This window comes from Chenopodium album, chromosome 20 (genome assembly GCF_948465745.1).
Source record: "Chenopodium album chromosome 20, dcCheAlbu1.1, whole genome shotgun sequence".
Classification (NCBI taxonomy): domain Eukaryota; kingdom Viridiplantae; phylum Streptophyta; class Magnoliopsida; order Caryophyllales; family Amaranthaceae; genus Chenopodium; species Chenopodium album.
In genome coordinates this window covers 32,651,755-32,795,933 of record NC_137853.1, presented here as the reverse complement: position 1 = coordinate 32,795,933, position 144,179 = coordinate 32,651,755, and the positions used below count along the sequence as shown (strand labels likewise).

The 144,179-nt window shown below is 33.6% G+C and overlaps 3 protein-coding genes across 4 annotated transcripts; 2 read left to right on the top strand and 1 right to left on the bottom strand.

Moving 5' to 3' along the window:
* Window positions 1-60,642: 60,642 nt before the first annotated feature.
* Window positions 60,643-63,684, top strand: LOC145597047 (uncharacterized). Its single transcript, XM_081653228.1, has 7 exons — window positions 60,643-60,799; window positions 61,062-61,266; window positions 61,397-61,620; window positions 61,860-62,016; window positions 62,058-62,907; window positions 62,987-63,100; window positions 63,190-63,684. The coding sequence occupies exons 1-7, from the start codon at window positions 60,643-60,645 to the stop codon at window positions 63,682-63,684; spliced, it is 2,202 nt and encodes a 733-aa protein (XP_081509354.1).
* A 1,782-nt stretch (window positions 63,685-65,466) lies between these two features.
* Window positions 65,467-92,988, top strand: LOC145596506 (transcription initiation factor TFIID subunit 2-like). 2 transcript variants are annotated; one of them, XM_081652684.1, is made up of 25 exons: window positions 65,467-65,771; window positions 69,575-69,917; window positions 71,223-71,368; window positions 71,460-71,526; window positions 73,808-74,007; window positions 74,246-74,399; window positions 76,903-76,987; window positions 77,071-77,162; window positions 77,521-77,646; window positions 77,764-77,817; window positions 80,388-80,456; window positions 80,656-80,753; window positions 80,860-81,204; window positions 81,282-81,369; window positions 83,647-83,772; window positions 83,858-83,914; window positions 86,020-86,099; window positions 86,193-86,235; window positions 87,099-87,185; window positions 88,516-88,605; window positions 88,752-88,810; window positions 88,903-88,993; window positions 89,078-89,243; window positions 89,777-89,960; window positions 91,007-92,988. In XM_081652684.1, exons 1-25 carry the CDS (start codon window positions 65,647-65,649, stop codon window positions 92,742-92,744), a joined length of 4,713 nt encoding a protein of 1,570 aa, XP_081508810.1. In that variant the 5' UTR covers window positions 65,467-65,646; the 3' UTR covers window positions 92,745-92,988. The 2 variants fall into 2 exon arrangements, with proteins under 2 accessions (XP_081508810.1, XP_081508811.1); XM_081652685.1 differs by lacking the exon at window positions 65,467-65,771 and having other exon boundaries at window positions 69,784-69,917; window positions 71,206-71,368.
* Window positions 92,989-134,531: 41,543 nt separating this feature from the next.
* On the bottom strand, window positions 134,532-136,216 carry LOC145599311 (uncharacterized). Its single transcript, XM_081655710.1, has 2 exons — window positions 135,099-136,216; window positions 134,532-134,919 (listed from the first exon to the last, which is right to left on the bottom strand). The coding sequence occupies exons 1-2, from the start codon at window positions 136,141-136,143 to the stop codon at window positions 134,864-134,866; spliced, it is 1,101 nt and encodes a 366-aa protein (XP_081511836.1). The 5' UTR covers window positions 136,144-136,216; the 3' UTR covers window positions 134,532-134,863.
* Between the last annotated feature and the right edge of the window lie 7,963 nt (window positions 136,217-144,179).

Sequence of the window (144,179 nt, the reverse complement as noted above, 5' to 3'; positions counted from 1 at the left end):
TTGATTTTACTTATTGATTGAGTCCTTTTCTCACTTTTCTGAACCCATATGTGTTCTACATATGGATACAACCCTCTGGGGGTTCCTGCTTCACCTGCCCAATGGAATATCCCACTATCATGTGCAAAAGTCAAATTTGGGTACGTGCAAAGTTTGTGAATCCACCAAACCATGGAGTCGAGTTCGATTTCATCACGAACTCGCGGAATCCTGTCCATTCGCTCCAACCCTCACGGTAGGCTTGTGTGCAATGCATATGGATTCATAACCATGGACCTTTTTGACTTAACCCATATCCTCGAACTTTAGAGAACTAGAGCCATGGTTAGGTTGCAAACTCATTGCATCATATTGTGACTATGTGAACTACTTGTGCATTTCTCACTTGTGCATAGCTTATATGTGACTAAACTAACCGTTTGGTTTGACTTGTGTTTGTAAATAAGTCTAAATAAACTAACCAATGACTCAAAGACTTTGTTTAATTAATTAATTTGAACTAATAAATAAGCCTAAAATCGAGTCATAGTTCCTTTAAGTCAACCCGGATTTTTTATTCCCGTATACTGCACATGCGTCAACTTGTTTTGGTCATAGCCAGAGTTCTAGGAAGAACCACGAGTCTTACAACCTATGGATCTGTAGCCCCGAGTTTTATCTTTAATTTGGCGTTGGTTTCGTCCCAATCAGAATCACAGAGTAAAAGTTATGACTAAAATACCACAGCCTGTCCAGTTTAATGCACGTACGTGAAGTCTTAATTTAGTCTTTGCTTAAGTCTAGTCACATAGTCTAGCCACATGGTCATGACACAAGTCTTAACATTTCACCTACACTCACTAGTCTTAGCACACACTTTGTACATGTTACCATGACCATGTCTTAGGTTCATGCATGAGTCGATTTTTCCGTCATTTGAGTGGGGGTCCATTCTATACCTATTTCTTCAATATTTCTTCATCTACATCTTCTTCTTATTCTCCACATACTTTCTTCCATATTCCTCCATCTACATCATCTTTCCACTCTCCACATACTTTCTCCACACATACCATTCCCTTCATTCTTTCATGATCTCTTCCCATCTATGCATGTTGAATCGAGTTCGAGTCATGTGATTGACAATAATAATAATATAAAAAGGAGTAATGATGAGACAAAACACAAGGCAAGCTTCTCACTAAGATTTCATGCTTTCTTCTTCTTTTTTCAAACCTTTCCCCAATAAGTCTAGCATAGGCACCCTTTGTCTACCTTAGATTTATTACATAGGTTTTTTTTTTTATTTTGTTCCCCTTTAATAAAATGAGCGTTTCTTCCTTCACATATGATCATTGCATTATTAAAAAAAAAAAAAAAAAACGCCGAATTAAGCACAAGGTATACCAATGATTTGAGGCACCCCTTGTAACCATATCATATTACCTTTCACCCTTCAAATATATAATTCCTTTCTTGACAAACCACTTTGAGCCTTGTCTAACGATAGACCTTTCATTTTTCAACCCACATCTACTAACCTTGGGATGGGATGGTGTGTAACTTATGCAATTTGCAAAATACAAAAGCTTGAGTGATCTCAAAAGAATAAAATAAAAATAAAAAAAATATAATAAAAGTGTACAAAAGAGCAAGTGTTCCAATGTCTTGGATATAAAAATATCTTTGATAAGAACATGTCTCAGATTGCGTTTCTTATCGAGTGCTCGGTACCGTGCCTGAGAAACATGAATGCCAAGTGAGTGATAGACCGCATGATCGAGATTGCCCACACATATAAAAAAATGCGAATATGAAAAATGCAAAAGCAAAATAAATAGAAGAGCAAAAAAAAAAAAAAGAAAGCTCAAAAATGAGAAAACTCAAGCATAAAAAATACAAAGATTCAAAAGCAAGGTTGCACACCTTGGGGGCTTATCTAGGGTCTTGAGCTTTTATCCCCTTATTCTCTAACCTTTAGCCTAACCACGTTACAACCCTTAAAAAGGCCTTTTTTGAGGTATACACACACTTGTGCGAGGTTCGGCTAGAGCTACGTTTGGCCTGATTCCTAGCGGATACGTAGGCAACCTCATATTGAGGTGCGGCCATAATAAAAATGCATTCATTTTCACATTCACACACTTACACCATGATCATGTCAAGGGATCTCCAATGCTCATCCCTATTCACTTAGAGCTAGACTTGGGGGCTTGATCCTTACATCATTAGCCTACCTAGCCTAAGAGTCATCATTATTTGACTCTTATCAAATAATACTTCTCCATACACTTAGCCTTTGCAGCCTAACCTTAGTGTCACTTTCACACACTGCACGGATACATGACTAAATAGACTTCCAATTAGGAACCCTTTGTCATGAATTCTTAACATAACGTTGAAGCATACTTTGTCATATCAACATCACTCATAATCATCATTGCATCAAGAAGTATGAAGTACTTAGCCTCCGCGCCTAAGTTACCCAAATACTTTCATAATCGAGTCAACTAAGATAGTTTAGGATGAGTTACTCCTTATACCTTGAGGAATAATATCAAATGCATATACTTGACTAAGCTCATTCAACATGCACCATCAAACACTTCGATTCTTTTTCGCGTCTTTTTTTTTCGGGAGAAAGTCGGTACCCTCCACAAAAATGACGGAAAATTTTTTCTTTTTTGCATTTTTGAGTCGCACGCCACACACGAGTCATGTCGTGTCAATTCACCTTGGGTCAACCTCAAGTCAGTCAGTCACATTGAGTCAACCTCAAGTCAATCATTCACCTTAGGTCAACCCTAAGAAACACATCAAGCCTTAGGTCAACCCTAAGAAAAACACCAGCAAAGTCTTTTGGCAATTCTTTTGACTTTTACAGGATACAACCATTCAGCAAAGTTCCCGTTCGCAGCCAACCGAACGATCGCAACAAACATTCAAGTATCAAGCTCTTTTGTTCAGAGACGCGTGGACATATCATCAAGCTCTTTTGTTCAGAGACGCGTGGACATATCATCAAAGCTCTTTTGTTCAGAGACGCGTGGACATATCATCAAGCTCTTTTGTTTAGAGACGCGTGAACATATCATCAAAGCTCTTTTTTTCAGAGACGCGTGGGCATTCTATCAAGCTCCATTATTCAGAGACGCGTGGACATCTCATTCTATCAAGCTCCATTGTTCAGAGACGAGTGAACATTCCTCAAGACGAGTGAACAATCCTCAAAAAAGACTCCATTGTTCAGAGACGAGTGAACATCAATAACAGCAAGATGGCGTTCTCTAGCTTGTAGAAGGTCGTCAAAATGAAATGCAACAAAACGGTTACTCCAGAGACGTGTGCGCGATGGTGCAAGATACGCGTTTCTTAACTTTTTTTATCTGTTTAACTAATGATTGTTTTGCAGGTATCGGCGTTATAAGAATGATTTGGAATCGCAGAACGTTATGAATCATTCTCCGTCCCTATCGATACTTTGACTTTCGTTTTCGAAACATAAGTTTCTTCAAACTCAGTCAAAGTGGGGGCTTCTGTAGACACCCATTTGTGTCTCCCCAAAACCAAACCCAGTGATGAATGCCTTTCACGTCAAACCAAAATCGAATGAGGTGAAAGTGGTTGAAAGTCGAGTGTTGCGGTTTAGTTTTAATTAAGATTCTTTTCTCTCTGTTTTTGAAAATAACTCTATTTGTTTGAAAATAGCCAAACCAGTTTAGTTTGGTCCATAATTAAGGTCCAATAATAGTGTAGTTGGATGGGGCTCGAAAAGATCTTTCCAACGATATATTATAAGCCCAATTCCGATGAATATTGAGGAAGTTATGGCCAAAATACTAAACTGGGCCCGGTTAATTATTTAAATACGGCCAAATGATCTAGAGGAGGGCCCAATATTAATTATTATTCCTAAAATTATTAGGATTAATTATAATTTTCTAGAAGTTTCTAGAAGATTCTTTTTAATTCTAATATTATTAGATTTAATAATTATTTATTTTAAAATAGACTTTTATTTGGGGTAAAATATTATTTTATTATCTTAAAAATACGTATTTTATCTTCTGCACAGATTCTGTAGATCAAGTTGATTAAAGATCGGATTCCGCATGAAGAAAACGCGCTAATACAGGTTGTCGCCAAACGACAAGTCTGTCGCCACGCGACAGACTCTGTCGCCTCGCGACAGAGTCGATTCCTGGCGACAGCGTGTAGTTTTATTCCTTATCAAATTCTATGTTTTTCCGGACTATTTTCTTATAAATAGGGTCTGAATCCCTGTTTTCAGAATGATCATCATCAACAATCAACTCTCGTCCTTAATTCTCTCTATTCTCTCTTGAGCAACATATGCTTTCTTTCTCCCTCTTTTTCTAAACTAGCCTTTTAACAAACAATATTCCGCATTCACAAGATTTTGAAACACCTAGCCAAGTTCGAATTTGCCTTCGCCCTAGACGTGCAAGGTTGATAATTTCTGAGGGTTTGGTCCAAAACTAGTCAAAACTTTATTTAATTTGATTTTAATTTAATTCTTTAATTATTCTTTATTATTTTCATTGAAGTTTACTAACTTGTGTATTTTGTTATTAGAAAGAGGTACGAGGCTTCAAAGTAAGTAGATTAGCTTACTCCCTATTTCTTTCACAATGTAGAAATCATGTTTATTATTGTTTAATATTCCTAGTATCATGTTAGGATGTTTTTTATGCTTTCTAGTATCATGTTTAGGATGCCTTTACTCTTTCTAATATCATGTTAGTACCATGTTAGGTTTAAAGCTTTGATCTTTATTGTTTAGTGACATGCTAGGGTTTGTTATTAATCTTGTTAGTATCATGCCTAGGATCTTGCTATTATATTTAAGCTTTATTATATCATGTTATTATCATCGTTGTTATTGTTTATTGGTTATTATGCTTATGTTGCTTGATATATTTTATTGTTATTGCTTGATCACACCTTTTATGATTGTTAAAGGGAATTTGTACTTGAAATCACGCTTAATAAGATAATTATTAATTTGGTTTAGGCTAATGTGATTTTAATTCAAGTGATCGCCAATAATAGTTTTATTTGTGCATTTATATTCAACCAACATAGATAAACAGGTTAGGTTTAATATAATGTTTGTATGTTATTCGAAAAGCGCACATGAATACGAGCAGAACAAAGTAAAGTCCTATTTTATAGGGCGGGTCCTTTCTTTTGTAGATTGGATTCGTACCCTCATCCCCGGACCCTGTTTGGTTCAAGACCTTATGGAGCTGATGGTCCTTTTGGATTGTCTTTTGGGTTTACAAGTTCCTAAAACTTGTTGGCGACTCTTTTGCTCTCTTTTTCTTCCCTTTGGAACGCCACCGTACTTTAGTGTATGATCACAGTGGGGTTCAAGCTTGGAATCATAATGCTTGAAATATTCCCTACAGTTTTTTTAGTTCCTAAAACTTGTTGGCGACTCTTTTGCTCTAGCTTTCTTCCCTTTGGAACGCCACCATACTTAAGTGTATGGTCACAGTGGGGTTCAAGTTTGGGATCATAATGCTTGAAATATTCCCTACAGTTTTTGGCGACTCCGCTGGGGAGGATTTCTATTTTAATTCCTGAAATTTATTTTGGCAATGATTTAGAATGAGCGGATGAGACTCGAAAAATTCTAAGTATTTCATTTGCGTATTTTGATTAACATTATTGTCATATGCATAAAAAGGTCCTCATTGGATAGACCAATGAGTCAAAAACATAGGATTTTACACGTAGGAAATTTGAGAAATATCTTTCACAACTAGAATCGAAATAATACTGCGAAATCTGGAAAATTCTAAGAACACAGATACCTGCTGAGGCATGTAGGAACTAGCGTCTAGAAAACAGAGACCGTCGCCTGTAAAGAGCTTCTGTCGCCTGGCGACGGTTCTGTCGCTTGGCGACAGGGGTTCTTTTGCGGCGACAGTCCCTGTAGTCTGGCGCCAAGTTCTTCCAATACCGAGCCAGAACTCTGCCTTCTTGTTTTGACCATTTCTAGTACTGTTGGCTCGATTCTACTTCCTGATTGAGCTTTTCTCACTTTTCTGAAACCCATATGTGTTCTACATATGGACATAACCCTATGGGGGTTCACGCTTCACCTACCCAATTGAACGCTCCTGGCAACAACGGGTATATGCAAGTTGTGAATCCACCAAACCATGGAAGCAAGTTTTAACTTGCGGGGTCCCATCCATACGCGCCAACCCTTCACAGTTAGGCTTCCGCGCGATGCATCCGGACTCGTAACCATGGACCCTCTTTGACTTAACCCATATCCTTGAACTTTAGAGAACTAGAGCCATGGTTAGGTTGCAAACTCATTGCATCATGTTGTGACTACTTGACTACTTGTGCATACTATATATGTGCTAACCGTTTGGTTTGATTTGTGTTTGTAAATAAGTTTTAATAAACTAACCAATGAGTAAAGGACTTTGTTTAATTAATTAATTAATTAATTTAAACTAATAAATATGCCTTAAATCGAGTCATAATTCCTTTTAGTCAACCCGGAAATTTATTCCCATATACTGCACAAGCGTCAACTTGTTTTGGTCATAGCCGGAGTTCTAGAAAGAACTACGAGTCATATAAACTATGGATCTGTAGCCCCGAGTTTTATCTTTCATTAGGCGTTGCTTTCGTCCCAATAAGAGTCACAGAGTAAAAGTTATGACTAAAATACCACAGCCTGTCCAGTTTAATGCACATACGTGAGTTCTTAACTTAGTCTTTGCTTGAGTCTAGTCACATAGTCTAGCCACATGGTCATGACACGAGTCGTAACATGTCACCTACACTCGCTAATCTTAGCTCATTTGAGTTGGGGGGTCCATTCTATTCCTAATTCTTCCATATTTCTTCATCTACATCTTCTTCCTACTCTGCACATACTTTCTTCCATATTTCTCCATCTACATCTTCTTCCTACACTCCACATACTTTCTCCACACATATTATTCCCTTCATTCTTTCATGATCTTTCCCATCTATGCATGTTGAATCGAGTTTGAGCCATATGATTGACAAGAAAAAAAGTAATGATGAGACAAAATACAAGGCAAGCTTCTCACCAAGATTTCATGCTTACTTCTTTTTTTTTTTTCAAACCCTTCTCCAATAAGTCTAGCATAGGCACCCTTCGTCTTCCTTAGATTTATTACATAGGTTTTTTATTTTGTTCCCCTTTTATAAAATGAGCATTTCTTCCCTCGCATATGATCATTGCATTGAAAAAAAAAACGTCGAACTAAGCACAAGGTATACTAATGATTTGAGGCACCCCTTGTAGACATATCATATCACTTTCACCTTTTACATATCAAATATACAATCTTTTTTTTGATAAAACACTTTGAGCCTCGTCTAACGATAGACCTTTCATTTTTCTTTAACCCACATCTACCTAACCTTGGGATGGGATGTGTGTAACCTATGCAATGTACAAAGAGCAAAAGCTTGAGTGATTTCAAAAGAATAAAATAAAAATAAGCAAAATAAAAAAAAGTGTGCAAAAGGGCAAGTGTTCCAATGTCTTGGATATAAAATATCTTTGATAAGAACATGTCTCAGATTGTGTAGGGAATATTTCAAGCATTACGATAACCCCAAACTTGAACCCCACTGTGATCATACACTAAAGTACGGTGGCGTTCCAAAGGGAAAGAAAAAGAGCAAAAAGAGTCGCCAACAAGTTTTAGGAACTTGTAAACCCAAAAGACAATCCAAAAGGACCATCAACTACTCCATAAGGTCTTGAACCAAACAGGGTCCGGGGATGAGGGTACGAATCCAATCTACAAAAGAAAGGACCCGCCCTATAAAATAGGCCTCTACTTTGTTCTGCTCGTATTCATGTGCGCTTTTCGAATAACATACAAACATTATATTGAACCTTACCCTGTTTAATCTATGTTGGTTGAAATTAATGCACAAATAAAACTATTATTGGCGATCACTTGAGTTAAAATCACATTAGCCTAAACCAAATTATTCATTATCTTATTAAGCGTGATTTCAAGTACAAATTCCCTTTAACAATCATAAAAGGTGTGATCAAGCAATAACAATAAAAATATCAAGCAACATAAGAATAAATAATAACAAATAAACAATAACAGCGATGATAATAACATGATATAATAAAGATTAAATATAATAGCAAGATCCTAGGCATGATACTAACAAGATTAATAACAAACCCTAGCATGTCACTAAACAATAAAGATCAAAGATTCAAACCTAACATGGTACTAACATGATATTAGAAAAAGTAAAGGCATCCTAAACATGATACTAGAAAGCATTAAATAACATCCTAACATGATACTAGGAATCATAAAACAATAATAAGCATGCTTTCTACATTGAAAGAGAGTAATAAGATTACATACTTTGAAGCCTCGTACCTCTTTCTAATAACAAAATACACAAGTTAGTAAACTTCAATGAAAAATCAATAAAGAATTATTAAAGAATTAAAGAATTAAATTAAAATCAAATTAAATAAAGTTTAGACTAGTTTTGGACCAAACCCTCAGAAATTATCAACCTTTCACGTCTAGGGCGAAGGCAACTTCGAACTTGGCTAAGAGACTCTAAGTCTTGTGAATGCGGAATATTGTGTTTGTAAAAAGGTTGTTTAGAAAGAGAGAGAAAGAAAAGAATTAAGAAAGAGAATTGAGAATATGGTGAATGATTGTGAATGATTTTTGAAAACAGGGATTCAGACGCTATTTATAATGAAAATAATCCGGAAAAAACATAGAATTTGATAAGGAATAAAACTCCACGCTGTCGCCAGGAATTGACTCTGTCGCGACGCGACAAGGTCTGTCGCGCGGCGACAGGGTCTGTCGCGCAGCGACAGAGTCTGTCGCATGGCGACAGACTTGTCGTTTGGCGACAGCCTGTATTAGCGCGTTTTTCTTCACGCGAAATCCGATCTTTAATCAACTTGATCTACGGAATCCGTATAGAAGATAAAATATACTTTTAAGATAATAAAACCATATTTTATTCCAAATAAAAATCTTTTAAAAATAATTAATTATTAAATCTAACAATATTAGAATTAAAAGGAACTTTCTAGAAACTTCTAGAAAACTATAATTAATCCTAATAATTTTAGGAATAACAATTAATATTGGGCCTAGTTTAGTATTTTGGCCATAACTTCCTCAATAATCATCGGAATCGGGCTTATAATATATCGTTGGAAAGGTCTTTTCGAGCCCCATCCATCTACACCATTATTGGACCCTTATCATGGACCAAAATAAACTAAAATGGACGTTTTCAAATAAATAAGGTCATTTTCAAAAACAGAAAGAAGGATTTTAATTAAAACTAAACCGCAACACTTGACTTTCGAACCACTTTCACCTAATTCGATAATAACACAACGTGCAAGGCATTCATCACTGGGTTTGGTTTTGGGGAGACACAAATGGGTGTCTACAGATTGCGTTTCTTATCGAGTGCTCGGTACCGTGCCTGAGAAACATGAATGTCAAGTGAGTGATAGACCGCATGATCGGGATTGCCCACACTTATAAAAATAAGGGAAATTCTACATGGTGGCCTCTAGGTTTCAATTTTTCTACGTGGAAGACACACTTTTTTCCAATTCTCTCAAGTGGCACTATGGTTTTGCAAAATTATGTATAGTGTCCTTTTTTTTAGTTTATGGCTAACTTTTATGGGTTTTATGGATAACCTTTTGATTTTTTGGTTAACCACAATTAATTTTTTTTTTTAAAAAAAATCAAATTCTTCAAAAAATAAAAAAACATAATAAAAAAAATAAAAAAAAAATCACAGCCCCCAACCTACGACCATCCTCCCCACCACCAGCCCCAGCCACCGCCCCACTGCCACCATCAGCCACGCCCAAAACCTTCGTCGCGCCCAGACCTGGCGTCAGTCACCGGTCCTCCCCCAGCCCCCTTCCGTCGTAACTAAATCACCCCCAACCCCCTCCCGTCTCCACTAAACCACCACAACCAATCAATCATTACCGGATTTTCACCCTAACCAACCCCAAAACCCCTTCGAAACCTCACCAACCCTAAGCCTTTTCAAAACCCCACCAACCTAGATCCCAAGAAACGAAGTAGTTTAAGGTAAGAGGGGTCGGAATTGGGACGGAAGAAGGGTAAGGGGGCCGAGGTTGAGACGGATAAAGAGTTTCGAGGGTGAAGGGATGGTTTTTCTGAGTTTTCGTGGGGAATGGAAAAAGGTTGGTGGTCCGTTTCGTGGGGTAGAGAGGGGTAAGGGATGTCGCGCTGGGGGAGGGGAGTCTAGGCGGCTAGAGCCGCGGCGCAACTACGAGAGTCAGGGCGTCAGGCAGAAAGCCAATGGCGATAGGGTGGCGGGGAGGGTGGAATGGGCTGGTGGGGTTGTTTTTCAACTTTTTTATTTTATTTTTTTTTACAAAAATTTAACATTTTTTAAACATTTTTTATTATTTTATTTTTTTTTTTTTGGACCAATCACAGGCTGCCACATGTCAGGTTAACCATTTTTTTTATAAAAGTTAGCCATCAACTAAAAAAAAGGACACTATACATAATTTTGCAAAACCATAGTGTCACTTGAGAGAGTTGGAAAAAAGTGTGTCTTCCACGTAGAAAAATTGAAACCTAGAGGCCACCATGTAGAATTTCCCTAAAAATAAAAAATGCAAAAGCAAAAAAAAGAAGAGCAAACAAAAAAAAAAAAAAAGAGAGCTCAAAAATGAGAAAACTCAAGCATAAAAATACAAAGATTCAAAAGCAAGGTTGCACACCTTGGGGGCTTATTTAGGGTCTTGAGCTTTTATCCCCTTCTTCTTCAACCTTCAGCCTAACCACGTTACAACCCTTAAAAAGACCTTTTTGAGGTATACACACACTTGTGCGAGGTTCGGCTAGAGCTACGTTTGGCCTGATTCCTAACAGATACGTAGGCAACCTCACATTGGGGTGCGGCCATAATAAAAATGCATTCATTTTCACATTCACACACTTACACCATGATCATATCAAGGGATCTCCGATGCTCATCCCTATTCACTTAGAGCTAGACTTGGGGGCTTAATCCTTACATCATTAGCCTACTTAGCCTAAGAGTCATCATTATTTGACTCTTATCAAATAATACTTTTCCACACCGTTAGCCTTTGCAGCCTAACTTTAGTGTCACTTTCACACACATCACAGATACATGACCAAATAGACTTCCCATTAGGAACCCTTTGTCATGAAGTGTTAACATAACGTTGAAGCATGCATCACTCATAATCATCATTGCATCAGGAAGTATGAAGTGCTTAGCCTCCGTGCCTAAGTTACCCAAATACTTTCATCATTGAATTGAGATAGTTTAGGATGAATTACTCCTTGCACCTTGAGAGATAGCATCAAATGCATATACTTGATTAAGCTCATTCAACATGCACCATCAAACACTTCGATTCTTTTTCGCGTCTTTCTTTTTTGGGAGAAAGTTGGTACCCTCCACAAAAATGACGGAAAATTTTTGTTTTTGAGTCATGTACACATCGAGTCGAGTGCACACACGAGTCACACGTAGTGAGTCATCATTAAGTCAAAGTTTACACCTTGAGTCATGTCAAAACACATGTGTCAAAGGCTTTGAGTCGAGTCATGTCAAGTCAGTGAGTCAAGCAACAATAAGCCTTAGGTCAACCCTAAGATAATAAAAGATTAGAAAAGTCCTATAGTCCGAAATATAGATGCAGGTACATTCTAGCGAGCAAGAATAATTCCGGATTTTTTCGAAAAACCGCAAATATAGATGTATGAAACTTTTCCAAGATGAGAGAAGTTTGAGCAAAATTATATGGAGATGAAGAGCCTTAATTTGCAAAAGATTTGAGCAGATTTGGTTGTAAGGAAACGACCAAATTGAAAGTTCGGAGCGAAACCAGGCAATGAACAGCAGCATCAGAATTGAAAAAGAAATCTGTCGCCAAACGACAAGGTTGTCGCCTGGCGACAGAGCGATATTGCGACGACAAGCACTTCTGGCTTGCGCTGGTGCGGCGACAGGTCACGTGGCCTCATGATGTGGTCATATGGACCTAGTGCAGAAATTTTGGGTTCCTTGGTACGCCAGTTAGCCCCTATAAGCAATTTGACATGATTAAGTAGTCGGCTCAATTACAACAACAATAAGTGATCGACCTGACAAAAGATCGTCTCACTTAGCTTAAAGCGCCTAAGTATTGGCTCATCGCAAGCACCAAAGTAACGGTTCACAACGATTTCCTAGGATGGAAGAAGATTTGAAGATTCGAGATGACGAAGCCTTCAACAGGGGGCTTTAAAATTTAAAGGGTTTCACTTGGATTTGAGAAGGGCGGTTTGAGATGAAGCGACCTTCAATAGATTTCACTATGATTGGGGAGGTTATTATTAGATTTGAGAAGAACGATTCAAGATGAATCGGTCTTTGATAGCTTTCGCTAAGATTGTGGAAGTTATCACTTGATTTGGAGAAGATAGCACGAGATGGGCTATCTTCGACGACGTTTGCTAAGATTGTGGAAGTTGTCATCAAGATTTGAGAAGATAGCACGAGATGGGCGATCTTCGACGACCTTCGCTAAGATTGTGGAAGTTGTCATCAAGATTTGAGAAGATAGCACGAGATGGGCGGTCTTCGATGACATTCACTAAGATTGTGGAAGTTGTCACCTATATTTGAGAAGAGCAGTTCGTGATGAGGCGGTCTTCGACGACATTCACTAAGATTGTGGAGGTTGTCACCTAGATTTGAGAAGAGCGGTTCGTGATGTGGCGGTCTTCAAAGACGTTTGCTATGATGGGAAGGTTGTCACCATGATTCAAGGAAAAGCTCGAGATGTGGCTGCAATGATAGACAGCATTTCCTAGGATGTGGAGAGTTGTCAAGAATTCTGAAGATGGCGAGATATGGTCACCTTCGACGGTCCCTCAAGATAAAGAAGAGATTGTCTATAGCGGCGACGTACTGCCACAACCTTGAAGATAACGACGTACAGTAATTTTCGACTATGTTCCCGAGATACTGTGGAGGATTGTCACCAAGAGATGTTGAAGATGACGACGCAATGTTACCTTCAAAGATGGCGTTCTCTAGCTTGTAGAAGGCCGTCAAAACAAAATGCAACAACGAAACAGTTACTCCAGAGACGTGTGCTCGACGGTGCAAGATACGCGTTTCTTAACTCTTTTATCTGTTTAACTAACGATTAGTTTGCAGGTATCGGCGTTACAAGAATGATTTGGAATCGCAAAACGTTCTGAATCATTCTCCATCCCTATCGCTACTTTGACTTTTGTTTTCGAAACATTCGTTTCTCCAAACTCAGTCAAAGTGGGGGCTTCTGTAGACACCCATTTGTGTCTCCCCAAAACCAAACCCAGTGATGAATGCCTTTCACGTCGAACCATAAATCGAATGAGGTGAAAGTGTGGAAAAGTCAAGTGTTGCGGCTTAGTCTTATTTAAAATTCTCTTCTCTCTGTTTTCGAAAATAACTCTATTTATTTAAGCCAAACCGGTTTAGTTTGGTCCATAATTAAGGTCCAATAATAGTGTAGTTGGATGGGGCTCGAAGAGACCTTTCCAACGATATATTATAAGCTCAATTCCGATGAATATTGAGGAAGTTATGGCCAAAATACTAAACTGGGCCCGGTTAATTATTTACATACGGCCCAATGATCTAGAGGAGGGCCCAATGTTAATTATTATTCCTAAAATTATTAGGATTAATTATAACTTTCTAGAAGTTTCTAGAAGGTTCCTTTTAATTCTAATATTATTAGATTTAATAATTATTTATTTTAAGATGGACTTTTATTTGGAATAAAATATTATTATTTTATTATCATTACATTATTATTATTATCTTTGAAAACACGTTTTTATCTTCTGTACGGATTCCGTAGATCAGGTTGATTAAAGATCGGATTTTGCGTGGAAAAGCGCGTCTAAGTCAGACTGTCGCCAAACGACAAGTCTGTCGCCTCGCGACAGAGTGAATTCCTGGCAACAGCGTGTAGTTTTATTCCTTATCAAATTCCATACTTTTCCGGATTATTTCCTTATAAATAAGGTCCCAAAACTCCGTTTTCATTCATCAACTCTCATCAACAATCAAGTCTCATCAACAATCAACTATCAATCTAAAATCAACTCTCATCAAGAATTATTTAATTCTTTCTTTCTCTCTCTCTTTCTAAACTAGCCTTTTATCAAACACAATTCCGCATACACAAGATCTTAAAACACCTAGCCAAGTTCGAAGTTGCCTTCGCCCTAGACGTGCAAGGTTTAATATTTTCTGAGGGTTTGGTCCAAATCTAGTCAAAACTTTATTTAATTTGATTTTAATTTAATTTCTTTAATTATTCTTTATTATTTTCATTGAAGTTTACTAACTTGTGTATTTTGTTATTAGAAAGAGGTACGAGGCATCAAAGTATGTAATCTTATTACTCTCTTTCACTGTAGAAAGCATGTTTATTATTGTTTAATATTCCTAGTATCATGTTAGGATATTATTTATTGCTTTCTAGTATCATGCTTAGGTTGCCTTTTACTCTTTTCTAATATCATGTTAGTACCATGTTAGGTTTAAAGCTTTGATCTTTATTGTTTAGTATCATGCTAGGATTTGTTATTAATCTTGTTAGTATCATGCCTAGGATCTTGCTATTATATTTAAGCTTTATTATACCTTATCATGATTATCATTATATTATAATTATTATTATTGATGAATATGCTTATGTTGCTTGATATTTTATTTTATTGTTATTGCTTGATCACGCCTTTTATGCTTGTTAAAGGGAATTTGTACTTGAAATCACGTTTAATAAGATAATTAATAATTCAGTTTAGGTTAATGTGATTTTAACTCAAGTGATCACCAATAATAGTTTTGTTTGTGCATTAATATTCAACCAACATAGATAAACAGGTTTAGGGTCAATATAATGTTTGCATGTTAGTCAAAAAGCGCGCATGAATACGAGTAGAACAAAGTAGAGGCCTATTTTATAGGGCGGGTCCTTTCTTTTGTAGATTGGATTCGTACCCTCATCGATCCCCGAAACCTATTTGGTTCCAGACCTTATGGAGTTGACGATCTCCTGGATCGTTTTGGGTTTACAAGTTCCTAAAACTTGTTGGCGACTCTTTTGCTCTAACTTTCTTCCCTTTGGAACGCCACCATACTTAAGTGTATGGTCACAGTGGGGTTCAAGTTTGGGATCATAATGCTTGAAATATTCCCTACAAAAGGAAAAGTTGTTTTTGAATAGAATCATTAAAAGGTAATTAATAGAGTTTCCTGAGGGGACACGAGCAAGAAAAAGAATTACAAGCCTTATTACAATCAATAAATTTGTTACTACTTAAAGATCTAAGTACAACATCTCCGGGATGTCCTAGGCACCTATGCCAAAGATATGATGAAAGAGCAGTGAAATTTGAGTGATTGACGAAAGAGTTTGCTTTATTTTGTGGAAAAATAGGATAGAGGTCACCGGTATTGTCACATCTCATTAGTTTGGCCCCCGTCTGTAAGTCATGCATAGAAAACCCATAAGGATCAAATGCAATTAAAACCATATATTATCAGTGGTAAATTTACGGACAGAGATCAAGTTCTTTATCAATTTGGGAGCATGTAAAATATTTTTTAGTGTAAAGGGAGGGTAAGGGTAAGGTAAATTAGCACTACCATGACCGATAATTAGAATTAAATCACCACTACCAATAACAATGTTATTATTTTTAATGCTCGAATTGGCATAAGAGGAAAGAATACCTTGATCCGCGGTCATATGAACCGTGGCACTGGTGTCCATATAATAATTTCCATCCGGTTTTCCCAAGTTAGCAAGCATGTGCGTGGCCGCTTTAATATCCGTTGGAGATGGATTTACTGCACTGTACGCCTGAGGATGTTGGCGCAAGATGCAAGGCCCACCTGACCTGGGGTTGGGAGAAGGAGCAGTGGGCCTTAAAATCCAAGAAGCGGCTGGATAAGGGCAAGGTGGATTGGGCCACTAACCTGACTCAGGAGTCAAAGAAGGTTGCCACGGAAATGGGCCTTGCTGATAGGGCCACTGATGACCATTTGACGAACCGTTCTGCTGGGCTAGGCCACCAGAATTGCGGGGTTTACCAGAAATCTTTGAATTCTGCTTTTTTTGCTTGTTGTTTTTGGAGTTCGTCCTCGAAGCAGAGAAGGGTGCCGAGGATGAGTCCTGCTGATTACTGCCGGTGGTGGAGAAGAGGGTCGTTGGTGGGCGGCTGGAGGCACCGTTTTCCTTAGTGAGAAAGTTCTTAATAGTGCGTTCGGCTAGCTTGAGACGGGAACGGCAACTTTCGAAGGAGGGAAGAGGTTCTTGATTTTGATTTTGAATAAAATCAACCATTCTGGCATAGGCTTCTGGAAGACCGACTGTCATCTTTAGGATTAGACGAGTATCGGGAATCGGAGCATCAACATCCGCAAGACGATCGGCAAGGGATTTGATGTGATTGCAATAGTCGTCAATGGAGGTAAAATTCTTAAAATCAAGGTCAGCAAGTTCTTGTTCGAGATGGAAGGCTCAGGCTGTTTTGTTATCCTGGAACATCGACTTGAGACGAGCCCAAGCGCCTTAAGCGGTGTCATCCTTGAGAAGGATGGCAGTAAGAAGGTTGGGAGAGATAGACCTGTAGATCCAATTGAGAACAGCGGCATCTAAACGCTTCTAGAAAGGGAGGTCTGCAGCCTTGGCGGCCTCGTATGCAACGAGTTCTTTCTCCTTCGTAGGAGGAATAATATGAAAAGTAAGATCATGAACCCTACAAAGCACTTTGAATAGTGCAGCCCAAGAGTGATACATACCATGGTTATCCAAGGTGATCGAGATGAGAGATTTCACATAGTTAATTGTTAAAGCGGGATGATATTTGTTGGATTCAGCCATGGTGTGTGAGCAGCGGAAGAAGAAAGGTAAGAGGAATGGGCCGTTTGAGAGGAAAGAGATAAGCCAAGGATCAAAACCCTAAATTGATACCATGAAAGAGATTGATCGTTGCCTTTCTCATTGATAAGTCAAGTATAAATATACAATGTACAAGAGATAAACTAGCAAACTATCTAGCTACAAACTAAGAAGGATATATAAAATTACCAAACTAATTATATACAACATTATCAGAATATATTTGCATATATTCTAACACATATTGAAAGAAATGAGCACCAAAAAAACATAATTGAAAGAACCGGAGAGGGGGAGATTGTGAGAAGTTGGTGTATTAATTGTGAAATGCCAAAAATGCCCCTCAATCACTTTATTTTTTTTAAAAGAAATACTTAAAATGATTTAGACAATAAATAATATCAATAATTTTTTTTTTGTTTGAAAATAAAAATCAATGATTGTTGATACACCTTGACAAAATGAAATAAAGGCCCTGTTTGGAAATTGACGGTTGGCTGTTGGCTGTCGACTGTTTTAGTTGGCTGGTTTGACTAGCTTTTTAGATTGGCTTTTAAGTTGGTTGTTTGACTAAAGTTATAGTGTTTGATAAATTGGCTTGTTGGGTGTGCTAGCTGTTGTCAAACTACACAAAACTAATTAGTAATTATTTTAACATTAATTATTGATTATATAAATTATTGAAGATTATCACACATCATTCAAAACTTTTGTTACACATTCTGATTATTTATAATTCTTCTCATTTGAATCTTTTAATGAGATATAATAAAAATCAAAGTGGAAAAAACAAAAAAAATCGAAAGAGTGTAATAATGTTAGCAATCATTTGTGTAATTGACTATTGTGTTGCATGATGAATTGATGATCACGTACAGCGGTACGGTCGATGAGAGATTCAGATGTAAGGCAACAAGTATCGCGGCGATGAACATGTTACATGTGAGAACTTTGTACCTACTTGCTTTAATAACGTTCGATGAATGCCAATTGCCAAATCTGACTTCACCAATTATATTTTCACAACATAGATTCTTATGATTAACAAATATTTAATTTGTTGTTGAAAATTATTTTGTACAAGTATTACTTTATGATTTTTGTGAAAAAGTCTTAAGAGAGTATGACGGTTTTGTTTAGGGAACTGTACACAAGGAACAAGTGGCTTAGTTCTAATTAGACGCAACTAATAGGCCAATTAAAATAGTCTATATATTATGAAAAGAATAATATTGATAAATTTGTGGTTCATGCTAACTCAACACATAAAATAATGATTTGATATGTTAAATACTCAATTTTTCAAACTGCATCCGACACAGTATAATGTTTTTGTATGGAGCTATTTATTAGGCGATATATCCTAGAACTATTTATATGTCCCATTATTACTCAAAATTACACATTTACACTATATAAAAAGCTTCATACTTTCATCGAACTTACAAAGGTGACGTGAAGTGGCAAAATAACATGAGAAAGCTCAAATAATTGACTACCTTAGTGAAATAAAATTTGAACAAAATTTTCTTGTATTACCCAATTTAATCCTAACAGTACTCTCACTAAAGTCATCTAAGACGGATAATAAACATTTATTATAAATAAATAAATAGTGTACTCTTAAGCTAAACTCTAACTGTAGACTATAATGTTTGTAAAAACATGTTTAATTGTACTATAATAATCAAGTAATTGGACTTGATTATTATAGTAAAATTGGAAAAAAAAAATAAAAAAAGAAGAAGAAAAGAAAAAGAAAAACAAGCACTAGAGTAATTGAAAGATAGTTTAATATATTGTGTCTTACTAAAATTACAAAATTAAACCAACTAGCTAACAAGATCCTCATCACGCTCAAGAAACGGAACAAACACTAGGAATGACAAAGAGAACAAAAGAAGGGGCACAAGTCGCACAACCACCCCAACTTAAATTCAAAGTTCTATACACTAGATACGTTCTTACTTCTTACTATCTACTTCCTCCGTTCCTCTAAAATTATCCTATTTTTAATTTTGTTGTGATAGCTTTTTAAATTAAATAAATGGGATAATTTTAGTTGGACGGAGAGAGTATGTACTAGTCTCTATAACAATACAACTGATTAAATAAAATTTAAGTAAAATATCTTAAAACCTACTATAATTTTCCAACACACTCTTAACACATAGGCTTTAATTTCTCATTTATCGTCTAGATTAGATATGCGTATCATTCTTGTAAATATAGTTATATCATAAACTCCAATCAACGTATACTTATATCTTATAAACTCTAAGTACAAAGTTTACGAGAATGATACGTATGTATTAACATCAATTCCCTCATCCCCACACAAACGTACAACCAAAACAAAATTCAAATTTTCTCTAATCCTTTTTGTTCTTCTCATTCAAAATCTTAAAATAGGACGATAAAATAATCTAAAAGAATAAAAAGGATTAGAGGGAATACAATAATCACCATCAATAATTGAAACATAATGATGGTGATTAACACCTAATAATTCTCCGCCGTCGGATAACGGTAACCAATAAACGGACTAGCACGTGGCGACTTCATAGGAGGCTCAGACAACCTATTACCATTACAATCATAATATATAACACCTGAAAAAGCCAAAGGGTCACATTTATCACCCATCAAAATGGACCGTCGCCATAAACCACCATCACCAAAGCTTTCCTCACCAAAATCTTTCTTCACGCCACCACGGCCGAGTACACGCTTGTTACTCGGCTTCAAGACTTTTCGGATGAGCTTTTTCGAAGCTCGGCTCGTATACTTGGCACACAAGTAGGCTAGAGCCGCTATTGATTCTAGTAAGTTTAGAGCTATTAGCTTTGATGAACCTAGGATTTGCTTTGGTTTATTTGGATGACCCATATTCTTTTTCTTAGTGTTTTTTTATGTGATGAAACAATAAAAGTTGAAGGGCTTGAAATTGATTTGAAGAGGAGATGAAGAAATAATGGCGTGTTGTTGGAGAATTGTGAGTGTGTATATATATATAGAGAAAGACATGAGAGTGGATGTTGAGGGGATGATGTGCGGGGTGATGGGTGATGGGTGACCGGTATTGCGAGTTAGATTTAGTTTGGTAACTTGGTTGACCACCTTTTAATTAGTTTCTCTATTTTAAAAAGGAGTATATTATTCTGGTATGTACCTGATCTGAAAACAATTTGAGATGAGAGTCTGACTACGTATAAATCCACCTAAATTTTATCCTACAACTCACTTGAGATAGGTGAAGTAATCCGCCAATCTAATGTCATTTTTCTGGCCTTGATATTTTTCTTTAGTGTAGACTACTAGTATCAACTCACATATTGGCTTTTTAATTACCTAATAGCACACTTTTCTCACATGTGAACCACCCTTATTCTTTGAAATCTATATAGGTCACAACTCACAAACTTTCTCACTAGTCCGTCTCAAACTTCCAACACGAGGTTATATAGGGGCGATTTCCTAATTCCCTCACATGAGAGCCCCTTTTCATTATAATTATCTTTGAATTATTACTCATTTTTCTTCAAGCAATATTTATCTTGAACGTGCACATGCATGTAGATTATTTACCTAACGGCCAACACGTCCCCACATGTTACGGTTACTAGATTTATATACTTGGGAGTACTGTGGGGTTTACTATTACGGTCTATTCCTTGGTTGATCATTATAAATATATCTTTACATCATTATATAGTAATAGGACTCATTGCATATTCCTCTAATTCTTCTCCATTATATAGTGAAGAGAAACTGTTGAATTCTGCACCCATAAAATAGGTCTAATTAACCGAACTACGTAAATCATTGTGTTCATTATGTTGAAGAGATACTCTCGAATTCAGTGTACATAAGGATATAAAACTTTGAAAATTAAATTTTCTATTTAATTAGTAAAGAAAATGATGACAAATGAAGGAAGAGAGGAGAGAGAGAGAGAGAGAGAGAGAGAGAGAGAGAGAGTTGTATTTCTATCCCTATAGTAACCTAACTTTAATTTGTTTTTGATAGCACTAATGATTAAATTTTTGGCACATTCATGATTATTATAGAGGGGAAAGTGAGGGACTTTTGCTACATTTATATATATCACATAATACAATGCTATTTGTTGCATCCACGTATGAAAACATCAAGATATAGTATGTTATGAACTTAATCCTAAAAGTATTTTAGGTTTTTTCTGTGTGACCTTTATATGTCAATATGTGTGGTGCCAAATGGAAGCCAAAAATCGCAAGAATAATCCTAATCCGCACTTCAATTATGGACGGTCATAAGTTGGATTCCAATTCACAAGTAATCACAACATTCAAGCTTGGGTGCACCACCAAATTAAAATACCATAATAATAATAATTATAACCTTAATTAAAATAAATAAAAAATTAAGTTTCAGTGTCACCTTGTCAAATTCGCAATTAAATCATTAGCATAGCTTTGTTAAAATGAGAACATATGTCACATCGAAAAATGTTTAGTACGAAAGATCTTGTAGAGTAGTTCGTATATAGTTAAAGCAATGCAAACACAACCTTTACATATTTACATTATTTATTCTTACATTTATATTCATAATTCCGTTCAAAATGGTTTACTTCTAAATGTTTGCCTTGAAGTATAGTAAGGTATGATCTATATATTTATGAAATTGTCAGCGATTGAGGGCCTGTTCTCTTCCGTTGAAATTCAGTTCAGTTCAGTTCAGTTCAGTTCAGTTCAGTTCAGCTCAGCTCAGTTCAGTTCAGTTCAGTTCAGCTCTTATGTCTAATGATATTGCTAATGATATAAAGCCAAATTTCATTCTTTTAAGCTCTTATTACAACGACGCAACAAATAATAATAATAATAATTATTATTATTATTATTATTATTATTATTATCAATAAATAATAATAATAATCATGAATAAATAATAATAATAATATAACAATAATACTAATAATAATAATAATCAATAATTAATTATAATAATAATAATAACAATAATTAATAATAATAATAATAATAATATCGATACAATTCATTGTTCAAATGGTTCTATTTTTTTGATACACATTTCTATTGTTAATCTTATTGAGAAAATTAGAGTACTACACAACTTAAACTAATTTTCATAGTCAGTTAGTTCTTCGTCTTCTTCTTGTCCACCAAGCTCCTCCATTACCTCGGCATTCCTCTGAACTGACTCCCATATCTGATCAGTTATTTCTTGTCGGACAATATCCATAGCTGCTTTTCTGCTACATGTAAGTGTTTTGTGTTCTTTTGTCATAATACTATTTTATTTTAAAATTAAATAGTATATGTGTTTAAAATATTTAGAGGTTTCAAGTTTTTAATATATTTTCCATAAATTTATAATTATATTATAAATTTTATAATTATGTCATATGAAATAGTACATTTGTATATACACATAGGTATAGTAATATATAATCAAAGACCACTAATCCGTAGTTAAAAATCACTAATTAATAAGTTCAGTTCAGTTCAGCTCAGTTCAGTTCAGTTCAGTTCAGTTGATTTCAGTCAATCAGAACAGGCCCTGATTGTATGGTGTATGAGATGGAGAAATCAATATCCAGTGTCTAGAATATCAACCTTATAAATTTATTAATTAAATAAGCTACTTGTCATCCACTCATTAATTGTACTAGCTCAACTCCTGTACAATACACGGTTTTACCATATTTTATAAAGATTTACAACATTTTGTATTATACACGGTTTTACCACATTTTATAAAGATTTACCATATTTTATAAAGATTTACAACATTTTGTAATTCAGCAACTTTTTATAAATTTATATTATACTCTTTATAAGAAGTTAATGATAAAGTTCAAAATACTGTAAAATTTTCTAAATAGTAAATTTTAGGTTGCACTCGTACGATATACAAATTTTAAATATACTTAGGGTCTATTCATATTTACTGAACTGTTTGGAGCTAAATTGAACTGAACTGGATATTTTATGAGAGAACGAAATCAGGATCTGAACTAAATTGAACTGCATTATAATTAAGCTGAAGTGAACAGACCCTTAGTAACATAATAAATGAATAAAAATTAATAATTAGTATAATTGATAATAATAATAATAATAATAATAATAAATATTTTGTCAAAATAATAATAATAATAATAATAATAATTATAATAATAATAATACATAGTATATATTATAAATAGTATATAATATTAATAATAGTACTAGTAGTAGTCCTAATCATAATACTAATATTTAATATTTAAAATAACACTATAGTCGTCCCTTTTTCTCTCTTCCCTCTCCTCTCTCCTCTAGAGTTTTAGTTTTTTTGACCGTTTACGCCGAAAATAGTTTGATTTCTTCGAAAATTAGGCTATTTTCAACCCTTTTCAATAATTTAATTCAGTTTTTTGCTTGGGTTTGCTTTTTTTTTTTTTGTGTTTGTTCACTCCATTTGTGAGAGTCTATCCCAATTTTTGTGGGTTTTTTTCTCGAATTTCTACGATTTTGATTCTCATTTATAGATGAGATTTTTATTTTTAGAGTTTTGAGAATAATTGAAAATGTGATTTGGATTCATATGGATATAGGGTTTGTCCTCAACTCTACGATCAAAACAATCGCGCCACAAATTGTGAAGGTTAAGTCTCTATTTAGAAAGATGCAAAGACATTGAAAATCACTGCTTGCGGCATGCTTGAATCAATGGAGTGTGAGGTATGCCAAATATGCAAAATATTTCAGTCAGGGATTTCAGCAAGAGAGGAGCTGGACATTAATTTATCTGGAGGGAACAACGGGGTCCTCAAACATGCAGATGTGTTACTTTATTCCTGGAATCGTGGTCGCGATGTCTGTGTTGACTTGATAGGGTCTTCTCCTTTGACACAGTCTATCTAATGTTATCTTAGATTTTGTATAAATATTCCGCTGATGACTAATAGAGCATGCCTCATGACTCCTTAATAGATGTACATACTTGTTTTAAGCAGAATTTACTTTCTTTTTTGGGGTAGGCTTATTACGAAGTAGGCTAGCATTATATTTTTCCTTGTTCTTTTTTATGTGTATCAATCATGTGTATGTAGAAGAATCAACTTGATCTTGAGAAACGTCATCTAAACTTTGCACATAAAGTTGCATATTGTTTTTAACTTTGGCTCCACCTAGAAGCCAATACCCGATCCACTTAGATTTAGACAAGCAAATAAAACTATTTTAACGTTGACTAACTCTTTCATGTGCACTAAAGGTTGGATGATCTTACTTTGCTCCTAATTAGTCAACGAAAATGTGATTAAGGTCGATACTCCCTTTGATTTTGTGTAAGGGCTAGACTAATTAAGGATTAAATTATCACATTATCATTAAATAATTAATAAGTTGGAAAATGACTGTTAAATCCACTTGGTTTAAAACATGCTGTGTGTTTTCATTTGGCGGCGGAGTATGATGCCATATGTATTGCCAATTTGCCATCATTTTAAGTGCTTCTTCATTAGTACTTGTCATGGACGTCAACATTATTCCTTTGCTTGGTGTTTTAGAAGACTATGCATGTACACATATATGTGTAAGTTTGGAAATATTTTTAGTTTTAATAATCTTGTGTAATGCTCAATAATTTTAATTTAAATGTGATGGTTTGTGACTTGTTATATTGGCTTTGATATATTTGTTATGATATTGTTGGTGAGAGGAAATGAGAAAATTTAAGTAATGAAACAGTTGTATGAATGTATGATCACAATATATATTAAACAGTTATATCGACATAGGTAAAAGATTAAATGAATTATGGAGCACATACTAATCATCCATCGTACTACTATATTGCGTTGTGCCTTTTGTGCGGCCTTACAAAAATATGTGGCTTAAGCATGACCCAAGACCTTTCAAGCACAACACCGTGGTTGTATCGTGCCTACTTTGTGCTCTTGACCTTTTGTTTTTTTAGTGTTGTGTTGTGTTGTGTTATGCATGAGTTGGCCGAAAGCCTTTTTTAACGCTATTTTTGCAACTTTCTAGCATTATCATGTTGATATAGATTTGTATTTTTAGGTTTCAATATGAAACATGCATTCAGCATATGCAAAAGGGTGCTTGTGGTGAATCAGGAAGTGAGTAGGAGATGGTGAGAGACGTAGCAACCTAACCCTATTGCGCATGTTTTGTAGATTTATTGATTTAATACTTCGTATTACATTAGTACTAACATTTGAAAATCATGATTAAATAGTCATATTGGGAAATAATATTATGGACAATTTTGCAATGGCCACAATCATAACCCTGTGATCATAATCATCGATTTTCTAGTGTTAATTTTACATTGTCCATCCATTGACTAAACTATAAATTTTCTTTTACCATGAAAAATCCTTTATAACCTTTTCTCTTTACCTATAATTTCCCCTTCCCCTAGCTTGCCTCTTCCTCTCTCCCTCTCTAAAAAATAACCCTAAAATCTTTGGCAGCCGCAACGGGCTACCATCATCATCTTTTTTATGATGGTAAGCCCCAAATCTTTTTTATTTCCTTTGTTTTTTGTATTTTAGTTATTAATAATCCTCCTTGCTCTCTCTTTATGAGAGTTTTCTTCCCAATTTTTGGGTTTCTTATCTCCTTTTGTGAGAGTTTGGGGTTTGCCTTTCTTCTCTTCCCTTATGGAAGATTGGAATTTATTTTTAGGGTTTTATCTGAAAGATTGGATTTATGGGTTGTTAGTCGTACAATTTTGCAATTGACGTTATGGTCAAGTAATGATTTTTCTTCCCAAAACTATGTCTAGAAAAAGGACTACCTCACAGAAGGCTGCATAATAATTCAGCGAACAATCGGGGACCGAGCTTCACCGTCAGATCTAGTTTCTAATCATCATAGTTTATTTAAAGAGAGTTTTACTTGATTAATTTAGATTGTATTTCACTTTTCTATAATGCTTATTGTAGATGGCATATGGCTTTCAATTAACTAGTCGAGGTGGGATGTCATAACCGAGTTGGTAGATGAAGAGTTCAACCCATGAATAGGTGGACCGATCCATATGTACTTGGGTCAAAGTTGTAACTGTAGGAGTTTATAGGTACTACGCATCGGAAATAACATGAATCATATTCATAAAGCACCTAAACCAAGGATCATTGCATAACACATAAAGAACACATAATTATACCTTTGAAGCGTGATTCCACGTGCGATCGAGCAAGAACAATGGGAGATAAAGAACCTCAAGCGTGATTCCTCTACTTGGTCCACGGGCACAGATTAAGACCTCCACTAATGCTAGTTAGTTGCAATTGAACCCTTCAATTGACCTTCTACGGAGAGGAGAGACTTACTAACCAAGAACCACCACGATAACCACCACACGCGCCACCAAAGGGTGGCCGGCCGTACGGACGTGAGGGGAGGATGAGGGCCGTGAGTTGGAGAGAGGATTAGGGTTTTGGGATTGGTTGCCTTGATGTCAAAATTCACAGTGTGTAAATTATGACTGCTTACATCCAACCCTAGGCATGGATCTTATTTATAGATCTCATCTCTAAATAAGAGCCCATGTCAAAAGCCCAAAACCTAATTCCAATCTAACTATGCTAGCCCAATCCAATTCATGATTAGTCAATTGCTCATGAGGCCCATTAATGGGCCTCTAACTTGCTTAACCCAATACCCTTGTGTGTGACCTCATAGGATCCATTCTAGAGGGCTTTGGACTATTTGACTAGTCCAAAGATCATCTCTCATATTCTAGCAACAGAGGATGATGCCCCAAAAGAACGAATTTATTATCTCCATAATAGTGATCCTTGATATATCTAGTAATTGCACTTATCGAAGACATAACTCCTTCAATCTCCCACTTGTCTGAGACAAGTGCACAATGTTCAAATTCCTTAAGTCAATGTGTGTCGATTTGATAATATGATTGCATCTTATGTCGTGATCATATTAATCTACAAATCTTTTCTTGAAATCTGAGTTAGAATTGCAAAACAAATGGTTACTATGTAACACATTTGAGCACGGCCATGCATTTTCTGAATTCTCCCTCTTCAAGGGGCCAAGACACATTCCTAATTAAATAGGTAGACTCTATCCAATCTTGTGGCAACCAAAGCTCCCACTCAACTTCTGAAATAACCGGGAAACACCCTTTATAATCTCCAGTTACGGGCAGACGTTTGAATGTACCACAGTTATAACATCCATTGAATGAGATCAATGTTCCACTCATGTCAAAGGAATCCACTAATATATCCGGAAGCTCTATACTTGAACTTCAAAAGTAGGTCTATAGTTCGATCATGCATCATTCATGCATATCCATGTGATTGACCGAGCATCACTACGCTCCTATAGCCCATGAAACTGCGCTATCCAATCAATCTTAACATGCTAGTCCATTATTGGAAATCATTTATGTCCAGTTTAATGATTCCGAACTAGGAACTTAAGTAATATATGAATTTAGTTCACCTGTGGGGTTTCATTCAAAAGGTCATCAACCTAGTGAGCCCATCAATTCATAATTATTTTGTACATTTTATTTAATCTTGAAACCACGATTAAATAAGATTGAAACTTTGTTTCAATTGATAAACATAATTCTGCAAGCTAATGTATTTACTTTTGTAATATGCTTTCTCAAAACATACACAACTATAATTACATAACTTGCGTCAATCCAAAAACCTTAGTATGACTCTCATACCTTGGTCATGGAAGGGGTTCAGTAAGTAGAGTTCATGAGACATTCTCATAAACATGAACTTTGCAATTTCTAAATTTTATAATCATTTTCATCTCCATACACTAAGAATTTTCCTTCGCCCTTTCTCAAGGAACTTAGGAATTTCTAATTTGTATTCCAACGTCACATGGGATTTTGATTGAAATCTATCAACACTTGTTCTTTAAAACACGTGAATCAAATAGACGAGTATGGTCCATGGCATGCATGATGCATCCTTTGCAAATTGCATAAGGATCATCACTCAAAATCTTAATTTCATCAATCCTTTCTCAAGGTATTGAATCATTAAGAAACGTGCCATGTCACATGGGATTGAAACTCCTTTCAATATAATGTTGAACTTTTTAAGAATCTTGTCAATATAAGCTTCTTAACCAAAACTCAAACATCCTTCAAGATTTATCTCTATAGATCTTGAATCCCAAATGTACTCATCTTCTTCTCCAAGGTTTTCATACAAAATGCAATAGCCACCACTTGATCCTTCAATAATTGCTCTTTGTACTAGACCAAGAAGACTTCATAGCTCCCACTAAACATCTTGTACACACAAGACCTTTTCTTCATTTTACAAGAACATCAAACGATTTGATTAACTCACAAAATTAGGAATATAACTCCCTAATGCTAACTTCAATCCATTATGGATCTTTTATGCATCCTTAGGATTATTGGATCTTCAAACTTTTGATTGTATCATATACAAATCTTATTTCATGAACAATTTCAAGAAAGTGTTTTGAAATCCATCTACCAAATCTTATAAGGTAGAAATCACTAAATACCTTTAATAGATCTTTGCAACATGACTAATGTAAAGGTTTCATCGTAGTCATAGTCATACTAAGAATTTGTTGAATCCCTTAACAAGTCTTTGCTTTAGTTAGAAAACATTATTCTTTCTTGTCTGTTTTGCTTACAATCGGTTTCACCCAATTTAGGCAAATTATTCAAGTGTCATACGCTTGCTTACAGACTTAGAATCTATTTCAGATTTCATGGTTTTAAACCACTTGGAGTTATAACTTGTCAAATCATCCTTATTGCTTGCATAATCATCATGTTCCAAAATAAATATTTTAGAACTCTTAGTCAATATGAAATCATATTTCTTTGTCTAAGTTTTACATATGCTAGTCATCATTGTGGGTTTTTATGAAACAATTGAAACTCATACAACAACTTTGTTTAGTTTTCAATGAGAAACGACAATAGAGGATTTGCACTTGGAATGTACTACCTTCGACACATGGTTATTAATCCCATTACACTTAATGAGACCACGTGTTGTCATTTGTAACATGAGGTGAATCATGCTCATATTGTTGCTTTTATTCGATAACTTCTCAAATTTCTTCGAGATTTTCGAAATCACTTTTCTTGAACTCTTTCAAGGTTCTCGAACTTTTCGAGATTCTTATACTCCCACTTGCCTTTTGAGGAGGCATATTTAGCATAGGGTGAACCAATCATGGTTTGAACCACGTTTGTTTGTTGCTTTTCTCAAACTCTTTTGAGATTTACACTACTCCCACTTGACCTTTTTGAACAATTTCCATAAGGGCACCTACTTGAGCAACAAACATTTTGTGCTAAGTATGGTTTGTGTAGTAGTACCCCTTGCAGTATATAGGAATCGAGTGTGCATTAAACGTTTTAATACAACTTTTATTCCTTACTTTGTAGAAAGACTATATAATAACTTTTCTTATCCATATCACATATGAAGCCTTTGCTGCATTCTGATTTGAACTATGTAATTTTTGTTTAGTTTTGTAGCTTATCTTAAAAGTATATCCCTTGAACAATGGTTGGAAGATAGGTAATTTACATCCATTATCAAAATATATCTCATACAGATTGATAGCTCTCTTCATAAACACTTCATAAGGTTTACTTTCGGAGTTTGTTGTAAAACGTTTTCACAACTCTTGGATGTTTATTAAGGTCTTGGGTTATATTCTCATTATTACGATCATATCGCAATATTTTGAATGTGTTGCCAAGTACATGTCTTGACTTAAATTTTCACAATTACAATCATATTGTAGTGTAATCATTATCTTGTCAAGTTGGTACTGAACTTCATACTGAAATTTTTGAACTTTTCAAAATCTTCACTTTTATGCTTCAACTAAGCACAAGTGATCATATCACAAATGAAGTTTCATTGTCCGTCTCTAGCCTTTGAATCTTTGGTTCTCTTACATCGATATGTATTCGACCTTGAGTTCACATCATCATTTCTCTAAATGGTGACTTTGTCAAAATTTCAAATTTGAATGATAATTACATATATCAATGGATTCATAATCCAATGATATTGAAAGTCCATCCCTTTAGATCTTCCGCATGCAATTTTCATTTTCATTTGAATTAATTGACATATTAGAGACGATTTATATATATATAGAAATTGTTTAATTATTTCTATCATATAGAATTTTAAACCTATTTAGCAATCCAAAACACATTATGACTCAAAGAAGCATAAAATAACATTTATTCCACGTTTTTGAATCTTCGATGCTTAGTTATTACTAACATTGAATGGTGTTTTGATAATGGCAATAATGAATAACATTCATTTAATTCTAGCCAATAACAACGTAAGGTGAAATATAGGTTCTACTTGTAAAGTTGCAACTTTTGCTTCCAGACTTGTAGATTTATTTCTCCTTTATCCATAACTTCTTCCTTTAGTTCAATCACATTGTGCAATGAGTGATCTAAACAAGACATCATATGTCCAAGAAGTAGCAATATGCTAAATCAATTTCTATAATATAATTCTTAAATTGGAACATTTCCATTCTTTTACCTTCCAACTATATGAGGTAGCTTCTAATCAATTGGAATTGGTCCATTTAATTTGAAACATTTGTTGTTCATAACAACTTTTAGCATGTAAGTAGTTCTAGGTTTGAGAAGTAGCAACTTGTTTGCATTTCTTGGCCTATTACTTCTTAATGCAATCCTCATATATTCCTAAACCTTTCCCTTTAAGCCACTTAGAACATTTCTCTTAGGTTCAAAATGATACCTTGCTCAACTACTTTAAGCACTTTTCATGATTCTGCTAAGTCTATTCTATCATTATTTATAATTGAGTGTAATCAAGTATTAAACTCTATATAAAGTAGATGAAGAATACTGTTATTTGATCAACTTTTGATCATAGAGATTTCCAATCACTTTCTTATATTCAATCATATTGAAGATAAGAGATTTTATTGGACTTGTACACTTGTCTTTTGAGGGATTGTACCTCTCATCTCATTATATCCCTTGAAACATTTTTCAAAATGAAGATGTGTTGGTTTACTCAAACATTTTGAATAAAACCAACATGTGACATGAATTTCTAAAACTTGCCTTTTAGAACAATCTTAGCAAAATTGGAATATAGGTTTGTGGATTATCTTTTAAACTTTTTGAGAACGTTTCTCAACTTTATTTTCAATCGAGGAGATTATATATAATAGTAAAATTAGAACGACATGTTACTTATAAGTAAACGCAAAATTCAATTATGTTTATTAAAATTTAAAGTACCAAAAGTGAATTAAATTTGGTAACTTTAAAGCATTTATTCAATTTTAAATGATCCCTATTGAATAAAATGATCCCAAGATCCTTTATTTGTGCAATAATTGACCGGACTGAGGCCCTGCCATCAACCATTACATTTTCAAGGTGAGTAAACTCTTTACTGATTACAACTCTTGTAACTCTTGGTTGAATAATTAACCATCACATGTTTAATTATTACCCTTAGCTTCAAGGTTCTAAACTAATCTTTATGTAACCTTGTTGAGTATAACCAATTAAAAGTGTAGAACGTGATCTACCCCCACTTCCCCAAGATATATTATGACGCTCTGCTGAGGCCGACCCATCATAAACGATCGAAGGTTTTGTCGGGTTTTTAATTGGAAAAGCTGCCTCAATATTACTGGGATCTAGATTTATTATGCTGTGATTAAATAGTGAACTCTAGCGCATCATCACAAAACATCAATAAAATCTAACATGCATAAAATACTGAATGCATAAATAAGACATAGCATGGCCCCTAATCCTAAGAAAACTAATAAAGTAAATGCTCCCACTTGAATCTTCATGGATCTCATCCACCTTGCTCCTTTGGGCCTTCACTTCATGGGCTTCTTGGATTAACTGCAACCTGTAATTCTACTCTATTCTATCTACTACTTAAATAAAATAAAATAAAATTACAAAAATACTTTATCGGTACGTAGACCGTACTAAGATTACAAAAATACATCACGATGCGCAGATCGTATTTAGCAATCTACTGGGCCATACTAGTCATTATATAGCAATAAACAACATCATATATTATAAAATTGTCACATAATAAATCACTCATCATGCTTTCCTAAACTACAACATCGAATGTTCACAATTAAGGAAACATGGCATCTAAATATCTCATATTTTAATTAGTACAATTAGATAATATCATATACTATTCATGATCATCAATAAAATATCATATATTCTAAAATAGTTATGAGATAGAATCAAATCTTATTTTAATCCTAAAAGATAAATCATATTTATCTTCAAAGATTATCCTAACAAAGTTAGAAAATTCTATCCTAATCACAAGCCAATCACAAAATTTTAAATCAATTATATCCAAAAATAATTATGGGATAATCACATTATTTAAATCAATTATTATCCTTTTGGAATATGCTCAGAATATCCTAACAAATCTTATCCATAATTAACCACTTTAATTTAGGATAATTACCAATTTAACAACTTAAATATGGATAATATCAAAAATAACAACTTTTGAATATTTGATTTTATCCTAAAATAAAAGATTTTATCTAAATAAAACCAATTTTATCCTTTAAAATAAAAGATCATATTTTCAAAATATTTTAACTTATCCAAAATAAAACTGATTTTATCCCAAAATAATTCATAATTATCCTGAAATAAATTTTCAAAAACTGATTTTTTTTTTTTGAAAAACTGTGCACTAGCCACCGTGGTGTGGCCAGCCTAAGCCGGCCACGGTGGCCGTACACCTTGCGGTGTACGCTGCTGAAGCAGCGGTGCAGCAGCAGCTGCAGCAGTGCCGCGCAGCCCTTGCACGTTGCTGCTGTCGCCACCCTTGATGATCCGATATCCTGCCCCACCCCACCTCCCTCCGAACCACCTGCAGCGGCAGCCGCCGTGGCTGCGCCACCCAGCCGCGGTTGCCGCGCACAAAATTCCTTTTTTTTTATGATTCTAATTAAAACAAAACATTTTTGTTAAAATAAAATTAACTTAATGTGGTCCTTTTAATTTTAAAATTAAATCATATTCAATTTCAAAAATAAGGTTCTTCATGAATTTTAATCCCCAATTCAATTTAACTCTTAAATTAAATAATTTGATCATGAAAAATTCATAATTTATCATGAAATCAAATAGATTAAATTCATTAATTACATAGTAAACGAATTAAATCAAAACCAAAACATAAAATTCATAATTTAGGGTTAGGGTTTCGAAATTTTCGAAATTAGGGTTTGGGGGGTCGAAATTTTCGAGCATAATAGGCAAAAATCGGATCTCTTCATGGCTATTTTGAGCATTATTAAATCACATTTAATCAATTCCAAGAGTTAAATCACATTTAATATAATAATTGACCCATAATTAATTATTCTCCCTCCGAATTGAATTAAAATTGTGGATTATCAAAGAATTATTGGCAATATGCGTAAATGCAATAGGCTAACTGATACCACTGTAGGAGTTTATAGGTACTACGCAGCGGAAATAACATGAATCATATTCATAAAGCACCTAAACCAAGGATCATTGCATAACACATAAAGAACACATAATTATACCTTTGAAGCGTGATTCCACGTGCGATCGAGCAAGAACAATGGGAGATAAAGAACCTCAAGCGTGATTCCTCTACTTGGTCCACGGGCACAGATTAAGACCTCCACTAATGCTAGTTAGTTGCAATTGAACCCTTCAATTGACCTTCTACGGAGAGGAGAGACTTACTAACCAAGAACCACCACGATAACCACCACACGCGCCACCAAAGGGTGGCCAGCCGTACGGACGTGAGGGGAGGATGAGGGCCGTGAGTTGGAGAGAGGATTAGGGTTTTGGGATTGGTTGCCTTGATGTCAAAATTCACAGTGTGTGAATTATGACTGCTTACATCCAACCCTAGGCATGGATCTTATTTATAGATCTCATCTCTAAATAAGAGCCCATGTCAAAAGCCCAAAACCTAATTCCAATCTAACTATGCTAGCCCAATCCAATTCATGATTAGTCAACTGCTCATGAGGCCCATTAATGGGCCTCTAACTTGCTTAACCCAATATCCTTGTGTGTGACCTCATAGGATCCATTTTAGAGGGCTTTGGACTATTTGACTAGTCCAAAGATCATCTCTCATAGTCTAGCAACAGAGGATGACGCCCCAAAAGAACGAATTTATTATCTCCATAATAGTGATCCTTGATATATCTAGTAATTGCACTTATCGAAGACATAACTCCTTCAGTAACACCCTAGAAATTCCTTTCCTTTAAATACACACTTTACTCTTTTAAAATACGTTTTAGGAATATCTAAGACATTACCGCCACCGTGAAAACGGCTGAGGCAACGATAAAAGATACACAGCAGAAGACTTAATAATTAAAAACCAATTAAATAAGTCAACTCAAAAGTCAAACCAACGAAAGTAAAGTTAAAACCAACAAACCAAGTCAAATAAAATCCACTACAACTTGGAACCATTGAAGACCCTTATTCAAAAACCGTACCAAACCAAACTTTTGCGTTAGTCCACAAAACAAATATCATCAATAATCAAAGTATAAAACACATCGTAAACACAAAACAAATAGCATGATTCTCTCTTCACTCATGCCCCGTCATGAACATGCTTCAATACCTGAAAAGTGTATCTCTACTTGCCCCCACTACTCTCCATTAAAAATGGGTCACCATAGGGCCAAGATAAAGACATGGCCAAACACACACAACACACACAATCAGCAAAGTTGAGTACATAAGCATAATTAAACACACTAACATGCTTTCACCTATCATCACACGCTTACCTCAATGCACCTGTTTACAAGCGTTGATTACGCATCGAACGGGTTTTCAACTATACCTCCCCTAAATAAATTGAGGTTAACTAACACAGGAGCTAACCGTGCCAGCGACAAAACCACTCAAAGGTGGCGGAATTCCTGTGCATAATAATAAATAAAAGGGAATGTACAGCGTCCTGTACTCCAATAGAAGTTATGGTTAAATATAAAACCCCATAACTCCCCCCATTGTTCATACTCAAGGTATATATGTTCCAAGAGTTTTGGTGCGTAATCTCTTTCACTTTACGTTATTTACATGTTATTGAACTTGGTGATGACTCTCAAAGCATAATAAATCAATCAACAATAATTATTCAATCAACCAAACATGCCAATTTAATTTCTTGAATTTAGTGACCACAGACTACTTAATGTTGAATCCTTTTTAATTCTACCTCGGTGTCAAAGACACCTTAAACGCATAAAGCACCAAAAATCCTATCCCTCGGTGTTAAAAACACCTTAAGTGCACAAAGGCACCAACATACAATTTATTCCTCGTGTACATAGACACTTATATAGCTCCTTCCTCATGCTTAAAGCATCAATAAAAATTATATGAACCATAATAAAATTCCTTTTCAATATTCCAAACTAAATTAAACAATTAGTTTAATTAAACATGCTTTCTATCATTCCATAAATAAATATGTGGTTCATAAATAATATTCCAAGCTACTATTTTCCAATCAATAATCCATCACAAAAAATCATGCTTCATAATCCAATCACCAATAACATTCAAATCATAATTTTCATTCCAAACCTAGCATGACATTACTTGAAATCAATCAAACACATTTAGCATACTACTACATCAACATAATTATGCTAAGTACGCGAACGTACCTTGAATACGATCTTAAAATCGCCACGACTAGTAAAAATTGCTTACTTCGAAGTCTCCTACACATTAAAATTATAATAGAGTATTAAAATCCACTCTAAACAAATTTTTAGCAATATATACTATTTTAAAACCCCTCATAATTTAATTAGAGTAAGCTGAAATTATGTTTAAAACACCATAATTAAGTCCCAATTAATGGGTAATTAAAAATTCCTTCAAGAACATAATATTAAGTGTTCTACATAAAATTCCAGCACTTTATTTTAATGAAAACTTGCTGTAATTTAACCTTAAAACACTTTAATTGAAGATCTAAACATTAATTCATCATATACTTTCAATAATTCATAAATCAAGAACCTAGGGTTTCAAAAATTGGGGCTTTTTAATTCAAAACCAAATCTGAAAATTAATTAACATAATTACTATAATCGAACATCAAAATTAAATCCAAAACTCATAAATTACAATTACATTAAAGCATAGATTAGAATTAAACAAGAAAGATTAAATTTTTTTTTTCGAGAACCACAATCGGCAGCAGCAACCACCACGGCACGGCTGGGCTGCTGCCGCCGCGGCTGCTGGTCGTGTGCTGGTGGTGCGCGGTGGTGTGCGATGGTGGTCCGGCCACGTGTGGTGGTGGTGGTGGTGGTGGTCGGCTGTGATAAAAGGAAAGGGGAAGAGGAAGAAAAAAAGAAAGAAAATTAAGGAGAAAGGGGGAAGAAGTTTACCTTGGGTTTTCTCTACTCTGGGCAAAGTTGATTTGCCTCATAAGTGGAATATTTATACCCCTTCTCTACTAACCCTTTTTCCCTAAACTTTCCTCTTTTAGTTTTTCCTAATCCCTTCCCTAATAAAACTTGTTAAAATTAAACTTTCTTAAAATAAAACCCCAACGTTTATAATTAAAATAATTAAATAAGCATTCCTTATATAACAATATTAATTAAAATACTATAATTAAAATAATTACAACGATTTAAATACTTTATAAAATACATACTTTAAATAAAATACGTATAAAAATACGGGATATTACAAAAGTCAATTCATTTCCGGTAACCCGGTAAGCCTGGTTGACGAGTGGATAAGGATTTCATGATTGGCCATTGGGTTGCATCCGTCAACCCGACCCGGCCCAATAGCCACCTCTAACAACTAACAAGTGACGGCATTGTAAGAGAATCAAATCCAAACTCTAATTAAAAAATTTTGAAAAATGGAAGTCTTGTTTGTTTAATTGTTTCCTTAATCATATGCCCTCCCATCATCGCATTATCTAAGCATGAATTCTATTGAATGTCTCAATTACATTAAAAAAAGACCCAATTCCATTATCTCCATTGTTCTTCAATTTATCCACCATGTAATTTATCCACCATGTTAATTCTCTCTCCTCAGTTCTCCGATCCATTGCCGTTGATGCTTCAAGGTGATCCCACTATGTCAAGATTCAAGAAGAAGGACTCCCTGACAGAAGGCTGCATAATTCAGCGAACAATCTGAAACCGTGCTTCACCGTCAGATCTAGTTCTTCATCATCATCATCATAGTTTCTTTAAAGAGGAGTTTTACTTGATTTATCAAAATCGGTCAGGGGTTACTCAGTCATGCTTTACTCGGTCTTGGGTTACTTGAGAAGTTACTCGGTCTGGGGTTACACGGTGTATACTATGCACTTCATTAAAATTATTTACTAACAATAGTTAAATTAAATAAAAGTATGATTAATTTAACCACACTCCCAATAATAAATCTTGAAAAAAAAAAAAGGGAAAACTAATTAGGAATTAAAAAAAAAAAAAAAAAAACAAGAAATCAACAAATTAAAGAAGATGAAAACACAAAATTATCTCCTCCTATCCTAACTAAGCTAATTCAATCTAAAAGTTTACAATATTAACCAACATTGCTTAGTATGAATTATGTGCCAAAATTATCACAATTTTCTTCTAGATATTGCTCATTGAGGTTTGTTTCTATTAGAGGCTTCTGTCATTTCAGTGATACCGGCTTTAATAGTATGCGTATATATATACTGATCTTTACAAATCAAATTTGGTTTCGAAATATGATTTAAGTCTGTGATTGGTGAACGACCATTTGTTTTGAAGAAATGATGATGGATTAACCCCTAGTGCATAGCTCCTATTGGTTTAGCAAACATATATGATGAAAAATGTACCATTACATGTATAATAGGTGACAGGTGTAAGTATTATCGTAACATATATGCACTCATGATGATGTAGTTTGATATAAGCTAGTATATGTATATTATTTTACTTACTATATGCTCCTCTAACTGAAAATTCAAATTCACATAAGCATCTTGTACTCCAAATTCATTGTGTTTTTCAAGAAATTCACTTGCTGTAGCTGTTTTTCCAGAAATTTATTGTGTTTAACAAACAACAGTTTTCCCTTATAATTCTAAATCCTATGTGTAAAGTAGTCAATTTATTTACTCTGAGAAGAAACACAACGAGTAAAAAAGAAGATAGATAACGAGAGATAGAGTAATGTGATTTTATTTTACTTTTGGGGAAAATGTATGATTTTATATTAAGGGATTAACCATGGTTACAGACTAGTTAACATAAATTAATGTGGAATTAACATAAGGTTACTATTGATTAGATTAAGTAAACCGGTGGACATCATATAAAACTTTTAATTTAGGAAGGTATAATATAGAAAACGGAAGAACTTAGAGATACCACATAAAAAAAACCCTTAAGTTGTTAATAGGTTTTTTTTTCTAATATTTATGATATACTTCATTTTAACAATAACAATAATAAGACGTTATTGCAACATTAAAACAATTTTAAGTTTGTTCACGCTCTATATTTGATGGGTATAGTTTGTCAATTTTTTTTTAATACAGCTAAATATATATTTGATGGGTATAGCTTGTCAATTATTTGTGGTTCGACTCAAATAAACGATGTTTGAAAGAATAATAGAATAAATATGATTGTAACACCCCCAAATCTCCCTCTACGGAAATACCAGTATAATACGTATAATTATACCGTAGAGATAGACTTGGGCTTATTACCACCGCGTGATTACGTAAAGCTACTCAAATAACTTAACTCAATTACAAAACTTGCAGTGAAAACTCAACTTTCTTTTATTAATACTTATAAAAATAGTAACATGGTTATAAGTACTTAAAATAAAGACAAGACCAACATTCCTAAACTAGGTGAGGCAAATCCCGGGACTCCCATATGCTCATTTATGACTCCATCTGAAAATAGTCAACACTGCTTACTATTACGGTAAACATGGTGAACCAAAACAAATAAGAAATACGAATTAGCAAATTATGTTAAGTACGATAAGTGCAAGATAATGTAAACTCAATTCATTTGCAAACATGCTTTTAAAATCAATTCCAATAATTAATCCAATAAATTCCAAACTCATTATTCCAAAACCGATTCCAATGATTCAATATTCAAAATAATAATTGATAAAATCAATTCCTTTATTAAGAACTAATTTCTTTTAATCCAATTCCTCACCCAAGTGTGCACACCCCCCAAGCTAGTCTCCTTATATTACAAGACTATTCTTGAGAAATGACCCGGTCATACAAAGTCCAAGGCATTATCAATAAACCAAATTCGCATAGTGGGATTACCAACATGCTTATAAAGCATTAATAATAATAATATAATGGTTTAATAAATCCTTTTAATATCCAACAGTTCCAATATAATTCAAACTCCTTTTTAATAATTCCATATCCCTACCTTATAAAAAGTAGAAACTTACTCTTATGAATAGTGTAATGCCAATTATACCCTTTAAAATGTGCATTTACATATATACCCTCATTAATATGTACAAGTTTTTTTAATGAATAGTGTTTGGACAATTATACCCTCTGAAATATTTAATTACGTACTTATTTGCTTTCATGCATTAATGTTAGTTTTCTTGGATATTTATACTCATAAACATAGTTGTGTACATATTTTTTTGTCACTAATTTTGCCAATAACTAAATTTGTGATTTTAAAACCAAGCCGAAAGAATAACTAGATATGACTAGCTATGCGCGCGCATCGCGTGCGTTAGCTGCCCTAGTACTTTCAAAAATCAAAACCTTTTAAATAAATACTTGAGAGTAAAATCTCATATTAATAACTTTTCAAAATCAATAACTTTTTCTTGAAAAAAAACCTTTTATTTAATTCAACAAACCTTTGAAAATCAAATCCTTTATTTAAACATGATAAGTAATTCAAACCCTTCAAAACATGATTTAAAAATCAATCATTCATAATACTTTTATTAAAATCAATACCTTTAAACATAATTTATTTCAAAATCATAATTCAAATCAATTTAATTCAATCACCAATCAAATCATGTAAAACACGATATTCAAACCAATCACTTTCAAAGGTATCTAGCCACCTAAACGTACCTTGATCCTTGCTAGCAAAACTACACAAAGAACCTCGAGAACCTTGATTCCGAATATCAATCAACACTTCGCACTTTCAAAGTTCAATCACGAATACACCTTGCAAATAACATAACCATAAGGTTACCTCAACATAAACTCAAATCTAATGTGCATGAACTATAAAACTCTTTTAAAATAATACTTTAATATAAAATTATAGCTTTGAAATAGATATTTGTATTTTAGAAAACTAACCATGAAGAAGATAAAGAAATAGGATAAAAGAGAATTGAGTTTTGGTCGGAAAAAATATGCAGAACTTGCAGAGGTCATAACTCCTTCAATATAACTCTGAATTGGGTGATTCTTGAGCCTAACCTCAAGTATTTTCGAGAGAAACAATCTTCTGTGAAATGTCAATACCCCAAAAACTGACCAGAAGTACCCGAAAACTGGCTTCAAAGATAAACGGGATGATTTGTGTAAAAAGAGGAGAAAAAAAGTATGAAAAGGTTTAGGGAAAAGAAGAATAAGAGAGTAGAAGAGGATTGGGTTTTGGTGTGAACAATATGAGAGGTATGAAGAGGTATTTATAGGCTCATGAATGAGGGAATTATGGTAGGCGAATGTAGAAAGAATTATGGTAAAAAGAATTAAAGAATTACTTGGAGAAGTGAACAAAGAAATATGTAAACTTTTGATATTAATGTGATTAAGAATAATAAAATTTAGGAAAGCGTATTTGTCATTGAAATAATATGGCAAAAGAGATTAATTGGGGAATAATCAAAGATGAAATAAGGTAGGAAAATAAGATGATCAAATCTTTGTGAGATGGAAAATAGAAATTAAGGAAAAAAAAAAGATATTTTAAAGAGAAAATTAAAAATACAATTTACCAAAATAATTCACCCAAAATCCAACCAAAGTGGCCGAAAATTTTGAGCTTCCATAGCTCCAAATATTCGGATCATATTAGTAATGCTTAGGAAATTATTTTGCTAGATTTTAGGCTTAAATATAATTGTGTAAATAATATACTTTGTATAAAATAATTAATTAGGAAAATAGTAATTATACACTATTTAATTTCACTAAGAAAATTAGATCTTCTACACTTAGAAAATCCGAATATCATAGTTAATAATTTACGAATTTTCGGCCCTTTTAAATAAATTATAAAATATAATTTTGTTTAATTAAAATATCCGAAATATATATAATAATCCGGTTTTTAAAATAAAATACATTAGGCGCCAAAATTCAATATCATTTTGGCTCCAAAATTTAAATAGTAAAATTAATTACTAAAATACCCTAAGAGAATACTAATTAGAAAATACGTGTCAAAAATATGGGGTATTACAATGATCAAGGATGCTAGCATCTTCCCTAACCTCTTGGCCTAAGGTAAGAGATTATCTTAACATAATTACATGTTCAACGAACCCCGAGTTGCTGGATTCGGCAGTAACACTCAAGGAAGAGCGAGTGCAAGAGAAATAGCAGGTTAATTCATCGATTCTTTTAAATAGTTTGCGCATGCAAATAGTTAGATCGAATTGGCCATTTTTACCGACATAAGTAATTCCATAATCTTGACTATCATTTGGTTCAATCAATTAATATAATCTTAACTAACCACGTTATTCCTTCTAACAGTGGAGATTCTAACAATAATTTTTATAGATGGGTGTAATTAATTAATAAAAAAACAAATTACATTAAAATAATTCATAAAATAACAAATTACGTGAAATTATATATTTAAAGTTTTTAAATTAGGCTATTCAATTGGTAAAGAAAAACTTGGATCTAACCCTTACTTTTCAATCGGACTACACATCTATGGAGGATTTAAATGAAATTCCAGATTTCATTTTCTCCGATATGTACTTTTTTAAAAACCAAAAAATTGTTATGCATTAATTTTTCGTCTATCCATCAAGATTACAGTTTAAATGTTATTGAAAAGATTTAATTTTTATTAAATTAAGGTCTTAATTTTTTTAAAACCAACGCAATTAAAATTAATTAATTAATGATCTGATAATCAAATTACAGCAATCTAAGTTCAAGGGGCATATATTGTCATAAATCCTACTGCCATAATGGCTACAAGCCGAAGTTATCCAAACCCAAAAGATAACTATGAAAACTATTCTAGAGTCATAAGCGTGAAGATTGATAAACATGGAACAAAACTCACAGAGAGCTCGCCCAGCATTACTTCCAGTAATATCATCATCATGGACATCCTTAGCGCAGCTTGGTGGTTCATCATAAATCTTGCTGCCCCCTCTAAGTCAACTGCTATTTTTGCAAAGAAATGGGAAACTCTATTTGTCCCCTTATAATGTAGTTGAAGGTAAAGGTGCATCCCTTATTGAGCAACAACTCCATGACCTTAAGGATGACACCAAGTTCGTGAGTACCATTCTTACCAACATCCTTAATGGTACACTTGAGGGACCATGCATCAGTCTCAATGATAACCTCCTTGAGGCCTGCTTTCACTGCCATTTTCATCCCTCTTCGAATTGCAATCAACTCAGCCTCAACTGAGTTTTCAGCTGTAATACGTCATGCTTTGCCAAAGAACCACTCTCCATCCGAGGCCCTAACAACACTACCAGCCCCTGCTTTGTCATTCCTTCTCCAAGCCCCATAATGACCTTGCGGTCTCTGCCATCTAGTTTCACGAATAAGAATTGCTAGGATTCCCCCTTTACCCTAAAAAACATTAATAGTAGCATCCAAGTCCATCTCATATCTATTAAACAAGGAAATAGGGTGGTAGACAACAAGTTTGAAAACCGTATAATTCCTTACTTTCCAGATATGCCATAAAGAAACAGATAAAAAATGACTTTCCAAGTGGTACTCATAGTCATATTGTAATAAGTTTGAAAACCGTATAATTCCTTACTTTCCAGATATGCCATAAAGCAACAAATAAAAAATGACTTTCCAAGTGGTACTCATAGTCATATTGTAATTGATCCATCCTTCCCAATTAATTTTGAAAAAAGCATGATAGTAAAACTCCTTAATTGTCCATCTTATTTAAGTTAAAATCGTAGACCATAATGTTCTAGAATTAATACAATCCCTAAATAAGTGCACATGATTCTCCTCATCAAGCTTACATCTCATACACAAGGGGTCAAAATTATCAATTTTTAAAGCTAAGACATTAGCAGTGGGTTAAATATGATGACACACATTCCAAACTAGCATTTTGTACTTGAAAGGGATCAGTATATGCCAAAACTTCATCCGATTAATAGAGGGAAAAGGGGGGTGAAAAGAGAATTTACAAACAAAATTATAAGCACTTATGATATTAAACTGCCCATTGGTTTTGACTCCCCAACAAAGTGTGTCTTCAACCGAATTTAAGCAACACTCGGCAAAGGGATGTATACTTTCAATGAGTCTGCAAAGGTAGGCAGGGATAATATGCTTAATTTTGTTAGTATTTTAAATTCCATTGTCAATATAATGTAATTAACTCTCCAATGAGCAATAGAGTTCGAAATGGGGTATCGATGGCTAAATAGACGGGTTTATCACCCACCCAATGGTGGTACCAAAGGCAAATGTCTTTTCCATTTCCAACCCTATAGGAGATATCTTTCATGAGCAACTCTTTCTCTTTTAGAATGTCCTTCCAAAAAGGGGAATCATAGGGTTAGGAATGCAACTTAAGAATGTTGAATTTTTGAAATATCTAGCACGAAGAATTCGAACCCAAAGCCAGACGCTACTATGTTTGAACAATGTAAGACTCTTTCAAGCCAATTAAACGAGTTGCACCACCTTGAAGAAACTTATTGGCATGCCCGGTCTAGAGCGAATGATTCGTACTGTCACCAAAAAGCTAGTGACCGTAGGTGTATCAATAAAGTTTCGGGTTTGTTTGATAAAGGGGGAAACTGGAGAAAAGGGAAGATTGATATAGAAGAGACAATTGCTCGTGATTTCAAGGAGTTGTTTAGCTCATGCTCGCCCTCTGTTTTTGAACCGGCTTTGTATGGGATCGACAATGTGATTTCTGATGATATGAATGAGCTGCTATGTACCGAACCAACCGCGGAGGAAATCAAATTTGCTCGATCTCTTTCAAATGCACCCAAACAAGGCCCCGGGACCTGATGGTATGCATGCTCTTTTTTATCAAAAATTTTGGCATATTATTGGTAATGGTATTGTATGCTTTGTCAAGAGTTGGTGGCGTGGTGAAGGGATTTTAGATGATGTGAACAAAACTTGTGTGGTCTTAATTCCGAAATGTGATGACCCTAAACGTGTTTCGGACTTTAGGCCTATAAGTTGCTGCAATGTTGTGTATAAAATAATCTGAAATGTGTTTGCAAATAAATTGAAGCCTTTTTTGGATAAAATAATTTCTGTAAATCAGAGTGCATTCGTTCCGAAAAGGTTAATTACTGACAATACTTTGATTGCTTTTGAGATTTTCCACGCTATGAAGAGAGGAGGTGAGGAAGCATATGATAGAGTGGAGTGGGGTTTTTTGGAGAGGGTGATGTATAAGATGGGTTTCTGTGACGGTTGGGTTCGACGAATTATGGATTGTCTCTCGAGTATCTCTTTTGCTTTTAAAGTGAATGGGGCAATTTCTGGGTCGGTTATACCTTCTAGGGGGTTGCGACAAGGAGACCTTATATCGCCGTACTTATTTCTCATTGTCGCTGATGCTTTTTCACCATTGTTATCAAAAGCCGCTTCGGAGAATTTAATTCATGGGGCAAGAATTTGCAGGGGTTCCCCATAGTGTCTCATCTATTTTTTGCAGACGATAGTTTACTCTTTGCAAAAGCAACTGTTAGTGAATGCTCCGTTTTAGCTGATATTATCAGCAAGTATGAGAGGGCATCAGGTCAAAGTGTTAATCTAACAAAAGCAGATGTGGTTTTCAGCAAGAGTGTGGATAGTGATCGTCGAAAGGAGATTGTTGATATTTTGGGAAGCGTGAAGTTGAAAAACATGAGAAATACTTGGGGTTACCGACCATCATCGGAAAATCGAAAAAAGCCATTTTTGCAAGCATAAAGGAGAGAATATGGTGGAAAATTCAAGGATGGAGAGAGAAACGCTTATCTAGACCCGGGAAGGAAGTGTTAATAAAAGCAGTAGCACAAGTGATCCCAACCTATATGATGAGCATCTTTAGAATACCGGTTGGGCTCATTGATGAAATTCACTCTCTTTTGGCTCATTTTTGGTGGGGTTCATCGGACACAACAAGAAAGATGCATTGGCATAGTGGGAGTCGTTATGTAGACCAAAGGCCGTGGGAGGCATGGGATTTAGGGATCTCAAAGTCTTGAATCAAGCCTTGTTAGCAAAGTAAATGTGGAGGTTGTATAGCAGCCCAAACCCAATGCTCCATGCTATTTTAAAGGCTCGATACTTTAAAAATAGCTCCCTTTTGGAAGCTTATAGGGGCTATGATCCGAGTTATTCTTGGAGGAACTTATGGGGTGAAAAATCTCTTCTTATTGATGGTCTCAAATGGAGGGTTGGGAATGGTGTGAATATAAAAGCATGGCTTGACTCATGGATCCCTGGAGATGTGATTCCCACCCATGATACTAGTTTTGACCCTGACCTTCGTGTATGTGATCTTATAAATCATCAGTGTGGCGAATGGGATGTAGAGGTGCTGAACAATCATTTTTCTAATGAGGTATGCTCTCAAATTCAACAAATTCCTTTATCCCATAATTTGCCGTGTGATATGCACTATTGGTGGCCGAGCAAAGATGGTATCTTCACTGTGAAGTCTGCGTATCGGCTGGGCAAATTGGCCGGGGAGTACGCTTGTGCACAATGGTGATGTTAATGAGGTATGGCGTATTGTGTGGAATTTAGGTGGGCCTCCTAAACTTGGTCACTTTGTCTGGAAGGCTTGCAAGGGTAGGATGGCAGTTAAACAAGAGCTATTCCGTCGTCACATTGCCCCTGATGATAGGTGTGTTGGGTGTGGTATAGAAGTGGAGTCTATTGCTCATGCATTTTTTGAGTGTGCTGAGGTACAACAGGTCTGGGCAACGTATGGTATGTCAGAGATTATTGCTGATTCTCCAAGGCACGCTACATTTTCTGAGTGGCTCGTGTGGACACCTCCTACGGTCGTTGCCAAAGCTCCGAGTGAACCCGAAATAGGCCTGGGAAAGTCGAGAAAAGTATGTTGCGAATGGTGATGACAATTGCGTGGGTTGTTTGGTTTTGTAGAAACTGTAGAGTGCATGAAAATGAGACCCTTGATGTTTGTATAGTTGCTGATGGATTTATTAGAATGTTGCATGACTATGATACATATTCTGCAAGAGTCTTTAAGCCCTCAAGCATGGCCAGAACTGCTTGTGTTTCTAGGTGGAATTACCCTCAACCAGGGGTTGTGAAAATCAATGTGGACGCTCACATTGGTACGAGGATTACTGGTGGGCTGGGTGCAGTAGCAAGGAACGAGAAAGGGGCTATCCTATGGGCTGCAACGAAGAGAATTGCTGCAGGTTGTGCGGTTGAGGTAGCCGAGGCAGCTACTGTTCGGTTTGGGTGCAACATGGCAGCAAGGATGGGTCATCAGCAGGTATGGGTGGAGAGTGATGCTTTAAATGTTACAAGCAGCATTAACAAAGTTGTCTAAGGCTTTGCTCCGATTTTGTTAATTTTCGATGATGTGTGTAATCTAGCAAAATCTTTTCTTTCTTGTAAGTTTTCTCATGTTCGTAGAGCAGGTAATACGCTAGCCCATCTTGTTGCGAGGTGGGATACGCGTAGTTGTTCGGAGTTAGTTTGTACTAACTCTTTCTAGCAAAGCCTTTTAGCTTTAGGGCCTGTTCATATTTACTTAATTTCAGTTCAGTTCAGTTCAGTTCAGCTCCAATCAGTTCAGTTCAGTTCCAATCAGTTCAGTTCAGTTCAGTTCAGTTCAGCTCTTAATTTCCCTCTCACATAAAATATTCATTTCAGCTCAATTCAGTTCAGTTCAGTTCAGTTCAGTTCAGCTCCAATCAGTTCAGTTCAGTTCAGTTCAGCTCAGTTCAGTAAATATGAACAGGCCCTTAGCGGAACTTGATTTGAAATAAATATCCTGCTAACGCTTCCCCTAAAAAAAAAAAAAAAAAAAAAAAAAAAAAAAAAAAAACCTAAATTGACCAAATCAACTTTGAGTCAAAGATAAATGTGAACTAAATTGAATGTTTTGGAAGAAATTGGCCTAAATTGAACCCGATCAAAAAATTAATACAATATAAATAACTTTTGCGACAGTTGATAAGCGATCATAATTCATGGAAATTAAATGGTAATATATTTGTATGTAATTTTGCAAGGATATCTTATTTCATTATCATGTTTATGGAACTACCTATAAACATGTGTTTCTGTTCACAAATTATATTACCCAAAATACCACCTCTAAAAAAAATTTAGATGGTAATGAAATTTATGAAAAAATTGAGGTAATCAAATCAATAAATCATGAGCTCAAAAAAAAAAAAAAAATCAATAAATCATTACTATTATTCTCATATATTATCACACAATACCCCGCTATTTATCCCTCCACTATTAAAGTAAAAAGACATTTTTTATAGCGCTAATGTGCTTTTAGAATTTAGTTCAAATTTCTCATATATAGCATATTAAAACTATTATTAAAGTTGTGCTATTGGTTATTATGCCACTGTCTTTCAAAAATGTTATTAAACCGCTACTAATAACATACTAAGGCCCCGTTCTTTAGAGCTGCTTTGCTCTGCTCTGCTCTGCTGAAATCTGCTCTACTTTGCTCTGCTCTGCTGAAATCTGCTCTGCTCTGCTTTAATCTGCATTGCTCTGCTCTTCCCTGCCCTGCCCTGCTCTGCTCTGCTCTGCTTAAAATTAATACTTAATATTGAATTATTATAATAATTAATGTATATTTAATAATAATAATAAATAATTAATACTTAATGATAATAATAATTAATATTTAATAATAATAATAATAAATAAATAATATTTAATAATAATAATAATTAATATTTAATAATAATATATAATTAATATTTAATAATAATAATATATAATTAATATTTAATAATAATAATATATAATTAATATTTAATAATAATAATAATATTAAAAATTAATATTTAATAATAATAATAATTAATATTTAATAATAATAATATTAATAATAATATAATTAATATTTAATAATAATAAAAATAATAATAATATAATTAATATTTAATAATATTAATATTATTAATAATAATTAATATTTAATAATAAAATTTAATGATTATAATAGTAGTAGTAGTAGTAGTAGTAGTAGTAGTAGTAGTAGTAGTAGTAGTAATAATAATATTATTATTATTATTATTAATAATAATAGTAATAGTAATAGTAGTAATAATAATAATAATAATAATAATAATAATATTAATAATAATAATAATAGTAATAGTAATAGTAATCAGCATTATGGAAATCACAGCAAGGTGATCACACCTCTGCTTGGCTTCGGGCGGTTCCTATTTCAGGGTTGGGTCAGACGATGAACGCCAAGACTTATCGCTGTGTGTTGTCCTATCGGTTGGGTGTACCATTGTTCTCTATCTCGATGTTGTGCTCTGCTTGTTCGAGGGTTTTTGCTGGAGATATTTTCGGTGATCACGCAGTGTCTTGTGCTGGTATTGTGGGTATTAAACATCGGCATAATGTTGTTCGGGATACCCTTGTTAATGTTTGCTTTCGTTCTGGGATTTCAGCGAGAAAAGAGGTTGACATTGGGTTGGCCGGAGGGAACGACGAGGCCCTCAGACCCGCGGATGTGTTACTTTATTCATGGGATCGTGGTCGCGATGTCTGTGTTGATTTGACAGGGTCTTCTCCTTTGACACAATCAGGGCTATCTGATTTCATTCCTGGGCGGGTTGTGGCTGATGCAGCTCATCGGAAGCGGGTTAAGTATGAAGCTCGATGTCAGGCGATTGGATATGGTTTCATTCCCTTCTCCTTTTCTTCGCTTGGGGAATTAGAGAAAGAGGCTGTTGCGTTACTGAAGCGGATTCAAAGGTTCTCGACGACGCAAGACATTGGGGCTCGTGCTGCAGCTCATATCTTCACTAGGGTAGGATTTGCAATAGCTAGAGGAGTGGGGGCCCAGATTGTATCTCGGCTTCCCACTAATTTATTGTAGGTTGTATGGCTTTTGTTTTTGAGATAATAATAATAATAGTAATAATAATAATAATAATATTAGTAGTAATAATAATAATAATAATAATAATAATAATGAAATCTGCTCTGCTCTGCTCGACTCTGCTTTGCTGAAATCTGCTCTGCTTTGCTCTGCTCTGCTAAAATCTGCTCTGCTTTGCCCAGAAGCTCAAAAGAATAGGGCCTAACATTACCATGGGTATTGACATGAAATCTTATTCACAAAGTTGCTAATAAAATCTTTACAGTTGTCATAGTTTATTACCAAGAACCAACTGATCGTTGGCTGTTAATAAATGTTCAAAAGAGTAGAATATCAAAATTTGACATTGTGTAATTGTCATGGGGAATGGCCCATATCACAATATTTGGGTTCTTAAAATAAATGTACTTGGGCCAAATCTAGATTTTCAAGTTAAATGTACTAAACAAATCTTAATTTATTTTAACTAGGGTAGCTAACGCGCGCGATGCGCGCGTCATAGCTAGCCATATCTTGAAGGTTTTTTTGGTTTGGCTTTTAAATCACAAAATTAGTTTTTTTAACAATAAGAGAAATTTTTCCTAAAAAAAAAACAATAAGAGAAAATATGTAATCAACTATATTTAGGTGGTATAAATGTTCAAGACAACTAACATTTATGAAAGCATAAAAGTACATAAATATTTTAGAGGGTATAGTTGTCTAAACACTATTCATTAAAATAACATCTACATATTAATGAGGGTATGTATGTAAATACACATTTTGAAGGGTATAATTGGCATTACACTATTCATAAGAGTATGTTTCTACTTTTTATAAGGTAGGGAATCATCCATTTCCGAATTTCCCGTCAGATACAAGGATACAACATTTTCACATGAGAAAATACTTGTAGTACAAATCAAACTGGCACATTAGCTGTGCTAGTTGCTTCATCAAACGATATGATCAATCTAATTAAGATTCTAAGAAAATAATTGTGATTATTATGAAAAAATTATACATTTATTATATACTTGAAACAATATTACGTGTACCTTAATTTTAAAATTTCACGTTAAATTAGTTATGATACCATGAAACAATCTTACTTAAAGAAGGATACACGTGTCATGCCAACGTCTCTTGCACTCATATCAAACATATTGAGCCTAGACATGCTAAGAAATAGTAGTTGTGTCATACTATGCCAGCGAGCCTCTTAATAATTTTTTAATTTTAGTTGAATTGGTAAAAAAAAAATAGGGTTAACTGACGACGGACCAACATATCGTGTTCATGTTAGATTTGTGCTAAAATTTTAAAATGATGTTAATGTACGACCTAGTCGTGTGACACTCGTGTCTCTCATATTGTATCGGGCTTGTATCAGACTAACAGGTCAGGCCAATTTTGGTGTCATGCATGTCTAGCTGGCCTTCGTGTTGTCCCCACCCATGCCCATCCGAGATCCTTCTCTAATCTTACACTTTTACTCGCGATTTCGTCGAAGATGTGACGTGCATGGTCTTACTAATTCCATGCAATAGTGTGATGAGAATAAGGAAACATTGTAGAGTTGTCAGAAAACCCGCGGAGATCATGTGAATGACAGAAGAAACACTCTTCAATTGGCATAATTTGCATGTTTCATGCGAATTCATTAATTGTTTAACTATTTTTTGTTGCTCTGTGTACAACTTTTTTTGTTAATTGGACCCTATAGATCCGGTCTTAAGGGGCATAATTCAAACCAAATACATCATTGCCAGATTTATACGCATAAATATAATACTTGGATTTATTTATTTCTATTTATTCGTAATTTATTCGTAATTTACAACATCTACCACATCAATACATCATTGTTAATTAAGTGGAATTTTGTTCTAATTTCATAAATTCATTGTGGTAAATATCATCTTGTTATTAAATTACATGATGTTTTCTAATTTGTGTGGGTGTTATCGTGTTAGCTACAACCTACCTACAACGCTACGAGTATAATAATAGTAATATAGAAATAAAGTTTTGTATATATAGTTTTTTTTTTTTTTTTTTTTTTTTTGAATAAAGTTTTGAAATAAAGTTTTGTATATATAGTTACTTATTCATTCCTTAACCTTTTCATTCGCCCATTCAAATAAATTAGTTGTTATATAGTTTTTTTGTATAATTAGTGCTCTGTTCAGGATGTGTAAATTTGTGCATAATATTATAAATGTGAATAAAAAGAAGAACTGCATCATACCATACAAAGTATTATTGTTTTTACATTGTAGTTAGTCAATCATTTTTTTTTAAATAATTTATGGTCAAACATTGAGCAATAGTCAATATGTAACTTGTGAAATACTGAAGTCTAAATAATGTTTATAAAACCTTTTTAAACTAACTAATAAGATAAGTATTTTTTTTTTTTTTTTTTTTTTTACAAAGCATTGATATATCTATATAAGTAATAATGATACATTTGTGTTAGTTGAAATCGTGTTACGTACAATAATATATTTCAACTTGCTTAAATAAATTGTTTCTGTTTTTCAATATTCTTAATTATTTCAAATTGGTTATTTTGATTGAATTATATACTATTATCTTTTATCTACGCTACCGATTTTAACAAGTATAGCAAGTTTTGTTGTAGTTTTGTAATACGTACACATTGGAGTATCTTTTTCTTGAGGGGCAATACAATCGATTAGCTTATCAACTTTTAACTAACGACATTTCAACTTTTAGCCTTCTCAAGACTTAAAGTTTTAGCTAGCTAAGTAATATAGCTTTAATAAAAACTAATTTCTTCGAAACAATGCAAATGGAACGACCAAACACGATATATATAGTTAGGGGTTCATTCATCGATCCCATGGGACTTAACCCTTTAATTAGATACAACTCATGTTTGCTTTAGTGGCGTGTTTTTCCTAACTCTAACTTATTTTTGACAAATTAAATTTAATTTAGATAACACAAATCGGATAAACTTATGTTCCAAATACATCGAGATAAAATAAGTTCATATATATAATTAAGTAGCAAATACTATATACATTGAGATGAACTAGTAGTTAGACTAAACTTGTGAATTAGCTTGATCAAGAGCTAAAGATAATCTAGTTGAATGGATCATTTTGAGGAGTATCAAACTAAAGCAAACAATTTTCTTTTCTTCTATAGAACTCCATATGTTTTGGCTAGGCAAGATTAATAGTATTTATTTTGACCCTCGTAATAATGTTTGTCGTTTGATGTTGAGTATATAAGTTTTCCACTTGGCTGTCCCTAGCCTGGCAATATTATCTGCCATCTGGCTATTCAATTATTAAAAAATTACTGTCCGACTTAGATTAATCAAAATTAACTAATAATATTCGTACTATTATCAATTATAATAATAGCAAATAGTTTTCTAACTAATACAGCGATAAAATTCACTAATTTTCCTCTAATTCTACCTTAAAACACAAAAAAAAACTTGTACTCAATACAACATATATGGAACTTTAGCATCCTTGAAAGAGCCCTTTTGGAGCTTTGGTGTTTAGAGCTAGGTTTTACGGCCCTAGTAGCTCGTAAGTCCGTCCTGATCTCACTCACTCCAGTAACTACATCACGATAGACTTTTCATATATATAAATATAATAAAAGCGGCTTTAACTTATATACAGATTAATGGTATAACGAAGTGTCTTTTATGTGATCTAAGATAATAATTATAATGATAAGTCGATAACGAGTGTGCACGTTATGATATACACATCCACTATATAAAAGAGATACCGTTGCTAATAAAAAGGTCCATAAAGGTCCTATTCAGTCACATGACATCATGATCTTAATTTCTTTATCTGCTCAATACAAAAAGTCAACCCTTTTCACTAACCAAATAGACAACAATTGGTTCACATTTATAATTTAATGTTAAATGTTAAATTAATTTTATGTTAGATATAACAAATTTCAGCTATAACCTCATTTTCCCCCGTTTTGACGTGCCGTCCCAACCACTCTTTTGCTTCTTTTCAAACTATAGTAAACTTTTATTATATCAAAAATATAATAATGTACTTAATTAATTAGATTATTATCTATTTCTTATTATTAGCACTTTGATGTTATACTTCTATGTTTATATACTCCGATCCCGCCGTATCGCCTGCGTAATATATTGCTGAATCTAATTTATAATTATATATTTGTACTATTTTTTAAGAGTGAAATTAAAAATTATCTTCTCTCAATTGAGATAAAGTTAAAAATAATTATATTAAAATATTGGTAAATAAATACCTTGATATAAAAATGAAGGAATTAAGGAATATAAGTATAAGTTTCATGCATTGGTACTTGTAATTGTATTAAACGTTGGGTGTGCGTGCTCATATTTGTAATCCCCATATGCATATAACTTAGTGATCGTTTTCACCCAAAAAAATAAAAAAGAAAATTACAAATAAATAATAAATTTAAATAACTTGGTGATCATGAACGTAGGAAGCAATAATTGCATTGATGATCTAATGAATGATTGGCCCCAAAATAATATTAATAAAAATTTCCAAATAAAATCCAAAGAAAAATAGCAAAAAAAATACAAATTTGGAATAATTAACATAAAATAATCTCCCCTTCAAAAAAAAAACATAAAATAATCAAATCTAGCAATGATGATATGATTTCTTACAATTATAAAATAAAAATTTAATTAAAAAAAAAAAGATAAATGTAAAGACTATACTAATTAAGATCTTATTGTCTTTAAATTATGTAAAGGAATAGGATCATACATTATTGAATTAAAAGATCCAAATTAGAAAATTAATTGGGAAGAAATTGAAAAGTACTAACTATAGATGAGAACAAAATTTAGATTCTAAATAAAAGTAATTAACAACATATATTATCATGTATCAATACAAAAAGAAAGGAAAAAAAAAAAAAACTCTACAAAAGCTAATTAGTAAAAAGTAAGAACCTTAAAATGAATGATTATATCAATGGTGCAAAGGGTTTGGACCGGTAGGGACGAGCCGTTTCTGAGCTCCAAAAAGCGGGTCGATCTCGGGTTCGGATCGAACGGGGACGTGCTTGCGGTGGTGCCTCTTGAACGGAGTAAAATCAAACAACTGTGTATTAGTATCACTCTCAAGCAATTTCCTATGATCATCAACTCTCAAATTATGGGCATTATTTTTATTTTTGTTATTGCTAAAACTATTACTATGATCATTATTATGATATAGTAAAAACAATAGAGAAAGTAATAGTAATAAGACTAATAATGGAAGAGACTTTTTGAATGTCATGGATATGAAAAAATTTAGAGAGAGAAAAAGAAAGCATTGAGCTAGGGAGTATATATTTTGTTGTTTTTTTTTTATTCAACGAGGATAGATGATGATACTAAAAGTATTGGATTTTCGGGGTTTTAATATATATTTTCGAAATTTTCTGATACTAAAGACCCTTTTTCTAGTAGTCGCGATCAATATATTAAGAGAACGAGGAGGATTTGAAGCATATAGAGTACATGAGATGATAGTGTGAAAGAGAGGAAGGAAGAAAATATGGGAGGGTTGATGACAAAAAGGGTACAAAGAAGCTGCCTTTACGTTCAAGGAAAAGAAAGGAATGGCAACAAATACTAAGTTAAATATAATTAATTGATTAATTAGTTAATTATTTTAATTAATTAAATTGATAAATAAAAGAGCAGATTGTCAAAGAAAGAATTATATAAAGCGTTGACCACGGAAAAAGATGTGAAAAGGGGGAGGTTTTGGGAAGCACTAGTGCCTGAAGTGATGGAGGGGCCATCTTAAAATAATGGAAATTCATGCAAATTTTTCTCTCACTAAGAATTAGTCTTGTTCAACATAATTAGTTTAGCACTTATAAAAAAAAATATGGGTGTTAGTACAAGAATTTATATAATTTGCATTGGGATATAGTGTTTGACGGCAATTCCCATAATATAATTTCTAGTTTTGTGTAATATGGATGGATGGATGTCAAGCTCAAATAGAGTGGTTGATATGTCAAGCTTTGTTGATAATTGTGGGGAATTTGAGGCTGATTTTGGGTACTTACCACCCTCCTTCTCCTTTCCAACAACTATATTACTGAGCAAATATTGCGATCGATCTGTCATTAAAAGTACTTCATGTTTAATTAGAGTATTGTGCATGCACACATACGGAGTACTCCATATTATATTTGTCATTGCAAGTTTTTACTCACCAATTCCTTAGCTCTAATAATTACGTACTCCCTTTGCACCTAAATAAAACTATGTATCTAGATAAAAGGAGCACCTTATAAGATACTAAGTCATATTTCTTTGGTTTGATGATAGATTACTACATTTTTCGGCTAGAAAAGTCAATCAAGATTTCCTCGGCCTTGCCATTTTGCTAAATTCTGATGCTTCATGCTACTAGTGGTCTAAAATTAATGTTAAAGTTTATGGTGTTAATTTTGTAGTAGTTTATAAAATGGTGTCAAATTGTTGATGATGAGACAATGAATTAATGAACTATATATAGTATGCAAAGTACTTAGAAGGTATTTGATCTTAAATAAAGGGAGGTGTGAAAATATCTAATTAGAGATGAGTAGTTGACTGATACATCTATATTGAGAAAGTGTTTTAATTGTCTCTAGTTCAGAGAAAAGAAAATTGTAGACAAATCCGAGAGTATCTTAAAAAGAAAGTATAAATATAAATGTAATTGAGACATATATAGAAATATGTAGGCGTGATATCTTGTATGTATACGGCTATACGGACATCTATAATACACAAGTAAGGCCTCGTTCTTTAGAGCTGCTCTGCTCTGCTTTGCTCTGCTAAAATCTACTCTGCTTTGCTCTGCTCTGCTCTGCTCTGCTGAAATCTGCTCTGCTCTGCTTCAATCTGCTCTGCTCTGCCCTGCTCTGCTTAAAATTAATACTTAATGATAATAATAATTAATATTTAATAATAATAATAAATAAATAATATTTAATAATAATATATAATTAATATTTAATAATAATAATATAAATAATATTTAATAATAATAATAAATATTTAATAATAATAATATATAATTAATATTTAATAATAATAATATTATTAAATATTAATATTTAATAATAATAATATTAATAATAATATAATTAATATTTAATAATAATAATATTAATAATAACATAATTAATATTTGATAATAATAATATTAATAATAATAATATAATTAATATTTAATAATATAAATATTATTAATTATAATTAATATTTAATAATAAAATTTAATGATTATAATAGTAGTAGTAGTAATAATAATAATTGTAGTAGTAATAATAATAATAATAATAATAATAATAATAGTAATAATAATAATAATAATAATAATAATAGTAAAAATAATAATAATAATAGTAATAATAATAATAGTAATAATAATATTAGTAATTATAATAATATTAGTAATAATAATAATATTAATATTAATGAAATCTGCTCTGCTCGGCTCTGCTTTGCTCTGCTCTGCTCTACTTCAATCTGCTCTGCTCTGCTGAAATCTGCTTTGCTCTGCTCTGCTTTGCTCTGTTCTGCTTGCCCAGAAGCTCAAAAGAACAGGGCCTAAGAAAAATCCCATATTTTAGTATGGGAACTTTGTAGGCTAATTATTAGGGACCAAATAATTTATGTTTATTGTTGGTCTGTGAGACATTGAGTAAAATGTAGAGCAAAAACAAAGTTGCAAACCTAAATATCTCTTCCCTATCCTTGTAACCAAGAATCCCACAAGTTTACTCAATTCGTGCTTGACTAGTAATAAAAAAACACATCTACGGTGTATGTTGCATGAGTAGTCTCAACCACAAATCAAGTTGTGTAAAATAATTGGATTAGTGCTTATAGTTACAAATCGAGTTAAAATGAAAGGGATTGATTGTGCATGCAAGAAGACATCAATATCACAAAATAAAAGTATGATTTATGGTATCATGAACATAGATTTAATAGCTCACCAATACATAATGTCACTAGTCAAAGTAATTAAGAGTAATTAAGATATTTTCTGACAAATTTTTTACTCCCTCCGTCCCCTTTTGATAGTCCCTTATGGGCATTTTTCACGGGAATTAATAAACACAAATGAGAATATTAAAAGTACATTGAAAAAGTGAATTGACATTGGGTATGCAAAAAAGTAGAGAGAGAAAGTAATAAAAGTACATGGGAAAACAAAATTTACACGGGAAATATAAATTTGCACAAGTATTGTTGGAAATTGGAGGGAATTTCGGTAAAAAATTAATATTAATGGTTGTTGGAAAAAGCAAATGGGGTGAACATTTTGGGACTAAAATTTGTTCATAAGGGACTATCAAAAGGGGACGGAGGGAGTAAAAAATTTATATTCCATTTGTTTCATAGCTCTTCTTAATTTGACCAATTTTACCTCACAAAAAGTTTTTAATTTTGAAAAACAAAATGAAGATGAGAGAAACATATACTTAAAATTAAATGAATAAATTAGAACGAATGCCATGCAAATGGTCGTAGAGCAACACAAAATATTTTCTTTTCGAAGCTCTGACTATTACTAATTTGTACTCTTCCTCTAAAAATAAAAAATAAAAAATAAAAAATAAATAAAAAATAATAATAATAATAAATAAATAAATAAATAAAATATATAAAAAAAAACTCCTTATAAGATAAGATGAAGACATGTTTTAACAAAAAGGAAAGGAAAATTTAGCTTCAAAACTAAGGGCCTGTTCTGTTCAGCTGAGTTTCAATTCAACTCTAATCAGTTCAGTTCAGTTCCTAATTTCCTTATCTCATACATATTTCATTTCAACTCAGTTAAGTTCAGCTTAATTCAGTTGTTTTCAGTAAATCTAAACAGGCCATTAATATAGTCGGTAGTACTCCGTAACTAGCTAGTAAGAATTGTACTTGATCGAATCACATATTGACAAGTCGAAAGGCTAGCCAATTGTCCAAAACTGCCTTTTCTATCCTAACATGGATAGATAAAAGGTATATGCTACCAAAAATTATAGGATGTAGCTAGTTTAGCCATAGGAAGTTGATTTAAACCTTTATGAATAGCACTAAAATAGACCCATTGACTTCATACTTCATTTTGATAGATAAATCTACAAATTGAGTCTTTTGACTCTAGTAAGATCCACATTCCACAAACATTGATCTTACGATACCACCCATTAGCATGTTTTGACACCCATTGATAAAACTAGAGTGCTTTACCGTTGACTTTTTCCAACGCGTTTGAAATTGCGGTGACATTTATTATCATTTTAATGATTTCAATTTCAGTGTGCATGTTAGTTCCATAGAAATCAAAATACAGATATTATCCTCGTGTGGATAACTAAAAGAGCATATTTGACTTAATACTAGCCATTAAGATTGCAAATAAAAAGTTATTATATGACTTATGACTATCTTTGTTTTGTAGTACAAGTATAGCTATCTTTCGATGAAATAAAGGTTGTAGCTTTCTTGTTCCATCTTCAATTTCCAAATTGCAAAGAAAAAAATGTTGCTACTTTTGCAGTGGTTTTTTTTATTTTTTTAATTATCTTGAAATTAGATATCACCACAAGAATTAAACCAAGTTAGTTGGTGATCAATAATATTAACCTAGCTTGACAGGTAATGCTACTTCACGTCTTCACCCTAATGCATATATATTTTACCATTATTTTTCTAGCCGCTAACCTAGATTAAATTGTCTTATATAGGATTTTCTCAATCTTCTAATCTCCTTTCTAAAAATATACTTTCTCCGTTCTTTTTTAATTGTAACGTTGGAAATTTTACTCTTGTCAATGTACATTTTATAACTTTATCCTAAGTTGTATGGAGTATTTTAGCAGGGAGAGAGACAGTGAAAAGTGAATCCATTCTTGTACACTTTGGACAAGAAAAAGTCATATATATATATATATATATATATATATATATATATATATATAATTGTCATATAATACATATAAATACACACAAGTCGTGAATAAAGAGAGGTAAATAGAGAATAATTTTGCCAAACAAAGATACAACTTTAAAAAAAATAATAAAATAAAATAAAAAAAACAAAAAAGAAAATGAAGGCTGACATAAATAATCTATTAGTTATCGATGAGTATGCTTTTCAGATTCACAAACTCTTATATGTGGCTGGCCACACCGTGTGGCCAGCTAATATAGGGGTTATTATATTAGTATAATAGGGTTTACTAGATCAGTAGTAAAGGGGTTACTTTGTTAGTGTTATAGGGTTACTCGGTCATTATAACAAGGGTTACTTGATCAATGTTATAAGGATTACTATGTTATTTTTATAAGTGGTCACATGGTATGGCCGGCCACACACAAGACGAGCTGTTTCAGATTTCATCTAAGGTTAAGTTTTTTCTATAAGATTTTGTGAGTAAAAATTGTTATTCATAGATATAGAAATAATAAAATAAAATAATATCATCCGATCCATACATTTTTAGGAAAGTCAAATACAAGTTGTAATTGCTATCTTGATTCATTTTTTAAATTTGGAAAAGGCAATATCTACTCCAAAATTGCATGGTACTAGATTAGATCCCGTGCCATGCACGGTTATTTTAATTACTCCATATTTTCTATTTATAAATTAATTTATGCATTTATGGCATACAAAATAAAAAGTTAATATCTTTGTAGAATAAATTATTCCACCATAATTACACTTCTGTAAAAAGATTATTTAATTCCTTTTTAATCCATAGTTAATAGGGTAATAACATAAGAAAAGTAAATATATTATTGTTTGTTTATTTGGTTGACAAAAAAAAACTTTTCTTTTAAATACTCCGTAACTTCTTTAAATAAAATTTTCTAAATTAAAAAAAAAAAAAACTAAAATACTAAGGACACACCAGGAGATGACATGTGTCATTGATGGTGTGTCTTTTAGTATATATATAGTTATTGGTTATTGATGATTGGTATTTTTTTGTTGAAGGTTGAATTTATATCTATAGCAATGTATTATAGCATCTTCTCATATACCACATTCCAAACATCCTATGTTAATCCGTCATTAAAATCCAATTGTACTCCTTTATAATGTATCCACACTACTATGGAAAAAAAAAAAAAAAAAGCCTTATATTGATGAGATTCACTTAAATCTCATACAGTAAATGACTAGTGTTAGGCCATGGGCTAGTCCGCTAATTACCCTCCCACTTGGAAGAAGAGTCTTCATGTTACATGGGCCAGTATTATTTCCTTCTATTTACCATATTGGTGACTGGGGCCCATATTATGCTGTTCTCTTTATTGAGACCAATATCAAAGGTGTGCTAAAATAGATTTTGGGCATGCACATTATAAGGCTGGTATTCGGTAACTTGGTACTTCTTCTATTTACCAATGGTTTCCCATGGGAGTCCTATCATTCAACATAACCAACATATTTCCATGGAAATAACTCGAGTTGGAGCTATTCCTTGGTACTTTACTGCATTTTATGCAAGTCCAGACCCATTGAAGAGAAGAGAATGATGGAGTGAGTTGGAACATATTGCGCAATCTCATGGGAAACCATGGCTCTTGGCAGGAGATTTTAATGATACGAGATTTCCATCGGAAAGAAACATTTCTTGCAATGAAACAAATAGAAGATCTGCAATGTTCAATGAATGGATTGAAGGAATGGATTTGCTCGAGGCTGAGTTCTCGGGTGCTGCTCATACATGGACCAGAGGGAAAACTCCAGAAACCAGACAAAGTGGTCGACTAGACAGAGCATTGTGCAATGATCAGTAGGCTATGAGATTTGACAAAGCCTTGATGAGACACCTTACGGTAGCAACTTCAGATCATTGCCCTTTAAATATATCTCCGAATGGCTTTGTTCCTATGGAAGTTATTCATAGACCCTTTTGTTTCCAGGCAGCCTGGTTGCAACAAAAATTTCAATGAGTTTGTTGAGCAACACTGGTGCAAAGATAGTCCCCGTGTTCCTACTTTCGCAAAGTTGTCAACTGAGTTACAGCATTGGAACCGTGACATATTCGGAAATATCTTCAAGCAAAAACGCATTCTGCTAGCGCGGCTTAGAGGTATTCAAAAATCTTTGGCAAAAAGGGTTGATAAAGGTCTCTTAAAACTGGAAGGCAAGCTCAGGAAATAATTAGAAGAAATATTGGATCGAGAGGAGACTTTATGGTATCAAAAGTCCCGTGTTACTTGATTACAAGATGGAGATAGAAATACAACCTTTTTCCACCTAAGTACAATCGTGAGAAGGTGGAAGAATAAGGTTACAGCTTTGTAAAATAAGGAAGGAATTGGACTCAAGACAAAGTCGAAATTCAAAATACTATTGTTGAGTATTTTTCCACTTTGTTTACAGAGGAAGGTGAACAGAATTTAAGGGACATACCACTGGATATATTTCTTGAGCTATCAAACTGTGATTGGGGGCTATTAGCTAGATACTACTCGAAACATGATATTGATGAAGTGATAAAGGATATGGGAGCACTCAAAGCGCCAGAGACGGTTTTCAAGTCCTGTTTTATCAAAAAAACAATTGGGAATTGGTTTCAAGAAATGTGTATGAAGCGATTCTGCCAATCTTTGAAGGGAAGAAATCTGCCAAAGAGCTCAATAATACATATATTGCGCTAATTCCAAAGGTTGAGCATCCTGAATTGGCATCCCAATTCCGCCCAATTGGCTTATGCAACGTTGCATACAAAATTATCACAAAAGTTATCATCAATCGAATTAAGCCAGTGCTTCCCTACCTCATATCAAACACTCAATCAAGCTTTGTTCCCGAAAGGCAAATCACGGATAACATAGTGATTATGCAAGAAGTATTGCACACTATGAGAAAGAAACAAGGGGCTACGAGCTACATGGCGATTAAAATTGATTTCGAGAAGGCCTATGATAGGCTTAGATGGGATTTTATTCGTGATAATCTATTGCAACTGAATATCCCAATTACTATGATAGAGGTTATTATGGATTGCATTACTACTGCCTCTTTGCAAGTCCTTTGGAATGGTGAACCTTCCAAGCATTTTACTCTGAGCTGTGGGATTCGCCAAGGGGATCCTCTCTCCCCATATTTGTTCGTGATGTGCACGGCACGCTTCTATCAAGGGATTGAAGAAGCAATTATTAATGGAAGTTGGAAAACAAATCGTGCAAGCAAAGATGGTCCAAAGCTCTCGAACCTCTTCTTTGCGGATGATATTGTTCTTTTCGTGGAAGCAAGTGTTGAACAGGCTGCTGTAATTCGATCGTGTTTAAACCGATTCTGCAATGCCTCGGATCAGAAAGTTAGCCTTCCAAAATCCAGAGTTTATTTCTCAAAAAATGCTGAGTTGGACAAACAAATGGAGATAAAAGCAGAGCTTGGAATGGAGAGTACTATACCTCAAATTTGGGTATGTACTTGGGGATGCCTACTCTAACGAGCAGGGTTACCAAGGAGACCTTTAGCCACTTGTGTGAAAAAATTGATAGGCGTCTAGCGGGGTGGAAAACAAAATATCTCTCGTTAGCAAGGCGTATCACATTAGCAAAGGCAACATTGTCGACTATGTCCTATTACTCGATGCAAACTGCCAAAATACCAAGGTCAATTTGCGATGATATTGACAAAAAAAACAAGGAGGTTTGTTTGGGGAGGCAATGGAGATAAAAAGAAGATCCATTTACTCTCTTAGGAATGCTTGCAACGGCCTAAAGAGTTTGGTGGGATTGGAATTTACTCTGCCAAGCAAGCTAATTCAGCTTTTCTTACCAAATTTGGGTGGAGAAGGCTTAGTGAAACTCACTCTCTTTGGGCTAGAGTTTTGCGTGCAAAATATTGCAAAGGGCGCTGTGATGTGGATATGTTCACTCCAAAACTTGGTATGTCTAATATTTGGAGTGGTATTACTGAAAATGCCAAGGTGCTTGGAGAAGGAGTACGAGTTGCAATTGGCAATGGAAATCAAACTCTTTTTTGGGATCACAAATGGGCAACTAATAAGCCATTGAGTGACTTAGAAACTCAAGCAATCCTAATGGAAATAGAAGGAGCTACGGCAGAGGAGATGTGGGAAGATGGTCAAGGGTGGAGGTGGAATATATTTGCTCCTTATCTGTCGCAAGAAACGCTTAAACTCATTCAAAATTATGAAGTTCGTGCTGACCCCTCGCTATGTGATCTTGTTTAATTCACAAGGAAAATTTACTATAAAATCTGTGATGAGCATTATGAGACACGAAATGGATGTGCTTAATGAGCAATGCTGGAACTTGGTTTGGAAAGCTCCTACTCAGCAGAGAATAAGAGCATTCTCTGGCTAGCCTGTCACGATCACATCTTAGGCAACTTGAACATGTTTAAGCGAAAGTTAACTGACAATCCATCTTTCCATATATGTGGTAATGGGGATGAGAATGCTTTGCACATACTCAGGGACTGCCCCAATGCAAGGTTAGTCTGGGATAAAATCCTACATCCAAGATTCCATAATAAATTTCTTCACCTGTCCTTAAAAGATTGGTTTAGCTACAATCTGAAAGAAGCAAGCAGCATTAATGTTGAAGGGTGGGACACTATGTTTTGCATTTCAGTACGGTGGATATGGAGATGGAGAAACTGTCGTGTGTTCAATAGAAGTGATGAGATACCAATTGACCTTGGGGCATTCTTAAGGGTTCGTTTAGAGAAGCAAGAGACAGCATGAATAAGCCAATTGCTGGAGCTAAGAACATCTGCAATTAGAAAGTGGAAAAGAACATCTCTTGGCATTCTTCCTCAATTAATTTAAAATAATTATAAAAAAATAAAACCCACCACCACTAGCAGGTAGCCACGCTCCATGACCATGTCCAACCTTCCGCCCCTGCCCCCGCCGTGCCCAAACTCCCTTCCCCCGCACCGGCGCTGCCCCACACCCTTCCCCTATGTAGCCACCTAAATAACCATACCCAACAATGGTGAGATCTCCATTCTACTCCCTACCAATCCCAATTTTCGTCATCTTAGTTCCTCGCTTGTAATGCCGCTCGCGTCAAAGCAAATAAAGGCTCTCAATTGATGGAGTTTTTTTTGTGGTGTGAGAGGAGTTATTTAGGGCTTTTTCGGTGAAGGGAAAGGGGTTTCAGGATGGGGTACTGGTGGTTTAGAGGGCGTCACAAGGGGTTAGGTGAGGGTCGGTGTCGGCGCCGTCCTCGACACAAGGGATGGGGGTCTGGGTGCGGCGGAAGGGGCGGAGGTGGACGGATGGCCAGAGAAGGTGGTTTGGTTGGTGGAGGAGCAGCCGAGTAGGTGGTTGGTTTTTAGTTATTAAATTTTTTTATTTTTGCAAAAATTGTTTTAATTAATTTTTTTTTTTACCAATTACAAGGTGACACGTGTCAGATAACTTGTTATAACAAGTTAGATAATCGGTTGGGACCATTGGAAACAAATTCTTATCAAAGTTTGGATTATTAAAACATAATCAAAAGTAGGGATTATTTTGGGCGAATGAGGCAAAGTTGGAATTATTCTTGTCAATTTTTCCAAATATAAATACGATTTGATATTTTAGGAAGCCTACTTTAAATTTTATACTCGAATTTCGTATAAAGTGTTTTTTTAAGGCTATGATGAATACAAGCTAAGTACAATTTTTTTTTTTGGTTGGTGTTCCACCCGATTCACCATTTGGGCTAATTCGAATTCGGGATCAGTTCTAAGTGGTTAGGTTTCAATCACCTCCTAATTGTTGTTGTGGGGGGTCGAACACAGAACCTCCATCCCAAGTGTATTCTCAATCACCACTACACTAACATCCAATATAAAAAGTACTCGTGTTAGTGTAATGGTGATTAGAGCTGCATTTAGTAGGGAGAATCACGTATTCAATCCCCTACAATAATACTTGAGAAGGAATGAAATCTAGCCATCCAGAATTGAGCTCCGAACTCGGAAAATTTGTCTAAACACAAACATTAAGCATCGTGAGTCGTCGTGACCTAAGCCTTTTTCTTATTTGGTCTATACATCTTCGACTTCTGACGTCCTTCATCCTGCAATACTCGCAAAACTACCAACATCCCGTGCTCTTCCTCCTATATATTTCAACACACCGTGCACAATTTCGTTCGATCCCGCGCTCAGCTCACTCCATTCAAGAGAGAGAAAAATGGCGAAACCTCGAAAACCCCCCAAAAATGAAGCTCCCAAATCCGATTCTTCCTCCGCTGAAGCCCTCGTTCTTCACCAGAAGCTTTGTCTTTCGATTGACGTCAACAATCATCGAATTCATGGGTTTGTCTTTGATTCTTTTGACTATCCCTAGTTTTTTCGCAATCTTTTGGTTTATATGTTGAAAATTGTTTCAATCCCTAGTTTCTGGAAATTTTATGTGAAGTAGCTTGTTTCTTGATTCGATTGTGTGAACTGTGAAGTGGAGAATTTTGATTTAACATCTTTTGAAGTTTAGAATCATCGGATTTTCTGAATTTTTGTAGAAATTTATTTGCTTTATTACTGGATTCTTGCTGAATAACTTAATTAATTGGTTAACTATATGTGCTATGTAGTGCATAGTTTTGATTCGGAAAGCATACCGATTGTTGCAGTAGTGTGGCTAAGGGTAATTACATGGGAGAGTTTAGGGAAGTGGGAGGATTGACCTCTTTTAGGCTCCGTTTGTTTCGATGAAAAATGGTTTTTCATGGAAAGCAAATTTCAGGGGAAAACATAGGTGTAAAAATTGTTTTCCTTGTTTGTTTTGGGGAAAGGGATGTGGCATTAATTCATTCTTAATGAGAAATGTTTTCCTTTTGTTGGAAAACTAATATTCACATTTGGGAAATGTATTCCACCCTTTACAAACCAAACAATAGATAAGGTAATTCATTTTTCTAGAAATGTTTGGCATCAAAACAAACAAAGCCTTGGAGTAGGAATGTATATCAGCAAACATGTTAGTGGAGTGGAGTGGAGTGGGAGGATGTTGTGCTAAGGAGGTGGTAATATTGTTAGCCTCTATTCTTCTTGCTTTATTACCACTTATTTTAGGAAAATTATGATCACACGAGCAAAGTTCAAAGCAAATAACACCCAAAATACAAAGTACAATAAGTAAAAATAAGTTATATTAAGTTCAATCAATCAATCAAAGGCTTAATCCCATAAGTAGGGTCGGCTACATGAACCAAAAGTGATTATTCCGTGTAGTCATCCACAGGCATCTTCCTTTTCCATCCCTTATGATCAAATACCTCTTTCTCATGCAAATCCAAATGCTTCATGTCCTTCCTAACTTCTTCCAACCAAGTCATTTTTGTCTCCCTCCTTTAACCTCTCCATGGTCCCACTTTGCCAGTGGCGGTGCACCCTCCGGTCTCCGTCTTACATGCGCGAATCAACGAGCAATTTTACCTTAATTTGTCAACAATGCCTGTTACACCCACCTTTTTGCGAATAACCTCAATTTTGCTTCTATTTCTTTGGAGTGTTCCCGCACATTCATCTTAACATACGCATTTATGTAACCTCCATCCTTTTAATGTGGTCTTTCTTATAATCCCAATATTCTGTACCATAGTGTACCCTAGAGCAACACTGGATGCCATTCCTATAAAAAATTTTCCTTTAATTGTAAAGGAATGTTTCACTCACATAACACTCTCGTGGCTGCTCTCCATTTAAGCCACCTAACTCAATCCTACGGCCTACGTCTTAATCCATGTCACTATTTTTATGGATGATCAACCCAAGATAATTAAAACATTTACTCATGGTCAAATCCTTTTCGTCCAAACTTACTACATCGTCACTTGTCCCCCTCTGTGTACCAAAGCGGCATGCCAAAATATACAATCTTACTCCAACTTAGCTTAAACCATTCTAGATTCTAACCTTTGCCTCCATTGCTCCAATTTGACATTAACCCCATCTTTAGCTTCATCCACCAAAATGATATCATTTGCAAACAACATACACCATGGAACCTCATCTTGAATTGCAAAGAGAAAAGAGCTTAATGTGCGTTCTTGATGCAATCCAATTGTAATAGGAAAATCTTTTGTCACTTTCTGTAGGTAAAATAACCGTTGAAATCAATAATAAATAAACAATTAGAACTTTCATGTATTGATGATCTCAAACTCACAGTCGCGTTGCAGAATAGAATTCACTGCCTTAGAAGCAAAATACGCCACCACCAGTACAAGTTTCCTAGTGACGTACGCTCCCCAAAGTTTAACGCAACTCTCCTAGTTATTTGTGCACCCGAACCCGAAGAGTGGATTGCTCCTATTGAGATCTCAAAAGGTAGGTTTGTGTTTTTGTATTTAGGTTTTTCAATAATGAAAATAACGTATTGTAAAACATTGGGGTTAGGAGATTATTTATAGGAGAAGAAAGAAAGAGAAACAAATCAAGTTAAAAGGCCTTCCAAGCATGCCCACGTATAGCCAACAAGCTATAACTCACTTGCACGTGAGCTATCGCTCGGCCATGACGCAAGGTAAAGGGGCAGTGAGGTGTCGCTCGGCTTGTCGCAAGCAACACTGGCAGCGAGCTATAGCTCTCTCGCATGCGAGCTCTAGCTCGGCCCCGTCGCAAGCAACATTGGCAGCGAGCTAGTAATGGAGCTTTCACTCACCCATGTCGCACACAAACTAAAGCTCGATCGCACATGAGCTATGCTTACTGTGGCTATCTAGCCTTGCGAGCTTTAGCTCTTTTGCTAGTTCCTTGCACACGACGTCGCTTGTAGGCTTGAACTCCGATTTGTTGACATATCTTAATACATATCCTTAACCAAGTCCACATACCTTTGTGGAATACATTTCTTCAACATTGCCCACCAAAGAACCTCTCTTGGCACCTTGTCATATGGCTTCTCTAAATTAATAAAAACCATATGGAGATTCTTCTTCTTTACCCTATAAAACTCCATCATTTGTTAAAAAGGAAAATATAGGATGTAAAGAATACATCATTAATAGATTTGTTAGGTTTTGGAATCTTTTATACTTCCTTCGTTTCCTTAATGTGCGACAATGTGAGAAGTGCACAAGATTTTAGGTAGTTGGAAAAAGAAAGATAGAGAAAGGCTACAAACTTGTCCATATGATTGCAAACAATAATTAAAGTAACAAGTATTAACAGGGGTATATTGAATATTTGCAGTGGGTTTTATGGTCTTCTAGCAAAGAGCTTTTTTTTTTTTTGGGGGTTATGGCCAATAATACTATGAATTTGTGACTGTATGGACAATATTTATGTTATGTATTATTATGAGAATACTCCCTTTTGCCTCAAATTACTTTTCCCATTTCACTTATTCACTATCTTGGATGTTTTAATTCAGTTGATCCATTCTTTTTTTTGGGAAAGTTTTTTCTCTCTGCTTTTATTTGAACTTCAGACCCTATATAGGCCCATCCAATTTCCCTCTCTACTTTTTTCAACTATGTAAAAGTATGTGCCATCTTCTCATTGTCATTGGCCTTTCAGTGATTGATCCCTCTAGGCCACCTTATTCATCAAAATCTCCACCTCTTGGTTGCCTAACTGTTATTAGGTGGCCTGTACTGTTTTTTACTGAAGAAAAGTATAGGAGATTAGATAATTGTATCTTAAATAGCAGTTTCCTTTTATCCTATGCACTTCTTAAGGAGTATTTGGGTTAGCTAATGCTCACTATTTTTAAGAGCCGGTAAGAGAATAAACGTGTAGGAGATTTGAGATAATTAGTATCTTAGATAGCAGTTTCCTTTTATCCTATGTGCTTCTTAAGGAGTATTTAAGCTTACCCCCCTGGTAAGAGATTTCCTTTTATCCTATGTGCTTCTTCATGAGTGTTTGGGTTAACACCCCCCCTCCTAGATCTTCCAATATTAGTTGATTATTACTTTTGTAATAAGTCATATTGAAACATAATGGTGATACGACTATACTGATTGTACTATTAACTTACACGTAAGTCTTGTAACCCTGTAAGATGCTCCATATGCGCAATGTCTGTTTTTGAATGGAGAGAGTTCTGTTTTGTCTGCTCAAGAGAGTTTATCATTATTTCATGAAATTTGTATTTGCTTCTTCTAATCATGTAGTTACACTGAGTTGGAGATTGCTGTCCCCGATAGTGGAATTATTGGCTTGCATGCTGAGAATTTGGAGATCGAGAGAGTTTCTGTGGATGGTGAGCCAGCAGAGTTTGACGTTTTCCCTCACTATCAACCTGTAGAAATTGAGAATAGGTGGTGTTCTGTGTCATCTGTCAGTTCTGCCGCGGATGCTGCTGGTGTGACTTACATATCAGCCTTGGAAAGAGAATTAGTTCCGAATTTGCTGATCCTTTGCCGTAAGTCAATTGATACAAGGAACCAACAGGAGGGACAACTGACCCTAGATGGCCTAGAAAATGGGGGCCAATCAAACGGCGAAGTGAAGCAGGTTATATTTTTATGCTGTGATTTAGATGAGTTTTGCTCTGTGAAATTGCCTGTATGCTGTATGTACTGGACGCTCAATATCTTATGTAAGCTGGTTCACTGTTTTTTCATGCAATTTTGAACTAAGATTACACCCCCTTCCCCCACATACACAACAATAAAAGTATAAAAAAAAAAAAGGAAAAAGAGGAAAAAAAATTAAATAGAACCTGAGGTTGCTGCAAAGTGAGATCATGGGATTTGCTGTTATTGTGATTGTTATGATGATCTGTTTTCCTATCTCTCATTTGTCTTGTTTATAATATCGTTATAAAGAGGAACTGGGAACACAACCATATCTCGAATTAAGTGTAACTCCTTTAAAATTTATCGATAATGCTAAGTTATTCCCGATGGATTCCAAAGAAAAGCAGGGAAGTGCTACCTTCTGCCACAAAGAAAATTGAATAGACAACCAAAAACCCAGGCATTCTCTTCCATTAAATTGATCAGAAAACAGTGTTAAGTGGCTGAATTCCTGAAAAAAAGTCCATGATTATCATACCTCTGAACTTTTCATAATGACCCAAAAAACAGTGTTAAATTGTCGACTTCCTGAAATGGCAACTTAAACATCTTCTCTAGAACAACAACAAAAACAACAAAAACTACAACAACAACAACAACAACAACAACAAATCCTTAGTCCCAAAATGATTTGGGGTCAACTAACATGAATCGTCATAAGGAACCATACGATACAAAGAAAGGAACATAACAAGATAATAAGTTGAAAAAGTTTGAAAAAAGGTGAGTGAACTCAGTGAAGTGAGAAAAAGAAAGGGCATCCAAGAAAAATTAAGGGAGTTTTAAAAAAAGAACCAAGAATAAATTTCAAGAAAGTTTTAAAAGAAATAACTAAGACGTTGGAGTAAAAAACCGTGAAGGTTATGAGAAAACTTTAGCAAAGAAAATCAATACAGTTCATAAAAACACTAGTGGGATAAAATTATAAAAGTAAATACTAAGATACATTTTTAAAAATTATAAAGTATATGTAATCATGACACCGCTGTTGACGTGAATTTTCTCCCTCCACACCGTCCTATCCAACACCATATCTTCCTCAATCCCCAAAGCACTCGTGTCATTCATGTCTTCTCTTGAACGATCTGATTATCTGGTCAATAGTTTTGAAGTATATCTCTGTATGGCATATTTCAATTAATGGTTTATAATTTATAGTCAATAGGTTCGTTCTGGCACAAGCTGTCATATAATGAGGTGTGTATTTCTGATCTCTCATGTAGGTTAATGTTGGGTGCAGAATGTAAGGTTGATTAGAATTGACTACTGGGTGGAGAAGGCAGAGGCAGGAATGCACTTTAATGATAGTGTATTACATACCAATAGCCAGATAAGACGTGCACACTGCTGGTTTCCATGTATGGACGACAGTTTACAATGCTGCTGGTAACTGTCTGAATCTGTTTACTTTTGAATTGATCTCACAGTTTACAGGAGCAGATTATACTAATGCTATTTATTTATATTCTTACCCCAGCTATGATTTAGAGTTTACTGTTCCTCATAACTTTGTTGCGGTTAGCAATGGAAAGTTGCTTTATCAGGTGTGACATTGAGAACCTTTTGTTGAATCTTTATATGTTTCACATGTTTTTCTACATTTTGCTGCAAAATTTGACGCCTGTTACTGTTAAGCTCTGTTTCTGTGGCATTTTGGGAGACCTTCCATCATGTTGTGTATGTTATCCTCTATAAAAAGATTCTTTGAGGACCCAATGATGTATAGAATATTTATGAAGCTTGATGGGGTGGAAGGGGGTGCGTCTTACTCTTATGCAGCTTTGTCTGCATATCATTCCTTTTTAATTCTAATTGTCTCTTCAGAGGCTGCTTGTTGGTTCTGCTAAAAGTCTAGAGAGTTATATTTGTGGTCTCTTTAGGTCGGAGGGTTCTCTTGGTTTCAAGATCTTCATGTCTAAGCACATTTCCCTAAAAGGATTAATGGCTTCGGCATTCCATGAGTAGTCTTAACTCTTAAGTAGTACTTAGCGTAATTAGCACACTTTTTTGTGTCATTTTTCTGTAGAGTACAACTTGTCTTCTTAATTTGGTATTGTCCTCAAATTTTTATCAACATATATTTTCCTTTCTAAAAATATTAGCCTTTATTGATTCTTAATTGATACTTATTGTCATAGCTCCTTGTATATGGAATATCTGCTTCATTTTCTCAGTGTAGATAAATTCCAATTGGAAAAAAGTATATTTCTTTGGAAAAATTGCCCACAATAATCCGAACTTTTCCTCACCCACTGAAAATAATCTCAACTTTTGATTATTTTTTTAATATTTTGAACTTTAATTTCAATTTGCTTCTAGCGGTCCCAAGTAACCAGAAACCGTATAGGTAACATAAAAAGTGGAAAGCTAATAAAAAATTAATTTGGTTTAACGTCAAAAATTAAGAAAAAAAATTAAATTAATATTAATACGAAAAAAAAACCAAACAAACCCAAACCCAGCCCCCAACAGTCTGCCGGCCACCCCCTCCACCTCCCCCACCTGCACTCAGCCACCACCCACTCAGGTGTCAAAATCCCCCCTCCCTCCGCCGGGCGTCTTGTCCTCCTCCCCATTCTTGTAAATCACCGAAAACTCAACCATCAATGGTAACTTCAACACCATCATCTCCATTTCTCCACCTAGCCGTACAATCTTCCGACCCACTGCACCCATCGCTACCCCGCATTCCGCTCCCAAGGCCGCCTAAACTCAGCAACTACATCAATCCTTTGATCAGAATCCTATACTCTTGCATGAAATTCGATAATCATAAACCAAATTGAACCCAAAATGAGATAATCTTGTTCATACTCCTTAAATTCAATTCAATTTCTATACACTTTACAAAATCATTTGTTATTTGCAATTTTTATTTGTCTAGTCTTAAACAACTGCACTTGAATGCTGTGTTCAATAATTTCGAAAAAAAAAAAATCAAGAATCATGAACCGAACTCCTCGGCCGCTCTGCTTTCTCGAAACCTGAATCCATCTCCGAAGCCACCTCCCGAATCCGCAAAAACTACTCCGATACTACTTCCGCGTCAACTACCTCACTCTTATTGGCGCCGGAAACATGGACGGGGAAGGGAGGGGTTCCGGAGGTAGCCGGAGTTGCCGCTAACCGGAGGTGGCAGGCTGGGTTTAGTGTTTTTTTTTTTTTCATTATTTAATTATAATTTTATTGTAGTTTAAGTTTAAGTTTAATTTAATTTTTTTAATCTCTTGACCAATCACTTGCTAACAAGTGTCCAATAACTTGTTATAACAAGTTGGTTAACCGGTTAGGACCACTACTAGCAAATTGAAGTTAAAGTTCGAATTATTAAAAAATAATCTGAAGTTGGGATTATTTTCGGCGAATGAGGAAAAGTTTGGATTATTGTGGGCAATTTTTCCTATTTTTTTTTTTTTTATGTTATGAAATTTTATCGTCACATGATATAAGTAAGAAAAGATTTAATGAACTAGATACTTAATTTTTGTAATTGTTTCTTTTATGCTTTCCGGGTTGCTGATCTATTTGTTTTTTCTCTAAAACGTGGCCTGGGGTGCTTTATCAATTAAAATTAAATGAGCAATGAAAACATGAAGCTTCTAAGGGTGTATACATTTTGAATTTCATCATGTGATCTGTTGAGTGAATTACATTTTGGCAAGATTGGTTAACCAACAGAAGTGTTCTGCTCGTCTGTTGTTGATTTACAACCACTTGATTTGTGGCAATCCAGACCGTTTTGGCATATCTTATGCTGTTGATTTTTATGCTTGAGCTCTTGATGCTGGTTTTCAAATTTAATGAATACTAATTACTTGGATGTAGGTTTTAAGCAAGGATGAACCTCCTCGCAAAACGTTTGTATATAAGTTGGATGTCCCAGTCTCTGCACAGTGGATATCTTTGGCAATAGCACCATTTCAGATTCTTCCAGACTATCATAATAGCCTTCTTTCACACATGTGTTTGCCGGGAAATGTATTAAAACTTCAAAACACTGTGGGGTATTTTCATAGTGCTTTCAGGTAAGTCAACAAATGCTTGTACAAATTTGTCATTAAAAAAAATAAAATTGTAATCAGCTTACTGTCCCAGCCCCTACCCTTATTTGCGGAAAAGACATTGCCTAATTTTAAGTCCAACTACTTTGTTGTAATTTCCCCTCTTATTTTTCCAGGTCAATGAGCTTGTTTTGAAATAACACCTTATGTGTTTTCCATTTATTCTCTGTAATGTTAGTTCTTTTCTCCTTTGTTTTGGCAGACATTATGAGATTTACCTCAAATGTCCATTTCCGTTTGGGTCGTATAAGCAAGTGTTTATAGCTCCAGAGATGGTGATATCCTCTGTGACTTCAGGAGCTTCAATGAGTATCTTTAGCTCTCAAATCCTTTTTGATGAGAAGGTTATAGATCAGGTCAGCCGCTCACTCATATGGTTCATTTGCAGAAATTTGTATGTTCTTGGCACTATTGACTTGTCTCATTTTGGTTGTTAGTAGACTTAGTACATCTTTTTGTGCCTTTTTTTTTTTTGAATTAGAATCCAAAAAAAAAAAAAAAAAAAAAGAAAAAAAAGAGAAAAAGAGATAAATTTGACAGCACTAAATTTCTACATAGTAAGGCCTACTAGGGAAAACCGTCATCCACTCACTAGTAAAAAAACCGAAGTATGAGCGAAAAGCCCACCAGCTTGGGAAAGGGTTTAACACTTCAACTTGCTCACCAAATTACAGAAAATTTTTACTGCTCCTGCTACTTTTGTTGTTCTTTTTTGGAAACTTCGAATTATTTACACTTTGAGGCAATCATCTAGATTATTGCAAGTAAATATAAAAAAAGGAAATTTTTTCAAAAACCACCTTTTAAATCTTTGTTTTATCCTTGTTTTTGTGAAAAACCATCTTTAAAAAAATTGTTGTAAAAACCACCGAATTTAAAATTTTTGTTGTAATTCACCACCTACTGCAGGAAAATGAGCTTTGACTTTTAATGATTCAATCGTCATTTGTTTTGTTGTTGGTGGCAAATTACAACAAAAATATTGAATTGGGTGTTTTTTACAAAAATTTTTTTAAAAAGATGTTTTTTCACAAAAACATAGATTTAAAAGGTGGTTTCTTACAAAATTTTGATATAAAAAATAAGGGTAATGCTATATGTAGCCCTAAGGGCTATATATAAGCATTAAATACACTCTTGGAAATTGTATAAAATTAGGAATTCATGACAAAAACACTCGTAAATCAGTGTAATTAGTGTTTATATTTTCATGATTTCCTAACTTTTTACAATTTTCTAGTGTAAATTTAATGCTTATATGTAGCCCTAAAGGCTATGTATAGCATTTTCCAAAAAATAAATAGTCACGTAGGTCTTGTTTGATTTGTGTCAATGAGCTTTTTAAAAATATCATAACTTTTACCATTTTATCTAATATGTAATTAGATATATAAATTGTCAAATATGTGCACTGACAAATGTCCATGTCAAAACATGAATATCAAAAAGAAATGGAGGAAGTAATTCGGTCTTATATTTAAAAACTTGATTAGAATTTTCTGAAAATATGTTCTACTTCCTCTGTTCCGGTAATATTGTAACATGAAGGGAGTGGACAAGATTTTAGGTAGTGGGAAAAAGGAAGAGGGAGGGGTAAAGTTTCAAACTTGTTCATGTGATTGCAAGCATTAAGTAAAGAGAGTATTAGAAAGTATGAGTATATTGTTGTTTTTAGTGTAAGAGAAGAAATTTGTTTTCCTAAAATGGGTATGTTGAAATTTCTTATTTTCCTGTAGAGGTACACGTTGCAATGTCAAAGAAACAGAGAAAGTATATAATATATTAAGCAATTAATAGTTGGATTGGAACTAAACATTTGGCAAATGATTAAATCCCATTAATGATAAATTATGACTTCTATGGATTCGTCGTTGTGATAAAATTTATCTTAAATGTTATGCTCCATGGTCAAGTTTCTGCTCAAATTCTCTTGATTATAGGCTATGTTTTACTGTTTACATATAGTGCATACATGTATTTTTACATTGCATACGTCATATGTGAGCAATGTATTGTTTTTAGAATTTAAGTGTGCAAGCATCTCATGTATTTGTCCTGCTTGTATATGTGTATGCTTGTAATCATAAGCTTGTGCATCTCAACAATTTTTTTCAAAATTATTCATCAGCAATTGTAAAAAGCCATGTACTCTTCAATGTTTAAGAAATTTATGCAGTAAAATCAGTTTTTCTTTTTTTTTTTTTAGTACCAAAGCACTTCTGCATGAGTTAAAGCAGTTTCATTTTTTCAAGTCAAATTTAGTCAGGAAATAATTTCATGCAAGTATAAATTAGGTGAAGTTTATAGGGCCTAGATTACTGGTTTTTTAATAGATCAAAAGTCCATTTAGAAAAAATTATCATAGATATTAATATGCTTTATAATGTAATTTAATGGACTTAAATAAAGTCCTTCAGCTATGTACAGGTTCAATAGTGGATTTTCAGCCATTTATTCCGACTTCCGAGAAACGTCATTCCATAGTTAATGCTATCAAATCACTCCATGATATCCTATATTAAACTTTGAACTCATATGCTGTCTGTTACAGGTGTTTTAGGACTTCATATTTCTTGCATATAACAATTTAGATATGCTAAACAGCATATCTTCAAGTGTATCGTAAAAGAATTACTTCTAGAATTTGATGATGTCATTTCTGGCTGCAAAGGCCACAAAGTGCTATTTATTCGTTGATTTCATGTATGTTTATTCATTTATATTAGTAGTGTCAAGGGGTGGGGCATTTGAGTAAACCATGAGGAGTACTTTTTGTAGCATAGTTTGAAATGTCTGCATCTGGATCCCACCTCCACACTCTAATGTTTCCGTATTGATGGGTTATTTAATATCATGCAGACCATAGACACAAGGATCAAGCTTGCTCATGCCCTTGCAAGACAGTGGTTTGGGGTATATATAACTCCTGAGACACCAAATGATGGTACGTAGCTTAGATATAAAAATCATCAGTCTGCTTAAATGGGTCCTAATTTTTGGCATGAACTTTTATTGTTGTGCTGGCAGAGTGGTTGGTTGAGGGGCTTGCTGGTTTCCTGACTGATACATATATTAAAGAATTTCTGGGAAATAATGAAGCACGCTACAGACGGTATAAGGTTAGTGCTACTGTAGAACTCTTTATTTTGGTTTTCATCTCTGTTTCATACTTCCACCAAAGGTGTATTTATTTTCTAGTCAATTATGGAGTTTATATTTTTTTGTGGATATAACATCTACTCCATTTCTGTATTTGGAGTTCTGCTAGTCTCTCTAAGAGTTATGTGGTGGACCTTGAGACCTTCTAGAAGCTGGGTACAATGATATTTACATCAAAATTGATTGACATACGAAACACTGTGATACCTTCAATGTTTTTTCAGCATTCATCATATTTATCTGTCAGGTATATCTGTGTTAAAGCTATACATATGCCTGCTTATTGATGTGAAGTTTGGCACTTTTCCATAAATACAGGCAAATTGTGCTGTTTGCAAGGCTGATGATAGTGGGGCAACAACTTTGAGTCCCTCTAGCTCTCCGAAAGATCTTTATGGTACCCAGTCAGTTGGTCTTTATGGAAGAATTCGTTCATGGAAATCTGTAAGTGAGCTTAATAGTTTATACGAGTACCTGATTAGATTGGACCTATTAAATTATTTTGCATGTATGCTGTTGTACATTTCTTATGTAAGTTATTTATATATTTTTTGTTAATAGGTGGCTATCCTCCAAATGTTGGAAAAGCAGATGGGTCCAGACTTGTTTAAAGGGGTAAGGCACTGCTCTTATATGTCTATGGGTCTTCTGGTATTCTATATCTGGATTTTATTAAAGATCCCCAGATTTGAACAACCTTTTCCAGCAGTGTAATAGTTTCTCGTCTGGATACTAAATGTTGAAGCAATGCATGTTTGCTCTTTTTTTGACTTGTTACTTGTTATGTTGCCGTTACTATTGCATGTATGCATTTGTGATCTATGAGGTCACATGTCGCAGATGAAGTGGCTGCCACTGCAGCTTGTAGATTGCTCATCTGGAACAATCCTTCTGAAGAGTATTATATTGCCATGTTGTGGTCCGTCTTCTGTAATTTATTAGTTTAGAAACAGGGACTGGTGTAGGTTCTAATAGGACTGTCTCAGAGCACTAAGTTAGCGAATAAATCCAGCCTGAATTGAACCAAAATTTTATCACCCTCTAGCAGAAGCGACTTGAAATTGATAATAACCAATCCAATTAGGCCCAAATCGCAATGATTTATCGGGGAATTTGTCTTCTTATCCTTTTGCTTAGTATGAACTACATACATACTTAAAAAATACATGGAAATGATTTTAGTTCTTTCATATCTGTTCTCTTAATTATTTAAAGAGTAAACTTTAGGTCAATATAGTTTTTACTTTTTATGAAAATTTACTTTTTCTGAACTTTTATGTGTTACCTTTACTTTATATTTCCAACATGCCATTCTTTTTGAATAACTTAAGGCGTGTCAACTGTCAAATAAGACCCAAATCCCAAAGTAAATTAGCCCTAACTGTCTCTAAACTGACTTACATGTCAAATAAGACCCAAATACCAAAGGTTAATTTGACATGTTATTCAGTTAGATGCTTTTCCAGCAAAACAATGAGAGTAAATTCCAAAAATTCATTCCTCTACTTTATTCTTCTTGTGGTATGTTATGATTTGTTTGATTTCTGTTTTTTAGCCCCTAGGCTTTTTTTTATTTGTTGAATCTTTCAAATTAAAAAATAAAAATCTCAATTTGAGCTGCTAATGCTGTTGCTTTCTGCAAGATTGATTGTCAATTGGTGGCCAAGGCGGGTTTGTATTTCATTTTTAAAATCAGAGGTTTTGGTTGAAATGCTCTTTGAAATCCTCTCCAACCAGTGGCGGAGCCAGGATTTCTAATCGGGGGGGGGGGCAAATTTCGGAGGTTTAATGTTTCGACAAAAATCTCAAGGAAAAAGAAAAATCACACAAATTTTTTAATATTTATTTGAAATCGTGTACAACAAGTATTCCTATATGGCAAAAGAGGAGTAAAAATGTTCATCGTATTTTAAGAAAATTATCCGACAAATGAATAAATATTTGTTTGTAAACACCAATTCCAAGTTATGTAATCCAATAATTGATAAATAAAAATCTATTACCTTATCGTAATGTTAAATAATTAGACTTTAAACAATTTGATGATAAATATACATGGAGGGATTTGGATTACATTCGAAAAAAATAAACTTGCGGATTACATTAAAAAAAAAATAAACACAACTTTCTATAATCAATCTTATTATTACAAATGTACTACGTATATATAAATAAAATTTTAAAGTTATTTATACATAATTAATAAATGGTAATCTATTAATTAAAAACATTAAAAAAAAAATTAAAAAAAAAACCGATAGGTGATAGAATTTAATCATACTGTATGAACTATGAAGTAACTTATTAATAATCACAATTGACCAAATAGTATACTAGTACTTGATTGAATAGTTAAATGAAAATAGTTAAGAAATAGGGGAAAAAAAAAAGAGGTTGTTGAACATTAGAGTAATCAGAAAACAATAAAAAGTAGGAGGAAAAAAAAATTAAAAAGGCTGTTGAACATTAGAGTAATCAGAAAACAATAAAAGAAAAAAAAAAAACCTATGCAAGTGTCAGATATAGGATTCAAACCTAGATCCAAGAGTAAACCTTATTTACAACTCAACCATCAAACCATTTTCTTCTTTATGTCATTAACTGCATGGGTAATTTATTTATACCTTGTTACAGAATTGTTTTAAAGCAAAAAAAAAAAAAAAAAAAAAAATAGAAAATGGGGGGACAGGCGGACAGCTGTCCCCCCATGTTCTAATGTGGCTCCGCCACTGTCTCCAACAAACACATGAATTAGAGGATTTACCTTGCATAACCTTTAAAGTGGTTTCAAATCTCTGATTCTTCATCAAAATGCTCTTTAAAAAGGCCTATGCTTTTTAGTAATGGGTTTAATTTTTGTGTAGGATGTATAGTTTTGCAAGAGTGGTCCATAGCTTTGCACTAAATCAATTAGGTTAGTGTGTGTCATGGCTTGGCTTCAATATTTTCTTTAATTTCACTTGATACCATGGATTCTTTTGTCTGTTTGGTTTGAAGAACTGAAGGAGAAAATAATTGGTTGTACTTTGGCTTCACTTGATTCTCTTTTCTAATTTTTTTTAAGAAAAGCATTCCAGTTGATTTTCTTTTGCCTGCATTCATGCATCTTATTAGGTCAGACTTGATTTCCTAAATGATTCATTGCTAACTCCCTGGCTTGGTCTAATTTTGCTTTGCAATTGCAGATTTTGCGAACTATTGTTTCCCGTGCTCAAAATGCTACTCGTTCATTGAGGACGCTTAGTACGAAGGAGGTATTGTGCATTACTGTTCTTAAGCAAAGGCATCACCTATCCGCTAGATACTTAAGTTGTCTAGCTCATATTTTGTGATGAAATATGACTTATCTTTGGATTTTATATTTTTTAGTTGTATTTTGCTTTACTTTGCTTTAACCTATCATGGTCATTGATGTTATTTTCAAATGCAAGATGATTATAATTGCGTTTGCAGTTCCGGCATTTTGCCAATAAGGTTGGTAATCTTGAGCGCCCCTTTCTTAAAGAATTTTTTCATCGTTGGGTGGAAACTTGTGGCTGCCCTATCTTAAGGTATATATGTTTATATGCTTGTTTTAATTCTTTCTGAGCCACAACTATTTTTTATTTATTTATTTATTTATTATTATTATTTTTTATTTTTTTAATTTTTATCTAGGATGGGGTTTTCTTACAATAAACGCAAGAATTTGGTTGAATTGGCTGCTTTGCGTGAGTGCACAGCTACTCCAAGTGCAATTACTCCTTATACAAACAGTAACATGGATTCTGAAAATCGGGAAAGTGATAATGGCTGGCCTGGCATGATGACGATTAAGGTTCACGAACTTGATGGTACACATGACCATCTCTTACCTATGGCTGGTGATGCTTGGCAGCTTTTAGAAATTAAATGTCATTCCAGGCTTGCTGCTAAACGTCTCCAAAAGCCAAAGAAGGGTTCCAAACCTGATGGCTCTGATGACAATGGTGATACCGTTACCACTGTGGACATACGCTCTGGGTACTATATATACTAATTTCAGGTGGCAAGAATACCCAGTCATCATTTTTGTCTGACTATAAATATGCTTCTTGCAGGACAGATTCTCCCTTGTTATGGGTCAGAGCAGATCCGGAGATGGAATATTTAGCTGAAATTCACTTCAACCAGCCTCTACAGTTGTGGGTAAGAATTATAATACCTCTTTAATATGTGAGTTTGTTAGAAATTCTTTGAGTTGGTTGCTTAGGGTTTGTCCATGACATGATGTGAATTACTTATCGAAGTTGGTGCAAAAGTGAAGAGTGATCAGCAGCCCTTGTCTGCATGCATTGTTAATGAGTTTTTTTTTTTCTTTTCTTATATTAAAATCTATTTTCATTTACCAAAAGCTGAAAAAAGTAGTTGTGATATCTTAAGCAAGCCTGAAGAATAATCAATTATCCTCATGGAGTTGCATTGGAATGATCAAGCTACTCCTCAATCCTTCCATTTATGGTATTTGAAAATGTAGGCTGATACTCTATGTACGGCTGATACATATCGGTTCCTAAGTTATGAAACATATCTCTTTTGAGTCATATGGGGATGTTATCTATAAAGGGTTGATAAAGATTGGGCTGATGCCACTAATGTACTGATACTGAAATTCATACTGTGCAAATTGGCTCATATACACAACTATAATCATAATCAAATCCAGAAATTGAATCTCTGGCTTGGATGATGTGATAGACATATACTTGTAGAATTCAAGAAATTCAGAGCCCTCACTTGTTTTGTTTATAAACAGTTCCAATGGATAAAAAGATTCAGGGGCGTTTGGTATGGGGTATTCAGGAAAGGGTAAGGGTAGGGGAATTAACACTCTTGATTTGTTTGTTGCTTGAGTATTTATTCCTTTACCCTTTTTGAATACTCCATACCAAATGTCCCTGAGCCTTGTTTATCCATTGGAACTGTTTATAATGCAAAACGAGTAGGCTGTTACAATCTTTTGTCTAGTGAGGAAAAATTGATGTGACAAGTATTTGCGTTACATTTGGGAAAAAGAAAAACTACCTCTGTTCCTTTTAAGTTTGATATTCTTAAAGTATTCATCGAGAGGAATATTACAAAACCCCACTAGACTATGTTTTTTCCTTACATATTGGAAATAATTTAGAAGATTCTTTAAGGTTGTGATTAGTGTTAAGATTTCTAATGTTAAAATACATTTAGTAGCGGAGGGAGTACTTAATAAGTATTTGCATGAAATATTAATTAAAAAAAAAAAAACACACACACACACACACCTTGGAAGTTTTAAAATAAATATAGCTAAACTTAATAGAACTTCTCTAAGGACTAGAGGTAAGATACAATGCCTAAAATGCTCTCTTGATAGTACCATAATGGGTTAAGAGGTCTTATTATTTTTGTAAAGCTTTTAAAGAGATATTTTAAAAACTTTTAATATCTTTTATTCTGATGTACTAAACAACGATATTATTTTGGATTGGTGGATAGTCTCTTATTTTCATTTCAAAAGCCTTGTGTTCAATACTTTGTAACAATCACTTGTATTTGTGATGAATGAAGAAATAGTGAAAACTGAGACAAAGGACAAGTTGTTCTTGTAACTCATAATAGCAAAAAGCAAATTAAATATTATCCAAATTCTGTTGGATATTCCCCTATTTTGTAATTTTTAAAATCCCCCGCTGCCTTAGCTGCAAATAAGCTATCCTTCTCCAAAACAATTACAGTTTCCTTGACAATTCGCACATTCCGCTCTAATCGCAAACACTACAAAATTGTCATAAAATCACTTTGCCACAACATCTTCTCTCCTTTGCCTTTCCAAAGTCCATGTGCAGAGTTGCAGTAGATCTGTGGGATGACCTGGGGTTCCCTGTGGCCCATACATAGCAATAAGACACCTCTAAATATTGCTAGCCATCTCACGATAACTGATGAAGGAAAACGTGGGGGCTCGTCTCAATATTAGCATGACACAAGTACACAACACATACACTGATACACATATGGAAAAATTGCCATTTGAGCTCTTCATTGCAGCATATCATTTGTGTTGATTCTCCCTAACGCGAATTTCCACGCAAATGCTGTCACGTTAAGAAGACCTTTGGCCTTCCTGATAAATTAATGGACCGGGAAAGGGTGGGGGGAGCTCCTTTCGGTGAAGAAAGGCAGGCCAAAAAAGAATTAACAGATAAGGTGCCTAATGTATCCCCCAACCCCAACCCAATCATTTCCAAGAATCCTATTCCTCAGAAAATGGAGGTGTTAATTATGTAATGCAGGACAATATATTTTTATCTTATTGAGGGGTTGTCTTGAAAATGAAGCTTTTGCATGAGAGGTGACTAGGAGAGTGCCACATATGCTTTTTAAAAATATATTGGTATAGATGCCTTCAAGCCTGAAATCTGTTTGACATATTATTTAATATTCTTGTAGATTAATCAATTAGAGAAGGACAGAGATGTTGTTGCTCAAGCTCAAGCAATCGGAACATTGGAGGAGCTATCAAATATCCCCTTCCCTGTTGTCAACGCTCTGAATAATTTTATTGCTGATTCAAAGGTCAGCAAGGATCTTGTTGCTCTTATATTTTTGCTTCAATAATTGTTTTTATGAAAGTCATCTTTAGCTTTTTTTTGTCTGGAAGGTCTTCTGGAGAGTCCGAATTGAAGCGGCGTTTGCACTGGCAAAAGTTGCATCAGAGGTATAATTATTTCACCAAAATAAAGAGATGTCCTTGGTGGTGATCAGATGGAAGCCTAATGTCTTTTCATTTTCTTGTCCATATTATTTCAGTTCTGAAGTAGATTTTGGCCTGTGCATTGCATGTATTTTCCAACTTAGCTTTATGTGAAACCAATATTATTATTGCTCATAAGCTTATGTGTTATTATGGGTCATTTGTGTGAAATTTGTTTAATCTGTTGTTTCCTTGTTATTTTTTTTTTACTTTAATGTTTACTTTCTCCTTAGATGGCGTGGCCTGTTTGATGGGTTGTAGGTTATGCAAGAACCATATGGGGAAGACACTCCCCAAATTAGGGATTTATCCGATTAACAATAAGGTTGGAGTTTTGACCAAAAAAAAAAAAAAAAAAGAAAAAGAAGCAAATGTGGGACTTTGATTAGAATATGGAGCAAAGGCTGAATTATTAAGAAGGCTGAATTATTAATGTCAGTTTTCTCCTTTCATAATATCAACTTTATAGAATTTAATATACTGCCCCCGTTACAAATTATTTGCAATGATCTAACATAAAGTGTGAATAGAAAATGTCTATTCATTGCAAATAATTTGAAAGGGAGGTTGTAAAATGTATTTTACGGTTAGAGATGTTCCTTGGAGACTGCCCATGTTCACTACATATTATAGGACGTAAGGATTATCTTCATTATGGAGTAGGCCTTTGGTAATGGTGGTGGCAAGAGGCTGTGGTAGAGAATATTTTTGTGTGTGTGTGTGTGTGTGTGTGTGTGTTTTTTTTTTTGTTTGTTTGTGTGTGTGTGTGTGTCTGTAATCTTGTATTTACGGTATGATTTATGAATCTTTCCCAAAACTTCATATAATCCCAAAAGTATGTGGAGGAATATTTTTGTAATTGGTATCTGTGTCAGCAATGTATGTTGTGCTTAGTACTTTGTTTTTGTTTACAGTATTAGTTTTGATAAAGGAGTTCTGTCACAAATGAGCTACTAGAAAAGAGTACCAGCACAGATGACAAATTCTCATATTAGCGATAAATAAATTACATATTAGTCCATTACTAGGTTAAGTCCCGTGCCATGCACGGTAATAATTAAACTTTACAACAAAAATTGTAAAGAATAGTGTTAATTCAACAATAATTTAACCAAAAACAATATTTGTAACAAAATAATAGTCTCTAATTAAAGATATTGATGATCAAAGTTGTGTCTCGACAATTGTACAAATCCAATTATAACTTATAAAAAAACGGAGGAGTATAATGTACTAAAATGATTTTGTTCAGTTGTTCAAATAAACGTTATGTATAATTTTCAAAGTAGGCTATCAAAATTTTTTTTCTACTTTTAATTAAAATAAATTTTAAGTTGGACGGAAAAAAATTGATAGTATTATAATAATCTTGGATATTGATATATTTCAATACTTAATTTTAATTTATGTTAGTATATTTGTAACTAAAAGATTCTTATGATATAAAATATATGTTAAAAAAATAATAATAAAAAAATTAATTGAGTATGATTGGATTAATGTGTTGCCAAAATGGAAATAAGTATTATGAGTAGATTACAAAATGGAAGTCATTCAAATTTGGCAAAAAAAAAAAAGGGGGGGGGGGGGAAATTTTTAATGACATCGTGACAAGTGTCACTTTAGGTCCGCTTTTAGTATAGGTTAATTGATTAGTCATTCATTTTGTTATACCTATGAACCTTATGATATTCTTCAGTCCATGTCATTTATACTTAAAGAAAAGGGAAGAAAAAAAGGTGCTGTTATCCTTTTCACTACTGTTCAGGCTGAATATTGAATTCTGATATGGAATGGCTCTTAATGACAATGTTCTCAAAACGGGAAAATCATGTTGTTGGTTTGCCTTCCCTTGTCTAAGTACTTAGGACTGAAAATACTCTAAGATGCCGATCTTGATTAAGTGGTCTTTTCCTGCTAATGGCTGTGAAAACCAGCTCACAGTGACTCCATCTGTTTTTCTACTTGCACCATAATTCTGATGTAGGCTAATTATTTTATATCAAAATTATATTATTATTTATTTACATGCACAATCAATCTTCAGTTTGTTTGCCTTTTGGTTTCAGGAGACTGGTTGGGCTGGTATGCTTAATCTTGTTAAATTCTACAAAGCTAAAAGATTTGATCCTTCAATTGGATTGCCCAAGTAAGCTTTCTGCATTAGCAGATAATTATTGCAGTTTCAACGTATTTTGTCACTAATTTTCTTCTAACTCAAGTTAAATATCTTTTGTGCCAGGCCTAATGACTTCCATGATTTTTCTGAGTACTTTGTTCTTGAGGTAATGCTATGAGGTAGGATTTGTATCAAAATCCAATGTTTGTTTGGCTTCCAACATTTTTTTAATAATTGATGATCTGAGATGAGGTTTCCCTTGCTCATTCTCTTTGTCTTTCTGTAGTCAAGAACTTTCCATGTCTCTCTATCGATTTGTTGTCAAGATTCAGGAATTGTCGTACTAAATGTAGTAATGTGGATGTGTGTGTAGTAATGACCAGAAGAGCTAATATGCCACCACTTTAGCAATGACCAGATAAGCTAAAGTGGTGGCATATTAGCTCGTCTGGTCATTGCTAAAGTATTATTACAATAATCTCATGCAAAAATGTTATGGCGCATGTGCATTATATTTTATTATTATGAAATGTGAAACTGCTAGCAAAAACTTCTACATTGAGGTAAATGTGTCAAAAAAATTTGGTTTGTGCCAAACAACTGAGTAGATTGCTGAGCTCATCTGCCACAAGTCCATAACGCAATAACAGTATATGGCATTGTGTGCATTATAGGTAATTGAAAGTCTACGGGTATGCTATGCAGAAAATTAGTTATGAAGGTATATGTGAGTTTGCTGATGTACTGGGATATTGTCAATTAATGTACTGTGATACTAATTCTGAATCCTTATTTTGAAATTGACATTGGTAGATTTCCAAATCCACCAAGATATTTGTGATATGCTTTTGAAACTATGTGGGTTTGTTTATCACTTTATTTTATAATTTATCTATTTAACTACCTTAGGGTAACCTCACTTACCAGTTATTGCTGCTGATTGTAGCATCAAATAAGTTAGTTAGCCTTTGACCTGTTATGAGTTGTTGCCATCATAAGTATGGGCCTTGGTTTCTTGTGTTTTTCTAGGCCATTCCACATGCTGTAGCTACAGTGAGAACTGCTGATAAAAAAAGCCCGAGAGAAGCTGTGGAGTTTGTCTTGCAAGTTCTTAAGGTAAATTTCTTTGTTGGTGCATCCTGTATGATGTTTTTCACAGTACACTTTAAATGGGTTTCCTCCTCTTGCTGTAAGGAAAGACCAACACTTCATTCATATTTCTGTTAACGTTTTATGCCTTCACACTCCATTCAAGATTGTTGCTCGTATCAAGTTTCTACCAATAATAATTGATAAAATACTGATTGCCTATTGGTCAATACCCAATAATAATGCAATAGTCAGAAACATCACAATGAATGATCGTCACTTGATTTTTTTCTCTTTTGCAAAATGACAAAATGTAGCAGCTAATATGAGGAGGGAGTATTTGTTAAGGGATGTTTTGTGTGCTTAAAAGTCTTCATCTACTAAGTACCTTCTGTTCTTTAGTATTGGCAAAGCTTTTTGTGGACCTTTTATAACTTGTTCTAATATTATGGTAGGAATGTTAGTATTGGTGTTCAGTTTGGAGTGTTATTACTTGTGAATTTCTTACATTATTTTTTTTACATATATTTTTTATCATTATTTTTTCTTTTTATAAATAGGTAAAGTATTATTGCTCGTGTGGTCCTTGTGATATTAACTATTGTTATGACCATACTTCATCTTCTATTCCCCCCTACTTACTATAGCCATTAAAAGTTTAACCATGGAAATGAGAGTGGGTTCCATAAGTGGGCCCTATGGTGGGGTATAGGAAAAGATTTTATTTGCATAAAAGGAATAAAGTAAAAATAGGAAGATAAAAAAGAACGTCCATAAACGGAAAGTAGAAAGATATCAAGAACAGAGGGAGTAAAGTTTGAGATCAAATATTGCTGGGATTGTGATCTTGTTAGTTTTTTTTAAATCATAGAAGTAATTATCTTACTCTTTCAAGAATGTCTTGGACTACCTTGGGCTAATTCTCATGACAATTGATAATATGGATGATTGGAATGGTTTCTTTTTTGAAGAAAAAGCATGGATGGGAGGTGGGTTGAGGGTTTAATTTGGACTTCTGTTCTTAAAAAATTGTGTGGGTATTGACTCTATTGAGTTAGGGTAGCGCATATGATATAGAATTAATTATTTTAGCTAAAACAGAATATTCATTGAATTACTAATAGTAATTAAGGACTTAAGGTAGTGTCAGAAACATAAATATGTGTTTTTCCCTTAAATTCAAGTAGCCATCTCTGTTATTCTAGAATCGATGCCCTGAGAAAAATTTCCATGTCCTGGGCTTTATATTACTCTTATATGCGCTTTCAGGGAAACAATTTCTCTGTCAATCCTGTGAACTGCTATGTGGTGAAGTATGAGTTATCTTCTGACTTGATTTTTTCGGATTCTTTTGCAGTATAATGATAATAGCGGTAATCCTTACTCTGATGTATTTTGGTTGGCTGCTCTTGTTGAAGCAATTGGAGAACTTGAATTTGGACAACAGGTTTTGCTCCCTTTCTGCTGATCGCGTAATATATTTTGTCTGCATGATGCTTCTCATAACTTTGGGCTTACGACTTTGGATTGTCTCTCATTGCGCATTTCTCAGTTTCAAGGTCTTAATATCTGTTTGTTTTGTTCAATTTGTAGAACATAGCTTTTCTATCATCATTGCTCAAGCGAATTGACCGGCTGCTGCAATATGATAGGTAACTTATTTTCTGCTACTTATTCAATGTGTTGCTGTTGTTTATAAATTACCTGGACTTAATCTTCTACCTCTGTACTTGACATGTATCAGGCTGATGCCAAGTTATAATGGAATCCTGACTATTAGCTGCATTAGAGCTATAACGCAAATGGCATTGAAGCTTTCAGAATTCATTCCTCTTGTGAGTTGCTTGACATCTGTGTTGTTATCTTTGTTTGTCTTCCTGCATTTCTTAGCTCTATCTGATGTTTCTTACTTGTTGCAGGATAGTATTCTAGAACTCATCAAACCATTTCAAGACTGCAAGGCAATATGGCAAGTAAGAATTGAGGCTAGGAGAGCCCTTCTTGATATTGAGTTCTACTCTAAAGGCATAGATGCAGCATTGTTGTTGTTCATCAAATTTCTGGAGGAAGAATCATCCTTAAGAGGTCATCTTTTTCTTATTTGTTGTACAGGCGATTGATGCTTACCTGATTTAATTAAAAGCAACGATTTTTTTTACCTTTCTTTGACACTTCAATTATTGGAGGTCTCTTTTACTTTTCCAAGATGGATGAGTTGTTTGATTCAATTTTGTCGTACTAGATGTAAACCTCATTAATGGAGGTTTTAATTTAAAACAAATCTGTGTTGGGATATAGAGGCTAGAGCTTTAAGAATGAATATCACTTTTGTGTTAGTTGCATGATGCTAATGATGAGCTGAACATGTCATTGAGGAAACTCCCATAGTTTTAGCTTTTCTAACTTATTGATGATGGATGACCAGTATGATAATTACATTTTTTGGTGAGAGTATTTTTGGTTGATCCTTTTGTTAAGCTGCCCTGTGACTGAGTTTTGCATGTTTTTGTGGGTTGTGCTTCATTGAACTTAACAATATGCTACTTTTTTTCTTTTTTCTTTTTTTTTTTTTTTTTTTTTTTCCTGCTTCATATGTGTTTTATGTTTCACATTATCAGGGCAGGCAAAGTTGGGCGTACATGTCATCCGGCTGAGCCAAATTAGCGCTGGATCTGGATCTAGTGATGATGTCAGGAGCCAAACTCTTGTGGCCTTGCTTCGTTTGCTTGAAAGCCGTGTAGCATTCCGCAATGTCTTTCTTAGGCATCACCTGTTCTGCATTTTACAAGTTTTATCCGGCAGGTGAGTTGGTTGGCAAATATTCCTTATAATTAAACATTCAAAATCATATATAATGCTCTTGGGAAGAAAATAATACTTGTTTATTCATGGAGAATACTTTTGTGACCCATTTGTAAGGCAGTATTAAATGGAGGTAATGATAATGAGTTTAGATGTAATTTTGTAAGGAATATCCATTGCCAAAGTCTGCTGTACTGTGACTCCATCTTCGAACTTCTGCTTTTCTTTTTGAATTATCAATTACTATCAGTGATAATAATAATAATAATAAAAAAATAATAATAATAATTAAATAAATAAAAAGGAATGATATAAATTGACACTTGTGGGTTAACAATCTTGACTATGTTCATTGACTTGATGAGACTTGCCTTGCAAAATTACATATTAGTATTAACACATTGCCTTTACCATCTTTTATTACCGATTTCCAAATTGGCTGTAGAGATTTTATTGATGATTGGAAATGCAGGCAGTTTTGTGTTTAAATTTAGTAGATTTTTTCTTCCTCGTCCCCAAACGTTGAAACCCTAATCCTCTGTCTTTCCTCCCCTCTTATCTATCTATTCTTCCTCACCCAAAACCCCTAGAAACTTTGATCCCCTGTCTATTCGACATATCTGTCATTCATAAGGAAAATTACTGGTTCTTTGGTTTGTTCCTGCTTAATTGTTTGCACACGTAAGCTAACAGGAATTAACACTATTGGACTTGATACTCTCTTTCCATTCAGGTACTCTACATCAGCAGTTACTGATACAATTTAAGTGTCCGCACTTGCTTTTCTCTGCATGACATGATTGTATTCAATGCTTGTTTAGCTAAGAAAATCCCCCACCTTCCTGGTTCTGCACCATTGCGTTTTTAATGCTGATATTGATGCTGTTTGACTAGTAACGAGAGTTCATGGAGCTTCTTTTGTAGGATTTTTGTAAAAGACTTGGTTTGCAATTGACTGCCTTTTATTTGCGGGCTGGAAGGGCATTGGCCGGTCATTCACTAAACATTTTTTTTTATTAGTTTGTAACACTTCCCTTCACTTTCAGGCGCCCAACTCTATATGTTATTCCCAGAGATCACATGCGTCAAACTGGCTATGCAGAGATTTGCAGTGAACAGAGGAATACTTTCCTAGCTTTTATCAATCAAATGAAGCCAGCAGAGCATCCTATTGAAATTCAGAGCCCTTTTCAGGATGGAAATATTGCTGAAGAAATGTGCAAAGATGTGGATGCCATTTCCAATAGTCAGGAGCAGAAAATGCCGGATGCAATGGATGTAGATACTATATCCAATACTCAGGTGCATGTAGTACCTGCTTCAGATGCATTTGAAGATGCTCAGGAAGCTGTTCAATATGCAGTTGCTGATTCCAATGTTCAGGTGCACATAATTCCAGCTCAGGAAGCTGTTCAGGGTGCAGTTACTGATTCCAATGTTCAGGTGCACATAATTCCGGCTCAGGAAGCTGTTAAAGATGCAGTTACTGGTTCCAATGTTCAGGTGCACTTAATTCCAGCTCAGGGAGCTGTTCAAGATGCAGTTACTGATTCCAATGTTCAGGTGCACATAATTCCATCTCAGGAAGCTGTTCAAGATGCAGTTACTGATTCCAATGTTCAGGTGCACTTAATTCCAGCTCAGGAAGCTGTTCAAGGTGCAGTTACTGATTCCAATGTTCAGGTGCACATAATTCCAGCTCAAGAAGCTCCGAAGTATGCAGAGACTCACTCCAACAATCAGATGCATATAGTACCAACTCAAGAAGTTTCCAGAGAGGCAGATGCTGTATCCATTAGTCAGGATCGAAAGACAGCAGTTTTTAAAATCAGGGTCAAACAAACAGCAAATTCTAACAAAAGTGAAAAAGTTGACAATTTGATTCATGCCAGATCTCAGGCTGGTCATAATGAGATTCATCCGGTAGCTAGCAGCTCTGTTTCTGTTGATGCACCCCAACAAAATTTAACAGAAGCTGTTAGCAGAAGCAATCAAATCACAGAAGAAGTGAATTCATGCCAGGGTCGTGGGTCCCATGTGACAGCCAGTATTGGCAGTGCCAAGCTAGCTACAGAAGGTGACGAGGTTGGGAAAGAGCTTTTGTGCACTGCTGATTCCAGCACCATTCCAGCACTACAACAGCTTGATGATTGCTTATCACCCAATTTTACCAAAGATAATCTTCCACAGGCTGAGGTACACAAACAAGAAGTACAACAGTCCCTGTCAGTTGCAGCTGAAGAGGATGTTTCACAGAGCACTGTAAATCCAGAATCGCATGGAAAAAAGAAATCGAAGAAGAAAGACAAGGAAAAGAAAAGAAAGCGGGGGGATGATCATAAGAGCCAACGAGATGATCCTGAATATTTGGAAAAGAAACGTCTAAAGAAAGAGAAGAAGAAAAAGGAAAAGGAGATGGCAAAATTGCTGAATGATGAAAGAAATGTTGCATATGGTGATGGGCACAATAGACTAGAAAATGAGAAAAGATTGTTTAGTAATGACACAAAGGCTGTGTCGACTGAGTCTCTGGCTAAGAATGAAGCACCTGCAATGAACATGGAAAGTATTGATCATAGACCTTTCAGTCAGGAGATACCCTTGGAGCCAACATTGTCCAGAAGTAGAGATGAGTTTGAACACCAGAAGGACTCTGTTAGATTCAAACCAAACGAACCAAACGGACCAAAATTAGTCCTTAAGACAAGCGACAGTAAATCTGTAGCGCCTGGAGGAGGTGGTTCAGGCCACAAACTACGAATCAAGATAAAGACTCGAAAATAAATCTCCCCGTCCAAAATTGTAATAATTACGAAACCTTGAATGTATGCTTACTTATCTTCAACAGGCATTGCAAATGGTTTGTTCACAAGGGGACTGCCATATAGTGCATTTTTCTTTCTACTGGTTTGTTCCCGTTCTAAATCAATGTTAGCAAAGTTCACTTATAATGTTAGTGACTTTTTTTGTTCATAAATACGAAGTATATTTTTTACATCTTTATCTAGATGATAGTTTTTGTTCAAAAGTTTCAAACTTGTCTCTCTATGTATACTCCGGAACATCTAGATGGTAAAGTCAAAGAATTTTAAATGAGCGATAAATATTTTATTGTGCAAAATTGAGAGATAAATGAATAAATAAATAAATAACAACTGTGGACGCCTTATTATATAGGTGTAAATGAGTTTATCATACAAAGTACACTTCCTTTATCCTAAGTCACTCCATATATGATCTCTAACCATTACAGACTTCGGGCCTGTTCTCTTCATATTATTTTTAGTTCAGTTCAGTTCAACTCTAATAAGTTCAGTTCAGTTCAGTTTAGCTCAGTTTAGTCAATCAGAATATGCCCTAAATGTGTGATCTTTCCACCGCTTAATTACATAAATAAATAAATAAATTTTGTTAAAAAAAACATACTACAAACAAGATAACATGGTGCAACTATGCAATAAAGGTGCAAGTTTTGAATAATGAATGAAGTACTGTAGCTAGTATATGTAAAATTAAGGCGGCTTCTAGGTTGGTTTGTTCCTTTATGTCCAACAAAAATCATTCTCCATGTTGTCGATATTGAGTATTGTCCACATCATCGTACAACAATGTCTTTCATATTTTGGCATTATTCTTCCTTTTTTCATCAATAATCATCATTTTGTGGGGCATTTTACTTTATTTCTCTATTACATGAAAGCAACATTATTATCGTTTTCCTCAGCTTGTAATAATGACTGTCATAACAATTTTGAGTCAAATTATTAACCAAACAAACTATCAGATTAATTGCATGCAGAAATTGTTTTTTTTTAAAAAAACAGTTACAACCAATATCAAATAGGCCAGTATACAAAAATTTCTAGCATTATCATTATACATTTATACCCATTATTTAGCAACTTTGACATATATTCTAAAAAATATGATGATATTGAGTGAACAAATAATCAGTTGGTTTTCCACATATTCATCACATAACATAATACAGAGTAACATGTATATCCATATCTAACACTTACTAATATTATTATAACGTACAACTATTGTTTGGTAGAGTATGTAGGTAACTCACCCTGTCACTTTAAGTTCACAAGTTCGAGCTCCACCAACTACATTTGCTTGTGAATAGGGGGATTTCCTTACCTCTCCCCTTTATTTTAAATTAATCTGTAAGTGATACCGGTTCAGTAAGGTCTTTCATTTTAACTCTAAATAAATAATATTATAATGTAATCACTTCACCTGTATACCTAATACACCTCTAGTGCAAAACACAATGTTGTGCATACAAGATACAACTAGCATTGACAATTTGACATTAAACTTTACCACACGGCCACACCCTTAAAAATTTAGAGTTAGGAAATGATACCTACTTAAAAGTACCACATCATGCCCCCACCCCTAAAAAAACAAAGCTTGAATTTAGTGTAGCCTTTCTACTTATCCATTCAAATAGGTACTTGGATAAATAGTGGTAAAATGAAGTTGCTACCTGCCGACTACTAAGTGCCATTAAGGTAAAGTTGATTCGTGGATCAAGGACTAGTACGAGTAACCTTAAAGTTACAAGGTCGAATTCTCCAATCGTAGATATTGTTTGGTGCTAAACCCGTACAAGGCTAGGGCCTCATAACTTCATTAGGTCGAAATAAGCTAGCCGAATACATTACTGGCTCAATTTTGCCAAACTCATCAATAATCAATAACATAAAACTAAAACAAAAACCAAGAATGACACGTGTGGTGTCTGTTTGTTCCCTCCAAATTTTTTTTCTTTATTTTTTAATTCATTTTCTTTAAAAAAAATCACTTGTTATATAATTATGATTCACCAAATCATATAATTGTAGTATTCACTCCCTAAAAAATATTAACATATTTTTCATATCTTTTATTTTATAAAATATTATTTTATATCTTTTACTTTTTGATTCAGAACTCAATTATGGGTAAAATTAAGATTTAAATTTTTTTAAATTCATTTAAAAGTGTGAGGATTATTTTTTGGTAGATTTTGAATTAACATTATAATTCGTTATAAAATTTTGTAAAATCCGTGCGTCGCACGGAACTTAATCTAGTTACCACTATGCTGAAACCTATTGTAGATCACTTGTGAGTGTCCCACATTTGAGAAAGAGGAGATATGATTCCACTTATAAGGTAAAGGAGTTACTCTACTATTGTCAATTAGTTTTAGTATGGAAGCTTCTAAGCCTTGCTTGTGAACCAAACTCTACTCCTCCTTGTTCGGGTTGGTCAAATAAATAATACAAAAAGTGCAAATAGAGCCAGTAATAAAATTAGTAGGGCAGTTAAACGCGCGCGGTGCGCACGTCATAGTTAGCTATGATCGGGAAGTTCTTTCATCGGTTTGGCGTTATGTTATAACTTAGTTGAAAGTAGTGTTAAACAAATATTTTTAGGGGTATAAATGTCCACACACTATTTTCAAAAGTTAAAAAAAACAACTTACATTAACGAAGAAATATATGTTAATAAAAATTTTAGGGGCATAATTGTCTCAACACTATTCATAAAAGTGTAGTCATACTTCTAAAGGGGGTAATAAACACGTAAATAAACATTTTAGGGGTATAATCGTCTCAACACTATTTATAAGAGTTTACTCATATTTTTTAAAAAGGTTGGGATCAATACTGATACTACCTCTGATTTTTTTTAGCTGCAATTTTGGGGTATTATTTGTGAGGTATAAATTATTCCAAAGTTACAACTAATAAAAATCGGAGGTAGTATATACTTCGTGTATTAATTATTATACTATAAACTAAAAGACACACCAGTAATGACACATGTCATCTCCTGATGTGTCCTTAAATTTTTATTTATTTATTTTTTTTTTGAAAAAATTTCTTTGAAAAACAAATATTATACAAAAATAATTCCATAATCTTATACTGTACAATTTAATTACTTAAAATAAAAAAAGATTTGATATATCTTCAACACAAATATTTATACTGTTTTTTTTTTGGTGAATATATTTATACAGCTTTAAAAAGGCGTTTTTAACATAATATTGATAGTTGTCTACATTATTTAACATCTAACATATCTTTCATAATCATTTATTTTGATCAAAATTTGTCAACAACACTTTTAGATTTTATTTTGTTTTTAAAAAAATTGATTATAACGTAGTTTAATAATGGCTATTGAAAATTATCGTGCATGGCTCGGAAACTAACCTAGTCCTTGATAATTTTCTCCCTCTCTCGCTCTTCCCTCGCTCATTCCTTTCAATCAAAGGAAATTTCCTTAACATCAATATCTTCATTTATTATTACCTCCGTTTGTAAATAAGTGTATCACTTTTATCGCGCCCCCATCCCTATTTCTATTCCTATTCGTTTACTCTATATATGAGTATCTAACACTCCATAAAAGTAATAAAAAGAAAATAAAGATGGGAAATCTAAAATTATTTACCAATTACCATCTAAAAAAGAGAAAGAAGAACAGGAAGCGTGCTGGTTCGTCGTCTGCTCAAAAGATTTTATTTTGTAAAGATAATTTGGTAAACTATTTAGCTTCAGAAAAATAAGACTTTACAAAGTTCAAAAGTGTTAATTATTAACTAGACTACTGGAGTAATATACTACCTCCGTTTCAAGTTTTTTGCAACTTTGGAGTCGACACGGACTCCTAGGCAAAAAATGAGAAATGGAGATTAAGAAAAGGGAGGGACATGTGATTAAGGAAGGAGAGAGAAATTGGGGATAAATTAATTTACCACCTTCCATAACACCAGCCACACGCATCACCACCTCGACGCACCACCACCTTGACGCACCGCCTAGTATCAGCCACCAACACTAGCCTCACGGACTCCGCCCAACCACCACACATCCACTAGCGCTCAAACCCAAAACCTAAAACTCATCCCGTAGCCACCACACACACACCCACACAAACCCGAAACCAACCCCGCTGCAACCATACCACACAAAACCAAAAACCAAACCCAGAACCACCACACTAACTCAAACCACTTACTCAAACCACCACCGACACCAACCCTCATCGAAATACCCACCAACCCATATCGCCTTAATTAAATTCGTTTGAATTTGGTGGTTCGACCACCACCATAACCGCGAACTTTCGGTCATCATTGTCCATGGGTAAATCTTCACCACCGCAATGGTGCGGTGGTTTGTCTTCATGGGAGAAAGAGAAGGGGTCAGATTGAAGGGTAGAGAAAGAAAATGGGGAATTGAAGAAGAAGAAGTTCAAGAATTGGGTTTGATTTTTCTGGAAAGATTCGATGATAGATGAATTATGAATATTATTCAATGAACTAAAATATTCAGATTAATTTGGTTGGGGGAATTAATTAGATTTGGTGGAAATATTTAGATTAATTAAGTTTTGTTTTAAGTAACTAATTGAATTTTTGAAAATTTTAGTAAGGGTATTTTAGTAAATATATTTAAAAAAACTTTACTAAAAATGGAAAATTTTGGAAAGTTGCAAAAAATGTGTAGCGGACATTTTTGGTAAAAGTTGCAAAAAACTTGAAACGGAGGTAGTATTCAAAACCACATGCTATTATATATAATTATATATACTTCCTATATTTGTTGCAAATTCCCATAATGCACACATAGACTTTCTCTCTCTAAAATTGAGAGTTTATTTCACTAAAGTGAGTCTCCCTTTGGAATTCTTGGTTTTCTCAAACCCTAAACCTAGTTCTTGGTTTTCTCCTCAGCTAATCCTAAGTTCTATCTTCTGTCACTTTCAAAAGGGGATTGCCTTTTGATCTTCCAAGTTACCAATGCATGTAATATCTCTTTTCCATTCTTATTGACAAAATCTATCTCACAACAATCCTCTCCTCATCTAGCAGCTTTAATTGTGACCAATAGAAATTTGGGGAGTGCTTTCTCTTGCCTTGAGACCTGCAATATGAATTTCTTCTCTACTACAGCAAGAAACCGTTGGAGCATTTATGATAGTTCCCCTTGCATTTGAGTTGTTTCATATTTTGACAATTTCCTCGGCTATTTATACGAGTATTTACTCCATACTCTTACACACTCAGCCTTCATCTTCTCTTCGTTCCTTTCTCTCTTCTTTCTCTTATTGATATGTTCATTTTATATAGAGATTTACCCCCTGTCCCTTGGTCGTAATTAGTAGTGTTTATGGCTCTTTCGAGCCACTTTTATTACTAATTGGTGTTTTCCAGTGTTTTTGTAGTTTTGCTTGAGTTTTGTAGGAATTTGCATACTTGAAGCATTTTTCCGGATAGGAGTATCTACAAGCGTTGGAAGAACACGACCACTCTTGATAGCCCAAGGCCGATTGAAGGTAGCAAATCGGTGACTAAGGGCTCGATTTTGGAGATACGAGGCGATTGGGCCAAGTTCGGAGGCCCAAGGAAGAAGCCGCGAAGCCCAAGAGCTCCGCCCGGACCACCATGGCTCCGCCCGAAGGCGCGCCCGGTCGGGCGGGGCGAGGCAGCTGATGAGAACGTCCCGCGCCCAAAGCATGCGCCCGGCCGGGCGCGAGAAAGGGAGGCCGCCCGACCGGGCGCGTGGGTTTGAAAGGATGAATTAATTCCGATTAGTTTGTTTTAGCGTATAATTCTTGCTTAGTATTAATGTAATTTTATTAGGCAAGATTAGACACACTTCTTTTCACTTCTCTACACTCTAGTATTAATTTCTTCTCTCTCTACTTAGACTTTCTCTCTCTAGACTTTTATTTTCTCTTGTTCCTAAAACTCCATTGTAATTCCGCCGTCTTGGTACGATTTCTCTTTTATTAATCTCAGTATTTTTATTCATTCAATTCCTTATGTCTTGTTATTTTACTTTGTTTTGTTTAGCTTTAATCATGTCTGAGTAGTTCTCTTTCTAGGGTTTAGGGGGATCTAATAAATAATATGAAGGGGTAATTTTATGATTATTAATTGTTAATGCTTAATTGATTTCCTATTGATTGTTTAAATGCTATGCAATTAGATTTGGCCAGGTTTAATTGTATGAGTTTAGCAGTATTAATTCGAGATTCGAGAGATGAGAATTGATGTTTAGGCTTAGTTTCAATAGGCAGATTAATTTATAAATGGTTAGGTCGAGATTCGAGAGATGAGATTTAATACCGGTAAATTAACTCTGTGATTGTAATACGTAGCGAAAGCCCTTTATGATCTGATTAATTAATGCATTGATGATTGATTATTATGTTCTGCCCTGGAATATTGTTTATTAGTGAACCTCTGCCCTAGGCTTTATTATTATTTATTTCTTCCCTATTTACTCTCCTTACTCATATCCTTCGTAGTATAGTTTATAATCACAAACATATTGGTTACCTCGATAATTTAGATTATAATAATTAATTAGGAGTAGAAAGATTTGTTTCCCTGTGGATTCGACCCTACTTCCCTATCTGCATAAGCTAGTGGACTTAGGTAATTATTTTTGATTAGGTGATACGACTTAGCCTGTCACTTATCACTGATTATTCTCTTAATCATGGAGAGTAATAATCCTCCACCAAATGGAAATCAACCTAGCTTAGGCGTCATAGAATGATGGGTTTTCTAGTTACTCCTCAAAACTTTAATGCTTTGGGTGTTATTAACTTCAATAGATGTGCTATTGGAGTGCTCATTGGTCCCAATCCACCTCCTGTCACTTTTGTACAACATATTATTAACCAAAGGTGGATATCTAGGGCACATGTGCGTGTTCATCATACTGGAAACTTTAATATATTCGAACGTCTCAATCCAAATGATTTGGATGGACTTGTGAGACAGTATAAGACAACTTTTGAAGGTCGAGATATTAATTTAAGGTGTTATGATGTCAACCTTATCCCGCAACAAATTAATTTTTTAACTTCCAGAATCTAGGTTCGTGTCTATGGCCTGCCACTTCAGTTTTTAACTGAAGCTTGGGCAAGAAGAATTTTCTAGTCACTTGGTTTATTTGGATCAGCTGGAACCAATAACAAACGGCAGGATTCCGGAGAGAGCTGAGCTCTGGCAAGGATGATGATCGATGTTTCTCTACCGCTCATTCCAGGTTGCTATATACCACTCTCTAATGGTCATGTTATTTAGGTCTATTTCAGGTATGAAGGTGTTTTTTGTTTTTGCAAAAGATGTGGTTGTGTGGGTCATAATTCGACTAACTGTCACTTGAGGATTGATATAGCAGCAAGGTGTCTGTCTAGGTGTCTTGAGGCGGTGGAAAAGGATGGTCTAAGGGTATTACTTGGCCCCTTAGATTATCCCTACTATACTAATTATGTGCAAGGGCTACTTGATATTTTGAGGTACAGAAATTTGGCTATTAATTTGACAAGGTTTGAGGAGCCGGAAGATCTGCCGATAGCAGAGCAGCAGCAGCTTCAAGAGGCTTCAGATTCTAACTTTAATTCTGATGATTAGCAATGATACATTGTACTTCTCGGGTTCTGATAGCTCGAGTGGTAGTGAGGTGGAGGATGAAATGCAAGGGAGTCAAGGATAGGCAGAGCAGCGCTTCGGTTATCTCTTGGAAGGAGATTGGGGCTACACCAAGATCCTTATGCCAAATATACAATGTCAAACCTAAACTCCCTTGCATTTAGGCTTGGGTTTGCACTCAATTCTAAACACAAACCCGAATCAATTTCAATCTACAAACCAAATTAATCAACCACCAACAAGACCAGTTTTCCGCCCTTATGGTGCTTATCGGCGTGACCCAATTAGCTCCTATTACTCTTCACTAGAAAATTTTAACCCCCCACCACTTCCTCGGTTTGGTTCTTCTACCTTTGAGTTGGGGGAATCCTCGGCAACGACGGCAGAAAGGGAGGAGGGTGAAGTGACGTCGCAAACCCTTTTCTAGGCCCTTGGTATCTAGCAATGGGCTGGAACTTCGGAAAATCAGCGGGGGTCAGAGATTGGGGTTGCTCCAGGATATAGCAGCTCAGGGTTTTCCGGCGGTCACTGGCGGCGCAAATATAAAGACGCGCAACTCTCTGATGCTTCCAGAACCTTTGCCATTGGTATCAAATCAGGCTTATGATTATTATTTGGATTCTAATCATCTCTATTTTGTTGAAGCAAGAAGGCGATTTGTTCAATCTTTGGCTATTTCCAGTGTTAGAAGGGTTTTCCCGCCGGGAGCAAGATCACCTTATATGCTAGATTATCCGAATTCTTTTGGGAGTGAGTTTGTTAACCTCCTTCTAACAGAGTTTGATCCCCAAACTCACTAGCTTCACAGACAGGGATTGATGATCTAATCAATCAATTCCAATCTAATATGAATAAATGGGATTTAAAAAGGTCGAGAACAATTGAAGATACCCCACTTCGATCTTGTGAAGATGATAATGTGCGAGAAAGCTCGTATGATTTGGGTTGGGTTGATAAGAAGCGACTGAAAACTCTAAATAGATGGGTCGAGAAGGGCGGTTTTAGTATTTGGCACCGAGACAAGGATAATGCCTTTGAATTCAAATCAAAGGCCTTATCGGATGTTGATACAGCAAGGCTGTGGGGAGTGAGTTCGAGTTCTTCACTCACCAAGCGCGCGGGAAAGAAAAGGGGAGCCACTTGCTCCTCTTCTTCATTTAGACCGACAAATAAAAAAAAGAGTGATGAAGTTACATCAAAAGTGTTTTATGACTTGGATGGTTTTGACTTTGAAGTGCAACAAATTCTAGCTGATTCGATGGAGATAACTGATGCTGAGGCGGCTGCGCCTGATCAGCCCCCGATGGATTTATGAAATTCATCTCTTGGAATTGTAGGGGGAAAAATGACACACTAACCCCTACTTATCCTTACTTAGTGTGGTTAATTACGAGTAAATTGCCTACTTATATTTTCTTGTTGGAAACTAAGATGTCATTTAGTAATGTTAGTAGTTTTGTAGGTAAGTTCTCCCCTAATTTTTCTTCTGGGGTGGACTCGGATGGTAGTAAGGGTGGGTTAGCTTTGTTTGGGTGGTATCAAGGGGATGTAACTTGTATTTTATCCTCTCCAAACTTTATCTTTTGTAAGCTCGTTAAAGCTAATGGAAGGAGTAGGCATGTTTTGTTTTTGTACGGTGCGTCTAAAGTAGAAGATAGGACTAATGTTTGGGATGATGTTTCTTTACTACTTACTTTTAACTCCCAATTGCTTGATCATTGGTGATATTAATCAAATAGAGGATCTAAGTGATAAACTAGGGGGCTCTCTACGGATAAAGGGGTTGGATGAGTTCGTTGATTGGCGCTTGCAAAGTGGCCTTTAGGAAGTGCCTTTTTCGGAGCCTAGATATACATGGACAAACAAAAGGAAAGGGAACCAACTCATTATGGAAAGATTGGATAAACCATATTCAACTCCGGAGTGGTTTCATGACTTCCCGGAAGGAAGAGTTTTTCATGAACCGATCATGGCTTCGGACCATGCCGCTATCTTATATGATTCTACTCCTTTGACTACTCGGTCAAATAGATCTTATCAAATTGAAACTTGGTGTTTATATTTACCGGAAGTGAATCTTATGACTGGGGAGGCCCTTGACATGTTTTGTGTGGGCTCGAAAATGTTTTAATTTTTGTAGCGTTCGAAGTGGCTAAGAAACAAATTGCAGGTTTGGTGCTTAAATAAAAAAAATGTGGGGTGTGAATTAGAGGAAAAATTCTTTGGTTTTGGCATCTCAGAGTGCTAATAGATGCACAGTTCAACAAGGCTCGGACTTTGTGGCAATGGTAAATGAAACTCTGGATCAATCTACGTTGGAATTTACATACTAGCAACAAAGGATGAAGGAGAAATGGATAAAGTGTGGTGATATGTCGTCCTCTTTAATGTTTAATAGGGTCAAACAGAGGTAGAAACGCCGGGAGATCCTTACTCTTCGTGATGGTAATGATGTGTGGATAACGGGAAAAAAGGAAGTACAAGCACTAATTAAGACATCTTTGATGGAGGTTTACCATCCGGTTATTAATGACCTGGATGGGTTTGGGGAAAGGATTGATCTTGTTCTTTGTGAGCTTGATCTACCTCGGATTGAGAAAATGGAAGGATCGCGTCTCATCAGGCCTTTTACGGGTCGGGAGATAAGGAAGGCTATGTTCACTATTCATAGTTTAAAGTCCCCGAGGCCAGATGGATTTATTGCGGAACTTTTCCACCGCCATTGGGAGAAGGTGGGTGAAACAGTGGTAGCGGCGGTTCAATCTTTTTGCAACACTGGCTACTTGTTAAAGGAATTTAATTCCTCCATTCTGGTCATGATCCCCAAGGTGGATGTTCCGGAAGTGACGGCTCACTCTCGTTCAATAAGTCTATGCAACACTATTTACAAGTGTATAGCCAAGTGTATGGTAAATAGAATGAAGGGGATCCTTCAAAATCTTATTTCGGAGTCACAACATGCTTTTGTTCCGGGAAGGTACATGGAGGACAATATTCTTCTAAGTCATGAATTGCTTCACTTAAAAAATACTAACAAGGGAGAATCTCATAAAGTGGCTATCAAGATTGATATGTCAAAGGTGTATGATAGAGTTAATTGGCTCTTTCTCTTGAAAATCTTACAGGCTTATGGTTTTCCGCCAAAGTGGGTGCAATGGATTTCTCAGTGTGTGTCAACGGTGTCCTACAGACCTCTAGTGAATGGACCAGTTTCGTAGGTTTTTAAGCCTAGTTGTGGCTTAAGACTAGGAGACCCACTGTCTCCTTACCTCTTCCTGTTTTGCATGGATATTCTTTCAAGGATGTTGATGATGGGTGAAAGCCTGGGGCAAATCAAGGGACTCAAGGTTACTCGGAGATCGCCTTCTATTTTGCACTTATTTTTTTGCTGACGATGCTATGATATTTTTGCAGGTTACAAAGGAGTCATGCCATAACCTAATGAATATTTTTGACAGATTTGGTGATATATCGGGTCAGCGCTTAAATCTTGGAAAATCTTTTGTGAAGTTTAGTAAATTGGTGCCAATGCATCAGGTGGAGGAGTTTAAGGGGATTCTAAAGTTTGGCCAGGTCTAGAATTTGGGGCTCTACCTAGGGGCTTTAATCGATCTTGCTCGAGGAAAAAAGGAGTCCTTTCAGTATTTGGTGAATAAAGTGGTGCAAAAGGCCATGTTACTAACTGGGGTTCGATGCGGATTTCTCAATCAGCAAAACTAATTTTGATCAATTCCGTGTTAATTGGCATTTCATCTCATATGATGAAATGTTTCAAGTTTCCGGGTTCCATCGTGAGTAAAATTAGATCTGGAAAAAGTTGACACGACACGATAACACAACACGAACCGAACACGAAAAAAGCAGGTTAGTGTTGAGGGTTTTCGACCCATTTAGTTAAATGGGTCGACACAACACGACACGACTAGTTAAACGGGTCGTGTTAGTGTTGAAAGTTCTTACACGAAAGTAACACGACTCAACCTGCTTAATAGGCGGGTCGTGTTCTGGTTAATCCGTTTACCCGCTAACCTGCCGCTTAAGAAATAAAATTTAACAAAAGAAAAAAGTTCTTATATTTTACTATGGCCCAAAAATTTAGTTATGGGTATGGCGCAATAAAATGAAAAAAAAAACCCCCCTAAAATAACCTAATACCAGCCGTCATATATAAGGCTTTCATTCACTCTTTCACTCTCATAAACTCACGCACAAGAGCAGGGTAAAATTTTTTTCACTCTTATATCTCATTGACATCAAATCTCTCATGAGTCATGATTATTCATTTATTCTTCCTTACTATTCTTACTTTCAATTATTTCATTATCATTCTTCCTTTTAATATTATTCTTCCTTAATAATTTAATATTATCACTTGTCACCATATTCTAACTACTTTTTTTTTTACTTTTGGTTATTTATGATTTTAAGATCTATTCATCTTTTACTGATTTGTTTCCTTAATCTCGTCTCAATCAGATCTATTTGTGCCTAAGTCACCTAAAATTGATGGCGATAGGGAATAATTTAGCGAGGCATATCTTAAAATTCTGAAGGTGGTTCGTGGTGGTTGCTTCACTTGTTGGGATGGAGGCTTGGAGCTGTTGGAACTTTATTTCAGAATTCTACCATTTTTTTTTAAAATTATCGAGTCATATATAATTTTTGAACAATTTTAACTTTGGCGGTCTGTAATTATTTTGCTACTTTGGTCTATTTATTACCAAGTTCAAAGTTAGTTTGAAATTTTATGGGCTGAATTTGTTTTAATTGTATTTTACTATACATGTTAGGTCGGGTAAGGTTTTCTTTTACACGAACACGACCTGTTTAACTATACGGGTTACACGTGTCAAATTCGTGTAACCCGTTTATTAAACGGGTCGTGTTCGTGTTCAGCCTTCCTGACCCATTTATTAAGCGGGTCGTGCCGGTGTTAGGGGGTCTTCAACCCGTTTATATATTACCCGAACACAAACATGACACGTGTAAGGAGAGTGTTCCCATCGTAGGGGATCCTTCTCCTTAATTAGATGCCCATGGCCCTTTAAAGCCTAGGACTTTACACTTGTTAGGATCTATAGGATCTGAATTCCTGACTGTTTGGGAGACCTTGAATTAGAAATGTAACTATCATACATGCTTTTTTGTAAGAAACAAGTAGGAGTCGTCAGTGAGTTTTAGGAAAATCCATAAACCTCGTTCATGCCTTTCTCCCAAGTAGAGTTCAAGGGATGTTTAGCATGAATCATAAGTTTACCCATGCCCAAATTGGTCTACATAAACCAGAAATGAGTTCGGGAGCGAGGGTACCAAGATAACGTTCCCTTTAGAGGGGAATCGCGATCTTAGCCCTAGTGCGGCCTCTACTAGCTCTTCCTTTTGCACAATTTCATCACCAAACAATATATGCAACGTGATAGCTAAAACTATGTTAGTTGATTTTATTTACACACATTAATCATATAGGAATTACATTGCAAAAGTCGTTATTCTTATTTAATCAAATTCGTGAAAAGAACAAGAAATAAACAATATTCGCCTTGTCTTAGGTGATAAAACAATCAATTAATTATTCAAATTCTAGTCTTGATTAACGAAAGAGTACTATGTGAATTAATTAATTAAAATTTTGTTTAAAGTGATCAAGCAACACTAATTAATCAATTAAAGTTGTTTAAACAATAGAAGAAAAGTGATTTACCTAAGTGCTCAGGAAACTAACCGTTGTTCTATGTATGCTTAGATCTCCGTCTTAGATATTTATGGACCTTCTTTCTTCTTTGTACCTCCAAGGACTTCAATGGATGGATTAGGATTGAAGAGTAGTTGGGAAGAAAGAAGGAAAAGTAGTATGATAGTAAGAGGGTTTGGGATATTAGGGATTTCATAAATTTAGGGTTTTTAATTCTGATTTTCTCTGTCTTTAGAGCTGTGCGAAGACCCCTTTTCATAGGCGTAGGAATCTCGGTTTAGGGTTTTAGAGCCGCGCCGTCAAGTGTCGCACGCAACTCTCTGAGTCGCGCTGGGGTTCCGCGCGCATCTCCATGAGTTGCGCGCGCCAGTCGCGCGCAACTGATTGAGTTGCGCTGGTTAGCGGTTTGCTTTATACAAAAACGCGTTTTTAAAACTTCCATAACTTTTGATTGAGAAGTCGGATTTAGGCGTGTGAGATATTATTGGAAAGAACTGGATGTCTACTTTCTAATGCCATTAAAATTAGGTTAAAATCGGTTATGGATCAAAACTTATGGCCGTTGGAGTGCAAGGGTGTCGGTTTTGGGTCCAGTTTAGTGTTTTGATCATAACTTCTTCGTTTTGGCTCGGAATTGGGCTTATAATATACCTTTGGAAAGCTCTTTTAAAGGGCTATCCATATGTATAGGCCTTGCACGGGAATTTAATGGTTGTTTTATCTATTTGGCTCGGTTTTCAACAATGTAGGTTCCATTGGATCCAATCATTGCATTTAACGCATTTGGGTCCGTTATTAAACATGTATGAACACGTTTTAGGCCTAATTAGTAATCGGACAAGGCTCTAAGATAACTTGGTCTCAAATATGGGTTTTAACTTACTTCATAATGCTTTTCGTAGTCCATAAACACTTCAAAATTGATCTAGCATGAAGAACGGGTGTTTGTAACATCATCACACTTCCTTTTCAGGACAAGAGGCCAAAAGTAGGTGTCTACAACATGACACGACCTGTTTTCCAAGTCTAAATAAAATTGATTCCCTCATTACCAGGTTTTTTCGGGGAAGAATTGGGGAAAAGGGAATGCTGCATTGGATTGGGAAGGACATTTTACACCTTCCAAATGGAATGGGGGGGGGGGGGGGGGCTTGGAATAAGGGCTATGGAAAACCTTAATGATGCTTTGTGTAGACATCTACTTTTGGCTTCCTGTCACGATAGGAAGTGCAATGACGATAAATAAAACCATCTTCGTGTTGGATTAACGTGAAGGACACTTATGCATAACTGATTAAATCACAAAGACACAAAAATGACTAGCCTAATCCAAAAACAAATGCATGAGGTCCAACGAACTAAGCTCGATTATAGTTAGGCTTAAGCCCGAGTTTAAGACCTAAAAATGACGGATTTAGAGGCGCCTAGGTTAAAAATCAATGCTGCCGTAGAAATTCTGCGCGCATCTCAATGAGTCGCGCTGGTCTGGCGCACGCAACCAATTCAATTGCACACGACACCCAGTGCAACCTCTAGTGATGCGCTCGCGGAAGATGCAGAATTTCATAAAAATATAAAATTGAATCTTACCATAATGTCGCGCGCAAGACATTCAGTTGCGAGCGCAACCCAATTACTTACGCTGGGATGTCGCGCACAACTCATTCAGATGCGCACGACACCTGCTGCGGCAGAATGTTCAAAACCCTAAACGTACCGATTCCCTATAAATAGAGGCTTGACACGAGGCTCAAACAGACAAAAATTAACCAAAAACTCTAGCATAAGCTTTGTGAACTTTTGTGCTACCAAACCCTCTTGTCCTAAACACTCACTCCTTTTATACTTGATACTACGGTGGAGGTTCCCGAATAAGAAGGAGTCCATAAGTGTTCTAAGCGAAGATATAGCAAAGAGAAGTGGTAAACTCCTAAGCACTAAGAAACGATCATATTTACTTTATTGTTTAAAATAACCTTAATCAATTAATTTAATTAGTGTTGTTTGATCACTTTTAAATGGACTTTTAAGTAATCAATTCCACATAGTATCTTGCGTTAAATAAGAATAAGTAATTGTTGATTGATCACTTAAACCAAGGTAAATCTTGTTTGTTTTTGTTCTTTTCACGAATTTGAATTATATAAAGAATAACGACTTTGCAATGTAATTCCTACGTGATTGATGCATGTAAATAAAATCAACTAACTTAGTTTTAGGTATCGCGTTGCATGTACTGTTTGGTGATGAAATTGTGAAAAAGGAAGACCTAGTAAAGGCCGCACTAGGGCTAGGATAGCGATTCCTTTCTAAAGGGAACGTTATCTTAGTACCCTCACTCCCGAACTCATTTCTGGTTTATGTAGATCAATTTGGGCATGGGTAAACTTACGATTCGTGTTATTTATCCCATGAACTTCACTTGGGAGAAAGGCATGAACGAGTTTATGAGTTTTCCTAAAACTCATTGGCGACTCCTACTTGTTTCTTACAAAAAAGCGTAATGATATAATCAATTCTAATTCAAGGTCCCCCAAACAGTCAGGAATTCAAATCCTAATTTACCCTAACAAGTGTAAAGTTCTAGGCTTTTAAAAGGGCCATGGGCATTTAAGGAGAAGGATCCCCTACGATGGGAGCATCCTCCTTACACTTTGTTATTAAGACAAGTGGCTAGGATGCACTGTAACCCTCAGCTATTGATAGCCCGCTCTTATTCACCAGTGCATGTTTGCACAATGTGTGATGGAAGGCCTTCTTCCACCCTTCGGGTTAATGCTTCATGGGGAAGACGAGGCTTTCATAATGTGGCTAACAAGTTGGTTTCAGGTTTTGCTTGGAAGATTGGAAATGGGGAAAAGTAAGGTTAAATATGAAAGTATGAGATGGGTGAAAGGCGGGGTGCTTGTTCTTAACTCTAATCAGGTGCTTCGAGAAATAGGGACATGAAAGGTAAGAGATTTAATGACCTTCACCCCTGAGAGAGGTTGGGATGCGGAGGTGGTTCGACAAAAGTTTGAATGGGGTTTAGCAAGGAAGATTTTAGAGATGGAACTTCCTTCTATGGAGAAAGAGGATTTTTTGTACTGTCAAGGTCATAAATCAGGATTCTATACGGTCAAGACAAGTTATGCGTTCTTATGTCAACAAGAAAGGGATCCACACTATGGCGCGAGGGAGGATGATTTTTTCAAGATGATTAAGTTAAGGATTCCTCCAAAGTGGAGCCTGTTTTTAAGGAAGTTGATTTTAAATGGTTTAGTTATAAAAGCCAATTTGCAGCATAGGGGGATTCCTGTAGATGCGTTATGTGGTGACTGTGATGAGGATTCACAACACCTTTTTCATTTGTGTTCTTTGGCTAGGTATGCTTGGCTTAATTGCTCGTTGCATATCAGCTTTGAAATTGATGGGTCTACTCCTTTGCGACAATGGATCCAGGGATATATCCTGCTGTTTTATAGCGAGGATGGAATTGTTAGTGACCGTAAAACACTTTTATAAGTGTTTCATGGGGTCTATGGATGACTAGGAATGGGAGAGTTTTTAGAAATGAAAATGACCATATGCTAGCATTTATGAGACATCTTGAGAAGGGTAACAAGGATTTAGCTGTTTTCTTGAAATCGGATGTTCGCAGTCTGGGGATGATACAGGAAATGGGACCGACGGTGGGACCACCACCAGGTTTTCAAAGAGCAAGTATGGGATGCAGAACTAGTATTCCAAATAGTGAGGTTGACAGTAATCGGGAGGTTACAATCATGTGTGATGGATCGTGGTACAAACATTTGGGGAATGGAGGGTGGAGGTTTTTGCAAGGCAGTTTCGGCACTATATACCGAGCTAATGGCCTGTCTTGGAGGGATACGATGGGCGATCGATAAAGGTTTTAGGAAAATTTGGGTATATATATACGGACTCAAGTGAACGGTTAGCTTGATTCAGAATCCACATAAAGGTGACATGCGATATTACTGGACTATTCAAGACCTACGACAACAGGGGGAGCTTTTACAGAGTTGTGTGATTTGGAAGGTTAGCAGGGATCAAGTCCGAAAGACACATGTTTTGACAAATGAGTGCTGGACCAGTTTAAGTAGCTTTAGTGTTGGTTAAAGTCTTTTCGTTCTTCGTTTAGTTTGCTATTGTCAAAATATATATATATATATATATATATATATATATATATATATATATATATATATATATATATATATATATATATATATATATATATATATATATATATATATATATATATATATATGTTGCATTTAAATTGACACATTTTTTTTATTATTATGTTTGTCAACGCACAAGTTTAATGACTAATATGTCTAATTAGCAATAAGTCAAATAGTACATATAAAAGTTGATAATATAAAGATATGCTTTTGAACAATTCTAACAAGATCTCACATACAATGCAAGTACTACTACTTGTATATTTTATCATAATATACATCACAAAAACTAGTTAAATAAAATTTTTAAATAGTGTGCAAAGTAAGATGTTTCAATTAAAAAATTATAAAGGAAAATATGTTGGATTATATGAAAGATATGGAAGGAATGATATTCCATTATGTAAAAAGCAAAAAAAAGGAAAAAATAAAAAATGAAGCGGAGTGAGTAATAATAATCATAGTGTTTGATAAAATCCATTTATTTTCTTTTGTTGTACCCATTTGGATTTTAATATTTTCCAATGTAATTTTGTAATTGTCGATATATTTAATTAATTTTATATTACTAAAAATACAAATTTTCTTGGTATTTTAAAAAACAACATATAGAACGGCTGTAATAAGGCTCCGTATGAGTTTGCTTTTCTTATGAGTACGGGCATGTTCTCATACGACTATTTTCAGTTCAATTCAGTTCATTTCATTTCAATTCAGTTAAGCTCTAATAAGTTCAGTTCAATTCAGCTCCTAATTTCCTTCTCTTATAAAATATTCATTTCAGTTTAGTTCAGCTCTAATAAGTTCAATTCAGTTCAGTTCAGCTCATTTCAGTCAATGAGAACAGGCCCTACATACCAGTGAGAATTTACAGCCAAACTTTGAAATATGTACCCAAAAATATAGTGAATGAGTACATCTTTAGGGAACAAAGGGAGTTACAATGGTTAAAATCAAACTATATATGTCTCTTGTAGACTCTTAACAGCCACTTTTCTACATTATTGTCTTTATAAATTTTTGTGGGTCTTTAGGTGATTATGTTATGTTTCCCTCGTCTCTCATACAGTATTATTTGTCACATTGACAAATAAAGAAGCATTCACTAGTACTCTTTGTCTCTTTGATGATTTCGGGACAATGTATGTACCCTAAAACATTGTATATTCTCTTATCTACATTATTGTCTAGGTTAATTACCCTTTATGTCACATTAACAATGGAAGACTATATGAAATGAATCCACCATAAATTCAATTACACAATCCTTCACTCAAGCCCGAAAGTAAGGTGCCTCTTTATTTTAAAACTCTATTATTTATGCTAAGCTCATGATCAAACCCATATCGGTCATATGTGAGTAAAAGTATTGTCCTACATTGTAAGGGTGTAATAGTGTTGGGAAGTGTATCCCACATTGAAGAAATTAAACAAGAAAATGGTGTCCACTGTATAACGCTAAGGAACTCCCTTATTGCCATATGATACATAATTATATACGCCATATACGGAGTAAATGAAAATTCTACTACAATTTTTTGTATTGAATGCATGGTGATTTAATGATTTTTGAATTAATTTTAAATGTTAAAATTATTAAAATTTATTTTTCTTATTTTAGTAATTCATTTTAAATTTATAAAGATTAATTTTTCTAATTTTCAATTTTTTTAATAGTAACTTATGAAATTCAATTTTAATTATTGATAAAATAAAAAAAAAAAAAACAGAAACTTAAATCAAAATGTTGTCAAAACATGATTAAATTGATTTTTAATTAGTATTAACATGTAATAATAATTTAAAAATAATTTAAAAATCATTAAATCTTATTGTTCAGTTTAAAAATTATGATTGTCATTTTTCAAATTAACAATCATAAATCATCCCGAGTAAAACATAATTTTTTTTAAAAAAATAACCCTAAATATTTATTAAATTGTTAAAAAGAATAACAAAATAATTAAACGCAAAAATAAAAACTCAAATGATTTCTTTCAAAAAAAAAAACTCAAATGATTAATATACAGTAGATTTTGTACGAGAAAATATATGAAGTGTGACCCCTACCAAGTATGATTGAATCATAACACGTTTAAAAAGATAAATAAAAATACACATATAGTCAACTAAATCGGGGTAGGTTTTACTGCTCAAGATTTTATGTATATCCTGATGTATAGTTTGCTTGGCCTATAAGCCGAAACTGCAGCTACTTTCGTCTGTTAAAAGGAGAATGACTTGTATAAAATCTAACACCAAATCTCATATCATATCCATTATACTATTTGTCTGAGGTGACTTGTATAAAGTTTCTATTTGCACCATGCCATGTTTATTTCTTGCTACCTGTTGAATTTTTATATGCTTCTCCCAAAACCCCCACCTTACTCTCCCAAAATAAGGGTGCGTTCTCTTCACCTGTATTTACTTATCTGAACTTATTAGTCCTTATTAAAATTTATTTTTGTTATAAATCGAAACACTTATCACAACTTATCTGAACTTATTAACCCTGATCTGAACTTATCAGAACTTATTTTTCCTGGATAAGTGAAAATAAGGTGAACAGAACATGACCTACTTCAAAATTCGCTTGGTGTTTAGATAGTCATGAGGGCAGCTAATAATAGATTATGAGGATTTACTCTCATACTCTTTGAAAACGGAAGAAAACTCTAAACTCTAATCAGTTGAGCCAACCCTTACTCTCATACTCGAACTAAAGTAGAATCATATCGATAACACTATTTTAGGTATATTAAGAAAATTAAAAGTGACTAAGGGTGTGTTCTATTCACTTGATTTTCACTGATCAGAATTTATCTTAACTTATATTATATATCTTACTTATCAGAACTTTCCTGAGCTTATCTGAACTTATTAGACCTTATTAAAGCTTATTTTAGTTGTAATTTGTACTTAGGTATCCCTTATCAGAACTTATTAAACCTGATCTGAACTTATCTGAACCTATCTGAACTTAACTGAACTTATCTGAACTTATTACACTTGAAATAAGTGAAAATGAGGTGAACAGAACAGACCCTAAGGGTGTGTTTAGGGTCTGTTCTGTTCACTTGATTTTCACTTATCTGAATTTAATTTAATTTATCTGAACTTAACTTAACTTATCCGAACTTATTAAAACTTATTTTAGTTGTAATTTGCTAGGATGCATGGACACTTCATCCAACTGCCATGTCCATGTCGAACACCGTGTCAGACACCGACACCCGTGGGACGCACGACGACACGTCTCGGACCGTATCCTACTATGATATAGGTTGTTTAACTTTTTTTATTGAGAAATTTTAAGTAGAGTAAGATAAATAAGGCAATTGTTATATGATATGGGTGCCTTCATATTGTTATATGATACTATATTATCTTATGAGAGGACGAAATGACAAATATATGGTCAAATTCTTTTTTAAAAGTATATTTTATGAATATTAACATCCCGTACCCGTGTCCCTTATTTTGGGATAGACGTTTTTCCGTATCCGTTTCGTACTCGTATCCGTGTCCGTACCCGTTCTTGTGCAACCTAGGTAATTTGAAGTTGGGCAACCCTTATCAAATTTTATTAAGTGAACTTATTTTTCCTGAATTGAACTTATCTGAACTTATTAACTATCAGATTTTATTAATTGAACTTATTTTTCCTGAATTGAACTTATCTGACTTATTAAACCTGAAATAAGTTGAACATAACAGACTCTAAGTGTATTTCTCTATCAACAACCAGAAGGTACAATAGTTAAAATCAAGTCCAATAAATTTATTGCTGTCTTAATCATGTGCAAAAAAAATTACCCAATTACTTCTCCCTTTCACATTGACTCTCTTACAATAACAAATTCAAATTAGCTATAGCAAGCTTCAATCAAATTCAATTAAGTCTAGTAATTTTTTTTTTTTTTTTAATAAATTTAGAAGATCGCAAGTGATAAAAATGTACACTAAACAAATAATCAAGTACTATTGATACTTATATTATGTGCAACATACATTCACTAAAAATAGTTGTTACGTATTATATGTAACAAATATTTTCTTTCATTTTTAAATTGTCATTTCTCTCCCCATTTAATACTCACAAACAAATTTTACATACGAGTCTACATGCATCAAGACTTTTGCTACGTATAATATAATACAGATTTATTATATAAAAATAAATTAAGAAAAGAAAAATCCGATATTTAAATTTAATAATAAAGAAAAACCCTAACTAGACCTCATTCTTATAATATTTTTTGGTAGGATTCGCATCTCATATCATACTCTAAGAGTCTAAGATAAGAATCTTATATTGTACTGTACTTTGTTAGCAAGAGAAAGTACTCAATAATTGTCAAAATTTCCTCTACAAGACTACAAAGATCATGTACCTTACACGTAGAAATTTGCAATAATAATAATAATAATAATAATAATAATAATAGTAACAACAACAACAACAATAATAATAATAATAATAAAAAGAGGATGAATTGACGTAGATTAATATGATGAGCACGAATGGAGTACTATTTATTCACTTAAAGTATATTTACTCTCATAGAAAAAAGTTCATATTATTTACAAAATTGTCATGGTATATATGTTGGTTTGGTTAATACAACACGGATATGTTAACGGAAATTTACGAGAATAAAAGAGGATTAAGTGAAGTAAAATAATACTACCTCCGTTAAATATTATGTGCAACTTCGGAATATTTTATATCTCACAAATAAACCCCAAATTTCCACATAACAATTAATGGAGGTAGTATAATGAGCAAGAATGGAATACTACTTACTTTAATGGTATGTTTATTATCACAGAAAAAATTTACTTCCACCGTTTTTTTTATATGCATCACTTTGACAATTGCATTATTCACATGCCATGATTGACTTAATTTTTTCACCTCTAAAAAATGAATAAATGTTATTATATTATATATCATTAGATTTGTCATAATTTCTAGTTTCATAATATAATTTTGTTACAATTTTTATTAATATACATTAAAGGTATTTATAGTCAAAGTAGCGTCTCGGCAAATGTGCCGGTCAAACTGATGCATATAAAAAAACAGAGGGAGTATGTTATTTACAAAATTGTCATAGTATATACTTCCCCCATTTCATATTCATCGCAATACTTTCATTTACATCCATTTCATATTAATTGCAACAATTCTATATTTGGAAAAAACCCACCATTATTTTTGTTTATTATTGATCAATATGTAGAGTATTTATACCAAACATGCGCTCATAAGATAGGAAACAATATTCCTAGAAGATTTACTAGCATAACCATACTCATATCTCTAACATCTTTCCTCCCAACCCCATGCACACTACGTACATTTCTATTATTACTACCTTCGTTAACTTTTATCCGCAACTTTGGAATATTTTATATCTCATAAATAATATCTCAAAGTTGCAACTAAAAGTTAACGGAGGTAGTATTTCTCTCTCTTACTAACAATACTTTATATTATAAGCTTATAAGCCTAGTCTATAATTTTCTTAAATTTTGAGCCAATCAATACTTTCGTTACGATTAATGCGAAACGGAGGGAGTACTAAGGGTTTATTTTGTACAGCTTAATTTTAGTTAAGTTCATTTCAATTTAGCTCTAAACAATTCAGTTTAGTTTCCAATTTCTTCTCTCATAAACAATTCATTTAAGCTCTGTCTAATTCATGTTCAGTTCAGTTCAGTTCAGTACAATTCAGCCTCAATTAATTCAGTTAAGTTGTTTTCAGTAAATCGTAAAAAGCCCTAAGTATGTTGGTTAATACAACATGGATATATACCAATACTTAACAAAAGTTTGCAAGAATAAATAAATAAATAAATAAATAAATAAAAGGATGAATTGATGTAGAGTAATATGATGAGCACGAATGGAGTACAAGTTTTAGAATATATTGAAGTGAAGTCATCATTGTTTCTGTGCAAATCCCAATGCAAACAGCACCTGACGTACGTGGTATGGCCATTTTTACTATGCATTCGCTTCATCAACACGTAGGTTATTTTTATTGTTTTTTTTTATGCAATAGTAATCCGTACTGAAAAATCACTGTAAGAAATTTAAGATTGTCTCCTTTTAAGTTTTAATGTAAGACTATAGCCTAACTTATCGACATAAATAAACTAAGAAATTTTACTACTTGTATAGTTGTATATTTGTAATGGTCATTTCTTGATATTTTTGAATTTAATAACCTATAATAGTAATATATTTTTTCTGTATTTATTTACTTGACTAACATTTATTTCTAAAATGAAAATGTTATACGTAGTATTACTTAACCCATACTATATATGGTAAGCTTTTGGTGGATAAATTTTCTAAATTACCCTTAAAAAGTGCATATGGGGACAACTTTTAGGGTAATAAGGTAAGTCATGTTGCTCACCTTATGGCGAGGCAATACCCGATGGTTTCGAGCATCTGTATGTTGATAACTTCCCGCAAGGGGTGGTATCCCTTGCTGAGCTTGATCTTGGTTGATTATTAATACTAATCTTTGCTCTTGGAGCCTTAAAAAAAAAAAAAAAAAAAAAAAAAAAAAAAAAAAAAAAAAAAAAAAAGGTAAGTAATGTGCAATAAGGTCCACAAAACTACATTTTCTCTCTCCTCTCCTTAAATATTGTGCGGCTATGGGTTAAGTAGTAAATTGCCCCACAATTGGCTTCTCAGATCACATATTGAGATGCTATATTAAAATGGTCAGTACCTGTTTAACTTATCCATTAGCAACTAATTCTTACAAGGAGATTGCTAAGCATAGTTCCTTAGGAAAATAGCATCTAATTAAAGATTCAAGATCAGACATTTATGAATATCTGACCTCATTTTATAAATTCTTAAAAATTTTGAAAGATCTAGTGTATATAAACTCATAGTAGGAACATATTTTTGTACTCCTTGCTTCATTTAAAAGTGAGAATAATACGAGTCTTTCGAATACTACAAAGCAAAGTAAAAATATTTGTTTTATTGAGAGAACAAGATAACTTACTTTTATGACGTAAATCACTAAAAAGAGAGTAAGGGTCTATTCTAATTTACTAAACTGAGCTGAACTGAACTAAAAATTAAGGTGAAGAGAATAGACACTAAGGATGACATACTTCGTATATAAGGGACACACAAAGTATAGAGGGCCACCATGAAGAATGTCAACGTAACAATAAGCCAAATTATCTTAGGTAGGAAGGAAAATAATTAAATGGTTAGACCTTAGCCCTTATATAAATAAATTGTACAGAGTACTTTTTTTTCCAATTCATAAATTTATTATTTATTTTCTACACTTCGTATTTGTTTTAGCTGCAATAAATGCACTGAGAAATATATTAGAATTCATGGATCTAATATATAATGACACTACACTTAAGAATATATGTTAATTGTTGTGTCAAAAAAAAAATGTTTAATTTACTTGTATTAGTGTATAAAGTTTAGTAGAATTTATTCACTAGAGAATTTCAAACTATGTTATACCATACTATAAGACCTTAAAATATTTAAGATAATCAATTTAGATGAAAACAACATACCCTTAGAGGCTTAGACCATACAAATTAATATGTATGACTAAAATGTCAACAAATTTTATAAAATCAATACTGTATAATTTATTCCAAGAGTTGAAAATGATTGTTCAATTTAGAAGTTGAATTACAAAAAAGACAAAGAGGAGAAATTTGAATAAAATATTGGAGCCACATTTTATCCCCATGTAGTAGCTAGTGGACATACATTTGCCACCTAAACTCTTTTTAACTTTTATTTATTTTTAGAGGCTCATTAAGTTATATCATGGAATCATATCTAGCAATCTAATAGACTTTGACATTACAAAAAATGTTACTTTGTATCTTTCAAAAAAAAAAAAATGTTACTTTGTACTTGTATATAAATGTAAGTTATATTCTCCTCATATGCACCAATTAAACAAATGCATCACTCTACACAAAAATTTAGAGAGAGAGAGAGAGTCTTCACTAGCTTTGTAATTGGTCCATACGTTTGATGAAGCTTTCTAGCAATTATATTTGAAGGTACAAAATTTCACTCTCTTTTGCCAATAATTCCATTCTTTTGCAAGAATAAGTACATTTGTCTTTTTTATTTTAGATCAAGAATAGAAAGTAATTTATAAATGAATATGTTGTCCACTTGTACATCATTATTATATACACGTTATATTCATCCATTTGTTTAAGAAGCGGATAATATTTAAGATTTGGAATTTCTAAACATATACTTCATATATCTTAATTATTCACGGCTATTTCTGAATTGAAAGAATATTTTCTAAAAATTTTAAGCCGTATAGTCTATTCAGTAATTGTTTTGTAAAATTTGAGCTTGAGAACACTATGCTACAATTCAACTAATAATTCACCCCATCCTTGCTTGATTTTAGAAAATAATTTACTAGATTGATTAATTGAATAGGTTATTATTACCAACTTTTAATTATTTGCATTGGTGCAATATATGTTTCAACTCCATCAATTGTTTTTTAAGTTTTAGTTGAAAATTAAAGTAGAGTAAAAATTCCTTACAAATTATTTTTGAATCAATAGTATTATGATTGAATTCCCAATTGTGTTTTTTGGTATCATGTTGATATAAAGCTAGGTTTACAAGGCAAAGACGTCTTGCCTAATTGTAGTAAGTAAACAAAACAACCTTAATTCTATAAAGTAACACAAAACACTAATTTTCTAACTAAACCCAATTGTTTCTCAAATCACTTGATTACAATTTAGAAATACCATAATAATTACATAACTCAAGGGTGGAATAATAATCGTACCTTGTTGGACGTGCAAAGCCATGATTAAGGTTAATGATGAGTCAAATGAATGGCTAAGACTAATGATCGATGTTCCAAATCTATTGTAGTTAAACTTTTGTTGTGCCTCGTAGCATGGGACATAATACTAGCTAGATTTTGCATATCTGAGGGTTTGTTTTGTTGGTTTTTGTTTTTATTAAAACTAAAAACAAAAATTGGAAGCTGAATAGGTTTGCACTTTTTGTTGTCAATTTTCAAAATCTGTAACTTAGTTTTTATTCATCCTTTTCTATCACACGCATCATTTGACTTTCAAATACAAAAAATACAGTAGAAAAATATAGTGATATTAAACGAGCCATAAGAAGTTCAAACTTGGAAGGCATGCAAAGGACAAACCCCTACGTCCCTTAATAGTTCCCATTTGAGCCAAACTTTGAAAACTTATACAAGTACTATAAATTGTTGTTAGTCTATATAGCAGATTATATGTTCATCTTATTAAGTTCGTCACATTGTAAATTTTATTAAAGTTTTTTTTAATTATCATGCGTATGAAATAGATATATAGACGTTTTAATACCCATCTTGAAGAACGTAAAAAGTCAAAGAGAAGTTATATTTAGGACGGAAGAAGTACAATAAATTATTAACTAGAAATATAATTGTTTGTTCTTTAGTTGGTGTTAAGTTTAAATTTTTTGTCAATTTGAACAGTATAGAATTCAATTTCTAGACTACTTTCATTTAATGATGATGCTAACATTTTTTTCGTGTTTAATTACTAATAATGTAAACCTTTGAGCATGATGAATGACTATAATTTTGTATCTGTACAAATTGTAAAAAGTTGATATATTAAAATACATTTCAAGACGAATTTAATAATATAGCAAATCGCATAACTATATTTTTTTTTCCGTACATATAAATCACATATAATAATGGTTAAAGAAAAGTTTATGAATAACATAAATTTTCACTGTCATTACCGTTATAAAATGGAGCTAGTATGAAGGAAAAAAAACTTGGCCAAAGATTTAAAAAATTTGCCAGCAAGATTAAATAAATATTGGACAACCAAATTGTAGATTAGATAAAAAAAAAAAACCTTTTTCTTGCAAGTAGTCACCATATGTCTATATCATCTCAGCTGATAAATTTTCATGAAGCTAAGTTACTGTAGCACATAACAAGCATTCAACATCAACAAATTCTTCATAAAAAATTAGTCACTAAAAAAATATCTTTTAATTATGTGTTGGGGAGATTACTTTAATCCCATGGAAAATCACATGTGACTAACACTAATGTGAGTGTCTTGCATCAATAAAGGAACAAAAAGTTAAGGACTATAAAGATAAGAGTCTACTTCTATCATCTTATAATTTTAGGATCAAACCTCATTTGATGTAATGAAGTGGACTCGCTCTCTTCCTCTTAAAATTGTGGGTGCGGGTGTGCGACCCAGCTACCATACACTTTCTCCTTTCACTTTTAGTTGCAACGCTTGAAAATTTACACTTTTTATATTCTTACAATCAACCTTTTTTATTGATTAATATGTTCACAATATCTAATATTATGTTATTTTTTATTTATCTATATCTTTTTGCTCATTGATTAATATGTTCACAATTTCTAATTAGATTCGTCTCAATTTACATTTTCACACAATCTAATTTTTTGTTTTTGTTTTTTATTTTTATTTTATTTTTATTTTATTTTTGTTTATTTACTTATCTATATTTTACAATACAAAGAGTTAAAACAACGCATTAGCAAGCATGAAAAGCAAAGTGTTACAACTAGAAATTAACAGAAGAAGTTTATATTAGTGATTTTTCGTTAATATATCTATTTTTTTCAAGTATTTGTATATGAATTTTGTACAATATTTCTTAGCGAGTATGCCATTGGTAGGCCGCAGGGTCCTTATTTTTGAGACTATGGTAAACTAGCTGGTGGGCTCTGCAAGAGTACAAGAGCTAGTAACAAGACTACAACTTGTGAGTTAATTTGTTGCATTTATTGTATACTGTTAAAGTTTGGACTTAAAGCCTAGCCCAACTAAATTGGTCAGCCCACTTTTGTAGTATGAGTTTTCCTACTTATGCTTTTCCTACTTTTTGGTTTTTTTTTTTTATTTTTTATTTTTGAACCTCTCAATTACAAATTATTCTCTTTAATCCGTTAGGTTTATACTACCAAAAGAGTAAGCCAAATGTGCGGGATTTAATTCATAACTTATATATGGAGTAGTTAGTTAGTTACTAAGCAAAGTTTGATGCAGTTAATGTGCGGGATTTAATTCATAACATATATATGGAGTAACTAAGCAAAGTTTGATGCAGTTGGTGGGGAAACCTTGTAACTTTGAGGTCACAAGTTTAAGCCCCATCAACTACATTTGCTTCGGAGTAGGGTATTTAGTTATTTTCAGTCTTTCAATCCAACCGATTTTAACACAAACCTATTACATTCTGCAACTTTCCATTCTTAGTTTCAGATCAGCAAATGGAAATTGAAGTAGAACTACGGTCGATTCGCATTGTTAACCAAGAAACCCAAAAACCTGACCCAATTAGCTAGACCATACCAGGCCAGAAAGTTCTATACAACCAGTTGTTTAGCCTAAAATCCAACACCGTCTATGATCAGCTCTAAATCTCTAATAGAGTCTCAAGATGTTGGTCACAAAGAAGGCAAGCATCACCATTACCAAATACAAGCAAGTTTCCAAGAAATATGAATACTCAAGGCTTAATGGCTATTAATTAACAAATTAAATGCTTGCTGATTTTTAGTTAAAAATTGCCTTTTTACGTACACTAACTATTGTAACTAAAATACTAAATTCCAAATTTTATTACATATATATGAAAGTAACAAATAAGCAGGGCTCGATCAACCGATTATAACTTGAATAATAACCTCAAACAATTAATTTGTGTTCAATAACAAACTAATGCCTTTTTCTCTTCGTCTTAAAAATAATAAAATGGAGTATATAATAAAAATAATTTCAGTTCTTCAAAAAATAGTATAGTTCAATACTAATAAAAATAATTTTTAATAAGTAAAAATCAATAATTTTAAAGAATATTTATAATAGCGAATTAGTAACAATAATTTAAGCGAAGTAAAATTAATTTAAGTTCAATATAAATAACTTAAGTTCAGCAAATTAATTCAATTTAGCAAAAATAGATGAAGGGAACAAGGTCTAGCAATGCTTACTACAGTAATATGTACAACGTTGACCAATAAAACCTTGCTGCCTTTGTTGTCCAGCACTAATTAAACACCTAGTACGTGCTACTTTTTTTTTAAAAAATCAAATAAGTACAATATTGAGCAATATAACCCTCACAGCACTTGTTTAGATGACTTACATGTGAGATCTTGTTAGATTCATATCGTCTCAACAATTTTTATCCAAATATTATCATCATAAACTATACTACGGGCCTGTTCTGTTACGTTGAAATTCAGTTCAGTTCAGCTCAGTTCAGTTCAGCTTAGCTCCTAATTTCCTTCTCTTATAAAATATTCATTTCAGTTCAGTTCAGCTGAGTTCAGTTCAGTTCAGTTCAGCTGAGTTCAGTCAATGAGAACAGGCCCTACTTACTAACAATGTGCAACGCATCTAAGTATGTTGTTTAAGTTGTGTCTTGACGACTTATATATTGTGTACAGTAAGTAGCTAGCTTTAAGTACCTAACTAAGAGATCTCAATTATGAGAAGACTAACTATATATTTGCTGTAAAGCTTGTTATTTGAACAACTAGTTAAGAGGGGGGTGCTCAATATGTAAGGGTCTGTTCTCTTACGTTGAAATTCAGTTCAACTGAGTTCAGCTCAGCCCAGTTCAGTTCAGTTCGGCTCCTAATTTCTATCTCTTATAAAATATTCAGTTGTTCAGTTCAGCTGAGTTCAGTCAATGAGAACAGGCCCTAAGAGTTGGGTTATTCCCATTTATCAACATACATATATAATGTTTCACTTAGCAAAACTTCAATGTCAACTTATCTAAACTGAATTAATTAAATTGAAATTCAATGAAACAAATAAGTTGAACCAAACAACTATAGAAAAGATAAGTTGAACCAAACAAAGCAACCGTCATACTACCTCTATTTCATATTATTTGCAATGATTAGACATTTTCTTCACTTTACGTAGTACATACAGTGAATTTTATTTATTTTTAATCACAATCTATTTACAAAGAAAATAATCTGATCTGCATTATACCACCATTCCACCACTCAGCAAAATGTATAATGATAATTAATATGGTGCGAACTTAAATAAGTTTAGTGATGAACCATTGATTTTTTTTAGCATCCGTATGGATATAGAGAGCCATAAAGGTCATATATATGGCATAAACGAAATTTGATCATATGTTTTAGTCACCACCCTAAAACTTCAACGTAACCAAATAAGCTAGTTGGTTGACATCTATCTACGCTAATTACTTTTAGCATAGGTAACATTTCTCATCGCCCATCCAGTCGGCGACTACACCCGTCCATACTCCATAGCAACCTTACCCAAAGTTATTAACTTTAGGTTACACTACTATGAAGAGGTTAATTAAGAAAGGGTATAAATTAACACAACACTATTAGGTGTGTGTGGAAGGTAGATAAGGTAACTTTACTGAAAGACAGTTTTGTAGTTGAAAACCTGAAAATCCAACGACAATAGCAGCTTTATATACTTGAAGCATGATAAGAAAGCTATCAGAGCATCTATCTTTTATCCATTCAAAACTACTTCTCTTTTGTACGGACATTTTATTTTGGCAAATACACTACTAATTATATCTTAATTACAAACTTCTTGTACTTAAATTAAAGTATTTAGTACAAAATGTATGTTTAGCCTTACCCTTATTTGAAAGAAAAAAAAAATGCCGTATTATTTCACAAATTAATTAACACTGTTTTTTTTTTGTTTTTTTTTTTTCCTGTTTATGAGAAGTATGTGAAAGATTATCCATTAATTATCATTTAATTCTGCCAAAGTAATGAGACTTAATTTATGGGATTATGTTTGTACATACATATATCAAGTTTAGTTCTAAAAATATCCTGAAAAACATTCTTTAATTAATTTATTTTATTTGGATGACTGTCAAAGAAAGAACCAAAAAGACAGCTGATGAATAAAGAAAAATGAAGAACAGTTTAAAACTTGAAATAGTACAAATTGAGAAAAGACCAAGTAATCTAAAGCTTGCAGTAAATGACTACAAAACTAACTATATCATTGAATGTCAAACTAATCATCCCATCCATACATAGTTGTGGTCCTTGATCGTGATCGATCGATCGATCGTGATAACCTTCAGGGGCAGTCACATTCAGATCTTGAAATAACAAGGAAGATGATGATAAATATCATATGAATGACGATTATAAAAGAGTGGTCCATTTGAGAAATAAAGCACTTATGAAAAAAAAAGGATGAATGAAAGCATGGTTATGCAAATGGGTTTGTGGATAGGTTCAGTGCACAGAAGAACTAGGGCAAGGACACTAATTGAGGTACTAACACTTGTTCAATTCGTAATTATGTTGTCTCAATAATATCTGCATTTTCTAAAAGATAATGAAAGCGACTTCTCTAGACTTCACTACTTCAAATTTTGGCAAAAAAAAAAAAGAAAAAAAAAAAGGCAAATCAACCACAAAAATGTTTAACCTAGCTTCTTTTTTTTTTTTTTTTTTTTGGGTGCTAATTTAAAGTAGGATAGATATTAATTTTAACCTAGAGTACGGCCCCGGGGGTGTAGGCCGGGTTAATGCTAGGTTTTTATAGTGGTGTATTGTCATGTTATGTGTTGTCTTCGCCGAAAATAAATGCTGGGTTTTTATAGTGTTGTATTGTCATATGACGCGTTGTCTTGACTCTTGAATTTAGTATTCTTTAATTGAAATTCAAATGCTAAAGTGGGTGTTGTTGGAATCCTCTTTACCTTTTTTTTTTATTTTTTTTATTTTTTAATTCCGTCTCTGCATATTAGAATATAAGTGAATTGATTTCTTCTTAACTGTTAACCCTCTCATTCATATATACTATAAAAACACTCTAATTAAAGCAATAAGAATCAATGTTTGAACTTATGAACATATAGATTCATTATGTCAAGCTTCATCCACACTACTCCGTTGGTGGAACTTATGAATTATCTAATACATTAATTAAAAAAAAAAATAAAAAAAAAAAAAAGGAATAGGAATAAATATGATGCACATACTTAGATGACAAAATGTATTAGTTTTCCTCCTAAAATATACTTCTATATCGACTTTGTAACTCAATAATGTACCATTTAAATGATTAAAATTTTCTTATAATTTTAAGTGAAACACAAAATATTAAAAACACAAATGAAATAACGTACCGTTTACTAATTGTTAGTTAACCCATTATTATTATTATTATTATTATTATTACTATCAAATTACACAAATGATATGATACATTTTAATTTCACTAAGTTAAAAAATAAAAAATAAACTCAAATCATCAAATTCGGGAGATATTACGAACCAATAACTAGTCAACATATACTCAATTTTTTTTCTAAAAAAACAAAAAAAATGGGCATATTGATTGTATGATCTTAGTTAATAAAGAATTGGATATATGATTTGTATTCCGTACACATTTTTGCAAAATATCTGGACCCTCATAAGAATTACGTTTCTATGAGTGATCCTCATTCCTCCATTAAAAATTAGATAAAAAAAAATAGGCATCCAACTCATTCTTGGTATACTCTTTTTAGAATTTTCTTTTACAGATAGTTGTCATTAATAATGCTTGTCCACTGCTTGATAAATATTATTTCTCACTTTCTTTTGTAATGATTCTATTGGTAACCTAGTCATCTTGTTTGTGATAAGATTTCTTCATGCTTTCCTACTCTTCTAAAATTCTTTCAACTCCGCTAGCTCTAGTTCATCTATATAGTGTCCAGATCCGATGAGAATATTCTTAAAATGAGAAGGATGAGATTAATTGATTAACAACATTTTTTTTTTTTTTTTTTTTTCTTTTCACTAACTATGCATATTTATTTTAAATTGAATGTGCATATTTTGATTTCTGAGCAACTGATATTATTCTTCAAAATTCTTGGAAATATGTAATATATGTACATTATGTTCATAGAATATGCATGCCATATTTGAGTGAAAAAAAAAAGTGAAAATATGCGCATACAATTAAAAAATATGCAGATTCACTAAACCTTCTCATTTATTAGCCCTAGTGATAAATTTTGAAAATAAGGTCCATCAATGATCCATTGCCAACAATCGTGTCTCTCATGTTGTGCCAGACTTTCAACGAACACTGGCCACATTAGGTCAATCTTTTGCAAGGCCATTAATCCACACTAATCTATATACTTTGCCTAGCTAGTTTGTTTAAGAAAACTAATATGCTTTGCCAAAACCATTGGAGATCGATGCTATTAAAATCTTTAAGTTGTGATAACATTATTTCAACAAAGACAATGAATCCATTAAAGTTAAAGTATTTTACATCACATATAAAGAACACTAATTTATGATAGTAATCCAACATGCATGATACATATCACTCAGCAAATATTTGTGATGTTAAGTCTTTGTGTGATAATCAAGGCCTTCAATTGTGACCTTAAATACAAATTTTTCCAAGTATAGAAAGTTTCAGAAATCATATTAGAAATCACTAAGCCCCCAATTTTCACTCCCTCAAAAGATGACTAGATACATGTACTTCATTTTGTATCAACTAATGCATATGGAAAAATGACACATATATCAAGAGCATATTTACTACACTTGTTAAGCATATCTTGACTTTGGCTTTGTTTTGGTTACCATTAATAAAGTAAGAATATTAAGACTTGATATGATTAATTTGGTCTAGTAAACTTCATCTAGTGGCTCGAATCTTTTGAGTTTGGTGTAATGTGATTTGATTCAATCAAGAATAAGTAATCAATCTTTAAATTTAGATCAATAGAAGCTCACAAACAGGGGAGGATCTTCATTGGGGCTTATAAGGGTTCGACCTCTATTATTTTTGTAAGAGTTATTAGACGAGCGTGATAAAAATATTATGTTAAGTGACAAACACAACAACTTTTTCAAGTTGGTTCAAATAAATGAAATTAAAATCTAATATAACAAAGATACTTAACTACTTAATTAAGAAAAATTAATATTTAAATTTATTTTTTATCGAGACCTTAATTTTTAACGCTCGAATCATGACATCATTATAAATTTATTTCATTATTTTCAATTTAACAATTACAAATCCAAAATGGTATGTATTTTTAAATAATTATATTATTTTTGTACATATATTGTACATGTATTGTGATATGTTGTTTGCATCTATTGGCCCATATAACTTGTGTAAAGTAAAATTCTAAATCAAACTCGCATATTGTTTTCTATAGTGATTTATTATTTAATTATCAAATTTTAATTGTATGTAACAAGCTTCTATAATAGTTAAGTGAGGACGATTGATGTCATTTCTTTTAAACTTGACACTGGTTAGATTATTGTATTTGGTAAATAGTTATATATTTATAATTTTAATTAGAAGTTATTAAATTTTATAACTTGGCCCCAAATACTTTAGTCTAAGATCCACCACTGCTCACAAAGAACGGCTATTATTAAGTACACCATTTCTTTTGCTTAACATTCAAATATTTCCATTTTAAGAGGTTTAAAAGTAGTTGTCAAATTTCTATTAACTTGCTAAATGTAGGTACTAATATAACCTATATTTGAGTGCTAGGACAACCTAAAGTAGAGGTGTAGCGTACAACTTAGATAGAAACAGTTTATAGGACGGAAAGAGGGCTATATGAGTTTTGTTTTTTATTTATTTATTTATTTTTATTTTTTTTTTAAAAATCGGAGAAGATTCCTATTATACAACTTTCATATATCGGGGTGTAATTAGCTTCTCATATCTCAAAAATCTTTAAAGGAGAAGATCAAAAAGCCTTTTCAAGCAAATAGTTTGGGATCATCATGTATATAACTAGACTAGATACACCAACATAACTAATTTTGATATGAATTTAGGTACATACTACTCCAAAACATAGTACTTATAATAGGAACATACCAAATATTAGCATAAAATAAAAATTGGTCCCTTTAAAGACTAGAACTCTAGAAGAAATAAAGGATATGATATATATATATATATATATATATATATATATATATATATATATATATATATATATATATATATATATATATATATTGACGGAAGGATATGATTATATGAAGTCAAATATGGTACAAAATGTCAAAATGTAGCTGTTTCTTTTCAGCACAATCTATACCACCATTAGGCTGTAGCTTTGCTACAACTGTTCTATTTTTTTTCCTTTCTTTTTATACAATTATATTAAATTGTTTTTAGAAGAAAAAAAAAAAAAAAAAAAAAAAAAACAACTTATTAGTGTATCATCTGTTTTACAAATTAAGGTTAGAGTTAAAATCTACATCTATTAGCAGATGTAATCTCCAGCATCAGATGGCTTGGTTTGATAAAATTCCTGGACTTTCATCGATCTTGGTAATTAGTTGATTTAATTAACTAATGGCATTAATTAACCACTAATATTTCATACCTACTGGAACACAGTTCACATTAAAACAATAAATAAATAAAATAAAATCACATTTTCATATACTTGTATATGGTAGAGGAACAAAATTGAAGCTTAAGAATTGAGTCAAACAGCATATTGTTATCAGTTAAACAGTCTGGAAGAGATGCAAAGGATCGTGTCGAAACTCGAAAGGGTACATCTGTACCAGGGAGAAACTGAAAATGGCCTTTGGGCAACTAATAATGCCCTAAACCTAGAATTAGAGAAAGGAACAACTCTACTAATTTCACCTGAATTAAGTTGTTCATTGACCTAAGTATACTGACATGGGATAAAACGTCATCAGTTACTTGATTACTTTCTTAAACCCCATTGGAGTATATGAATTAAACACGGATAAAGAAAGGGTAATTGAGTAAGTGATGGCGTTTTGTACTGTACCTTTGTACTTTTGGTCATCTTCTAAGGTCATGATTTCAGGCTATGCTTAGAGCTCAGCCTATTGCTGCGACCTCGTTCATTATTTCCATTCTTTTCTTACTCGTAGAAGCTAATTGATAAAAAAAAAAAAAAAAAATGTCAATTAAAAGAGTAGTTAATATAAACTAAAAAAATTAAAAACTTTGGTTTCTTGAAAATCATAAGTTTTAGTCGGTGACTTTATAATTGTTAATTGTTCGAATCTTAGTTTATTGAGTTTGAGACTTCATTTTTTTTTTTTAAAAAAAAAAAAAAAAAAAAAAAAAAAAAAAAAAAAAAAAAAAAAAAAAAAAACAGTTTGAGACTTCATTTAGTTCTTTTGCCTTTAACGGGTTCCGTATGACAAGACATGAACTCTTGATATGAAATTATTATTCTCTATGAGTATTCTTTATTAAAAAATAGATATATAACAATAAATAAATAAAAAAGAATATTTTTCTTTCTTTTTTTTTTTTTGTTCTTTTTTTTTTTTTTTTTTTTTGTTTGTATTTTGTAAATTCATATTCCTAGTGACCTAACTATTTTGAGTTGATTCTTGTGGCTTCAGTTCTTCCTCTGTCCACTCTATCCCTTAAATCTCGCTTTTGATTTGTATGACATGACATTTATTTAATTATCAAATGTCATCAACCATGTCCATGGACAATGTTGATAGTAATGAATAATGATGCAAACAACTTTCTACACTTCTCACCATTACCATTGTTGTTTAGTTTGAGATGAGATCAATCACAAAGGTCAATAAATTTTTTTTTTCTTGGAAAGAATTGAAAACCAATAAAATAAGTTGTAATTATGTATAGTAGCACATTTAAAATAATTTTGGTAAAGAAAGACTAGGAGCCTAGGAGGGGAATAATGATGGTTTAGGACCATATAATACTTTCTTCCATTTTAAATAAATGAAAAACAAGTGGATGACGTACTTCTATAGTTGTGTGAACGTGCTCTACATACATCACGTTAGGTTATTGAATATATTAGCCTTTTGGTTATTACATATATTGAAAGAGCTAATAAGAATTAATCATTATTTACTGGACACTTTTACACAATTAACTATTTATAATTGATCAGCTAGTTAAACTAGCTTATACAACCAGCTAGTTAAACTAGCTTATACAACCAGCTAGTTAAACCACATAATACAATCAACTATAGTAATCAACTGCCTGCTAGTTACCTAATAGGGCCTTAATGAAGTTTAAAAGTCTGAGGCTTTTTTGTATTAGAATTGAACTAATCTTGGAAAGTATCTTATTATATGGTATGTTAGGGCCTGTTCTCTTCCGTTGAAATTCAATTCAGCTCAGCTCAGTTCAGTTCAGTTCACCTCAGCTCTTATGTCTAATGATATTGCTAATGATATAAAGCCAATTTCATTCTTTTAAGCTCTTATTACAACGACGACGACAACAACAACAAATAATAATAATAATAATAATAATAATAATATCAATAAATAATAATAATAATAATCATGAATAAATAATAATAATAATAATAATAATAACAATAACAATAATACTAATAATAATAATAATCAATAATTAATTATAATAATAATAATAATTAATAATAATATACACATAGGTATAGTAATATATAATCAAAGAGCACTAATCCGTAGTTAAAAATCACTAATTAATAAGTTCAATTCAGTTTAGTTCAGTTCAGTTCAGTTGATTTCAGTCAATCAGAACAGGCCCTTATTGCACATGTTGATGGGTCTAAGCTGTTCAACATATACGAAGTATATGAGTGTCAACCTTTATGTTTGTGGCAATGTGGCAATGTCGCTTGGTAGAATCGATCTGGTTTGGAGGTTTTGGCATAAGTCATAGATGTGTTCCTTGCCCTAATAAGCTTCTAGAAAAAGGCATAGAATCCATCAATATCTAGGGATTTGAAGGGTGATGTAAAACTAACCTAGTCCTTAATTTATAATTTTCTTGGAGGGGTGAAGCCGTGAGGGTAAGGAAAATTCAAAGGAGGTAGTGTAGGAGGAATATGTAATCTATATTTCACGATTTTTTTCCTTAGAAAGAAAACCGATAAAAATAAGAATTTGTACATAAATAATAGTGGATTTAGAACCATATATACAAACTTAAAACTAATTTTGGTAAGAACAACATCTCCAATTGTTCAATTATAAGGACTTGTTTGCAATTTAAATAAAGTTCCTAGCTACATGTTTGCCATTGGAGAATAAAAATTGAACAACATGCAAGCAACTGTAGCCCAAACAAGCTACATGCTTGATTCTAATAAACTCCACTAATATTATAACGTATGTATAATTATTTATTTATTTATTTTTTAAATTTTATTTTTTGCAAACTACAATATGTTGTGGCTTACCATTGGAACAATTTGTTGCTTAAAAGTGTTGTAGCTTAAAAATTGATGTGGAAAAGCAAGCTACAAAACATTGTAGCTTGTCATTATTGTAGTCAGGGACTTGCTTGCAATTTTAATAAAATCTTAGCTGCTAGCTTGAATATTGGAGCTAGAAAACTCAATTAATTTGCTTGGGAATTAAACTTGTCAAAATAAAATGCTCCTTGTACCAATTAACCTCTTTCCATGTATTTTCTATCCAACAATAACTATTTAGCTAATAGCTAGCCATTGGAGCAAAAAGTTGCTAAAATGATAATTAGCTTGAAAGCTTATGTGGTATGGCAAGCTAATTGTCAAATTAGCTTGCCATTGAAGTTGCTCTAATTAATTAATAATGGATCAGGACCATACAATATATTCGGGTTTTTTTTTTTTTTTTTACCGTTTCAAATGGCAAACAATTAGACATTTCTATAGTCTTGTGAATGAGGTTTGCTTTAATTTACATATGTAAGAGATTCTTAATCAACAATATAACTCACATCAGTTCCCCTACCCACGGAGGAATCTACTTTGGGTAAGAGAGATAAAGGAGTTTAAACATGGCCTCATTCTTCGATCTATATTCTTTTGGAAATGATCTTATAGACTATGTTTTACATGTTGATGGGTCTTAGATGTTTAACACTCTTTTAGGACTGTCAAATTTAACTTATCCTTTGATAGCGTATATAAACCGATTTTTGGGCCGGTTGAGTTGGTCTTTTAACATGGTATGAGCCAACGTGACACAAAGGTCACAGTTCGAATTTCATCCACATCTCCTTTTAAAGTGGGATATTAAGCGCGGGGTATGAGGAGGACTCGTGATGAATCTACATTTCAATTCATAGGCCTCAATCACCAGCTTAAGCTTTTGTTGAGTTGGTCATTTAACATCCTAAAAAACGTCTTTTCCTTGTTCATGTGTAATCTTCAATGATTATAATATAGCCAAGGAACTACTAAACACCCAATCCAAGCGTCTTACGTTTTGCATAGGCCGCATAGTATGCACTCTGTCTCTAATTATAGATATGAGCTAGAACAACGCTGCACACGTCTTCTTATGCCAGCAGCCACCCTTGGCTTGATCCATTTTGACCTAGCTAAAGCATCCATATTCCTTACATATAGAAGCCAACATGCATGATTTTGCATCAATGATAATTACTCCCTCCTTCCCACAATGTATGTTGCGATCATTTTTAAACATAAATTTTACCCTTAAAAACATTCATAATGTATTAGGTTAATCATATTAGAATTTATAACATGTATATATCGATTAGAAAATATATATTAAATTACTATCAAACTCGATCATTACAAATTAAATAAGCTATCTTTAAATCGATTAAAGTTACCATAAAAATTGATAAAGTTACCCTTAAATTGACAGTCTTTTTCAATAAACTTTATAAAAGTCCGCCTTATACAAGACTTATTGTTAGGGTCTAGATTTCAACCTCAACCCTTTCAGCAATTCTAAGGATCGATCTTTTAGGATCGAGCTTTCCTTGTGGACCAGTGGTAAGAGAATGAAACCTCTGAAGTCTAGGTCCAGGGATCAAGCATTGGTACCACCTCTCTTTCTCTCCTCTCTAAAAAAAAGATCTTTTAGGAAGTGTTTTCCCTAACAACCATGTAAATATATGAGGACCCTTAAATACATATATTTCGAAAGTCAAAATCCTCACTATTTTAGTCATTCTCTTATATTATTATATACTTACAACTAACAATTTAATGTTGCTATTGTTATATATATACTTTCTCCTTTGATAATAATTACATGTATATGTACTACGAGTATAATTTTTGCATTTAATTCAATGTAATTCCATAAACTTTAATTTTATTATGTAGTGCACAATGCACTGAATAGAACAATGTGTTGTTCTTGCAATTAAGTTTCAACAAGAACATAAAGTACTATGAATTTGGTTGATAAAATTCGAATGGGAAACTTATTGGCAAATGATGATTCTTCATTCATTTATTCTGTGGATATATCATCACTTTCTAAAGTGCACGGTGCAATTATTATTCTATGTGAAGTTCATTTGTTATAAACCTCAATTATTTGTCTCATGTTGAACCATAATCTTCTTATATAAGTATATTTTTCTCAAAATAATGCTTGCTTGGAATGAGAAGAATGATTAGTGGGTTGTGTTGATCCTTTGCTTATCACATTTGTTGCTCACATTTTAAAAGAAGATAGGGATTGCTATTATGCGCCACTTTTTAAAGTTGTACGTAATCTATTATCCTTGTCGTTTTAAACTTTAAAATGTACTATATTTGTGTCAAAATAACTGCAATACTTCACTTTTTAAATTCAACTTTTGTAATTCTTTGACCTATATCTAATGAGTATACTAGGCTAATAAGCACTATCAAACACGATCTTGATTAAGTTGCTTTTAACTTAAATTTTAGCATATGAAAAGTCTATAATTTGTATTAATACCTAATTAAAAATATTAATTAATAAATAATATACGTTCTTAGGCCATCTAAAGCCAAACGCAACACTTAATTTGGGACGAAGGGTGTAAATATTCAATTTCAGTACGTAATTATGTATAGTAATTAATGAAAAAATTATGTATAGTAATTAATAAATCATCTCTTTAACTTATCTCATTTCATTTTTAAGCATGACCTGGCATAATAAATTATAATCAAGATAAGGGTACAACTGACAATTAATAGCTATAACAAACAGCTAATTATAAGAAATGGAGGAAATAATTGAACTTAAAAATACTCTAGCTATTGACGACACATGAATTTTTAAACTATTTTTTTACAGTTCGTTTTACTAAGTTATTAAGAAACAAGCTCAAACTGAAAGGAACTTAGCTCTTCAATTACATTTATTTGTTACTACTATTTACAACTTGCAACATTAATAAAGGCATAATAAAAATACATTTTGAGCTATTAGTGACCATTAATTCTAAACACAATACATTTTGAGCTAATACTCTTGACAGAATTTTAAAAAAAGAAAAGAAAAAAAAAAGGTTTTCTTACTATGCGTACAAATAGTACATACCCATCATCAAAGGAAGTGAATTATCCCTGTACTATAAACCTTGACGAATTCGAATTCGAGGGGACAACAATGGTACTTGGAAGAGATAAAAACGTACACCATTTTAGCTAGCTAGGCTAGGACATACAACCATTGTGTTACTGCTGTGGGCCTTCCACCATGTTCCGTTGTGTCGAAATCGTGTAGCTTGAAGCTGCAATGATCATCATAAGTTAACAAAAATTAATGGTACAATCTAGATGAATACATTTATAGATATGTCTATATCAAAATATTACAAAAATACATGTAACAATTTTATGCTATAAATAGGTTTATCATATAGAAATGATGTACAAGTATATAGTATGATTAGGTATTATGGAAATTTACCACTTTGATGACAAACTTCATAACTTTGCTGATAATTTAAAGTTGTTAAAGGGCTCCAATTTCCTGTAAGATTATCATCAACTATATGATGATGATGATTATCTTCTCTAACTTCAAAATAATCAATGTTTCCTTCCTTAATAATATTTGTATTAGTGTAATTAACTTGTTCTCTACTTTGCTTTCTCTCTAATGTTCTTTTCTTTGCCCTTTCTCTTGCAACTTTTCTTTCCTCTTTTGTTGTTCTCTTTCTCTTCTTCATAACATCATCTTTTCTAGCACATGATGATGTCAACCCTCTCTTCTCCTTAGAACACCCTATCCTTTCTTCTTCGACTATTGTCGAATCCACTTCACAATCATCCGAGGTTGAAGATATGGTGGTGCACTTAGTAGTCACACCACTTGGGCTGCTTCCATGCTTGCTTTGAATGAGCTCTTCAATGGCCGACTTAGATTGTATTAACAACCACTCGACGGTTCTACTAGCCTTATCAAAGCCTAACATGTCTTGCAACTTAAAGAAAGGGCGAGCAACTTGAAGGGAGAGTCTCATTCTCCTATCTCTTAAACCATGAGCCGTTCTTATCTTGCTATGCCTATCTTTATTGGAAGTTCTCTTCCTCTTCATCAAACCGCCGTGACTAATAACATTCTTATCTAAGCTTATGGTGTGATTCATTTCATTATCTTCTACTATTCCATTGACCTCATCACCCTTGTTTGATGAATCATCCACCTTGTTGTTATGATCAACTTCCAAGATGGAGGAATCGTCGGTCAAAATAGAGCTATTGTTAGCTAAGAAGGATTGTTGGATGAATTCAAGGTCATGGTTGCTAACAAAATCTTCGATTTCATTGTAAATGAAAGGAGAAGGCAAGTGATAGTATGATGTAGAGTAATGATTAGATGAATAATGATCATCTTGCTTGGAATTCGGGTTTGAATCATCAATAAGGTAGCTCAATATATTGTCCACATAAAGAATGGGACTAGTAGTACAAGTAGTGGTACTATTGTTCAAAGTAGAGGAGTTCAACATTATTATTGGGTGTAAACTATACTATTCTATGTGTTATTATCACACAATGCAAGAGCTAAAAGAAACAATGAGAGGGCTATTTGAAAGGGAATTCTCAATAGAAATTAGGAGAAGACTTTTTTTAGTAGAGCAATTCTTTTCAAGTGCCTTGTACCATCAAGCAAAGTTGTTATAAGCTCGTTCGATCCGTCTTTATCAATCTACTTTTCTGCAAACAAAGAATCAACTACAAAGCTTGAGATAATGGAGATGTTATTGAGCACAACACTAACATAAACATGTGCCATATGCTGTTCAATGACAAAGACAAGTAATAAAAACTAATTAATACCATATATACACTTAATCTATGTGATTAAGAAAGATGGATAAGAGATAAAATTTGCTAATTGACCTACCTTACCATAATAATGGGAATAATTGAAGTGGGGGGGAGCTCGAAAGAGACGCGACAATAAGCTTTAGAAAGGTAAAGGAAAGAGGGGGGGTTAGATGATGATGATGATGATGAGAAGAGGAAGGAATTGAAGGAAGATATAATGAGGGAAATTAAAGGAAAGATGCTAGGCTAGTGTCACATCTCTTTTTTTAGGAAGGAAAAAAGTTGGATGGTTGTGTTTGAGTTGTGTATGTAGCAGCAACCATGAAAAGGAAATTAAAGGGTGGGGAATGAAGACCAATACAACAAAGACAATATGGCCAGAACTTAAAACATACAATAGTGTTCTTTGTTTTATGAAGTGACTAAGTGTGTGGATGATAACATTTTGTGTTTGTGTCTTCAAGGGCCTCTTCACGTGGGAGTCAAATGACTATCTTTGAGATGGATTTTGACACCCAAACTCCTCCATCCCCACAACTTTCAGATGCTTTCTTACCTGCCTATCCAACCACGACTCTCGGTAGGTCTCGGTAGATCCAAGATCAACAAAATAGTCCAATCACGTATATGTATGTAAATATATATGTACGTTTTGTTGGTATATATATTGGATGTGCATCTCTAGTACTCCAGAGGCTTGTGGTGAAGTGGTGCGAAATTTTGGCAATACCTTGGATGGTTGTGGTGGTACATTGTTCATCAGGTGGAATTTCAAACTAACGGGTCTATTGACTTGGTGTTACATACATTATTAGGTTGTGTGGTGGTTGAGACACCCAACTAACAGTAATATGAAATATACACACAAAACACGTATTCTATTAGAGTCCATCATATGGTAAAAATCTAGTGAACACCCGACTAACAGTAACATGAAATATACACACAAAACACGTATTCTATTAGAGTCCATCATATCATTGATAAGGACATAACATATATTTACCATATGGAGTATCAATTCCTTACAATTAGATTATAACCCATTTATTCTAAGTATGTACAATTAGGCTCCACTCAATTTACTTATATTATGTCCTCATAATCTCACCTTCTTGTACCCTAATACTCGTTCTTCAATTCATAGTACTCAAACGTCTAATGTGGTTATGAGAATATACACCCCCTCAGCTCGTCCAACATTATAACCACGACTTTGATTGAGAAGCGAGATATACACGAATGAACCTTGACAATGCAAGAAAGCTTGACTAAGTAACAAAACCATGATGTACTTGTGTTAATGTGTCATACTTGTAGTACAGTTGTTATATTACTAGTTCAAATTTCACTACGGCATGCTTGTGAATCCACAAGCACAAAGTCCCGTCCTAGGCATATGTCCCTCTTCGACTCCCTAGTTCCCTCCCTAGCTAATGTGTACTGTAATGAATAATGATGTACGAAGTATAAGATATTTTGAAGCTAGGCTCTTCAATTCTCCAATGTTCATGTTTGTTGTGCACACAACACAATAATAAGTACAAGCATTGACCGTTCTAAACCCTATATATCTTAATTTGATACCCAAAAAAAATAAAAAAAAAACCTTCTGAAACCATTTTTTGCTGCACTTGGGCCCTTTAAACACTGCATACCTACACATTAAGCAGTGTACTTCATTTTTTTAAGGGCTATTTTTCCTTTTTTTATCTACTTATTTTCTCAGTAAATAATTCAAAATATTTGTTTTAATTTATCATAGTTTGTTGAGCTAGTAAACTGGTGATCTGTTGATTAAATATTGGTTCTAATATGGAAGAATTTTCTGAATTTTTCTATCTGATAGAATAGCAGAAGTAATTTTTATCTTTCCATGAAAAGTCCTTTTGTTTTAATCAGGAAATGAAAAATAGGCTACTCCTTAATCTAATAAAATCTGTGATATGAAGTGTAATCTAGACAAGGTGAATTTACGATTATTGTCTATTTGTCTTATAAAAAAACCAATCAGATTAAATACTCACTTGTCTCCTTTTAAAAACTAATTACAAAATAAATCATTTATTCGTCCTTTTATTATCTTACTACATTATCTCGGTTATTAATATTCCCTTTTTAGAAGTTACTACATCCTTAAAGTTTTTTCACTATAGTTTGTCACTAAAATTTGTCACGGCCTGACCCCACTCCTTTTCTTCTTTCACTTTTTTCACATTCATTGTAAAGTATGTCTTGTGAAAACAATTCTCAAATAGCACTATAAACAGGGACGGAAAAAGTAACATGAATTTCTAGATTCATGGGTAATTACTATACCGTCCTTTTAACAAACCAAATATTAACCCCATAAAATCAATATTCATCCTTTCTTTGAGCCCTATTCTATCAAACAATTATCACTCATATACTTGTTAATCATCTTAACATAGATATGTACTTATTTCGGAACATAAAAGGCGATCATACAGAAATCGACACACTTCAACTACGACCCCAGATCTCATGTACAATAGTCCTACCAGAGGACAACAATAACCTGGACTCGAAATCGTTATCATTTACATATACAGTACTATACAAACTTGTCTTTCTGATGACAATGTTCCAACCAACCATTAGAAAGATAACCTGCACTACTCTTCCATCCGTAGGCGAAATTCGCAGTTCGTTGTTGTTATGTTGTTAGAATATCATTGGTTTCAACTTACAGGACAAATTATAGGATATGATGTAATAAACATATTACTAAAGTTTGTTAATGTAAATACTAAAGTTTAGTTTTTTGGATTTTGGTGTTCAACCTTTTCTTTCAGCAAATTGTGACTTGTTATTACTAATTATTGGCAATAATTTGGATATTTTTTCAACAACTTGTGGCTTTACTCTCTTTATTGATAATGATTTGTACTTGTATAAGTTTTAAAATCAACTAAATTAAACTTTATGGAATAATTAAGTTTTGTACTCCTTATATATATATACAACAGCCTAATCATCCCAAGTATCATTAATGTCACAATTATTTGGATACTTTTCTAATAATGTTGTACATAGTTTTTTTTTTTTCTTTTTCTTAACTCATTATTGTTGATTTCATTCGGTCGCCCTAGATTATTAGATAAAAGTTCTTAATTTACACGTCTTTCAAAACCCTTTAAAAACAAAAGACAAACACGTATGTATGTTACAAGCAAAAATGATTCGACATGCTAATTCTGTTTCACAATGATGTTAACGTATAATATTTGTATAATATTAGGCCGCGTACAATTAAGCTCCATGTAATTAAGCATAATCTTCTCTTAATCTTAAAACAAAAGTATATGTATATATGACATGAAACGATGTTGTGGAGGTATAAATGAAGCCCTAGTGGAGGGTAATAATGTAAAGACAAGCAAAATAAGGCCTGGCATAGAAAGCAAACCTTCTTTTGACTGTAGAAGAGGGCCTCTCACATTCCTAAAATGAAGGTCATTTTCATTAAAAAGAGGTGAACAGCCCTCAACCACACTACATACACTCTTTCTCTCTCTTTCAAGTAGTCAAGTAGTTACAGCTATGTGAGGGTATCCATCCATCCATCTCATCTAATGCTAAGCTAGTTTATACTCTATTTTCTTAGCTTTTTCCCTCTCTCTCTCTCTTTCTCTCTCAAGCCTTTCTAATGGAATGTATGTTGTGTTCCCTCCAATGCCGCGTGCTTACCTATGAAAATGCCCCGGACCATAAATAATACTTTTAGTAAAAGGTGTCAATTCAAGTCATCAGACGCGTTAGGGTTGAGTTTAGTTGATTCCTTTAAGTCATGTAGATGAGATTTCATTCTGAACATGGTCATTCTTTGACTACACCTCTATTTTCGATGTTAGTAATGATAATAAGGATGTATCGAGTATTTACAGTGTAAGAGAAGATGTTAGACTTTTCTTAACAAGAAACTATATGCAATATTATTGACATTTTATTGAAATTGAATTTTTAAAGAAACCAAGTAATTAGATCTTTAATTTATTAGATGTTCTAACAATATGTTTAGGTAATAATTACACAACGATATACAAAATAATTGTGAAACTATTTGATGCAAGAATTTGCGTTACTTAAGTAGGGTTAATGAGTCTCACTCTAAATATCAATAAGTACGAATTATTATGAAGAATGAAAGGGAGATATATTGGGTTACTATATTGCTTGTACTTGTAATACTATACACCACAATATTTCAAACCCTACTAATAAAGCTAGTGCTTTCCACTTCGTCTTCTATAGTTCTATGTCATGTCTAATCTAGCTATATATCTATTTACATCCATATTTTTATAGATATTTTTTTATTGTTTAATACTACAAGTATATATATTTTTATGGAAAAACAGTCCTTTTTCATGAACATATATGATGCACAATCATAAAGCTAAAATATGCATCTATTTTTACCATGCCTACTACATACAAATTTTTAACCATTTATGCATGCCGCTCTATTACTACCCCTTGTTCCTACTCAAAGGTCCTTATCCATCGTTGTAGATTAGATTATTAGACTACCATTATGTTTGTACCTCAATAATTTTATTGGTTACTTTATGGTGTTATGCTTTAATATCTCATGCCCTTACTTTGTGTTATTCGACGTATGAGAAACCACGTATGTATACAATCAACATCATATGCCTTTGTCGAATTCTACTTATTTAATTTCCTTTATTCGCTTCTAAAGAGTTAAATAATGGACCTAATTGACTTGTGAGAGGTAAAATTTATGATAGTTTGACTAGCTTTTTGTCTTAATATCAGGCGGTAAAACACTAATTTGAAAATAGATTTAGCCATGCATTTAGATTTAATTTTAATTTGTGTTTGTATAATTGTATATGCTTGTATATGTAAGAATATAATCAATTGGTTCATTAAAATGAGTAATTTGAAAAGAAATAATAATGTTCTTATGTATATTTCATACTACATCTATATGATAAGAAGTGATCTGATTCATCTATATTAATAATTATGTTAATTAAACAAAGAAGTACAATTTTGAAGAAATAACTCAATAAGGGTGAGATATTTTTTATTTTTTGGAAAAAAAAAAGGGAAATCGGGAGGAAAGCCAAGTGTTGAAGACATGGAGGTTCTTGTATAAGTAGTACTTGATTTCATGTAAAGATGACTACCATTAAGTCATTTTGTTGTCTTTTCTTTTCTTTTCTTTTCTTTTCTTGTTTGGTGAAGGGGCCCATAGAATAAAAATTAACAAAAGTTTTATCAAATGATTTATAGAAAATTAGAAATGAAGTGATTAACACCAATTCAATCTGAATTTTTCGTTCTAGCTTATTTATCTACTTCTTTGTCTAGAATATTGTCAAATAAATTTTAGTGGAACATACATTAATTGAGCTTCTTTTGGAGTAAACTCTAGTCAATTTTGACAAATTAAAGGAAATTGATAAAGTAAAATGATAAAGATCATAAAGGACACTAAATTCTTGTAATTGTTTCAAAAACTCCAAATTTATAACTAGCTAAAGTACAAGCTTAGAAAGCATTTAGAATTTGAACTTAACTACTTAGGTTATTATAATTTCTCTATTAAAAAAACAAATAATTATAATTGCTATTGGTAGTATAATAATGTCAAAGAACACACTTGAGATTGTTATCAATTATTGTACTCTCCTCATAAATAAAAAGAATAAGTGTCCACGTATGGCTCCATGCAATCGCAGTATGGGGCATTCGAACGATGCAAGCTCTTTTATTTAAATCACCAATCATCATTTTGCTAAAATTATTATTTTTCCCAAATAAAATACTTGTAGTTCATCCGAGTACACTAAAAAGAAAGCAATTTATGCAAAGCAAGCATTTTATACACCTACACTCGTACACTAGTTCACATCATAAATTCATAAGCTCCGATCCTACCTACTTCACAATGTATATGTATGCTGACGTATACATACAATGAAACATGCTAAAACAACATGAAGCATAACTCGTACAAAAATGTATACATCTATGCACACAATAGACACGCTGAATTTTCTCCAAGCTTCGCAATTATTTCTCTTGAAGCATATACTACAAAAATTTCCTAATCTAGGTTTAATTTGTTGATATGAGCTCCATATAAAAACTTCTATGCTTGTTATACAATGGAGACTTGTGTACGATCCAATAGTCAACACAATGGATAAAACCCTATGCATGTGGCCACTCTTTGGACTCATTTACTTTATGAACCTTATCCAAATACAAATAGCTTTTATTATTATTATTATTTAAAATTATATACTCCGTATTACATAAATGACAACATGACATAATAATAAGTTTACGTATGGTACTTGTTGAAATAATCAACGAACGAACAAGCTAAGTTTCCTTAGTTGCAAAAAAGACACAAAACTTTTACTATTTATAGTGAAGCACCACTCAAATTGGGCTAATGCAACAATTACTTTGGTTAGTTATGGTATTATTCAGTTGTTGCAGCTTTTATAGCCGTCCAAGTATGACCAAGTTAGTTGATTAGTTACATGCACACTACTACTCCTAGCTCGATCTCATCTAGAAGATTTTGATGTTTGTAATTATTATGCCTTCTACAATATAATGCTCTAGCAATATGATTCTAGCAATATGAGCTAATGCTCACGTGAGAATGAGATGCCTACATGTCCTAATGGCTCAATGATTGTCGTACCGTATATATGTACTTACTCCGTTTTATTTTTTTTAATTGCAACACGATAAATGTTAATGCATTTAGCACTTATAAGAGGTGATTAGAGAGGATAAAAGAACTATTATATCAAAGTAATTAAAACACTCGAAATAAAAGAGTTAATTAGATACTATGTCTATGAATAATAGAGTATGTCTATGTCCATCGCAATTCAACACAATATAACTTGGCATGCCCCTCCCTATGGATGGTATGTGTTGAATTGCGATGGAGCGGCAAAAGGCAGCCCTGGTCCAGCTGGTGGAGGGGGTATCATTCGTGACTACGCTGGAAATTTTGTTATTGCATTTGCTGCAGGGTATGGCTATTGTTCTGCATATAGAGCTGAAGTTCTGTCCTTGCTTCGAGGCATTGAACTAGCCCAGAATCTCCAGATTGATAAATTAGAGATTCAATTAGACAACCTAGCTGTTGTACAAGCCATTAACCAACAGGAAGCTAGAAGAGGGGAATGTGTCCATGACATAAGGGAATGCTTAAAGCTGATTTGCGATGATCGATGGCAAGTTACAGTTGCGCACGTGTTTAGAGAAGGCAATAGAGCAGCGGATTGGTTGGCCAACCGCGGAGTAATTCATGACTCTCAATTGGAAGTCTATAGTAATAATGTACCGGTCGAACTTAGTCGTATTTTAAAGGAGGATATAAGAGGTGTGGCAATGCCTCGATTTATCCCTCCGTAGTTGATTATTTTTTTATTTTTTTTTTTCGTTGTGTGCTTGGTTTATTTTCTTGTTATTTTCCCTTTTTCTTGGAATCTTGTATCCTCTTTTGAATCAAAAAAAAAAAAAAAAATAATTTAGATTAGTTTTCCTTTTACATTAACTAATTTCCTCCTCAAATCGGCGTGTACGTAGTGTGTCTTAAATTGAAGCTATGTTGTAAGTAAAAGATCAGAATTGAAAAGTATGTAGTTGGTCTCCTTGTAGTCATTCTTAATTTATTTGTCATGTTAAA

Excerpts from the sequence above, each read along its gene's own strand:
- LOC145597047 (XM_081653228.1), top strand. The coding sequence starts at position 60,643 with ATGACTAGTGTTAGGCCATGGGCTAGTCCGCTAATTACCCTCCCACTT. Across the intron at positions 61,267-61,396 it reads AGAGCATTGTGCAATGATCA|GCAGCCTGGTTGCAACAAAA; the intron begins GTAGGCTATGAG and ends TTTTGTTTCCAG. Across the intron at positions 62,017-62,057 it reads GCGCCAGAGACGGTTTTCAA|AAATGTGTATGAAGCGATTC; the intron begins GTCCTGTTTTAT and ends ATTGGTTTCAAG.
- LOC145596506 (XM_081652684.1), top strand. The coding sequence starts at position 65,647 with ATGGCGAAACCTCGAAAACCCCCCAAAAATGAAGCTCCCAAATCCGAT. Across the intron at positions 65,772-69,574 it reads AACAATCATCGAATTCATGG|TTACACTGAGTTGGAGATTG; the intron begins GTTTGTCTTTGA and ends CTAATCATGTAG. Across the intron at positions 83,915-86,019 it reads TGGCAAAAGTTGCATCAGAG|GAGACTGGTTGGGCTGGTAT; the intron begins GTATAATTATTT and ends TTTTGGTTTCAG.
- LOC145599311 (XM_081655710.1), bottom strand. The coding sequence starts at position 136,143 with ATGTTGAACTCCTCTACTTTGAACAATAGTACCACTACTTGTACTACT. Across the intron at positions 134,920-135,098 it reads TGAAGTTTGTCATCAAAGTG|CTTCAAGCTACACGATTTCG; the intron begins GTAAATTTCCAT and ends TGATCATTGCAG.